We start from the raw sequence: 144,179 nt of genomic DNA, 5'->3' as shown, positions 1-144,179 counted from the left end.
ATGAACCACTCTGTTTTACACAAACATACATTCACTCAACCTGCTCTGCTACACTTATTTGTTAACATACAAATTTCAAATTGATACATTATTTTTCTGGAAAAACCAGTGCTCATTACTATGTAGCTAGTTTTTACCTTAACATAATTTTTATAATTTATTTAGGCAAATTAAAACAGATGATTGTTTTTTAACACCATAAAAAACATGAAAAATGTAGTAAGCGAGGAACTTTTTTATTTTTTGGTCAGGGAAAAAATTCCTGCGGCAAAGTTTTAGATCAAAGTATGAATTTTATTTTTTATTTGAAGCTTTTTTTGATACGGAGCCTGCTTGTATCATTTTTAAGCGATTAAAAATTAGGCATAAAATCGCTTGGCGCGGCATTGGCGCTAGGAGTTTGGCCGGCTCAGCATCAGTTTACGGGATATAGAAACTGAGTTTCTAGCATTTAATTATCATTATATTACATCAAATATGTCATTACATTACGAAGAATGGTAACTTAATTTACAGGCATATGTTTGTGCATTTCAATGCTTACCGGTAGTCTATAGTTAACAAAATTCTTTGATATAAATGCTTCCCCGATTGTAATTTCGGAAATTGTCTTCGTGAAATATGAAAAGGCATTTTTATAAAGATGTGGAGATAATTTAAGTTCTTGGTAAAACCCACTGAATTAGCGACCTGGCCCAGTTATTATTTCTACTTTAATTCTCCTTTCGTTAAGGTAAACTAAATTAGTGTAAATGCATCCCTTTGACTAAACTTGTTGAGTCACATATTTGGGGTTAACACATATTTGAGTCACACAGCTGAGTGTTCTTCAATCATAAAATGCACGTATAATCAGTAGTTGAGCGCTGGCGAACGGTGCCTGCTATCTGACTGTGGCAACCACTGTAGAGACTTCTGGCTCAGATTGTACCGTTGGAGGTTATGAAATTTGGACATTATGAACCGCACTGTTTATTTGGTATCTTAACGTTGGAGTTTGTGAAATTTGGACATTGTGAAACAGTGATTATTTGAATGTTATAGATTTGGAGCTTATGAAAATTGGAGGTTATGAACCGCTCTGTTTATTTAATATTTTAAGCGTTGGAGTTTGTGAAATTTGGAGTTTATGAAACGCTCCCGACATTAGGACTGAGGGAGATCTCCCTTGCCGCGTCGGTTTCTTCCCGTTCTCCCGCAGAAGCTCCTAACCTAAATCCTAACTTGATCATGCTAGGTGGAACCCTTTTGTGGAAGTGGAGGGGATGAAGGGAGGGGTGAAAAAAAGTGACGTAATTCTGGCGCCAATCTGGCCCCGGTCTCTGATTCTGGAATCCGCCATGTTGGAAATTTGTGATGTGAGTGATGTAACATCGATCGAATTGTGGATGTAACATCTAAGTTAATGCGGTTTTGGCATTAATTAAGATTTTGTGATAGTTTTGATACGCCAACTGTGTAATTCGTTACATGATTTAGGCTAATAATTTGATACCTATCGGTTATTTCTTGATAGGCTAATTTATTGGTTAGGCATAGGCCTATTTATCCTAGGCTAATTCGTATTTCTGCCCTAGGCCCTACACTAATTAAACATGGATACAAAGGCACAAAAAGAACTGATCAAAGTGTTGTGCCCAAGCACTTTTCAAGCCTACCAGTGGCTAAAACTCAACAGAAACAGATGCACAGGCTAGGCCTATACGGGCCTGTGATGATTGAGGTAAGTTCTTGATAGATTTTTAACTTAACTTTTTTTTGTTGGCCCGAGTTAGGTAGGCCTATATAGAAACAGGGGGTACAGTTTCTTAACTGGGCTATGCTAATATCGATTGAAACTATCGAATTGGAAATATTGATTAATAATCGATACTTTTAACCCTTAGAGTGCCAGGCGAGAAATAAAAGTAACGCTCAAAAAATGCCGTTGATTTTTCCCGAAGGTCGTGCTAAAAATGCCGAGCGCGATCTGGTGATTTTTAGGTTAAAATTTCGTAAAAATCTAATTTTCGATATTTCGACCAACGAAAATCGATGTATCGCATCTAGTAACTTTCGACTCAATGTTAATATAGGTATGGGTTAAAAGAATCCGAGTATCCATTCGGTTGTTATGACAACTGTTCGATCATTACGAAACGTCCGGTCAGCCGGACGTTGGCACTTTTGGCTTGTTCTAAAAACGTCCGGACGTCGGCACTTTTGGCTCGTTTTAAAAACGTCCGGTTCCCTGGACGTTGGCACTCAAAGGGTTAAATATAACTTATGCTATTTATTATCAAATTAAACTATCAAAACCTGACCTAACCAACCAAACTTGTTGATGGTGAAAAAATTGCATGAAGGTTTACTAATCATATCGATAGTTTCAATTGATATTAGCATAGGCTACCTAGCCCAGTTAAGAAACTGTACCCGAAACAGGTCTAGGCTAGGCTAGCCTATTTTGTAGGTTTAGGAAATCGTTTACCGCATCTAATAAACTGTGTGGTCTAAATAAAATGAATCTGGTAAGGGATCGGACTAACTTAAGTTAACTGGCTGCACTTTACTTTAGGTCCTACACTCATTTGGATGAAAATATCGAATAAGTATTCGATTGTTTCATTCGATATATCGTTTGGTTAGTTAGGTAAGGTTAACCTTACCGATAGTATTAATCAATATATCGATCGATATTTTCATTCGAATGAGTGTAGGACCTAAAGTAAAGTGCAGCCAGTTAACTTTTAACTTGTGTGAACCTGGCAATAACTTGGCAATAAGTAGTACGCCCGCCCGCTAAAATCTATTGCTGGCCGTTTTGCGGCAAAATGCGACCGCGTAACATGAAACCGATGATATCACCAGATAGAGGACAGTTTAACGGACACAACAGTATCAATATCATGTACCTGGGGAATAAGAAAGGGGGGGTAAAGTCAGCAATAAGTAGTGGGCGCGCCCGAAAAAATCTATTGCCGGCCGTATTGCGGAAAAATACGTTCGCGAGCAATAATAACGACGATGCAAACAGATAGAGGACACTTCAACGGACACGACAGTATCAACATCATGTACCTGGGGAGTAATTTAGGGGGGGTAAAACCAGCAATAAGTAGTGGGCGCACCCGAAAAAATCTATTCCCGGCCGTATTGCGGAAAAATACGTCCGCGAGCAATAATAACGACGATGCCAACAGATAGAGGACACTTCAACGGACACGACAGTATCAACATCATGTACCTGGGGAGTAATTTAGGGGGGGTAAAACCAGCAATAAGTAGTGGGCGCGCCCGAAAAAATCTATTCCCGGCCGTATTGCGGAAATATACGTCCGCGAGCAATAATAACGATGATGCCAACAGATAGAGGACACTTCAACGGACACGACAGTATCAACATCATGTACCTGGGGAGTAATATAAGGGGGGTAAAACAAGCAATAAGTTGTGCGCGCGCCCTTTCAAATCTATTGCTGGCCGTATTGCGGAGAAATACGTCCGCGAGCAATAATAACGACGACGCCAACAGATAGAGGACACTTCAACGGACACGACAGTATCAACATCATGTACCTGGGGAGTAATTTAGGGGGGGTAAAACCAGCAATAAGTAGTGCGCACGCCCGATAAAATCTATTGCTGGCCGTATTGCAGAAAAATACGTCCGCAAGCAATATTAACAATGATGCCAACAGATAGAGGACACTTCAACGGACACGACAGTATCAACATCATGTACCTGGGGAGTAATATAAGGGGGGTAAAACTAGCAATAAGTTGTGCGCGCGCCCTTTCAAATCTATTGCTGGCCGTATTGCGGAGAAATAAGTCCGCGAGCAATAATAACGACGACGCCAACATATAGAGGACACTTCAACGGACACGACAGTATCAACATCATGTACCTGGGGAGTAATTTAGGGGGGGTAAAACCAGCAATAAGTAGTGCGCGCGCCCGATAAAATCTACTGCTGGCCGTATTGCCGAAAAATACGTCCGCAAGCAATATTAACAATGATGCCAACAGATAGAGGACACTTCAACGGACACGACAGTATCAACATCATGTACCTGGGGAGTAATTTAGGGGGGGTAAAACCAGCAATAAGTAGTGGGCGCGCCCGAAAAAATCTATTCCCGGCCATATTGCGGAAAAATACGTCCGCGAGCAATATTAACAATGATGCCAACAGATAGAGGACACTTCAACGGACACGACAGTATCAACATCATGTACCTGGGGAGTAATTTAGGGGGGGTAAAACCAGCAATAAGTAGTGGGCGCACCCGAAAAAATCTATTCCCGGCCGTATTGCGGAAATATACGTCCGCGAGCAATAATAACGACGATGCCAACAGATAGAGGACACTTCAACGGACACGACAGTATCAACATCATGTACCTAGGGAGTAATATAAGGGGGGTAAAACCAGCAATAAGTTGTGCGCGCGCCCTTTCAAATCTATTGCTGGCCGTATTGCGGAAAAATACGTCCGCGAGCAATAATAACGACGATGCCAACAGATAGAGGACACTTCAACGGACACGACAGTATCAACATCATGTACCTGGGGAGTAATTTAGGGGGGGTAAAACCAGCAATAAGTAGTGGGCGCGCCCGAAAAAATCTATTCCCGGCCGTATTGCGGAAATATACGTCCGCGAGCAATAATAACGACGATGCCAACAGATAGAGGACACTTCAACAGACACGACAGTATCAACATCATGTACCTGGGGAGTAATATAAGGGGGGTAAAACCAGCAATAAGTTGTGCGCGCGCCCTTTCAAATCTATTGCTGGCCGTATTGCGGAGAAATACGTCCGCGAGCAATAATAACGACGACGCCAACAGATAGAGGACACTTCAACGGACACGACAGTATCAACATCATGTACCTGGGGAGTAATTTAGGGGGGGTAAAACCAGCAATAAGTAGTGCGCACGCCCGATAAAATCTATTGCTGGCCGTATTGCCGAATAATACGTCCGCAAGCAATATTAACAATGATGCCAACAGATAGAGGACACTTCAACGGACACGACAGTATCAACATCATGTACCTGGGGAGTAATTTAGGGGGGGTAAAACCAGCAATAAGTAGTGGGCGCGCCCGAAAAAATCTATTCCCGGCCGTATTGCGGAAAAATACGTCCGCGAGCAATAATAACGACGATGCCAACAGATAGAGGACACTTCAACGGACACGACAGTATCAACATTATGTACCTAGGGAGTAATATAAGGGGGGTAACACCAGCAATAAGTTGTGCGCGCGCCCTTTCAAATCTATTGCTGGCCGTATTGCGGAGAAATACGTCCGCGAGCAATAATAACGACGACCTCAACAGATAGAGGACACTTCAACGGACACGACAGTATCAACTTCATGTACCTAGGGAGTAATTTAGGGGGGGTAAAACCAGCAATAAGTTATTGCTCGCGGACGTATTTTTCGGCAATACGGCCAGCAATAGATTTTATCGGGCGCGCGCACAACTTATTGCTGGTTTTCCCCCCTATATTACTCCCCAAGTACATGATATTGACACTGTCGTGTCCGTTGAAGTGTCCTCTATCTGTTGGCATCGTCGTTATTATTGCTCGCGGACGTATTTTTCGGCAATACGGCCAGCAATAGATTTTATCGGGCGCGCGCACTACTTATTGCTGGTTTTACCCCCCCTAAATTACTCCCCAGGTACATGAAGTTGATACTGTCGTGTCCGTTGAAGTGTCCTCTATCTGTCGGCGTCGTCGTTATTATTGCTCGCGGACGTATTTCTCCGCAATACGGCCAGCAATAGATTTGAAAGGGCGCGCGCACAACTTATTGCTGGTTTTACCCCCCTTATATTACTCCCCAGGTACATGATGTTGATACTGTCGTGTCCGTTGAAGTGTCCTCTATCTGTTGGCATCGTCGTTATTATTGCTCGCGGACGTATTTTTCCGCAATACGGCCGGGAATAGATTTTTTCAGGCGCGCCCAGTACTTATTGCTGGTTTTACCCCCCCCTAAATTACTCCCCAGGTACATGATGTTGATACTGTCGTGTCCGTTGAAGTGTCCTCTATCTGTTGGCATCGTCGTTATTATTGCTCGCGGACGTATTTTTCCGCAATACGGCCGGGAATAGATTTTTTCGGGCGCGCCCATTACTTATTGCTGGTTTTACCCCCCCTAAATTACTCCCCAGGTACATGATGTTGATACTGTCGTGTCCGTTGAAGTGTCCTCTATCTGTTGGCATCGTCTTTATTATTGCTCGCGGACGTATTTTTCCGCAATACGGCCAGCAATAGATTTGAAAGGGCGCGCGCACAACTTATTGCTGGTTTTACCCCCCTTATATTACTCCCCAGGTACATGATGTTGATACTGTCGTGTCCGTTGAAGTGTCCTCTATCTGTCGGCGTCGTCGTTATTATTGCTCGCGGACGTATTTTTCCGCAATACGGCCGGGAATAGATTTTTTCGGGCGCGCCCACTACTTATTGCTGGTTTTACCCCCCCTAAATTACTCCCCAGGTACATGATGTTGATACTGTCGTGTCCGTTGAAGTGTCCTCTATCTGTTGGCATCGTCGTTATTATTGCTCGCGGACGTATTTTTCCGCAATACGGCCGGCAATAGATTTTTTCGGGCGCGCCCACTACTTATTGCTGACTTTACCCCCCCTTTCTTATTCCCCAGGTACATGATATTGATACTGTTGTGTCCGTTAAACTGTCCTCTATCTGGTGACATCATCGGTTTCATGTTACGCGGTCGCATTTTGCCGCAAAACGGCCAGCAATAGATTTTTTCGGGCGCGCGCACTACTTATGGCTGGAGTTATTGCCAGGTTCACACCAATTAACTTTTAGACCTATTACCTATGGCATGATAGGAGATGGGCCTAGGCTACTTAACTTAGCAGCCATAAGTTAGTTCTATAGTTATTTTGAATGATGGGCCTCTAAAATACAGCCCACATGTAACTTGTGTTTAAACCTCCTATTGTTAAACAAGGCCTTAGGCCTAGTTGTCCATTTTCAGAAGAGGGCCTTTAGGCCTACTAGGCCTATTTTAAGTTTCCCTTAACGATTAAATTGTTCTCAAATGTGCACCACCTGGTATTAAGAGAGTCATAGGTAGGCCTAAATATCCACCTTGTGCATAGGTACCATGTTCCGTCTTCGGCCGTTAAGTTACCTCATCAACTGTTAGGCCTAATTCGTCTTGCTGCTACCCGTAAGTAGGCGAAACGGTACTTTCCTGTTAACACGTTCGCTGCTGAGCGCTAGATGCCGGGGACGGACAGAAAGTACGGCCCCACTAGCTGCAAAGAATTATAGGATGCTCGTGACGAGCTGGCTGATCCATGGAAACGTTAAACAACAATGCATGGCAACGTTCCTAGCTCCTGGCGCTGTGGGCCTGCTGAAGTTGTGGAACGTCTGTGGCAGCGAACGTGTTAAAGGGAACTTTCATTATTATTACCAATGATTTCTTTTTGATATTATTGATTTTTTAAATTTGATATAGGCTAGGCCTATCGATATTAACAAATTGAAATTTACCAGCTAACAACTAGGATATTGTTTGTATCAACTAACAATATAAAAATATTATATTAAAATTAAACTGTTCTAAACTAACCAAACTTGTTGTAACATTTCAAAATTCCGTTCGATAATCTAATCCCCATATGCCTTATCTGTTATCAAACGGAATTTTGAAACGGTAACTTAGCCTACAGCAAGTTTGTTTAGTTATGTTAGGTTAATTTAAAATAGCTTCATTTATTTATCCAATAGGCCTGTATAGGCCTACCTAGGCTGTTCATTACATTTATTAAATAAAAATAGACTAAATTAAGTTGGGTATACTCCCATATCTGTTGGCACAAACAACCAAATGAAAATATTGATCGATATATCGAATGAAACAATCAAATTTACCGGTAATCAAAATTACTCATTCAATTGTTTTTGCCAACCGATATGGAAGTGTAGGTACCCATTAAGTTACCAAAAGCCATTTAAAACTATTTATGGGTAGGTCTGTGCTTCTGCAGACGCCAGACATCGCATGGTATCAATATCAAATGAAAATAAGTTAATGTGAGTGATCAATATTAAATGATAAGTTGGTAATTGTTTTACCAAAATTCATTATCCTCGTATAATAACGAGGATGGCCAATGAGGCTACAGCGCTCTGCAGAGGTCAGGTTGGTTAAAACTATTCAAATAGCCTACAGTGGAACGGAACCTCGATCAGTTAATGTATACATCAGGCCAGGATTAAGTTAGCCTAATTTATATTTTTACAGACAAACTGTCATATGACTGTCGAAAGGGGGATTGAATCTGTCATTAAAACAGATTTAATGTCATTTATCTCCTTAATTTTTAGTCCGTTGCCTCCAATAGGTTTGCTCGATTTTGTTGGGATAATTTTCTTTCCCTGATTACTGGTAACACTGGTCGTGCTTTGTTTTTTTCCTTGATCGTGCATGACATCATGGATGACGTATTGTTGACGTTGATTTTGGATGACGTATGATTGATGTATGACCTCCGGTGCGTCATTAGTTTCATTACTTTGTAGCCTACAATCATTGTTAAATATATGGTTTATCTTTTCCCTTAATTCTACGTTGCTCTTAGTTATTTCGCTAAGAATGTTAAAGATTTTTCTTACACTCTCAATGAGATTGCAATAATCGTCAATACTTAAATTGTAGGTTTTCAGTTTGTCTAACCTTACATGGCAGTCCTTGCAAATCCAACTGATTTTACCGTCAGATCCTCGAATTGCTTGATAGTCGTGAATTCCTAGCCCCACACATTCGTAGTGAAACATTTTCATGCACATGCCATCACACTGAGTACCTGGATAACTTTTATTTATCGTTTTATTACACTCGTTACATGGATTGTGAACTGATCTCGACGCTATCTTGAACCGGAAGACCGGTTCAATATGGCATCAATACCATATTACCAATATTATGGTATCAATACCGTAATGACTTTTTTAGGGCCATTTAAAAAAATCATTAATGGCCATAAAAGAGTAACTTGAAGATGTTATCTAATGTAAGTAAATAAATATATATGTAACTTAGGCCTACTTACTGTCTTCGCAGTCCTTGTTTTGTGATGACATTACAGCCGTTTTGGAGATTACTCTATCATCGGATGTAATCGTACACTAAACTAAAATACCGGTACTGTTGTATTTACATTTTTTACAAAATATTTGACGGCAGTAGTGTCATAACAAAATAAGGATTGCGAAGACAATAAGTAGGGCACATATATATTTATTTGTATACACGTAATGTATCACACTGAAAAATCATAATGTAAGTAGTTGATTTGCTATGTATAACCTCTAGTAGGCCTATATTTGTTTTTTTTATGTTCCTCATTGCATTGTTCCACTTGAGAACTAAACATAATAAGGTAAATCGGAAAAAAGGTGAATAGCAGTGAGGTCCAGTTTTTGTTTTTGTTGCTGAGTAGCGCTAGTAAACGTACACAACCCTTTTTTCGTTAGTCTTATAACATTCGAAGGCTCTCTAAGAGTTCAAGAAAATAACATTGCAAATATACTCTTTGGACAATTCAGTAACTCTCAATAAATGTGTGTTGTCTAAAATACAATTTAAAAATTAACAGCTGTTTCATTAAAAAGTAGGTATCCTTATATATAATACGTGAAGGCGATTTCCTACAAAACACTACTCCTCTGTTAATAATGGACGGACTTTTACATACGACGTGTCAAAATAAAGTATTTTTTGTGTAGACGCCCCCTTTTACTAATTCCTGTAATTAGAATCCTCGGGCTTTTGCCCCACAGGCCTAGGAAGAGACTTAGGAAGGAGTGAACACTTTTAAACTTTGTTAGAGTAATATTATTTGTAGGCTAATACTAATTTTTTGCAATATTTCTGTTCATAGCCAGTACCAGTACAATGGGGGAGTTGTAATTAATATCCTCCGACATTGGATGATTCAGGGGAGAGGCTGAGGCGGAAGAATAGGTAGCAGAGGAACAGTAGATGGGGAACGAGGCGAAGAAAAGACTAGTGTTGAAGAGAAATATGGTAAGTTTTGCCATTTCCTCAATTTTAATACTTATCAATCCTGAATTTTATTTAATGTAGGCTGTAAATAATTTATAAGTAGAATTTCCCCTTACGAGGCTTAGCAGCTCACACTGAAGCAATGTTGTAAGGACAAAATATCCTGCTCGCACCAGTGGTATCAGTCCCGCGGGGCTAGAATTCCCGCACCTCGCACTTATAGTGTTAACCCTATTGAAATAATATTTGGTTTAACAAGTTCAGCCAAAAGTGGAAATCCATAGACATATCAATTTAATAGCCATAATAATTCTTTTTATATCATAATTAAGTAGCACATAAATTCAGAATATGGTGATAAATACTAATTCTTTTTCTGTATCTATTTCAGGCCTGATGGCGATGGGGGCATGGAGGATGAGCAGGGGTGCCCACAGGGGGGTTTGATGTCGCAAAATGCGACATCAGAATTTTATTTGGGGGGGATTTTATGATTTTGGGGGGGGATTCAATCCAGTGGTTGGTTAAAAGCACATCAAAGATTAATCAGATAATTTTTACGACCTCCTTAATTTATTACTGGGTTATTATGCAATCAAAATCCCGTTTAACATTTTATCTTGATTAATAAATCATTTTATGATTGCTATTAAATATATAGATACTTTTATGTGGATTTCCACTTTCTGACTCGTATCATGTTTGACAGTGAGAACAACTCCATGCCAACTGCTGTCCAAGGATTATGGTTGCTTATTAAATTGTATCTGCAATTTGAGTTTGTTTTTACCTTTACATTATGAACTCATTCTCAAATAGTCTCATTGCCTTGAGAACCTATTGATGGTTTTTTAGGTTTGTTTATTATAATACTAGCAGAGTACCCGTCCTTCGTACGGGGTTGGCATAGAAGTATAAAATGCTTATACATATGGTTTGACAGCTCCATTTAAGTGATGTTAAATAATGTTTACATTTAGGCTAGTGACATCATTATTTTAATTTATAATCCTTACCCTCTCTGTTCTAATATTCGTGCAGTATTTAATATGTTTGAACCAGCTGTGTGGAATTGTAAAATCAAAATTCATTTGACAGTTAGTTCTGCTTGTTTACATTTTTAAACTTTGTAGGTTTGTTCTTTGTTACCATGGATACCATCAATCAATATTTACTTTTAAATCTCTCACCTCAAATTTTTGAATGCCCACGGGGCAGAGCCCTAGGACAATATCGAAGCGGGAATAGTTCTATATGTATCCTCGGAACTGTAGCTTCATTTGTGTGCAATTTGAGCCCAGTAGGTTCAGTAGTTTTTTAGATTAGCTCATACAAACACACACACACACAGACACCACCTCTTCTTTATAATAGTATAGATAGATAGATAGATAGATAGATAGATATTCTTGATTCATAAAAAAAAACAGTATTGACAATCATTTTGCTATTTTTACAACATGAACAACAACATGAAAGCTTGTGATGATATTTTGGCTCTCCCAAATAAATATGCCTGGGTCATTTATTCATTGGAAGAAATTGACATAGTACTGTGACAATTTAATTAAGGTTTTTGATAGGCTATGTGTTTACGTTAACTTCAAGAACTGAAACACATGATTCTGGATTGATTAAATTGTATTTGATTGTCTTTTCTTGAATCTAGAAAGAGCTTCAAACAAATTTTACTAGTCTTAGAATAGATTTATAATTATTTTTTTACGCCACAATACACTATTTTGACGAACTTCCCATACAAGGATTTAGTCCAGAAAACAGCTGTTTGTCCTTAATCAAATGGGGTTTCATACAGTACTACTGTACTGTAATGAGTTTTACGCCACACTACATTATTTTGATGAACTTTCCACGCAAGGATTTAGTCCAGAAAACAGCTGTTTGCCGCCAGCTTATTCAAATGGGGTTTCATTGCGTAATACTGTTCTGCAATGAGTTTTACCGGACACCAATCAGCTGATTATACTGTATTTTCGTGGCAATTAGTGGTTATAAACAAAAACATAACCTCTCTCAAAGGTTATGACTAGTGTTTATTAGTCCTTTAGTTGGTGGATTTGTATAGTTGTGGAAATATATAAGGATTTGTACGGATTTAGTAGTATGCCGTAAACTATCGTACGTAACTCGTCCAAAATGTGTGTACCGGACTCGTATGGTAATCCCGTACTCGACTTCGTCTCGCACGGGAACGACCACACTCGTCCGGTAAACACTTATTTTCAGGACTAGTAACGTAATATACTATTGCCGGACACCAATCAGCTGATTATACTGTATTTGGGTGGCAATGAGTGGTTATAACAAAAACGAGAGGTTATGACTAGTGATTTTTAGTCCTTTAGTTGGTGATAATATTGGGATTTGAACGGATTTAGTAGTATGGCGTAAACTATCATACGTCACTCGTCCAAAATGTGTTGGCCGGACTCGTATAAAAAAAACCACTACTCGACTTCGTCTCGCACGGGATTCAGGACTAGCAACGTAATATACTATTTTACCACACTATGATGTTTTTAACTGTTTTACATATAGGCACATTAATTGATGGTTGAAAGTTACGTTGTGCAGGCCATGCCAGCTGTCATCGTCATTCGGGGATCGAGCAGGTTTTTACATCCCTAGGGCCGCAAAATCAGCTGACCGCTTTAAATACACAATCACTATCAATAGCATTGCAATAGAGTTGTTTTATTGTCACCGCTGCCTAGCAACTATTTATTATTATTTTTGCTGATTCCTCGAATTATTTATCCACATGACCTTAAAGTTGTAGTTGTGTTGACTATATCAGTGTGCAGTGCATTATCATTGAGGTGAATTAGTGGTAAATAATAGGGTATAGTGTGGGGTGGTGAATAATAGCGTTCGTACCACGGACTGAAATGGTTTTGCAGTTCTTGATCGTTTTAAGTCCTCGACCTCGTATCGAACTTAAAAACTACCTCGAACCAGCAAAACCTCATTTTGGCCCTAGGCACGAAATATACTACCTATTAAGTTTAGGCCTAGTAATATTTTTGAGACTGAATATTTTACACTTATTTAAAAAGGACCAAACTCAGAAGTGGATTATAAAGGGCAATTTAGAAAATATCTCAAGCTTTTTGACATAACTTCAAGTACTTTCTCCCCTACAATTTAATATGGTAAAAGAGTTGTTTATGTAAAAACCCTGATCCCAAAAAAGTGGTTTTCGAAGTGATGTGTGTGTCTGTCTGTATGTGTGTATGTATGGTATAGAGCTACAGTATTTTAGGTACTAATCCATGGTCTCTCCAGATGGTTTTTTTTTTTCATTTTGGATTTTTAATAGTGATATTCCATAAAACCCTATAAAATAATGGATGAATAAAATTTTCTCAGAATTGGCCTGGACGATTTTGAATTAAAATTAACATGTTATACTATTTGACTATGACAAAAATTGTGTAGGCCTAAACCCTCTATGCCGTAAAAATTATGGTTCAAAAGTTATTGCAACTTTTGTGATTTTCCCTTTTAAAACCTATTAACTCATTGAAAATCGGATTAAAAAAAACTACATGGCCAATTTTGATTCAAATTGTGTGCATGTCAAAAATCCAACACATTTAAATTAAAACTAAACTAACAAATAGTTTGCTACTACAGTTTTAAAAGAAAATCGTCCATTTATATTGGGTTAAAAGTTTGATTCAAACGCTTAAATTCCCATAAATTTAAAGAAGTGTCGGGGGCACCCTTCCATCCCTGCATTTTAAACATAATTTTGGGTTAGCCCCCAGACCTTCTGGCATGGGTTAAACAACGATTTTTGGGGGGGATTTTGCGACGTGAGCTTTGGGGGGGATGGGCACCCCTGAGGATGAGAGATATGGCTGATTATGTTGATTAGGTTAATATTTGTTTTGAACATCAGTATTCTTTTATTTGCATTTTGTATCATTAAGATAATTTTATGTTTTTTAATGAAGGTGTTTTTTTAAGTTTTAATACCTACTTTGTTGTACTACTGCCTAGTTTTATAAATAAACTGTTTATTATGTTTGTTGAAGTTATTACTTTCACTAACTGACATTGTCAATTAAAATAATTAGGTCAAAAGAGATATCTTAATATTAATTCATCTTTAACATATCCTTGTTGCTAATTACAACACAATTTTCATTAATGTAAATATTTTATTGACAAATAACTTACAAAGAGCTGGTTAAGATTTGCAAATCATATAGAAAGTAAGTATAACCATGTATAACTTTGCCTGTTCCAAAATTCAAGTTTACACTCTTACCATTGATTATAGAAAAATATAATTCACACTTTTTCCAACGTTTTTAGAAACAAAAGTCAACTGTAAACAGCTTAGTTTTAAAATAGGTATTGCAATTGAAACAGCTGTCTAGCTAAACACTATACACCACTAAATTAACCGCAACATATAAAAAAATATGCCATGATCATGTTTAGTGAAAATAAGAATACAATTTTTTCCAACAACAAAGCACGCAAGAAACTTAGATTGGAAGAGACTCGAGATATAATTATGGGATATAAAATGTACACTTCTGCTTGTTGCAGTATCAAAAGTCAATCAATATTTACTTTTTATAACTCTCAACTCAAAACTTTGAACGCCCACATGGCACAGTCCATAGTCAATATTGAAATGAAGTCTTCAGGGGAAAGTGGTTGAAACACTTTTCTACATTCAGGTAGTTACAAAAAAATCAAACTGGTAGTTAAGACACAAAATGGTTGTAGCTGCCGGGTATCGGATGCCAACACAATTGACATGGCTCTTTGCAATCATCTGCTTATTCTACTCTCATAATTATTTTTATGCTCATAATTATTACGGTACATTTACTGTAGCTGTGTGACACCTTAAAAGACGCATTTGGCAAAGAGTTCTTCGGACAAAACCCATCCAAACAGGCGTACAACCTCTTGTTGCAGCAACAGAAGCAATTTTTTTCAGCACTTCAAGACAGCAAAGCTGGTCTTTTGCCTTATCCAGTTTTTAGCGAATTTCCCATATAGGGAATAAGCTATTACCGTAGTACTCATGGTAAGACCTGGACCTGAGACCAATTTACTTTTTCGTTTTGAGGTCCCTAGAGGCCAAAAACTAAACTACAGTATTAACATTTTACAACAAAAAACACTTTTTTACCCTCCCTGTTGCAGAAAACCTAAGTACTCGTTAAACTAATTTTATTGAAATAGGGTATAAAGTCTGCAGGTTTGCTGTGGCGGGGATATTATCGTTTTGCCTTAGCCAGTTTTTATTAAGGAAACAAACAAAATGTCTCTACAACATCAAGGAGGAACAGGGCAATGGAAGAGCAGGTAATAATCAAAACTACAATACACGTAACAAAAATAACTTTGTAGTTGGAAAACATATATTAGAGCTCTTAAAAAAAGACTGTCAATGCAGGAGATGATTTTTTTTAATTTATTCCTTTAAAAATTAAAAAAGAACAAAAACCCAGCATTTTTAAAACACGTCTCAAGGAATATTAAATGGACCTGTCCTTTCACTCTTTAGACAAATTGAAAATGGCTTAATCATAGTTTTAACTTATTTGACACTATTCATGTACAACCATGTATACTATGAATAAAGATACTTGACTATGACTATAGATAAATATATAGTGGAAGAGCAGAAAGCCATCACAGAAGAGGTGCAGCATTAAATTTGAAATTAAAATATCAGTTCAGATTTGGTTCTTTACCGATCCATTACAATCTTTGAACTTTTTAAGCCCTTCATGTTTTAAACTTATAGTTAAATCAATGCGAAATAAAAAACTATTAGGCCTATCATATAGGTATCTCAGTATCGCTAACTGTTGTCATTTGCAACAGTGAGCAATCCTTTCAAACTGACAAAGAAGGAATTTAACATAAAACTCACCTTTGCCATGACTATAAACAAAGCATGTGGACACTGGACCGACTAGCAAAAAAAGGATTGTTAGTGCTTGACCCCATTTTTTAGCATACAATTTTGTGGCGTGGTCAAGGGTGCACATTTTTTAATGAAAACTCTGTGCAAAAGGCCATAAAGACAAATTTGTATACACTAGAACCTTGATAACAAGACTCTCATGGGGATTGTAAAATAAGACTTGTTATCAAGGTTGACTTCTTATCGAGGTTTGTAATAACATGTGATTAGGGGTAAAATAGTTTTTTAGGGGATTTGAAAATGACACTTGTTATCAAGGGCGGCTTGTTATCGAAGGTCTTCTTATCAAGGTTCCCCTGTACAACCATAACATCGCTTCAAACATATAGTGTTCAAAAAGAGGTTTTGTAAACATATAAATATAACTTCACGTTATGTTTTTGAAAATATTACTGATACAAAATGTAAACTCATGCCTATTTCTAAAATAAGGACCCATGCCTAATCAACGACTCAATGTATAAAGATGATGTATTAATCCACACAGTGCAGTATTAACTGTAGGCTATGTATACGTACTTCAATTAAGTGGGATTTGAGGAGATGGTGTGAATTTTCGTGGGTTTAATTGTTTTAATATTTCTAGTGTGTTTTATAGTATCTTATATAATTCAGTTTTTTTTTATTTGTTAAACTTAACAAGTACTTAGGTTTGCTACGACAAGGAGGGTAAAAAAGTGGTTATTTTTTCAAAATGTTAATAGTTTAGTAAAAAATGAATGTTTTTTCCGAATTTGATCTAAATATGTTAATAAAAAAGCAAACCACAGTTGACTTATTCTTAAATCTTGAGGAGATATTTGTTGTTGTTGTACATTACTTTCAAAATCTATACGCTTTTTCTGAAGTCCAAATTAATATTGAATATTTTTGTTATTATCTGCACAGTACTTTGTTAATGTTATTATCTGTTATTGTTGTTACGTTGTTGTCTTGTTGTTATTATTTTTGTTGCAATGCTGCTTTGTTCAATGGTCATTATGTAACGTATCTTGTCATTATCTTTATCATTTCATATAAAGATTATATATCTTTATATCTTTTTATCTTTTCATTCTGCTCATGTGCTTAAAACACGTATTATTTTGTAAATGGTGTATCGGTTGATATGAATCTATATAAATAAAATTAGATAAGTAAATAAATAAGTACAGTACAATTAATTAATTGAGCTTTTTGCCACCGTGTCAGAAGACACGGGCTCGAACGGGAAATTTAGTTCCTAAATACTGACTACATCACTGCATTTACCTGGCAGTGTTGCCATTCGGCGGGAGGAAAGTTAAATTCAGGGGCGTAGACTCGCTGAATTAAATTAGTTATTGAGCCAAACCATCTATGACTAAACTATACTTGTGGCATTTGTTGTTCTACTGGCAAGTTAAGCTAAACTATAATTATGGGGTCTTTTTTCATATTTTCTTGTCCCAAAGCTGGTTCTATAACTAAATTGAAGTGTTACATTCGTCAGCCAGATCAGCTCCTGTATTGTTACGGCCGTTTCAGCTTCATTGTGCTATCATCAAACTTTTCGGCCAAAAGGCGTTGTTATAACACAGAAACACACACATAGGCAAAATTGGTTAAAAAAAGGCCTGGTTAATAAATCGACCGCAGAGGAAGGTGGTATTCTGAAAGAGAATGAAATTTTCTACAATTTCTAGGCATTTATTGAAAATGCTTAATAAAGGTAAGAAAAAGTTTCCTCCAAATAAAAAAAACGTGTAAAATACAATTGTTTTAAATAACTTAAGATTATACTAGATACAAAAAGATGTTACGTGATCATGACCATAATTGTTGGACACATTATTTTACATCGTATGGCATTATTTAATTTTTGTAAATAATTGATTTCGGAAGAAAAATTAATTAATTAAAGTTTTTCAATTTTTTCATTGTACAGCAGCCATATCTAATTGTTGGGAAAAGATCGTTCATTGTGATTTAGATAGCTAGAGTCCATAAACATGGATGTGTTAAAGTTATTAATACAAATATGAAAGACCTGTTAGTAAAAAGATTCCTGTGTGGCATGTGAATGAAAATGGCAAAGGAAAAATATTATAGGACCAAAATTAATTGTTGGGTACATTATTTTACATCATACAGTATAACATTATCCATTTTTGTGAATAATTTATTTTGATACAATCAGAAGAGTAAAAAAGAAAGAGTGTATGATGATGCTATCAACAACGGGGAAAATACAAAAAACTCCATTAAAAATGAATTCCTTCCCATCCTCAAATTCAAATGATAATAGGCCTGCTGTACGCATTTTGTTTACATCCACCGTTTTTACAGCTTTCTCCATTCCAAATTTTCATTGTAGGAATAATTAATCAAACACTAAACGGTACGATGTTATTTCTTGCCTAAATTAGATATTTTTGTCAAGTAAGAAGGCTCCTACCAAAATAAAAACTTGTTTTACCGTACAAATATAACAAAGCAAACTCAAAGTTTCAGAAATATTTTGATCAAATACTTTTCCTCGTAAACAAACGCATCATGTGTACGTATTCTAAGTTCATTTAAAAGCGTTTCTTAACTATGAAATTTCGGTTAGTTTATTAATTATATGGAATTTTAAAACAATATTTTAAGCCTTCATCTGAATTTTACACTCACAGATGTGTAGTTTTGATTCCTCACAACCTAAGATTAATCCAAAATCAACCATACTTAATCAAGATATAAAAATTGTGATTAATGGAATAAAATTATTGTATTTATATGTTGCGTACGTTGGTATTGTACAAGTAAATTGCTCGTTTATGTCATAAAACTGTGAAAATAAGTTTCTCTATGGATTCAATTCTGCGCGTTACTCTATGCTATATTACTTTTCGTCTTTTTCGCTGTTTGCCCTCCCTCCATCCCCACCACTTCCACAAATGGGGTTCCACCTAGAATGATCAAGTCAGGATTTAGGGTTTAGTTTCTCCCGCGGCCAGCTCCCTTGTTCCTGCCCTCTCAGACACACCCGGCTGGTGTATCCCCGGCTGGTTTCGAACCGGAGACCTCCTGAACACCAGTCCGAAACGCTATCAACTATGTCAAGAACACCGCTGAAATAACTTCGTCTCGTTACGGTAATCGTGTTGCCTCAAGAGAAGACATTAGCCACTCACTATGACGTCCCCACCCTTACCCTTTAGCCATTTGTCCCTCCCATTCCAGTGACCCAGTCCAAGTTCCCACAGGCAAGGATCAGCTGTCCTATTTGGCAGTTGGAAAAAACTGTCAAGTCAAGTAAGAAGCAGAAGCAAATTATGATGACGGACGGGACGCACAATTTGTTTTTCAGGATTAATTTTACCAACAGTGTCATTTAAAGGCTTCTGATTGACTATAAAATTAGTTTTGTTTATAGAATAAAATTATAAATGCCTCAAATTCGATTTTATATTTTTTTTATTGTGAAATTAAATCGTCATAACCTAACCAAACCATCCAAACGTGCTGACAATGAAAAAATCTAATGAAGGTTTATTAATCGAAAAAATAGTTGTGTTCATAAAATAAAATTATAAATGCCTCAAATCCTATTTTATAATTTTTTAATTATAAAATTAAACTATCATAACCTAACCAAACTAACCAGACTTGCTGATAATGAAACTTGAACTTGAGATAATGAAAAATCGAATGAAGGTTTTATTCGAAAATATGTTTATGTTCATAAAATAAAACTATAAATGGGTCAAATTCAATTTTATAATGTTTTAATTATAAAATTAAACCATCATAACCTAACCAAACCAACCAAACGTGTTGATAATGAAAAAGTCCAATAAAAAAAATTGTGCTATAGGTGGGATTCGAACCCAGATCCTTCGGAATATCAGCCCAGCTCTCCATCCACTACACCACCGAGGCCGTTGACGTCGATCCGTATCGTTGCGGTAATGATATTCCCTCAGCCAATCAGAAGCCTCAAAATAATACTGTAGGCAACACTAACCCTGAAATAAAAATTCAGCGGACGGGACGGAATGACGACTCCATTCAATCAGGACTCGGTACCCCCCACCACCTCGCCCGGGACAGCGGAATCGGAATCGGAACGATTTGGTTTGGTGGTTAATTGAGGTTATGTTTATTGTTATTGTATAATTAATGTTGCGGAGTTACAATACAATAATAACCAGTAATAAAACTTACTAACTTAGGTTCCCAATCTTTATAACTAATTTACTATTAATTTCAAAATGTGTTTGTCAGATCAATCGATGGACATATTTCTAGAAACCAATTAATTAGCCTAATTGATTTAGGCCTTGCCTAATAAGTTTTGGATCTTTATAAAACAATGTTCTGTGTTGTACAAATATGTTGAAGGGTTTTATTTAACTGACCTTACCTTTTATTATTGATAATATGATAGTATTATTATGATATTTTATTTAAATATGTTATACGTAATTATGAAAGTCAGGTAAAAGAATTTAAACTGTTGTCAATTGTAAGGAGTAAGATGGACCCTAAATAAATTTTGTGATTACAAAACATTCAAGTTACCTTTTGCATCTTATAGAAAATCTTATGGCCTACCTTATAATAATAAAACATAACTTAGGGTATAAGTTAAACAAAACAATTTTTTTATTCAATAGGCTAACTTGATTAGCCTAATTATTAGGATAACATACCAGTTGGTTGTGTTTGAAATTTTAATAAACTTAGGTAATGATTTTGTAGCCTATATAAATATATCACCTTTATTATTTGTTTTTGATTCTTTAGACAATTTCTTTTTAAGGTGAGATAACATCTTGGCCTACTTACTGTTTGCATCTTAAGTTATATAGCCTAAGCTAGCCTAAATCACCTATTCTATAGGCTACTTTATAATAAAACATACGCAGAGGATACGCGTCCGGTAACCGGACGGGGATTAGACGTCCGGCAGTTACTGTCATAACCTAACCTAACCAACCAAACTTGCTGATAGTGAAAAAAATCAAATGAAGGTTCAATTCTCTTCATATAATAAAATTATAAATGCCAAAAATTCTAACAAAAGATGTACAGTTAAGAAGAAATTACATTCAAAGCAAAATCTGTGACAAAAAGTTAAATTACCGATGGGTTTCGAACCGGGGACCTCTCGCACATTAGTCAAGCACTCTATCCACTATACCACAAACACTGAAGGCTGAACATCGTATCATTGTGGTAATGGTGTTCCGGGACCCCCTACCGGACGCCTAATCCACGTCTGGTTACCGGACGCCTAATCCACGTCTGGTTACCGGACGCGTATCCTCTGCGTAAAACATAAGATAGGGCCTAACTTAACTTAAAACAATTTATTCTTTAAGCCTACTGAGTTTAATTACCAGTACGGTAAGCTTAACTTAATGTTTGAAATTTAAATAAACTTAGTTAGGCCTAGGTTAGGAGTTTGAACACAAATATATAATTTCATTCTACGGCTTTGTTTGTTCCTATTGATTTAGTCTCGTTATTAATTGTAATGGAATGAAATAAAGCCTCGATTTCAGCTACAAACGGCTGACTTTCCATTCCTTTCTTAATGCATGCACCATGCACCTAAAAAGGGTAGGCTTAATTTGTTGGGAGTCTTTCACATTAATTACTTGTACATAGCTGAAAATAACCCAAGTTAACTTACTAAATTACCTACTGAAAAATCCATTTTGGTAATTCTTAACCATATTTTAGTAACTTAGGCATAAAAGATTATGTTTAAATCCGAAAAAGGTTTTTAACTTAGTATAGTTAACCAACATCTTGCAATAACTGGGCCATCATGAACCAGAACCAGACTACTAAACTTACTATAAGTTTACTGGACAGTGTTTTGGCTTTAGTGGAGCTGGTAACTGCTGATGGTAAGCCTTAAAATCAGCTTTTTAAGGCAAGAAATGATTCAGTGTTTTCTGAAGCTCATTAAAATAATAAATAAATGAGGCTGATCTTTGGTGTTTAAGTGCTTTCTGGCAGATAGATTCTATCAGCCAGATACTTTCTCCCTGTAAGATGGTCACATAAGGTGCAATACGATTACTAGGCAAAACAAACTTGAATATTATTGATAGCATATTAGCTTTGACCATTGACATCACTAGTTATTATCAATTATCAATTCTTGAGATGGGGACGCCACCTAGGTGCGTATTTTAACCCTAATATGAGTGAAGGATAAGTGTAGAATGATGTGAGATGATCTGTGTAGCTTTGCTACTGACTACAGATCAGCGGTTTCATTAGTCAGGATCATTTATTTAAAGCCCAATTATGATATAAGTTAGTCATTTTAAAGCTGTCACCAGTTTCTTAATCAAGTTAGTGAGCCACCCCCAGATTGCGCTGATATAAATTACTGATTTCCGTCAAATATATGCATTGGCCTACTTTTTTACCAAGTCAAAGTGATAGGCCAACTTATTGTAAGCTATACAGTCGACTCTCGATAACTCGAATTTCAAGGGAACGGCTGTTTTCTTTGAGTTACGTATAGTTCGACTTGAGTAGTTTGAGTTATAGAGGTAATATTTCACTAAATTCGACTTACAGGGGTAAACAAAATAAAATTAGAGTTATAGAGGTACAAATAAACAATGTTTTTTATTCCCTACATCCTTTAAAACCTTTGGCAGGCAGTTGGACAATTCAGCGACATATCCAGACCGGTTCGAGTTAGCGAAGGTTGATCTGAAAATTTCGAGTTGTTGAGGTAATGTATTTAAGGACTTCGACTTACCTACTGAACTTTGAGTTATAGAGGTAATTTATCTATCATTTCGAATTATAGAGGTAAAATTCGGGTGCAAAATTAATTCGAGTTAGCCTAAGTTAAGTATGGTCTTCTTTTCGACTTAGGCAGATTTTATCAAAGGGAACGGAAAGGAATTCAACTTATTGAGGTTTGAGCTATCGAGAGTCGACTGTAGTATCTTTATGTCACCTTAACTAACTGAGTAGCAAAATAAAAGGATGAAAATAGAATTCTAGACACCAGCCTATTAAACTTTCTCTTTACCAGCCTATGTAAATAGCCCATTAAGCTGGGGCATTGCAAAAACAATTTGTGAAAGCTGGTCTGTATAGATGGGGGAATGTCTCACTTCAGTCAATGGTATTAGTTAAAAAATATAAAAAAAATGTGTTATTACCTTTACAATAAGAATACTACTTACTTTTACTTTTTTATCGGGGTGGGGACCGTGTTCTGTTGGACTGCAGAACCCTGCATTACAGCCCAAAAGCAATTTTATTCGGTACATCGATGATACTAAATCTTTGTTTACTTAATAAGATAATTAAAAATTTAGATAATTTTCAGTTTTTCAAACTACTTTGTTTAACTTAATCGACTTTAAATTTTCAAAAACAATGCAAGTAAAAATGTGGCTTTCAATACTTAAAAGTGCTTTTGGGCTGCCCTCTGCATTTTTGCTTCAATGAGGTAGGCCTACATCTCTTTTACATTTAAATAAGTGGGAAAACAACATGCATTATTAACAGGTAATAACAATACTGCAATAAATACTTTAAGACATAATGAAACCCGGACACAAATACGTTCGTTAACTTGGGCAGAAGACGACAGTCAGTAACTGTTGTTAAAGGTCGATTCACACACATCCGTCCAGTCACAGTTCCGTTACAGTCCAGTTACAGTCCAGTCACAGTTCCATCCGCAATTTCTCAGTCAATTGTCCGTCAGTTGGTTTCAGTCAGTCTTCCGTCTCTAAAATTCACAGTAATTTATAGTCAAAATTTTAAAGTTATAACCCTATATTCTATCAAATTATCATTGTCCATCTTGTTGATTGTTACGAACAGTACTCAAAATACAAACGCAACCATTTAAATAACAATAACACTATTTTCTAACCTCAAACAGTTCCGTCAGGCGTCCGAACAATCAAAAAGTATCGTTGGAAAGAAATCTGAAATTGACTGACGGATGCCAGCAGAGTGACTGACGGGACTGCAACGGATGAGTGTAGATAGCGCAATAGAAAATCCATCAAAGAATATTTTTGTTAACTGTGACGTGTCTGAAGTGACTTTACTGTGACGTGCCGTAACTGATGTGTGTGAATCGACCTTAAAAGTGATAACAACAACAATAACAAACAATAATCGTCTGCCGCGTTTCAGTTCGGATGCTCCGTGTTCCGTTCCGATCCGATACCAATTCCACTGTCCCGGGCGAGGTGGTGGGGGGTACCGAGTCCTGATTGAATGGAGTCGTGACGGAATGAGTCACATAACCTCTTACCGTAATATTATTATTTATTTTTATTAGCCTAGTCTACAGTCAGGATTTTATCTTATGCTCCTTTTTGTACTGACAAATAGCATATTATGCAAACTTATTAAGTTTGATCGATGGCAACGATGTATAAGTTAAGATGTTTTCTTAATGTGAATGTCAGCATTGTATTCGCTTAGGCCATTTTCTTTTTTAATGCAGCCAAAAACGTACTTAGTGATTGAGTTGGGATTTATTTACATTTGCCCCAGTAGATAACCTTGTGATACTTCTTTGAAATGTCTCACAATCCGGTAAGTAATATAAGCATGGCTTAACTTTGGTTAGTTTGGTTAGTATCATGTAATGAGCATAGATACGGTAGGTCAACCATCGACGTTCAACATCGATGGTAACATTTATATCAATGATGTCAACCATCGATGTAATTAAATTACCGATAGCATCATTGCAAAAACATAAACGATACTTAAATACTTTGGTTATTGTTACTGACCAAGGGCAACATGTCCCTTAGACAGGACTGTTAAGGGGACTGTGACTGCCTATCTTATATAATGTTATCTATGCTACATATCTAGAGAACTATGACAGGTAGAGCCTTAATTTTTTTTTTATTTTAAAGGCCATATGTTTATCTAGCCTAGTTCCTCCTAGAAGATTTAAAAAATATATTTACACCAAGTGTTTTTTTTTTAATTTTCAAAAAATTACAATTTTTTTCTTAGAAATTTAGTACAAAAAATTTTTTTTACGACTCGTGGGTGTGATAAATCAAAATCCTTCTGGGAGGAACTAGTATATTAAGTATTAAATATGTGGTAAAAATTTGGATACTCTAGTCCTACAGATAGCTGAGAAAAGTGACATCAAAGTTATAAAAAGCTAACTTACAGGAATCGCAGAAAACGTAGGCCCATGTGCAAGATAACTAAACAATGTTTTGTTACTATGAGACCAGGTAAAAACATTTTCTTTTATTTTTTTTACTAACTTCCAGTCAAGCTAGGAAAAAAATAATTATACCGTTGTAATCAGAATATTTTAATTAATAATAAAAGACCAAAAAATAAAAATTTCAATTGTTGATAATTTTTACGGTCACAGTCCCCTTAACCCTCCGAAGTCCGAGTGTCCCTTGTTTTGGCCTTAATGTCTGCCTATTTTTTGCTCATTTGCAAGGTTATATTAAAACGGATCTGAGAAGCTTGAAAACAATGTTAATTATACTGTTCTATATACCATTTTGTTTGGGAAATCATGGGCTTCAATATTATACATAGAACATAAGGAACATTTGTTTCAAAAAAAATTTTTAGGTAAAAAAAAATTATTTTGGAAAATAAAAACAAAAAAATAGGCCTAGGTTCGCGCTCAATGAAATTGTATAAATAATAGGCCTATAAATATTTGAAAATAGCCACTTTGCTCTAAATTTTATGAGGATTAGGCCTACAAATATATAATAATAGGAAGGAAGTAGATTTGCAAATAAATAAGTTATGGGCCAAAAACAGATTTCAGTATAGCGTTTAGCTAAGAATGCATAGCCTAACCATAGCTAAGAATCTGGCTGATAATTTACATCAATATCACTACCTACTTCTTCAGGATCATCAACCAGCCCTTCAAAATCACTTAAATCTTCTTATAATGCACCACGTAACTTATAACTTATAACTACTTTTGATTTTTAACACTAAAACAATGATAAACGTAATAAAACACATCAGTCATCGGTCCGAGGTTATCCAAGCTGTTTACAAATACGCACGTCAGCTGTCTGCTACAATATTTTCGGAACTAAAATGAATAGAGCTTAGAGACAGACCTCCGGAGAAAGCTCTGAATCTGTCAAATAAAACGATACCTAACTCAATCCAGTTCAATCCGATTTTGTCAGTCATAGAGCCTTCGCCGTAAACAGAGTTTATGAGTCGCTGCAGCGAAACAAAACACTACACAAAGTGTGCTATGTGTCGCTGCAGCGACAAATAACACTCGGAGGGTTAAGCCATAGAGCGCTAATTTTGTAGGGGAGTTGTTGTTACATCTTATCAGTTACAAGACTCATACAGTATCATGTTTCGTGACTTTAATCAATAGTCCATAGGCCTATATGGCTAATGGCAACTAAGGGACTTGCCTTGCAATTTACAAATAATTGGGTTACACTTCCATATCTGTTGGCACAAACAACTGAATGAAAATATTGATTGATATATTGATTATTCGATATATTGATTGGTTAGGCCTAGTTAGGTAAGGTTAACCTAATCAACTAACCAAACAAATTAAACAATCCAATAATCATATTAGGCCTGTGACTCATTCGGTTATTTGTGCCAACAGATATGGAAGTGTAGCTATCAGGATGTTACTGTACTACTGATAGTCGTAGTACAGCTCATTACATACAAGCTGGCACTTGGCCGATCACTACTAGTATCTAGTTCAAAAACATTATGTCCCGTTATATGGTTTGCACCAAATATCCTCGCGACCCATATGAAGGCACCCAAGTAGCCTACATTTACAAGGGGAGTCAACCCCGTGAGGCAGCAGAAATGTTTGCAGCCCGGTCTTTTCCCTACCTCCACCCTCCTCCCGCATACACTGCCCGCGCTCTGCCAAGTGCCAGCTTAGATGTCACGAGCTGTACTTACTAGTGCGAATGTTAATCCACACCAGGGAGTATCGATCGCATCCACAGATCATGCCTATAAATATCCATAATTCTTGACCTCCAAGTATCTGGATTACAGGACGATGTCACGGTCCCAGTCAATTAAAACATCAATATTACAAGTGTTATTAGACATATTTTTTGTATTTTCAGGTGTTTGGTTATGTTGGCTTAGGAAACACGCAGTCTCGCCAGTCGCCGGCATGTTCGCCGGTCGCTGGCTTGCAATTAATTGCAGCACTAGCAGTTCAACGCCAAATTCTCGTCTATTATTCCTCCTCTGCAACTCGCGCGGTCCACCGATACCTACCGTACTCCCTACGACTGCCCGTGCATCCATCTGCCTGCGGATAGCATCTATTTTTCATTGTGTGATTAATTTAAGCACATTTGCGACAAAGCTTAGCAATAAATTATACAGGGTGTTCAATAAGGGTGGGGGACATATTTTTCCTAGTGATTCCTTGGGTAAAAATAAAGAGAAAATCAAGAATAATTTTTTTCCAAAATCGCTTTGTTAACCAGATATCCACCATTTTGTATTTTTTACATAAACATTTTTGCATTTTAATGTTTTTAACTCATTTTTATGAAACTTGGTATGCATGTTAGGTAGAAGAGACCCGTGTTAGAAAAAAAGTTCATCTAGATTCAACCTACAATTTCAAAATGGTGGCCGTTTAAAACTTTTAAACTTAAATTATTCAAAACTGGCTGGTTTTATGAAAATATTCCAAATACAATTTTGTTTAGAATTTTTAATTATCTATCAAACGACACCAAGTTCAAAAAGATCAAATAAGAATTAGCTGAAATATTAAGATTTTCAGTTGTAAAAGGGGCAAACCTGACTATCTTCTGCCTTATTCTACCCCATTTTATCGATACAAGTTTTAGCAATAAATTGTATTCAGTGTGTAGTACTGTAATAGAGCGGAGCGAAGCAAAGCTCGTTGGGATCGGCTTCAATACAAACTTCCATAGACACCAAACAAAAACACAATCACTCAAAATGGCTCAACATATTTTAGCCAAACTTTCCAAGATGCTTTGTTTCCACAAATTGGAATTCGGAAGATTTAAAACAACTAGTTAACCGCCCGTGCTCCGCCACGGGAATATTGTCAGCAATAAAAGAAATAATAATTAACAAATACTGTTTCTCTTTGTATTTTATTTAGGGGTTGTTTAATTTTTTAGGCCTACGTGAAATAGAACTGATAGTTTGCATGTATAAACTATTTTATGTTAATCAATATCAAACCGATATATTATTTTAACCAAATGAATGTTTTATATTAATTCGAGTTTCATTTAAAAAATTAATAGTACACGAACTGGGCAATGCTGATAACCTAATAAGCAGCCATTTATGCTATTTAGATAATTTTCTCAAGTATATTCCTATATTTGTCGTTTTTTTTTTCATTAAATTTGTTGTATGGAATAAAGATAGTCACTTAGCCTACATGTAAATCACGCATCAGCAGTTGGTCGCATTTCACGAATCTTTGACCCATACTGTGAGTAAAAGCTGTGTTTACGTCGTATATATAAAGTTGTGCATACTTTGATCAATGTTAGAGGGTATTAACGGTCCAATTTGATGGAAAAGGAGTCGTGGATTTTAAAACTATATAGACTACCACTACCAGAAAGATGTTGATTCAAGTGAGACATTACAAATGCAGATTTGTATTATATTTTACTCAAATAGTTTTTTGTCTCTTTTGACCCTTAATACTTTTTTTATAGTCGCTATTGATAAGATTTTCCATAAACTCAAAATGTTGATAAGGAGTTCATTTTACCCTCCCCCTTGTGACAACATAAGGAAAAAATATTTGTGTCCCAGTTAGTCTGTTCTGACTCAAAATTCATAGCTTTGCAGTGTTGACAAATCCAATCCAACGACCACAATTCAAAAAATTGGTATTTTTTAGAAGGGACTTCCAGAGCACATTTAACACCATCACTGCTCTTTACCTTTTTAGTTCGTTGGTTCTCTACATGTTTTTTCGTTCTGTATGTCTCTTTACGCCCGGTTAATGATTGCCTTTTCTTTTTCTTTTTGTACTTTCCACATCCTGGGGTGAATGATAAAGTTTTATAGCGCTATAATGACCCGAGTCAACATTGCCATTAAACATTAAGTCAGATACTTCTTCGCCAGAACCGAAATCGTAAGTCACAGTTTCTCAAGCAACTTCCCTGTGTAGGCTTACTCGAAAAAATATAGTTAGGGTATAGTTCACTGATAAATTGTAGTTCCAAATATCAAAGCGTACTCGCCATCTCGAGAAGGTAAAATTTGGACGTCGAACACTGATCTTGAGTAAGATTAATCACTTACGATTTAAAATGTTTGTATGTTTACCAATCATTAGCAATTATCTGTACAACTTGCAAGCGGATTTCCCTATGATTGTTCTGGTGGCTATAGAGAATAAATTATATTGATCAAAACAATAAGTTTCCATCCCCTACTATGGGTATTATTTCACATTCCATACTCAAACTTAAACTCAATTACCACTTTCCTTCAGATCACTTTGCAGGAAAACTAAAACATTTCAAAAATAAGTTAACAAATACACTTTCCTTGATGAAAATCGTGTGTTTACAAACAGAAACTCCAAGTTTAATAATTGCATACTGAATGTTTGGTTATAAAAATAATAACAAATGTCTGACAAACATTAAACAGCTGACGAATAATTTATAAACTGTGTATTATATTCTTCGATAAGAATTGTATTGACTTGACCTTTAAAGGGCTGTAGGTCGTAGCCCTTAGAAAAAACGTAAATTCTAAGGAAGTTCGGCAAATCTACACACTATCCCCTTTAATTTGAGACATAAATCTTGTAGATCGGTCCAGTAATTACTGAGAAAACAGTGTTACAACTGTGTATTAAATATATAATAGACTAGTTAGCCGCCCGTGCTCCGCCACGGGAATATTGTCAAATCAAATAAAATCAAATCAAAATCATGTTTATTTCAGTAAGTAAATACATTGTTACAATACTTTGCCAGTAAAAATTTCATAGTTATGCAATGATATAAATAAATAAAATAATATACTAACATAGTCATTAAATATAAAAAGCCTCTCACATAGGCTACTACCCGTGCGTGAGAGATTTCCGCTATCAGGAAATAATAATATTAGAAATTAAAAAAAAATAGATAAAATAAAAGACATAATAATTAACAAATACTGTTTATCTTTGTATTTTATTTAGGGACTGCTTTTTTATATGAAGTAGAACGGATAGTTGGGCCTGTATAAACTATTTATGTTAATCAAACCAATAGTTTAACCAAATGAATGTTTTAAATTAATTCGAGTTACATTTGAAAAATAAATGGTGTATGAACTGCACAATGCTGATAACCTAACAAGCTACTTATGCTATGGAGATAATTTGTTAATGCATATTCCTACATTCGTTGTTTTCTTGTTCATTACATTCGTTGTGCGGAATAAAGATAGTAATTTAAATCACGCATCAGCAGTTGGCTGCATTTCACGGATCTTTGACCCATTCTGCGAGTAACAGCTACACGTATACGTCGTATAGGCTATAATATAAAGTTGGGCATACTTTGGTTCAATGTTAGAGGGTATTAACGAATCCGATGGTAAACGGAGCCCTGGATCTTAAAATTATATAGACTACCAGAATGATGATTATTCTAAGTGAGACTTATAAACTCACCATTGCAAATGCAGAGTTGTAAGATCTTATATTATTTAAATAGTTTTTTTTTGTTTCTTTTCCTACTTTATTAATAGCCTATGTAGTCCATGTTGATAAGATTTTCAATGAACTCAGAATGTCGATAAGGAGCTAATTTTAGGCTACCTTCCCCTTGTGACAATATAAGGAGAAAATACTTGTGTCGTGTCCCTGTTAGTCTGTTCTGACTCTAAATTCATAGATTTGCAGTAGCAACAAATCCAATCTAATTCAAAAGAGTTGGCGTTTTTTTAGGAACTTCCAGAGCACATTTAACACCATCACTGTTATTTACTTTTTAATTCCATGGTTCTCCACGTTTTTTTTTCGTTCTGGTTGTCTCTTTACGCACAGTTTCCACCTTTTCTTTTTCTTTTGTACTTTTCACACCCTGAGGATTATGATAAAATGATCAAATGTATTTCACTGTAATGACCCGAGTCAAATTTGCCTTTAAACATCAAATCACACACTTTTTTCGCCAGAACCGAAATCGTAAGTCACAGTTTCTCAAGCAACTTCCCTGTGTGCCTACTGGAAAAAATAGTTAGGGTATAGTTCACTGATAAATTTAGTTCTACATATCCAGAATACTCGCCATCTCGAGAAGGTAAAGATTGGTACTACTGAACGCCAAACACTAATCTTAAGATTCATCATCACCTACGATAAAATGTTTGTATGTTTCCCACTCATTAACAATTATCTGCACAACTTGCAAGTGGATTTCCCCAGGATTGTTCTGGTGGGATAAATGATTTTGATCGGAACAAACAGTTTCCGTCCCCTACTTTCGGTATTATTTCACGTTCCATCCATACCCTAACTGAAACTCAATTACCACTTTCATTTGGATCATTTTGCATGAAAAGTAACACATATTTCTAAAATACTAATTTATATTGTAGTTACACGTATTCGTAATCGCCATCTCCAGAAGGTAAAGTTTGGTACTGCTTAACGCCAAACACTTACCTTGAGTTATATTGATCACCTATGATAAAATGTTTGTATGTTTCCCACACATTAGCAATTTTCTACACAACCTGCAAGCGGATTTCACTATGATTGTTCTGGTGGCCGTAGGGAATAAATTATATTGATCGGAATAAACAGTTTTCGTCCCCTACTATGGGTATTATTTCACTTTCCATACTCAAACCTAAAACCAATTAGCACTTTCCTTCAAATCAGTTCGCAGGAAAACTAATACAGTATACGAAAATACAAAATTTACACCAAAACATAGGCTACAAATATTGTTTAAATAACACATTTTGGTATAATAAGTTAACAAATACACTTTTCCTTGATCGACATCGTGTCTGTTTTTAACAGGAACTTCTAGATTAATAATTACATACCGAAAGTGAGGTTATAAAAATAATAACAAATGTCTGGCAAACATTAAACAGCTGACAAATCATTTATAAACTGTGTAATATAATCTTCAATAAGAATTGTATTGACTCGACCTTTGAAGGGATGTAGTGCTTAGCCCTTAGAAAAAACGTAAATTCTACGTAAGTTCGGCAAATCTATGCATTACATCCTTTAATTTGAGACATGCATCTTGTAGATCGGTCCAGTAATAACTGAGAAAACAGTGTTACAATTGTGTATTAAATATATAGATTTCAATTTTTGATAATCTATATAAATAAATTACAGTTTTGTTTGTACATTGCGTAGAATCATGCAGTTTTTGGTTATTTTTACGTTTGATAGCCTAAGAAAGCCGAAACGAGTCTTCTAAATTTCTGTCTGTCTGTCTGTTTTTCTGTCATCGTGTCCATTCTGTCTGGACTCCAAAATGTAAGTTTTTTACTATGTAAAAGATAAAACATTAAGCAAAAATTTGTTTATCAAACCATCATGAATTTTTAAAGCTTTACGTTGTTAACGTATAGTACATTTTTTCATTTTCGTGAAAACAATAAATACTATTAGTAAAAATGGCAATGATAAATATTTGAAGTGAATAACTATTGTACATTATTACCAATCTAATTTGTCTTTAGTACTTCGTTTCATAATTTATGCCGTAATTTCAACACCGTTTCGAGTCATTTTCGGACTCTAAGCAAAGCAAATGTCATTCCCTATGGCATTTTCACTTCACGATAAGTAGGCATAAATACGATTATCACAAAATTGGACGACACTATCAAACATTTCAAATAATTATTTTGTAAGTACTTTGCTTTGGTTGGTTAAAGCGTAGAAAATCCCCTAATTCTATTCTGTATTTGTGTGTGTGTATGTCTGTTGGTTACGCATTAATGTCCTTATTTCTCAGCGTTTCGTGGAAAAGTCAAGAGCAGCAGTTTTAAATAAATAGGTACAGTATTCTCAAATCAACACTTTTACTAGGCTATTATGCATGTTGTCGTATTATCTATCTATCTTCTATATTATTAACTAGCTGTTGTACCCGTGCTTTGCAACGGGAAGAGGACACAAAATAGAAACATTTTAATCTTAACATCTGTTGCATATAATAGTTACACATCCGCCAACGCTTTTAGAAACAAAATTAAACTTGTATGGCCTTAATAGAAACGTTTACGTTATGACTTTTAAATCTGGTAAGTAGTGGATACCACCATTTTGGTTTTGGTTAATTTTAAATCTTGTGTAGGCTGATATGAGAAAAACTGACCAAATCTTCGAATAAAACTTTCACATACATGATTTACCTTCATCTCCCTTAGTTACAAATCTTTTTATATATTATTGACATTTTAAATTTTAATTTTAAAGTTGCAAAAACACTAATTATTAAATTGAAATGAACATTTTTAAATTTCACTCTTCTTCATATTAAATCACAAAAAATCCTTCCATCTTCATTTTCTTCACTCACAATAAATCATTACTAAGTCAGCTGTTTTAAACTTTAGAAATATTGTTGTGCCTTATCAATACAGTCTTTTGAAATATTAAAGAAACTATATATATCTATACAATAACAAATTTTCAACAAATAATTTAGCATTAAAGACAGCAGACAAAACTAATATGATTATCAAAGCATTAAAAAAAAAAAAAAATTATAGCAAACACAGTATATGTTTCCAGGGCCGTCGCGTGGGTGGGGCGACCAGGGCGACCGCCCTGGGCTCCGCGGTCAGGGGGCGCCGCGGCAAAAGTAATGCAACAAATTTAAAAAAGTTAGGTGCACATAACGTATTTTGGAAAGTTATGCATAACCACGAATACTAGTTCTATTATTCGTGTGTGTAACTGAATGTTGAATATTACGTTGTATGCCTTTATCGAACAAAATTAATATTATTTGATACCAATCACTTTATAATTTGCGATATTTTCCAAATTAAATATCAATATAGTATTGAATTAAATTCAGTAATAATAGCCTAAACAACCAACTCCACTGTGGAGTTAAAAGCTCTGTCCCAACTTAATTATCTTAATATATTGCAATGTCTTGATTATCTTAATATTGCAATGTTGCTGTTCGCGGTGTTGCTCTGTACACGCAGCAGCCGTATTCTATTTTTAATTCACCCGACCGGCCGACGGTCGACCTTGGGAACCACCCCTACCCCAAAATTATTATTCTACTCTACAAAAATATCAACAAACAACTTAATATACAAACCAGTTCTTTTTAATCAGTTCCATCATCCATTTCCTTTACATTTTCACTCTTACCATTAAGTAAACATAGTAACAGATATTTCATTGATTTTAGAAACAAAAGAACACTGTGTACTGCATAGTTTTATGATATTTTCCTTGGTTTAATCAGTGGTGTGGCAAAACACAAATAATAAATTTATCAAATTTTATTTGATAAATTTATTATTAATGTGTTTATATAAATATAATTATTAATTATAAATGTCTTACATGAGTAAATGTGAACTGAAAGCTATGTTAAGATAAAATAAGAGTAATTTGTATTACCATTTGATAATTAAATACAGTTGCACATATACAACAGATTTTAGCACACAAAAATGACGTCCAATTTAGTGCTGACCGTGGCAAAGGAGGAATTGAATTGACAAATTTTATCCTGATAATTTCTGGATCCAAGCCTCACAGCCCTGTTTTCAGATTGGGAGTTTCCAATAACTTCCTGAAAGTATGGCGAATTCCGCAAATGAGGTAAACAAACCTTTCATTTAAGACAACAAAGAGTAAAAATTTAACTGTCTCAGCCAGTCTTTTCTTGCTTAAAACTAAGCCACCACAATGTAAAAATTTAACCCATTGGGGAAGGAATTAATGCGCTACCTGCATCACCCTCTGTCGGCAATTAATTTTACCAAATTTGTAGACTTTTACTCTAACTGCTATAGAAAGAAAACCTTAGCTTAGGTAATAAATTAATAATTCTTTCACCCCGTGAACGGTAAAATTGTCTACAGAAAAGTGGTAATTGGATAGTCAAAGTTCTAAACCAAAAAATATATGTATATAAAGAGTATAAAAATAAAAATTTTAAAAACAATATTTTGAAAGTAAACTTGATATACAAATTCCAAGATTAATCCAGACACCAAATAACACTACTATTATAAAGGTCAATCGATTCCCTACGTAGAAAAATAAAAAGGTGTGTCCTTTTATAAGTAATAACATTTTTTTTAAATTGTTTGTTTACCTTATCGCAGCTGATTTTTAGTGATATGTAGTTTCCATGGCAACACAAAATTGTTTGTTATTCGCTAAAGTATATGAGTAAATACGCAAATCAAGAAGCAAGATATTTATAAGCATTATAATAGTAAGAAGAAACAAAAAGGGCAAAAAATAATAATAACAAAATAACAAATGGCGCTGCCTAGCGGTGACACGAGCGGCTCTCGTAAGTCGGCCGCCGGGCCTGCAGCGGCCGTACGAGTAACGCTCGTAAGTCGGCGCCAATGGGTTAACGTTCATTTGTCCGAGATTGGATGAATCACCACGGCGGTACTGCCACTCTGTATCCGTCAAATTGGGAGGTTGGTGCAAGCGGTCACGTTTGTGTTCCCTCCAGCCACTCACAGTTCTTAGTCTTACTGGTGGCATTTAGTTTTAAATTTAGATAAAATACAAAAGTTAACCAATCAACAGAAAACACTACAAAGGAATTTTGATACATATTGTAAATAACATTCTTTGTTTGAAGTTCATTGTTGGTGATGGTGAGTTAATGTTGTTCAAAGGCTTATTGCGGACATTTTCCATCACGATTGTAAAAAAACAATACACATCGTTTTGGGATCTGGAATCTGATCCCGTCGTCAGGTGAAAAAACTTAACTAACACATTACAACCATTATTATTAGGTTGGGTGTTTGTGTATTGTTAGTTGTAATGTGTTAGTTAAGTTTTTACTGTCCGCAATAAACCTTTGAACAACATAAATTACATGATAATATGGTACTGTAACGGGTAACTGCCCTGTGAATAATCACTTTCAAACATTCACTTAATCACACCGAACTGTAACCAAAACTAGCCTACATGATAATTCAGTAAAATACGATGTAAGGTAGATAAATTAAACTTTTACAAACAATTTGTTGTCAGGTCTTGCTAGGAAACTCTTTATATTTATGAACCAGACTTAGTTAACAGATGTTTGAATAAAAATATAAAATTCCTGCTTTGCTCTGGAAGTAATAAGTCCTGCAGTCTGTGGTTAAACTTAAAAACTATCTCAAACTACGTCCATATGTTTAGTTGTAAACAAAGGGAATTGAGTTTGATGGTTTGATCTAATGTCAACAGATAGCGCCACCGTTCCCAAACTTTAGCCCTTAACTGTACTTAAGTGATGCCCTTTCTTAATATCCTGAGACGTATTTGCACATCTACGTGCAAATGTCCGCCAAGCCGTTATCGAGTTATGACTGTGAAAAGAAAACTGCTTGCGTATTAATATATAGATAAACTAACCACATTATTGTGTGAATTATTATATTTAATTTAATTGGATCAGCTGTCTTAAATTGTGAAATATGCAATTTGGCAGTTCTTCTTGTTTACATTGAAATGTCAAAGCAAATGTAAACATTGTGAGTATTCTCATTGCAGCCATGAAGACCAATCAATATTTACTTTTAAAATCCTCACCTCAGAACTTTTAAAGCCAAAGGGGCCTATTGTCAGTATCGAAATATGAATAGTCGTATAATGGTCCTTGGTATGGTAGCTATATTTTTGTAAAATTTAAGCCCAGTTGGTTCAGTAGTTCTTGCACCTATTAGTAACATTACAGACAGAGACCATTAGATTTTTATATAATAGTATAGATATAGAAGTATAGATACGCTACATGAAACTTTGTGAACAATAATGCTTTTTTGTTTTAAGATTTAACCCCACATATTGCATACCAAAATGTTCTCCTAGGTGTGGAGATTTGCAAACTGACCTTACTGAAAAATTCCCTTGGGCTCTGCCCCAGTGGCTTTTAAAGCTCCCATGTTATTCTTATGAAGAACGTATTTGTTTACATTAAGATCAACTGGATAATTCAATCGCTGTTAATATTTTAGTTGCAATTTAAGGAAACTTGTGCTACAACAATCATAGTCATAACAAGTCATAACATAATTATATGGCACTAGTGTACCTGTTGCTCGAATTCGAGCAATTGCATTACAGGTGACTCAAAGATTATGGAAATACTCACAATCTACACAACAGTTAGATATAATCAAAATATTTTGTAAATATCTTATCTTTTTCAAAAAGCTGATCTTGTTTTTTTAGTGTTTTCTACAAATTTTTCCCTCTCATAGTCGCATTAGGTTTTCTATGATAACGATTATAAATGAAAAAAAAAAAACATTATTTCTATTTCTTCTACTTGGTTGTGTTCTATGACTTTTTCTATGTTTCCATTGTTTACAAATCGGTTATTTCAATGATTGCTCAAGATATGTAGAACAGTGTTAATTAAGTTTTATTTTTAGCCTATATCAAATTGTCCAGGATTTCTCACTCTTTTCCACTCTATACACCAACCCAAGTTTCGTCTACAGATGCAATATGCCAACGAATATCACCTACGTACAATCTCCAAGAAGTGGTAAAAAAGGCAGAAACCAACCCATACAATAGATATAAGTTAACTCCAAAAGAAAAGAGTTACTGTGATAATAGCATTTTCCACTGATTTGGTAATAGAACATTATATTGCAAAACATGACACGATGCAGAAGAAAATCCATTTTAAAATCAGAAAAACCGAATGCAAATACTGTACTTCATTTTGACAAATTCAATAAATCACAATTAAAGTATTAACAGCTGTTTCATTAAAAAGTAGTGTAGAATTATGCATATGGTCGTAATGTAAACAAATATGGAGGCAACTTTAAAAGCTTCTGGGGCAGAGCCCCAAGGGAATTGACCTCGTTCCTCTTTTGATGGCTCATCTACAGACCAAGACCTTTCTTTAGAGACCCCTACCAAGTTTCTACGCCCAGCCGTTCTCTCAAATTAGCTGTGACAAAAACGCCGTTTTCCTCCATAAGAATAACATGGGATGGGAATTCAAAGGCCACTGGGGCAGGGCCCCAAGGGAATTCACCATGTTTCTCTTTTGATGGCTCATCTACAGACCAAGACCTTTCTTTAGACACCTGTACCGAGTTTCTACGCCCAGCCGTTCTTTCAAAATAGCTGTGACAAAGAAAAACAGTTTCAAATTAATATATAGATTACTTTTTTCACCAAGCATTACTTTTTCCAACTTAATGAAAAATGCTTGTTTTATTTTGACGATTCAGTTTAATGCCATACAACTGTTTAAAAACACTTATATCTCGAAAACGGCTTGAGATACGGCAAAACGGTTGAAATTCTGGTATACTACGTGGGTGTCAACTTTTGATTATGAACAATATTACAACATAAAAAAATCAAAAAGTAAAAAAAAAATTTAACATTATTTTATATGGGTACAAATAACAGTTACCACGAAAACTTTCAAAGTCCAGACTTGCTAACACTTCCACACCTCGAAATTTGCTAAGTCTATAAAACTGTTTAAAAACTCTTATATCTCGAAAACGGCTTGAGATACGGCAAAACGGTTGAAATTCTGGCATACTACGTGGGTGTCAACTTTTGATTTTGAACAATATTACAACATAAAAAAATCAAAAAGTCAAAAAAATTTTAACATTATTTTATATGGGTACAAATAACAGTTGCCACGAAAATTTTCAAAGTCCATACTTGTTGACACTTTTCCACACCTCAAAATTGCAAATATAATGGAAATTACAAGTTACATCTTCTAACTTGTAGTCTTGTAGTGCCAGTGCGGTGTTTATTATGAAACAGGTACCTAGCCTGTTCAACTAAATATCCTCATTTCTCAGCTGTTTGTAATGGGATCGTTTAAAACTTAGTGGCGTTGGATAGGGTATTTTAAATGCTAAATAAAAGTGTCCATGACTTTTTTTCATAAAATCAGCAGGTTTTTTTGTAATTAAAGATACAAAGTTTAAAATACCCGTATTTTGAAACAGAAACATATTTTTCAATGATTATTTTTTCTTAAATACATTATAACGTATTAAAACTGTATACCTACCAAGTTTCATAAACATATCTTAAATAGTTTTCGAGAAATATCTCATTCAAAGCGCGTTCATTCAAATTCAAATAGAATCCCACGGCGCCAGCTGAGGAGGAAACGCTTCGTGTCTTCCGCTACAGTGGCGCGGCAATACAGCCGCATCATGAAACAGCGCCTAGCGCAGACCCAGTTGATCGTCTGCATTAAAGTATTATATTGTCTGTGGTCTCGTTTTTAACTCGAAGTGGAATATATATTTTTAATGGATATAATTGTATTTTTTAGTACAGTTATAGTGTATTTCTCAATGTGTTTCCCATGCTCTTTAAACTTTATCTCGCCACAAATAGGTCACTTTTAAATTTAGCAGTAAACTATAGGCTACTTTTATCACACTGGGAAAACTACTTCATCAGACTTTAAAAAATCATCTGATATTTCGTAATCCATTTATTGTTTCTAAGTTAAACACAATACGGCTGTACAATTAATTTTAGTGTAACATTCAGCTAATTGAACATCAACAAACTGTGTTTTGACCTAACCGGGAACTTCAGTTGTAACTTAGGCTGGTTTTATGCACTGCGACAGTCGCGTGTCGTGTGTCACGGCGCGACTCAAGTTCTATTGAGTTAAATGTGAGCAATTATGCACCGCGACAGCGACAAACTGTCGCGTGAGTGAATCTGCTATCTCTAAATACCCGCGACAGGTTTTAGAATCGCAGCTTCAAAAAATGTGTCGCGCGCGGTTCAAGTTCTATTGGATCAAATCGGCACGTTTATGCACCGCGATAGTCGCGGCGCGACAGTAGTATTTTTCATACTCCACGTGGCATATTCTCCATATATTTCTATTGATTAATGTTAATAACTAATATATAAATGAGTCCAACTCTTTATGTTTTTGCTATTCGATCATTGGAAAGCTAAATAAATTTTAACCTAAAGGTTAAGTTTTTAATAGTTGATATAAGTCAAAGAATACAACTATTCTATGGATGTGATCATATATTTCATTTATTTGCAGAAGATAAATATCAATACCGGTACCGGGCTGCCGCCCATGAATGAAACTGTTAGGGACACTGTTTTACAAACCGTTTGTTTTTTCCAATGCTAGGAACATTATGAATGAATGTAACAAAAATAAGTTAGGTGTAAGGCAGGGGTTGAAGAAATTGGTTTTGTTTCACAACATGTAATGCAACCTTTGTACTATATTTAAGCACGATTGTGGGCAGTAAAACCTATTCCTAGAAGTACTGTTTAGTATTATTAACCAAACCCTTTCCTCTTATATGAATTTTAAAACATATACAGAATAACAATAGCACTCAAAATACCTTTTTACTAATAATCGTGTCTTTGCAACATTATACAAATACTCATATTGCCAAAGGAACACGACTAACAATTTGATTTGTAAATTTATTATTCAATTTTTGTTATTGTCTTTACGTTAAATACTTCCTAGGTTTAGTATTTATGACCTTATCAATTACTTGCTCTGAACATTAATACAGTAGACCCCCTCTTAACCGACCTCGTATTAACCGATAATCGGATTATCCGCCTTCGATTGTAAAATAATACAGTTTGTTTTAACCGACCTTGCTTTGAGAGCAGCTCGTTTTAACCGCCGCTTTCTAGGAATCTCGGCATTTCCGCTCCCACGCTGGGCGATGAGAACCGAACCATACGCTTATCTCCACAGGATATGACTAAGAATAAGTTATTTTGTGTTGATCACAAAAAATATAGCACAGCCTATTGTCAGTTTGTCATCATTGTTCATAGCTCAAGCGCATCTGATCTTTTTGTTATCTGTGCGGCAAATTTATAACATCATAAAGTGTGTTACGATTTTGAGAACTGATTATCTTATCGCTGGAGTAAACAAACAACGCAACTTGTAGGGAGGGCAGGAAGGGGGGTTAACAACTCCAAGGTCAAGATAGTTTTTGTGCCTCGAGCCTCCAATGAGAGGCTATAAATAAACGTCCTGTCTTGTAACAAAATGGTTGCTTGTATCTTCAATTTTGACAAAAGGTTCTGTACCGTATTACGAAGGATTTGTGAAGCATCAATTAATAAATTACAGTACCAAAGTTATTAAAATATGAATTTCATTGACTCTTGCCAGGTATTATAATATATTCCACTGAAAGTAGGCCTATTTGACTTAACCGTGTTTTGTGTTTATTTGTGACTTTTCTATCAATAGGAAAAAGGAGATAAGAGTAGTTTATTTGATAAATAATGCAGTTATGATTTCAAAATAATGATTATATAATTCCAAATGAATAGCACTTCATTATGTTATTATTTTAGGGATTGTCCGTTTTATCCGACCTTTTGAGTTATCCGACCTAGGACCGGTCCCATTAGGGTCGGTTAAGAGGGGGTCTACTGTATTTGAAATTTCTCATTAATTACCAAACAAAGCAGAGTAAACTATCCCTTGTTACAACCAAACAAAGGGGGATTACTAGTCCCTGTCCCTGTATATATAGTCTAACATTTTATATTTTAATTTACGGTAACATTGTATGTAAATAGTTTACCTAGACGGTGATAATACAGTATTTAGTTATGTTTTACCTGTAATAAAAATGTATTATAACTATTGGTTGTACTCAAAACGTTTCTGGGAGTACTGTAAACGAAAAGATCAGCGGAACCTGGGAGAACGGCCTGCGGCGCGATTGATAAACAACCTCTTTGCGTTACTTATTACTCAATTGCACATGACTAGGAAAATTTTATTTGAAATTGCTTGGTTATATGCTGAAGAAGATCATCTCATTAGCCTAGCTACAATTTTGTCATTAGCTACAAAAATAAAAATAAAATCCTCGCTTAGTAACTTTTTCATGTCAAGGTGTGATATTTGTTTAACATTTTTAGTAGTTAAAATTCTAATTACGATTTAAATAAGATTATATTTATACTGTCAGATTCTGCAGTTAATGCAGATTCCGAATATATAACTTTAATTGCAGTCAACCTATCGTATGCACGGCCAGGAGCGTATTAACAACCGCGTGCTTGAGGAACTGACATATCTGCGTTGGGTCCCACATAGCGGTGCGGGAAGGTTGCCGAAATGGCGCACTTTCCATCCCACATCTCCTATCTACCCGGTGTTCCAGTTGTTTTATATACTTCGATGGTGATGACTGACAAATCCTTACTAGGTAGAGGGTTTCATTCAATACAAAGGCTTAGTTTGTACGGGTTAACTTACTGACGGCTGGTTTTATGCACAGATATTATGTAGTTGATTTTATGTAGAAATTTAATCCGCCCAGGCTCTTTGGCCGTACGATTAACAGCAAACATAATTGCAGGGCATCTTCATTGTATTGTGCAACAGACGTCAGGCATTCCTAGTTTTGTTGACTTGGGTTGGAGCATTTGTAATGTTCATAAATTTGTGTCGATGGGGGAATTCGGCATTCCCAAAGTACTGTGTCAGCTACAGTAATTGAGACATGGCATTCAAGACTGTCCCTTGATTCCTCTAAATACATTGAGTCAAAAGGGTGTGTTTGTGCTGCTCATCTGTCATCCCACGCTTGAGCACATCCTCAACACTGTTTGAGCTCTTTACTTACCCCCCCCCCCCCCCCACCCACCACAGAAGTAAAATATGTGTTACCCTAGCATCTGTTTCCCAAAGCAGGACACTGTGCTAAAACCAGCCTCATAGTGACAACTACGTACATCAACTTGTTAGGTACAATTAACTTAAATTCAAGCACTTTCAGTGGTTTAGAAACTGTACATGTGCTTGTTTAATTTGTAACATAAATAGGCCATTTAAAAAAAAATTTGATGATAAAAATAGGAAATAAATTGGTTAAATTTGATATACAGTATTTGATTTTAATTTAACTGTTTCATAAAAATTCATTAATTAATTATTGATTTATTGGTATGTGTTATTTCAGGCTGTCCCATATCTTGGTTATATTGGCAGCTGCTTAGTTCCAGGGCATACAATTCGTCTACAAGGCACAGTTCATCCAACTGCCCAGAGGTAAGGCCAGATACAATTAACTACAAAAGCTGAATTCGGGATCAAAATTGATTAGACAAGTTGCTATAGGCCTATATAGCAATTGTGTATTCAGAAATATTAAAGCAGTTTTGCAAATTTACTTATTTTGGTGGCCTTTTTTTAACCTAAGTAGGCCTACTAAAAGACCTTTTCATTTACGTAGGTTTGCGATAAACCTTCAATGTGGCCCAAATGTCAACCCGAGAGATGATGTAGCCCTTCACTTGAGTCCTGACTTCAACAGAAGCTGTGTCATTAGAAACAACATTCTTCACATGAACTGGGGTCCCGAGGAATCCTATGGCCATTTTCCATTTATGAGGGGACAACCCTTTGACATCCTGGTTCTGTGTGAAACTCGTTGTTACAAGGTAGGCCTAACAGTCGTAGTAAAAAAAAAAACCGTAGCAGCAATATGACACATACTTTCTTTCATTAGCTTGTCAAAAATCTATATCATGGGTAAGTGGTGGAAGTAACTATGATCCATTCATACTTGGCTTAAAATACCTACTTTGTATGGTCGCCGTTTCAATGTAAAGAAAGTATAAAGTCAAAGTATAAAGCACCATCAGAGCATTCCTACACTCAGTGCGCATCTTGGTAACGTAAGCATCATACTTCTCGTACTTTATCTGCAATGGAGTGTTAAAATGAGTGCTGCCCTGCTGCCAGAGCATTTGACCGCCAGTTGTGAGTTGGGCTCAGTGATCAGATTTTTCTTTGAGGAAATTCACATAACAATGAATGTAATCGCCAGATTTGGGATTTTTATTGGAAAGGAATAAAGGTGAAGGCCGATTGAACAGAATGGTCTTCATCTCAACTGCTCAAAAACCATACTTGGGAATAACGAATAGAAGTTCTAACGATTAGCGATATTCATTAGTTTTTCAGCTAACTTCTATCATATTTGTTAGTTTTTAAAAAGTACTGGAAATACTCAGGAATGGCTTAAAACTTAAAACAAACCCAAAAAATATTACTGGTGGAACAAAAAAAGATGACATAAAGTTAAACTGTTTAGGATTTGCTGACGATCTGGCTCTTCTAGCTAATAACATCTAAGAAACCAAGCAACAAATAAAATCACTTCAGGAAATAGCCCAAAGCATAGGTCTAAAAATTTCTTTTGAGAAAACTCAAATAATGTTAACAAAACCACCATTGGCTAACAAAATCAAAATTGGAGAACATTGCATCAAAATTGTGAAAATTTCAAATACTTAGGTGAAGGGTAAGTTTCTACTTATAACATACAATTTTAAAGAAAATCCATCATGGCAAAATAGAATTAATAAATTGATTAAAATGCAACATATTAATAAAAACACATACAACAAAAAATGCCTATCAATAGCAACAAAATTGAAACACTACAAAGCAGTCATATTTCCACAAATAACATATGCAAGTGAAACTATATTTAAAACAACCAACACTGTAGCAATAGATAAAATACTGAAAATAGAAAGAAGAATCATCAGAACATGTATAAACAAAAAATAGCAAACAGATGGAGTTTGGGGACTATGGCCTCAAATAAAACTGTATATAAGGAAATAGAGCCATTGACAAGTATAATTAAAAATAAAAGAATTTAATTCATTAGGCATCTTTTAAGGACACCGGAAAATAGAATAGGCCTAAGCAAGAAAATAATTGACAAGTTGTGGAATATCAAGAGTGACTTTAGGTGGATTACAGAGGTTAAGGAGGGCATGAGAAGGTTGAAAATATCATTAGAAGATTTGCAAAATAAGTCAGAGGCGCTTGCAGTACTCAAAGACAAAAATATCATCCTGCCAATAGGAGCAAACAATCCTTTGTTTTTTAAGCTTTTTCAAGCTATTTTTACAAAAATTTTATTGCTAACAACTTGGCCTAAAACAATAATTTTTAATGAATTGAGTTATTAACTAAACCACAAGGTCCGCAAGTGAGGTAATTATCGTTCACACACAACTCAAAAGTGTGCCCTATTTTAATTTATGTGTGCCCAGCCCGTTTGGACAATATACTACAACAGTGTGCCCTGTTGCCAAATCTCCCTCGCCAACTGTGTATTACAGAGTTGCCGTTTCCAGACGGCAGACGAGAAGCAGCCTACATTGCTCATTCTCGCTTTTCACGCATTTAATGTTCCTTATTTCATTTTGTAAATTCTACTACACCAATATTTCATTTTAAGTTTATGATTTTAAGTTTTTAAATACATGCTATCTTTCTGTGCTAAACTAAGCAAAATTAATGGAGAATTGATAAAGTTGAAAGGTTCCCTATTGATAGACGTGTATTTTCCAGTTTTAAGTAAGTTATATGTAAATTATTGAGACATTTACTTCAAAATTCTGGGGTGGCAAAATACCGGGCTCCACAATTCTGTCACCCCCAAATTACGCCTATGCAAGGAAGAGGGGTTTCGGAAGAAGAAAAAAAACAACGGTCGGAAAGAATGAAGAAGTATTGGGCGGACAAGAAGAAGAGATAGAATTTAAAAAGAACCTGACCATTATATTGACTTAAGTGGTCCAATGCTGGCCATAAAATAATAATAATAATAATCGGGAATGTGAGCTATCATCATACCACATTTAAACCCTGTCGGTTTAGTATTGTCACAAACATACATACAAACATCCATCCATCCATCCATACATCCATACATCCAAACTCTCTCACTTATTAGTAGGATAATGTAATTAGTTGTAAAAAAAACTGACTTGTCATATGTTTACTGGTGATGTATCACAATTATGTAATTTCTGTGTGACGAATAATCATTTTATTTGTGCATTGAAAAATGGCTTAAAAAAAAACTTAAAAAATTGCTTAAAACTTTGATTTGCTTGATCGTTGTAGCCTTCCTAGAATGTCAGTGCTGCAGCAAGTCTCTATTTTTTGTTCGATCCAAAGTAAGGTGTGCAGCTTTTTGATGGTTCCAAACTGGACCCAGCTGTCCTTGATCATCCCAATAAAGAGACCCATCTCATCTCTCCAATAAAAGACCCATCTCATAATAAATGGTCCTGACTAATGAAACAGCTGGTCTTAGTCAGTAACAAACACATTCCATCCTACACTCATACATACCTCACTCACATTTGGGTTAAAATACACACTTAAAATATCATCATCATCATCATCATCTGTTAAAGTCTTTGGAACCCACCGGGCACAAAATTTGTGGTGACCAAGTTTTTTTAGGCAACCAACTTCTATAAAGTTTGGAGAAAATGTTCTATTAGTGTCATAATAAATTGTGGAATGGCGATTTTCACAGAATTCGCCATTGACTTTCCCAACCTGTTCAACAGCCAACATAGGTTTAACACTGCAGTCCTGATTGTGAAATTTGTTCTGGTGCTTTTAGAGTTAATATCTCATTCAGCCCTTTCACTCCTTTGCTGTGAACATCAAATATCTGGCAATCTTATATACTAAAAAACTTTTGCAAAACTTATGACAGCTAGCCTGACCATACCACAAGACCGAATTACACGCGGTTTGTACCAAATGGAAGATATTTACCTGTAGATGTGCAGAATCCCTTTATAAATTAAAATAGGCTAAAAAATAAGCACGAAATATGAATTTGATATTAAAAAAAATTTACATGGGTGTTATGGGTTGCCATGCTGGTGACAAAATAACAACATAATATAAACAGTAAATCTAAACAAATTCCAATCACATGTTTTATTTACAGTGAGGGGTGAAAATAGAGAAGTCTGTACATTACATATTTTTGTAAGAGTTTTCGACAACGGGGCGACCTCTAGGAACCAATATAAAAATAAACTTTTCTTATGGAGATTTAACATGGGGCCAACATTCAAAGCTTAAGACAGCTAGCCTGACCATACTACTGGACCGAATTACACGCGGGTTGTACCAAAAGAAAGGTTATCGGTCCTATATGTGCAGGTTTTATTTGTATTTTTAAGATATATGTTAATTGGGTCAAAAATGGAAATTAAACTTTTCTTATGGATGTTTAACATGGGGCTAATTTTTAAGCTTACGACAGCATACTACTAGACCAATTTACACGTGGTAGGTACCAAATGAAACGTAACTGTCTGTATATTTGCTCATTTTGCTCAGATTTCAGGTATTACTCGACTAAATATTATAAAAACGGAAATTAAAATCTTTATTGACAGTTTAACATGGGGTAAAATTTCAAGTCTAGTGAGAGTAAGATCTAGAGTTCTATTGGAACGATTTGCATGCAAGTCATGTTAAATGAAAGGATATCAGTCCTATACGTGCAGGTTTTATTTGTATTTTGAAGTTATTTATGTTAATTGGGACAAAAATCTTAATTCAACTTTTCTTATGGAGATTTAACATGGGACTAATTCTATATATTAATAGGCAAGCATGTTTATTGAAAACCTTTTTACTCAGCTCCTGTACATAGCGGAAAATCTACGCATACTGTTAGAATTTTCCTGTATATGTGCAGAATCCCATTTTAAACTAAAATAAGCACAAAAAATGAATTAAAAAAAATAACATTGGCCTTATATGGTTTCCCATGTTGGTGACGAAATTACAAAAAAAAAAACAAAAAAAAAACAGAAAATCAAAACAAAATGGAAGAAATTCCAATCACATGTTTTATTTACAGCTTGGGGTTAAAATAGAGAAGTTTGCACAATACATACTTTTGGTCGAGTTTTCGTCCACGGGGCCAGCTCTAGTAAATGTATATTTGATTTTCATGTTTTGACAACAAAAAATGATCATAGAGCACAACACACAACTGGCCAGATTTGCAAAGACAGCGCTAATTTTAACAATGTACTGCAGACAAAGTACGAGTGATAGATATGATACAAAATCTCCTGTAGCTAAATACGCACTGAGTATAGGAAAGATCTGATGCTAAGATGGAGGCAATACCACTGCCCCAAGTAGCCCTAGTGTGAATCATCTTTTATTTTCTGGGTGGCCCTTGTAATTCATTTAGTATGTTTTACTTAGCCTACCGTGATATATAAAAAAAATGCCTCAAATTTGAGAAAGACCTTTTATTAATATATCGTGTTTATGAATGTAACCATATCTTTTGATTCACATTTGAAAATCATCAGTGTTCCCCTCAACGTACTCCTTTTCGTAGTAAATTTCCCCTGGTCTAGTGCTGGACCTGTTTATATTCCAGACTCCTGATTAACTCTAATAACAAATAACAAACTTAATTTCAGAGGATTTTTTGGAGAAATAGTTAAAGAGTCCAGGAAAAGTCATAAAACATAGCATTGATATTTTGTCCTAATAAAGGACTTCCCCATATTCTTTGAACAAGTCCTATAAATTTTGGCTTTCCTTTCAAATACAATCTTAAAATTTTGTTACACATTGAAATTACAAACAAAAAATCAAATTTGTTAACTAATGATGGTTTATTTGGAACAAAACTGATTTGCAAAAGGCCCTGATGAAAAACAGATGACCGATAGTTTTCAGCTGGATGGTAGGTTCATAAGATCTCTTTAGCACGTGGCGACATCATAATGGTTACTTATTAGTGTTACTACCGGTACTCATTAGTGTTACTCATTCATGTGTTCTCTTTTGTTTACAGATTGCTGTAAACGGACAGCATTTTACAGAATTTGAGCATCGCACACCTTGCAATCGAGTGACACATTTGACAGTTGATGGTGATGTCAGTCTAGTGTCAATTGAATATGGCGGCGGTTTAGTTGGAAGCCACATAAACATGCCAATGCCTGGAGCAATGCCAATACCTGGTGTTATGCCTATGCCTGGAGCCATGCCTGCACCGGGCTACGGTATGCCTGTATCTGGTCACATTTCTCCTTCTGGCTATGGATATCCAAAATCACCTTCACCTGGACATTATCCTGTAAGTAATCCATCCCATATATTGTGTAAGAGCTTTTATATGTAGTTTAAGACACTTTAAGACTCATATAAAAAGCTGAATTTTTGTTACAATTTATAATTTTTGCACGTTCCTTTGTAGCAGCCATGTGACGGGTCCTACTTCTTTATAAAGTATTTTTCTGTCATAATTAATAACAAATGTTGCTGTTTAAAAAGGTGGTTTAATTTCTATATATAATATAAACTTGCCTAGTAAATTTTAGTTTCTTATTGAAGCATGTTGATTAATAATAAGTAGGAAACTTGAATAAGACTTATGGCCTATATTCCAAATTCCTATACATCACTCAGGTACGGAACTAAAGTAACAGTAACCAAACTCCAATTTACCATGATTTATAACCTAATCTATAAACTTTGTCTAATTGATCCACACATTCCATCCTTATGTTAATCAAAGTTGTGGTCAGTTTTTAGTCAAAATGTTCTGTGATGATGTATATTACTAATTAATTGTTGTCAAACATGTGTACTTTTAACCAAGTCAGACTGATAGACTGATTATTGTTAGCTACAGTATCTTTTATGACTTGTCAACTATCTTAGTAACAAAAAATAAGGTAGTAGAAAATATAATTTTAACAAGTATGTACTCTATGTGACTGGCTCATTCAACTGGTGGTCGGTGGCTCAGTCAGTAGCGTCACAGACTTTGGCCCAAGGCAGCAATGTTGTGGATTTGGGCCCTGGTAACTGCCGCTACTTTTTATCAGTAACATACAGTTCACCTTTTTACTGTACTGGCTCACCCCTTGCGTTGCTGGTTACGTTCCACGCACAGGCCCATAGCCTATGTGGACGGGCAAATGCAAGGTTAAAAAAGCCACCCTCAATTCCCTGAAAACCCTGGTTTCCAGGTACCCGAAGGGAGTGATAACTTGTTGACCTTTCCTAACACGTACCGGAAATTCCACACCATCTTAGAGCTGATAACTTATGCGCTTAGTGCTCCAATGGCAGCTTGGCTATCTGACAGGATAACAAAATCCCTTTTCTTGTATCCTCTACTCATGTTGAATTGGGCACACCTTTCAATGGCCTTAACATCAGCCTGAAAAAAAGCTGGGGGAGTGCCCCAATGACTCATTGTATTTGGTTCTTGGCCCAAATACCCTTAATCCGGCTCCCTTATTTGTTTTGGAGCCATCAGTGTATCACCTTATGACATGATTCCCAAATGATTTTAGGGGTTTTCCATTACAACCAAGTTTATTCCCTAGCTCAACAACAAAGTTCTTTTTGAAGTTGTACTTCCTTACCATAGAATCCCTTGGAAGGCACATCAGATACCTTAGACCTGGTGGGAATAACTCACCACAAACACTGGAGGATATGTTTGTGTTTGTGCCATTCTTCTCCATTATAAATAAAGTCTCCCTGTCTATTCTTTCTACCATAATGTGTAGAGGTGTCGAATTCAAAATCACTTTTATGGCCGCAGTTAACTAAATCATCTGCATATCTGATACATCACAAACCCTTCCTGGTTAACTTCCTAAGAAGTTCATCAACCACCAGACTCCAGAGAGAAGGGGGGGGGGGGTAGTTGTAGTAGTAGAGAGAAAGGGGGGGTGCCCCACCTTGAGGACACCCCTTTTCTCTCTTCATTTGATTAATTCTTTCTTCAATGTGTGTTTCCAGTGTTCTTGTCAATAACATATTTCTGGTTCATCTGTTTATGGTTCCATCAACCCCTCTTTTTTCTAGCACCTCCCTTATTGCTAAATTAGAGGTATTGTCAAATGCTCCTGTCATGTCCAAAAAGGCAAGTATAGCCTTTTCTTTTCCATCCATTGCTTGCCTGATCACTTTTGTCAGCTCATATAAAGCAGTATCTGTTGATTATCCTGCTCGATATGTGTGTTGCTGGTGATTAAGAGGAGATATCCTCAGCACTTCTCACCTTATATGCTTGTCCACCATCTTCTCCATTGTTTTTAACAGAAAAGAGGTGAGACTTATAGGGTGATAGGACTTTGGATGACTATTATCCTTCTTACCTGCTTTTGGGATGAAGATAACCCTAGCCCTTCTCCTTTTCCTGGGAATATACCCAGGGCTAGACTGCTCTTTAACTTTTAAAAGATAGGGCATGACCTCCCTTTTTATCTCTTGGAGTAGTGCTGGAGGAAAGTTGTCTGTACCAAGGCGACTTGAATGGCTCAAATGAGTTGATAGACCACTCTAACCCACTGCGAGATGATGGACCTCCCAGGATAAACATCTGGGTCATCACTATTTTACGTACATTTAACTTGCATTATTTTTATTTTTTAGCTATCGTAGTTATCCACTTGTCTGAGTCTACTGTAAATCCTTTTTTAATAAAAACTACAGCTTCTCCCCGTTTGACTTCATAAGTATTAATAAAACTATTGATTGGTTAAGTTAAGCTGAAATAAACAAAACAGTAATACAAACAAATAATTACACATAATTTTAATAAGGTAATACAGGTAATACTGTAAATTCAAAGAACAACAAACAAATAAGTACAGCTGAGGTATTTTTAACATTAGGTATATTAAAGGTTCCCTTTAGAAAGGAATTACGACCTTAAAGGGCAATTTATGAAATTCCAAATTATGGATAGTTTTGCGCAAGGTTTCTCGTCATGACGAACATTTTAAGTAAATGGTTCATGGGGGTGTGACTTACAGTTTTCTCAAAAGTTCATGGGTACTTTGAGATTTATATATGGATTGGTGACAGCCGGTCCATGTACATGTTTACCTTTTTTTTACCATTGTCTAGCTTTTTAAAAACTATTGCTTAGTTGAAATTTTGTGGTTTTTCAGCCAAACCCAGCGTCATATCCTGCTAGTTATCCTACCCAGTATCCTTCTCAGACATCTTTGTATCCGGGCCAGCACCCGGGTATTAACAACAACTTCCCTGCTTACAAAAAACCTTCAGTGTTACAACAAGCTGGGATGGCTGTTGCTGGCACTGCGATTGGGCACAAATTGTTGGGCAAAGTGAGTCTTGTCATCCTTTCAATATGCTTTATGCTTTCGCTTTTGATAAATTTGTCCTACAAGGAAAAAAAACAACAGTACACCCTCTCTTAAACGACCCTCAAGGGACTGGGCTTAAGTCTTATAACCAGAATGATTGGTTAAAAACAGGCAACTACGAAATAATGTAAAAGTACTAAAAAAATAAAAATGTAATTACAATCTTACTAATATTATAATCTTACTAATATTATAAATGTAAAAAGTTTTGTGTTTGTTTGTTCAAAGTTCAATCACACATTAACTACTATTGGCGGATCAAGCTGAAATTTGGTGTGATGATAGCTTACATTCCCGATTAACATATAGTCATACTCTTATCTCAAAGATCCTTTTGGGCTCCGCCCCAGTGGCTCTGGAGATTCCCATGTTAACCTTATCAGCATCTATAATATTAAAACGTGACAGGGTTTTTTTATTTCACGATTCTGAATCAAACACTTGACGAATTTTCATTATTTGTGTGTTGAAAGTAAGATAATTTTGAGAACTAGGGAATGTCGAAGCCATAATTTTAGTTTAGGGTTTCGGTTTTTTAGAAATTAAGTTTTAATTTTTTTTAAGTCTAGCAGCCGACGCTAACATTCTAGATTAGCTTTTGGTATAAAACGATTTGCTCAACGTAACAGCTGTAAACATTCAGAGTTTGTGACAAAAATTCAGCATTTGGATTGAAATGAAATGACGTACGTAGGGTTAACTTATTTATATTATGTGTAATGTTGTTATAATAATTTATACATTCATTTATTTGCCAAGGAGATGACAGATGATTTAAATATACATTGTAAAATACTTGATGGTCTAATTTATTTTTAGAACAGTCTTAAAAATATTGGGTTTGTTTTAGTGGAATATAATTTGATTGAACTAACAGCTGGATGGATATAAATATTCTATAGAACTATGAGGTTATTTTATTTAGTCATTGATTATAGGGAATAAGTAAGATTAGTAGAGATTAAGTAGATCAAAGAGATAAGTAAGACCATTGCCGTATACGAATCGAGGCTCTGCCCACGAGTCTTCAAAGAAAAGCCTATGCAAATTATTTTAAGGTTTTTTTTTCAGAGATAAACAGATGGATGACATAGATTAGACACGATTTTATCATTGACCTAGGATACTGCAAGTAGACTTTCTATCCTTTTGCAAAATCTAAAACGTTGATCGGGAGCGTTTCATAAACTCCAAATTTCACAAACTCCAACGCTTAAAATATTAAATGAACAGAGCGGTTCATAACCTCCAAATTTCATAAGCTCCAAATCTATAACATTCAAATAATCACTGTTTCACAATGTCCAAGTTTCACAAACTCCAACGTTTAAATATTAAATAAACAGAGCGGTTCATAACCTCCAAATTTCATAAGCTCCAAATCTATAACATTCAAATAATCACTGTTTCACAATGTCCAAATTTCACAAACTCCAACGTGAAGATACCAAATAAACAGTGCGGTTCATAATGTCCAAATTTCATAACCTCCAACGGTACAGTCTGAGCCAGAAGTCTCTACAGTGGTTGCCACAGCTTATTAAACGGCCCCAAAACTCAATGTTCCGCTTCAAAATAACTCGACATTTAGCCTACTTAGACTTAAGTTATATGGTTGAAACTTCGTATGAGTGGAGTCAATAAGTCTATGACACTATTGGTTTTAATTAAAAGCTTAAAAGTTAGTATTTTCTATTTTAAATCTTCAAATAAAGTCGGTACTTTTAAATGAGTTTTAAAATATGACATGAAAAAGTTCGTCGGCTGCTACTTTTTTTATTTTTTGGTCAGATAAGTTAAAAAACGGTGGGTTTTGTAGCTAAAGAATTGAACCTTTTGGATCATATTTTTTAAAATTTTTAGCTGGCGTAGTTTGGTTGTAATTTAAATTGTAATATAGGGGCTACCCGCCGCGCCGCGTGGCGTCATGCGGGCAGATTCTGCCTACAACGTCACTTGTAATACAGTTTAGATACTCAAATTTGGAGCTATACAGGAAAGTTACTAAACTAATTAGAAAAACACGGATTACATATAACTTTTCTTCGTTTTATTCTTTGTATTCATCTAAAAATTAATATTTTTTAGCTCTTTCATAAAAATTAATATGACAGTCAGAATATAAAGGAGAGTTGTATAAAGAGTTTCAGAAATTATCTTGTCACTTTGAAAATTCGTAGATTGTAAACCAAACGTCAGAACTTTATCAAACTTTAATACGATGTAGATACATATATTATAAACAGATTTGTAGCTTTTCAGAATTTTCCTTTCGCCCAAAAAGTTGTTGTTGTTAATTATGTAAACTAACTTTTTCTAAGAAACGGTAAACGCTAGAAAAAAATCAAAAGCGTATTTTGAAGGTCATTGTGTTAGTAACACAAATATTTGTAATACAAAGGCGTATTGTCATGGATACCATTGCTATCAACTAACATTTAATTAGCTGCGCGTGCTACTAGGGCTCATCACAGCCGGCAGCCGCCATCTTGTTGTAGATTAGTGAAAAATACTGGCTTCACGTCGCTCCACGCCTTGGGGTTCGTCCGATAGGTTGCGTCATAATTGCTGCGCAGTGCTGCTGATATTGGCACAACTGTTAATAAGAACTGAATAACTGGCATAACTGAATAAGAATCTGTTACATAATCATATTATAATAACCTACAACTTTATAATAATTAAAATTGGATTTGTAGTGGTAGTCTGTATTATGCATTTGATTGCGGCGAAACCCCAAGTATTATATGTAGTTTGGAGGCCGTGTTTTACATTTTAAACCAAATGTATTCGTAATAATATATTTTTTTCTTATAAGAAAATGCATCTAGTTAATATATAGCCGAGTAATTAAGGAATTACACTATTATTTATCAAAAATCCATACGATTTTCGAAAAAAATAGCTGTACGATGTAGATTTTGTTAAACTTATTATTGTTATAACTTTTTTATTAGTTAAGATACAACTTTTTACCCAATGACCTTTTCTATTGGTAATATTTTTTGGATTAAAACTACGTTTTAACCGATGTCCTATCTCGTACCGTTCTCGACCTATAGTCGTCTCGATGCATAGCGCGTTCCGCCATCTTTGCCCCCCTCCCCCCAAGTTCTCGACCACCTGAAAAGTAGGCGACATGCGTATTTTTTATCACCACGGTCCATATTACAACTATCAGCAAAGATATTTGATATTACTTCTTTGCGACACTCACAAATTAATTCTACTTTCGGTTAAAAAACTACACGAAAAGTCCATTTTTACATATTTTATACAATAACTTGTTTATTTATAGAGATACGACCTCGGACCCAATAACCATTATTGTTGTCCACATTTTTAGAATTCCAACGACGTTTTAACCGATGTTCTATCTTTTACCGTTTTCGAACTATCAGCGTTTTAACGCATAGCGCAAACTGCCATGTTTGCCCCCTCCCCCCCACCTTATCGACCACTTTTGAAATAGGCGACATACGTAATTTTGATCACCTCAGTCCATATTACAATAATCAGCAATAACATTGCGTACTACTTTCATGCATGCTCAAACCCCCTCAGCTCCTGAACTAATTGGTCTTATGTGATCGTTGGATCGTATACAGCAAAGCAAGGAGTGAGCTGGTACAGTACAAACCACCCGGCCTAGATACTACCACCATTATACACATGTTTCGATAGAAAATATTTGATCTTTTTTTACTTCTATTATAATTAAGCGTGTTTATCGTAAGTATAGTATTTTGTTTATCGATAACTGCTTATAGACCCAAAACAATACATGAAACCGGGTATCTCAAATAGAACAGGAAACACATTGATTCTTGGAATCTTGCAATTTTTACAATCATCAATACACCGTGCCATCTCCTCGCGAAACTACTGGCTGAGGCTTGATAATTATGTTTCCCACGGCAATAAAACTAACTCTGATAAATATCTTTGATAACTGTGGTTCTGAGAAATGAATTTATACAAACAGCCTACCGATCATACCTCTACTAAACCTGCATGCAGGTATGGACGGTGATGTGATACAACTTATCAAGATTCCATTAATAATAATAAAGCGATTGAAGAAGGCTGGTCCCATCGACAAGTAGAAAATGAAACTATAAACAGTGGCAAAGGATGTACAAGTATATTGATGAATTCTTTGAGCGTTAAAATAATATCAACTCAGTAAAAAAAAATTGTTACAATAACATATTAATGTACCAATTAAATATTTAATGCTACAGTATCTAAACACTTGAAACCTTGATGGAGAATCAAATTATTAGTCCAGTGTGGCGGTAAAAAATATACCCTATCATCAACGATCCCGCTGAACATTTAGTGGCAAGCATAAGGGATAAAATCTAAAGTAGGCATATTCTGATAAAATATGTCAATCCAATTATACCATCAACAGTAATACCATTACATAAACTTAAAAAAAGTAGTAGTAAAATTAATTTTCATTGTTTTTTAGTTTAGAAATCCAACTCAAATTATTATAGTGAGAAAGTTTGGATGCATGGATGAATGAATGCATCTACTTGTCTTACTCAAATTATAACACAGTAAGACATATTTTGAGAACACTATCATGAATTTTTTACTCTTTTAGTTGTGTATGTATCATTTGTTCGTGGAATTTTTGCAATGGAAAAAAGTTTTATTACTCGCAGAAAAAAGACTCGTGCATATTCTAGCCAAACAAATAATTCCAAAATTTGTTTCTGTTGCAAGCAATTAAAATCCATTGGGTGTGATTAAAATCCAAAGGTGAACGACGATAGATTTTAATAATATCAATTAGACTCGCTCTGGACACAGCAGTTCGGCCTCGCAGAGGAAGAGCGGCGCGCATGGAAGGGGCGGTGCGGGGTGACAGCGATAACGCCATTGTACCACCAACAATATCTCTCTCTTGACCTTGAGCTCGGTGACAGAGCCTTGCTCCTTGCTAACTTTGAAAAACAGAGATAGAGTAGGTAAAGTTGACTTTGATTATTTAATTTGAAGGGATTGGTGGGCTTTGTGTAGTGTTTTTAAAGATGCTTGGGGTGTAAGATATAATCTAATACCACAGTTAAACTTTTAGACAACTTATATAAGCAACTAATTTCAAAGAGTATTTTTCCCTTGTTTGTGACTTTAGTAATCAATTCAGTCCATCGGTCATTTAATGTCGATAAGGACGGGTACTCTGTTAGTACTGATTAAAATAAAAACTAAATTAGAGGAACCATACTACTCTTGCAGCGTTAAAATAATTATAATATCCAAGAAATGTTCAAATCTATGATATTGATTGAGTAATCCATTATCTTGACTTAGGGCTTCAAACGTTCAATGGCTCAAATTAAAGCCTATAATTTACTGATTATTTTGAGTTTAAAACATAGAAAAAAAAACTTAAATAATACTAGAAGTATTGATTTTAAATCATAGAAAGCCCGTATATAAAGATTCATGTTAAAGAGAATACGAATTTCACAATATATTCTTATATGAACTACATCATGTGAAATGTTCACAAAAATCCAATATTTTCCAAATGTAACACACTGTTACTCATAAACAAGGAAGTAGCTTAATAACAAATTTCAACTTAAAAAAAAGCTTTAATTTGCAATTACATGCTGATATCACAATAAAATACAAGTTGTCAAATAGAAAATACTAAAGTTAATTTTAATAAGGGAAAATATTGGGGATATTTTAAACAGCGGATTTTTGTTTGTTAAAAGAAAATAGTTCATGCTTCCTAAATGTTTTCTCTAAATCTAATAGTGTCTGAGATAGCAACGTTAAAATAAAAACGTTTGAACCACTGCAGTTTCTAATTTTATATTAAGGGTATAATTAAAAAAATACTCGTACAGTAATCAAATAAACAGGGTAACGAATTGAAGGATAGGTACAACTATACTACAGTATAAGCACGCCAAATACGCGTAGGTACAAAGGTACAACTAGACGTGGGTACAACTAGACGTAGGGACCACTAGTCTTAGGGACAACTAGTAGCATCAGTACAAGCTAGGTGACACTACTAGTCGGTGGCATACATGTCTAGTTGTACCTACGTCTAGTTGCGTTGGTTGTGCCTACGTCTAGTTGTCCCTAGGAATCGAGGTACAAGTAGACGGCGGTACAACGAGAGGGCATACATGTCTAGTTGTACCTACGTCTAGTTGCGTTGGTTGTACCTACAACTAGTTGTCCCTAGGTATCGAGGTACAAGTAGACGGCGGTACAACGAGACGCGTTCCCCCGATGGACTAGGGTTGGGACTGATGACTCGCCCAACCAGGCTAGCAGTGCGGAGTGTGGGAACTGTTGTGACAATTAGATTAATGTATCTGCAATCCTAAAATGCTATGGGAAGATAGGGAAACAGGTCCACGACGTAGAAAGTAGTGAAGGAAGTAGTTAAGTGTGGCAGAGCAGAATGAGGGAACCGTTTGTGGCAGGTAGATTTATGTATCTGCAATCCTAATGTGCTATGGGAAGGGAGGGAAATAGTATGATTAACGTACAGAAATCTTGGGCAAATGAAAAAAACGATAAACAAAAACGTGTTTGGAAGCATTTAAGATGTATGCATGATTATACTTAGTCAACTGTAATTTGTACTATACAAATAAGGGAAACATATATTAAGATTTGTACCGTTGGCTATCGTTGAAAGTTGTCACAAAAATCTTGTTAAAAGCTGGTATGTATCGTACAAAACATGTATATTTGGCAAATATTTCGTTATTCAAAATTCGCAAACTGGCTCTTTACTCCTGTTATGGAGTGAGTTACCCAACCATGCTACATATCTCTAAAAATAGTGTTCTCGACTATAATATCGCGCTCAACGTACTAATTTTTATTGACCTTATGGCTACATTATTGATAATATTTGTAATAACCACTGTGAATCAGCGGTTATTATTTGACGTAGGGGTTGAGACCATTATATTTAAATTTGTAAATTGTGTAAATTAGCGCATGATTACGTGTGCCAGGTTCGCTAGTTTTTATTATTTATAAAACATATTTTAGTATTACCAACCAGCTTAAATTGCTTACAACAATTAATAACAAAACTTCAATGCTCTATCAATGAAGTTGTACATTGCGAACACTATGTTTTCAGTTAAAGATGTATTACAGCAGTTCTAATTACATTACCCTAATTACATTATGTTTTGGACTAAAAACCTTTAGTGAAATACCAGCTTTCATTTGAGCTCATTATTTACCTAAAGCACACTGCTGACTCACGAATCAACAATAATTATAATCGTTTTAATACTTATCTGCAATCAATGATACGTAAATCAACATTTATTTCATTTTTATTTGTATTTTATTCCATTTATTTTGCTAGGTTAAACAGTAATATCACGAATTTAAGGATACACATTGCAAAGGAATTTTTTCCCGAATTATTTTACTTCCGTGTTTTTTATTGAGAAGTGTCACACAGTTTAATGAAAGTCCATCCTAGTGAATGAGTAGCTGGTGTAAGACACCAAGAGTTTGAGATATCAATCTTTGGTGGGATTCCTGTATTGTGTTTGGTGATTTCAGATAAACTGTGCCTAATTTACAATGAAAAAATGCATCGCATTTAGTAAAACAACAGCAAACATAAGAGCTAGTAATTCTTAAATTAAATTTACTAATTGAAAAAAACAACTACTTAGAGATGGAGAACATTATCTCTGGTCTTGATCTACTGAAATACGAGTTAAAGGATTGAATATCGATTTTATTTATGAAAAAAATAAGCGAAATAATTCATGATAAAATTGTTGTTGATTGTGTGATTCTAACAGTAGAGGACGAAGAGTATCTCAACTTGAACATAGTGCGTAGTATCTATGAGCAGATGACTTGGACAATTATATTTAAGTTTTGATATAATATCATACGATAATCAGGAAAAGAACCTGTATCCAAGAGAATAGTAAAAAGATCACGCGCGCGCACTGTTTTAAGTATATTGTGTACATTTGCGACTTTTCGGGTGCTTCATATTTGGCGCCAGAATGTGCCTTGTTGACCTTCATTCTTTTTTTTCTCACGCCCGTCCATAACGGATTTATAGTACATCCGCTTGACTAGTTACTGATATTTTAATTCACTCCATAAAATTCTGCCTTAGTACAGTATTTTGTTGTTCAAAGGTTTATTGCGGACATTTTCCATCACGAAAGTAAAAAACAATACACAACGTTCACTGCGTTCGTTACTGGAAGTACAGTATTTTGTTAACTCGAGACTTCTTTGATTCCTAACAGGACCAAACAGGTGAACAGGACAGTTAGGTGATAGGTCATACTGTCAATATACCTGATTATATAAAAGTGATATCGATAAATAAAATAAACTACAAATGTCATGTTTTATTTCCTGAACCACGAATAGGCAATAACAATACATTAAGAATAAGATAACAGCTGGCTGGAGTGTATGTAATGTATGTAATGTATGTAATGTATGTAACGCAACTGCAGGTTTGCTGGGGCGGGGGTATTTTCAATTTAAAACATATGTTTACGAAGTCTACAAAATTATTTTACTTTGTTTACATGTCTTCATATTTCAAGCGTATTATTGTGTTGAAGGAATGTTTAACAATCAATAACCACTTTCACTAATTAATTATGGATTCAATATTAAATGGAAAACTCCTGCTTTGTTTTTATTTCAAAAACATTATAATGAGATGATATATTCTAAACGTTTCTATAAACATTTGACGCTTACTTTAGTGTTTAATAAATATTTTGTTTAAAGTGGAATGACCTCAACGGCTACTCTGGAACTAACCTGAGAATTAAACTAAAAACGTTTGTAGAGACAATATATTTTTTCACTAAAGCAATTACTATGACAAGTTCCAGTGAGCGGGATTTATTAATTTTGTTTGGAGAAGGTTTTAACTAGGTACATTCTGTTTCTCAAAGGAAAAGGGGTTAAAATCATATAGACTAGCATGCATAGTATGAATAAAGTACAGGGTAAAACCTATAACAATAATATTTTGAGGTAGTTTCCTTTTCTTTATATGCATGTCAATGCTGGAGAAACGTAATTTCGTGATTGGTTTCGACAGATGGGTAATCAAACCCTAACCATGCACTGCAGTGGCAAAAATGTTAGACGTGAGCCGATGATTAGCTTTTTCAAATATAGATGAATATAAACTCGTTAAATGTTTTAAAATAAAATCATAATATATCCATTGAATATAACATGTAACATGTAATACTATCTAACAACTAAATGGCTAAAGAGGATGAAGAAGCAAATAAATAGGTATTGTAATGTGGTCTCAACCATGGTCTCAACTATGAACCCGCTGAACGTTTTAAATAGGCCTATTTCGATAGAATGTAAAGTCAATCGCACTTTTAGCAGGAATTCCACCACATAAACTTAGAATAAGAGTAGTTTCTATTTTTGTTTATATTATTTTGACCAGAACCAAATCTAGGGTAAAGTTTAGTCAAAGGGATGCATTTACACTAATTTAGTTTACCTTAACGAAAGGAGAATAAAAGTAGAAATAATAACTGGGCCAGGTCGCTAATTCAGTGGGTTTTACCAAGAACCTAAATTATCTCCACATCTTTATATGCCTTTTCATATTTCACGAAGACAATTTCCGAAATTACAATCGGGGAAGCATTTATATCAAAGAATTTTGTTAACTATAGACTACCGGTAAGCATTAAAATGCACAAACATACGCCTGTAAATTAAGTTACCATTCTTCGAAATGTAATGACATATTTGATGTAATATAATGATAATTAAATGCTAGAAACTCAGTTTATATATCCCGTAAACTGATGCTGAGCCGGCCAAACTCCTAGCGCCAATGCCGCGCCAAGCGATTTTATGCCTATTTTTAATCGCTTAAAAATGATACAAGCAGGCTCCGTATCAAAAAAAGCTTCAAATAAAAAATAAAATTCATACTTTGATCTAAAACTTTGCCGCAGGAATTTTTTTCCTGACCAAAAAATAAAAAAGTTCCTGGCTTACTACATTTTTCATGTTTTTTATGGTGTTAAAAAACAATCATCTGTTTTAATTTGCCTAAATAAATTATAAAAATTATGTTAAGGTAAAAACTAGCTATATAGTAATGAGCACTGGTTTTTCCAGAAAAATAATATATCAATTTGAAATTTGTATGTTAACAAATAAGTGTAGCAGAGCAGGTTGAGTGAATGTATGTTTGTGTAAAACAGAGAGGTTCATTCGGCCCGTCCGCCTCGGTATCCCGCCAATTCGATTGACTTATGGCAGAGACTGTACCGTTGGAGCTTATGAAACTTGGAGGTTATGAACCGCTCTGTTTATTTGATATTTAAAAGTTGGAGTTTGTGAAATTTGGACATTGTGAATCGGTGATTATTTGAAAATTATAGTTTTGGAGTTTATGAAATTTGGAGGTTATGAAACGCACTGTTTATTTAGTATATTATCGTTGGAGTTTGTGAAATTTGGACATTGTGAAACTGTGCTTATTTGAAAGTTATAGTTTTGGAGTTTATGAAGTTTGGAGGTTATGAAACGCACTGTTTATTTAATATTTTAGACGTTGGAGTTTGTGAAATTTGGACATTATGAACCTCACCCCGTTGTTTGGCGTGTGTTCATGTTGTTACATTTGGGTTCACTGATGTAGGCAAAATATTACCTATATATTTTTCAACTAATCTTATAGTTTGAATAAATGAATATGTGAAATTAGGATGTACATAGATTCATTGAGAGTGGGTAATTGTCACAGATATTAGAACGGATAACGGCATGGATAATAGACAGAAAAATTACGTCACTAGCTTGAGCTTACTAGAGTGTTTACTTTTTTAAATTAATTCCTTCCACAGATTACAAGTTCTTTTTTCAAACGAATGATAGTTTATCTATCATTCGTTTGAAAAAACAAACTCTCAAAACAAACTATCTGTTTCAAAACAAACTATCTGTTATTGGTTTTACTTTTCTTTGTTTACTAATTTATTTAGCAATTAGTGCTGTAAAATTGATACAAAGGATGACCGGACGATATTTTTAAAAATGTCAGAAATATGTAGGCATGTCAAATTTTTGGTTGCTAAACCAAATGTCAGTTGGTGTAGTAGGTCTCTAGAAAACCGTCCAATAAGCTGCAGGGTGCCAGTAGAAACAAAATTCTTTTCATACCATACCATATTGTCCCAGTAGTACTGTATGGTTCATAAGCTGGGCCGAATGGGCCTTCACCAAAGAAACCTAAAAGCCTTATTGCTATTGCTGGGTTTGAGAATGGAGTGCAAAAAAAATATATACGGACTATTTAAATTTAAAGAAAACGACGGTTGAGATACGAAAGAACCGAGAGCTAAGAGGTATGTTTAAACACCCAGAATAACAGGCACCATAAAACACCATAGGATGAACAGGCTATGCACGGAGGAGAGGATATACATGAACTTTATCAAATGTATTCCAAGAAGTACCACAAGTAAGACGACCATTTGGAGAACCAAGCAATGCAATACTTCTCACTCAAAGGTATAGAAGAGAATGGAGGCCAACATACTCTTAAGGAGTCAGTGGCCAATGAGGTAAAAGAAGGTAGGCTACTATGTAAGTGATAGTATGCAATGGAAGGTGGTCTGGCTACAGTACTAGATCAGTTACCAGTGTGTGTGAAACGACCGCCAATCTCACTTCAAGTCTTACAAATCAACACAATCACGGTTTTATTGTAAAATTATCGGATTTAAAATGCATATCGTTCGTATGCATAAGGATAAGGCCTATAATTGGATGAAAAAAGGTGGTAACATATTTGTTTACAAGAGTAAAATCCCTATTAAAACTGCCAGAATGTTTCTTTATTCGTGTAAACTAGCTGTTCTGAATTATATTCAGTAATAATCGACTTCTTGATTCCCGTAGGTATTACGGGCCAAAAGCTAGTTCATATTTAAAATGAATTAAAGAATTTTGCCAGCTGTTTCAACCACACAAGTTGGTTCTAGGTTATTCAATAGCATTAAAAAGTTATAGGGATTTTTACCAATAGGGTGTAGCACTATTATTTTTAGCGAATTTCCCATATAGGGAATAAGCTATTACCAGAGTATTCATGGTAAGACCTGGACCCGGGACCAATTTTACTTTTTTGCTTTGAGGTCCTTAGAGGCCAAAAACACCATCCGTTCGAATTCATATATACAGGGTGATTGATATAAGTGTACCAGCTGTTTTATTCAAAAACTATAAGAGATATTGAATTTTTTATTTTAAAAATTGTAGTCAAGTTGAAAAAAAAATATTTTAGCCGCCATTTTTCCAATATGGCCGCCAACTTTGATTTTTCTTATGGAACACCCTGTATTTTATGTATTCCGGTAGAAAATGTAATTTTAGGACAATTTTACTCTTGTGTTTTTTTACATAAACCTAACCGTTTCAAAGATAATAAGGGTTAAGGTTTTAAAATTACGGCATGAGAAAGAGTTTCGATAAAGGCCTAAGCAAGCATGCCAGCTGTTTTATTCGAAAACTATTTGAAATTTCACAGCTTTAACCATTATTATCTTTGAAAAGGTTAGGTTTATGAAAAAAAAACACAAGAGTAAAATTGTCTTAAAATTACATTTTCTACCAGAAAACATCATAAAATACTGGGTGTTCCATAAGAAAAATCCAAGTTGGCAGCCATATAGGAAAAATGGCGGCAAAAATATTTTTTTCGACTTGACTACAATTTAAAAAATACAAAATCCAAGGCACTTACCATTTACAATTTTTTTAATATCTTATAGTTTTTTAATAAAACAGCTCGCACACTTTAGCACACACTAGCAGTTACCTGGCGCGCGTTGCTGCGCTAACAACTATTATTTTAAATAGATGGTAATTTGTTCTTTACAATCTCTTTCTTTATATATGTGGTGATGTGAACATTATCACCTGATAGTGTTTATTATTTGATTTGTTTGTAAATATGGTATTTGTTCTTAACTAAAACATGGTTGTAATTTTGAATGAATAAAAGCCATACTTTTGGTTTACTAAGTCTTTCTTACAACAATTTTATTCATTCATTGATAAACTCAGTTAGTGCTACACATTACAATGGAGAAATTCCTTAGACCAGACAAATTAGAAATTGACCCGGAATCTCCAACTGCCTCAGACGAACGGTTACAAACATTTGAAGATTTTCTAACCATGACAGAATTCGTTGAAGACAAGGACAAACTGAATTTACTAACTAATCGATTATCTTTTACGACTTATAGATTTATCAAGGAATCTGAACTTACCAAGACGCGTTGAAATTTCTTAACTCAATTTACATCAAACAAAAGAATCAAATATTCTCAAGATATTTAGTAATGACTAGAAAACAGCAACAAGGTGAGACTATTGAAAATATGTGTCGGAACTGAAACTTTTGAGCCAAGATTGCGTTTTTGAGGGTGTTAATGCGATTCAATACAGGGATCACTACATTCGTGATGCTTTTATCAATGGCTTAGCCTCGTCATACATACGTCAGAGACTATTTGAAAACAAAACTTTAGACCTAGCTGAAGCAGTGAAACAGTCTAGAGCTCTTGAAATGGCTCAAGCTCAAGTCGAGAGCTATCCAAAATCTATGTACGGAATGAAAACTTGTGCAACGAATGAATTGGCAAAGCAAGCTTGTCAGTACGAATTCCAACTACAACAAAAGGAAGGAGCGACTGTGTCTGCTATTAAAAATGTTGATGGCAAGTGTTATTTTTGTGGGCATGACAGACACTCTAGAGATCGCTGTCCAGCCAGAGAAGCAACTTGTGGGAAATGTAACAAGACAGGACATTATGCGAGAGTCTGTAAAAGTAATCCAACTCAAAATTTTAAAGTAAAACAGAAGACGCCTAGTACATCAGCTGCACTAATAGCAACAACACATAATACATCTGTATTGAAGGACTCTACAGTTGAAGCTAAAGTGAATGGCCTGAAAGCAAATTGCTTAATAGACACCGGGAGTACATCAAGCTTTGTAAACTTGAATTTTGTTCAGTTAAACAAAATCAAAATGTACAATGAAAGTGGACAAGTATCACTAGCTGCTTCTAATATGAAATCAAACGTCCACGGGTTTGTTAAAATCAACCTAAATCTGTTGAATCACAATTACAACAATTTTAAGTTGACTGTTTTTGAAGATCTTTGTACTGACGTGCTTATCGGACATGATATCAAGAAACTCCACTCTAATATACAGGTTTGGTTTGGAGGTGAGAAACCTCCTCTGTTGGTGTGCTCCTGTGCCAAAGTTGAACCACCCAAACTATTCTGCAATTTAACTCCAGATTGTAAGCCGATAGCCACAAAATCACGACGTTACTCAGATGAAGACATGCAATTTATAAAACAAGAAACTGAAAGACTACAGACTGAGGAGATCATTGAACCTATTTCTTCACCTTGGCGTGCACAAGTGTTGGTTGTTACAAACGACAAAGGGAAGAAGCGACTGTGTGTGGACTATTCGCAAACGATAAACAAATTTACTCTTTTAGAAGCCTATCCCTTACAAACATAGATGAGCTAGTATCCACTGTAGCGCCAAACAAGGTTTTTAGTGCCATTGATCTAAAGCAAGCATACTATCAAATACCAATTTCTGACTAGAGAAGAAGTACACTGCTTTTGAGGCTGCTGGTCGTCTTTTTCAATTCAGAAGAATCCCATTTGGTGTAACCAACGGGGTGGCTTGTTTTCAAAAGACCATGGACCAAATCATTAGAAAAGAAAAACTGAATGTAGTGTATGCCTATCTGGATGATTTGACCGTTTGTGGAAATGATCAAAAGGATCATGATGAGAATCTAAGAACACTTTTAGATGCTGTAACTAAGTATGGACTTGTAATCAACAATGAAAAGAGCAAGTTCAACCAGTCTTCAATCACTTTGTTGGGACATTTAGTTTCCCATAACTCCATTCGCCCTGATCCAGATCGGCTAGAATCTCTACTGTCACTTCCTGTGCCCAAAGACCAAGTTTCACTAAAGCGAGTCCTAGGATTTTTCACTCACTATTCAAAATGGATACATCGGGTTTCTGATAAAATAAGAAACCTGACTAAAAAAAAGTCAATTCTTTTCCTTTGTCACAGGAAGCGGTTGCAGATTTTGAAGCCCTCAAACTTGACATTGCAAACTCGGTAATTGCTCCTAGGAATGAGCAAGAGCCACTGGTAGTGGAGACTGACGCATCTGACATAGCCGTGGCAGCAACTTTGAGTCAAGATAATCGGCCAATAGCTTTTTTCTCACGGACTCTAAACAAATCTGAGAAGCTGTATTCAGCTGTTGAAAAAGAAACCGTTGCCATTGTCCCTTCAAAAATGGAAACCATTTCTTATCGGAAGAGACTTCAGATTATACACAGATCAGCAAGCTTTATCATTTATTTTTGACAAGAGGCATACAAGCAAAATCAAGAACGACAAAGTTATGAAATGGCGACTAGAGCTAACACCTTATCAATATGAAATAGTGTACCGACCTCTGGTAGGGAGAATGTAAAAGCAGATACGCTCTCTCGGGCATGTGCGGTTCGCTGGGACAATGTTAAGTTGTTTGAATTACACAAATCTCTCTGCCAACCGGGAGTCACTCGAATGTTTCATTGGATTAGAACTAAAAATCTAAACTACACTCTGGATGATGTAAAAAGGATAACGTCAGCTTGTCAAACATGTGCAGAATTGAAGCCAAGATTTCACCAATTCCAAGGAAAATTGATAAAGGCAACCACTCCCTTCGAACGTCTAAATATTGACTTTAAGGGCCCTCTTCCATCAACAACCAGAAACCGTTACCTTTAACCATGGTGGATGAGTATTCTCGTTTTGTATTTGCTTACCCCTGTAAGGACATTAGTTCAGCAACAGTTATCAAATGTTTTTCAGATCTATTTTTTATGTTTGGAGACCCGTCCTTTGTACATTTAGATAGAGGTTCATCTTTTATGTCACGTGAGCTGACGGACTTTCTTCACAAGTATGGAGTAGCTACAAGTCATACGACACCTTAACCCTAGAGGGAACTCTCAGATTGAACGCTTTAATGGAACAATATGGAGAACCATCCTACTAGCTTTGAAAACCCACAACCTGCCAGTTGCTGCATGGGAAGAAGTATTACAGGAGGCTCTTCACTCAGTCAGATCTCTTTTATGCACTGCGACAAACTGCACACCGCACGAAAGATTCTTTATACATAGCAGAAGAACTACCAATGAAGACTCCTTACCATCTTGGCTATCTGCTCCTGGTCCTGTCCTGCTTAGAAAGTTTGTAAGATCTAATAAATATGATGACCTTGTGGAGCCAGTTCAACTTTTGGAATCAAATTTACAGTTCGCTCTCGTCAGAAGAAGAGATGGGTCAGAATCACAAGTATCCCTGAGACATCTTGCACCCGCTGGCCTACCTCCTGGTGATCTACCTCCTGAAGACAACATTACTGAGAGATATATTGTTGAAAATATAAATTCAGACATTGACCACAATGAAGTTCAAAATGAAACTCAACAAACGGTATCTCAGACCCCAACTTCAAAGACGGCTGTGGGGGAACTACGTCCAAAGAGGAATGTCAAGCCTCCGTCATATCTAAAGGATTAGATATGCTATACCTACCTTGAAAAATAGTGGGGGAGAATGTGGTGATGTGAACATTATCACCTGATAGTATTTATTATTTGATTTGTTTGTCAATATTGTATTTGTTCTTAACTAAAACATGGTTGTAACTTTGAATGAATAAAAGCCATACTTTTGGTTTACTAAGTCTTTCTTACAACAATATATTTATTAGGTGTATAAATATATAGGTTTTTACTTTTTATATTTACATATTTAATACAGTATGGGAGAATTTAATTTAAACGTTGTTGAGTGCACAGGTGTGCTGCGATTGGGGTTTAATATATTTGGACTAAAAAACTATTTGAGTAAAATAGTTTTCTGTGCTGCATTCTGTGGAAACATTGTGGCACTATTCCAAATCATGACTAATACAGAATGTTGTGATTATTCAAACCTACAAAAAAGTTGGTGAAAGTAAACATCTGCTTTTAAATTATATTTTATTTGTAAACATTGTAGTTCCAAAAGTCTGATATAGGGCCTTTTTAAACCCTTTGGGGCGGAGTCCTTTTGACTGATCTGTACCAAACGTCACACAAACCATCCTTATAATGCTTAATGTAATGCTTATATAATGCTTACAATCTGTTCAGTGGTTTCAGAGTCCATAACTTACAGAAACACAAAAATACCACAACAGTAAATCTCTAATATATTTTCATATAACATGTAATGTATAATAATTTGAAGATCTTGCAGAAGTAGTACGGGTTTTGTTTGGAACATGTAGTTCTGTTGAATAATGATTTGTCTATAAAAACAAAATTCTAATTAATTACATGAGTAAACAATAATCAACATCTCATTTGATCATGTTTTGCTTTAAATTTTGCAACAATCAAAATTAGATAAATTTACCACCGATGTCTTAATTGACTATCCACACTACTTTAGGTTATCTACAAATCCACTTAAAATGTTTTTTTCAATAATAAGCATTCAGATTTGTCTATATAGAGAATTAGTTACTGTGATAATTTTGTAGTTTTGTTAATCCTTATATATAATTCTGTAAGACAAAATTTTTACCAGAAAATTGTGGACGTCTGGTAATTTTCAGAAAAGTGGAAGGGGTCTTAAATTAAAGGTCTTGTCCCCAGGGACTCGGGAAAAATAGCAGAATTCCCATAAAGCTACCAGAAAACGAGATATAACGTAAAATATCCACTATAAGAAAAGCATGGGGACTGAAAAACATCTGCATTCTAATCAGCTGTTATTTATTTTCAAAGCTTACATTTATTCCGAAAGTCAATGTTGTTAAATAATGTTTCAAAATGAAATGTAAATGTATTTATTAATTTTTTCCCTTTTTTATAATAAGTGAAGTAACTAGACAGGGTAGGGGAAGACCTGCAAGACGCAGAAGAGTATCCAGGCCTTATGAAAGAAATCCATTAGCTGGTTTACAACCTGCCTTCAGAAGAACGGTGGAAAATAAGTTGAGTGTTTTTTCTCACAATCTAGGTCCTCTTAACAGCACTTGCATGCATTGTGGCGCATTTCACTTCTCAGAGGAGGCCACAAATGGACATTTCAACGCATGTTGCCACAATGGACTCATTAACATGCCACAACCACAAGAAAATGACAAACTAAAAGAACTGTTTTTACATGATTATAACTTCATAAAAAAATATAAGGAAATACAACAGTGCAATGACTTTAGCGTAGCTTTCCGCTACACAAACAGAGATTCCGGGAAATGGGCCTTACTGTTTTAAAATTAGGGGACAAATCCATAGATATATTTCTGACTTACTACAACGAAATGGGCAGTTGCCTTCATATGGACAATTGTATTTCATTGACACATCAGAAGCAACTAATATACGACTCCAACGGAAGGAAAACCAAGATATAAAACAAGAAACACTGTTAATTTTAAGTAACATAAAATTGATAGTTTTAAAAACAAATTTCAAGTATTTGTATTTTTATTTTTTTATTTTTTAGTCTAAATTAGGGGCTATGGCCCCTACAGGCCACTAGTTTTAAATTAATTTCTTTAACATTAAGGGGGTAGATTTGGTTTCAGTTACTTATAATCCATGTAAGTACTGTATTTCATAAAGAAGGTTGGCAGCTCTCTTATTCTTAATATCTGTATGATACTCCTTGGTACAGTTTTAGCTATGGGGCCCATGGTAATGATCTTGTCATTGACGTAACAATGTCAATTCTTTTAGCATCTACTGTCTTTTTCACTCACTGACCTACAGTAGACTCCCTCTTATCCGGACCCCTAGGGGCGAGGCCAGTACGGATTACGGTTTTTTTCGGTTAAACCGACGCTCCCAAAAACTCGTTAAAACGGACCATTTACTGTGATATTCAACTTAAATCTAGGAGAGCATTGTATTTAGACACGTGATCACTGATCTCAAATCTTTCCCACGAGAACTGTCATTTCAGTACCACCCACTTCCTGCCAATCTAGTCCGGTTACCCCAATGTGCTGATAAAAATTGTCCGGTTAAAGAGATGTCATTTCCGCCGATTGTAGTCCGGTTAAACCGATGTTCGGTTAAAAGGTGTCCGGATAAGAGGGAGTCTACTGTATTGATTGTTTTTGTGTTTAGCAATCCCACTTGTCATCCAAGGGTTAAAGACAACCCATGTGAAATTTACATCAGTTACTGTGTAAAATACTAGCAAGTACAGCATTTCACATAACTGATTAAGACAACCCAAAGATAGTCTTTTGGATTGCAATGGGTTTTAAAATAGAAATTTTAGCTATTGGTTCAACAGTTTTATTCAAGATGGAAGGACAGATGGATATCATCTCATTTTTGTAACTTACACAGCTTAAGCAGGGGTGCCCATCCCCCCCTTAACTCATGACGCAGCCCCCCCCCCAATCGAGCATCAGCCCCCCCAAAATTAGGTACCCAATAATGTTTCCCCGCCCAGCATTATTTGTAAAACTAAAAGAAGCTTTATACATTTTTTCAGTAATTTAAAATTCAAACCCAGTTAATCTATATTAATAAATTTTTAGTTTTGTCTGTACATTACTCAGAATTATACATATTTAGGTTATTTTAACGTTTTATACATTAAAGAAGTTGGAACATGTCTTATCTCAATTTACGTCCGTCTGTCACGGCCCAGAAGACATTTTACGCAGCCTACTCTAAAGAAAACTATAGTACCAATTATGATTCTAATGGTTTAATTGTATTCACAGGATTGGTGAGAGTGTTCTTAGCCATTAAAATATGGCCTCACTGTTTTGAAAATAAAATAACGGACAATCAAAAACCCAATTTTGAGTGATTTTTTCAAGCTTTTTTTCTCTATGTTTACTATAATACGTCATTTATGTAATACTAATAACCTAAAGAGAACACGGCATATATGAAATTACGAACAGCTGTTTTGATAAGGCCAGGCGCACACAGGCGATTTTGAGTTGCGCAACAGTTGCCCGACTAATCGGGGGACTGTTGCGCAACTCTCTCGGAGACTCTGAAGTCTAGCGACAGTTGAGCTGGAGTGCGCACACAGGCAACTTTTTAGTCGCGGATCTAGTCTTGAGACGTGTTGGAAATACATTCGTAACAGCGTTCCGAATGGATTTCAATGATACAGCCGTAGTATGTGCTTTGTTGCTGAAGTTTCGCGCGCGAAAGAAAAAGAGAAGATACTGGGTTCATCCCATATATATAGTGAGCAACTTGTGAAAGGACAGTTTCAATGACATTAAATATAGTCGGCCTCTTCTCAAACATCCTCATCACGCACACTCATACTTGTAATTTTCTAAAATCTTCACACAACAAGAGAGCAAACACTAGTGACAGTTCTGACCACGAGTAGTTGAACTCCTGGGGTGAGACTGAGCGACACAGCGACTATTTAGTTGCATGTGTGCGCATCTACACTTGTTTCAATGGATACCAAACCTGGAGCGACAGTCCTGCAACAATTCAGTCGCAGAGCAGTCGCTGGCAAATTGGGTCCGGGAACATCGGTTGCAACAGTTGCGCGACTGTCCCCAGACTGTTTCCTTCGTGTGCGCACTCCAATTTAAAACAATGTTGAACATTTTAGTCGGGCAACTGTTGCGCGACTCAAAATCGCCTGTGTGCGCCTGGCCTAAAGATTCCTTTTTCTAGCTTTCACTGATATGTTTACTTACATAAATGTTGTTTACGAATACTGTGTAGGCCTTAACCATTTCCGATCCCGTTTGTAAGAAAATCCAAAACCAAGTGAGATTAATAACAGTGTGGCTTACATAACGGGTTTGATTTGTCACGGGCACTTATATGTAATGTAAATTAAATTAAATAACTAGCCATCATCCAGGTCGGGAACCGGAGATTCTGTGTTTATCAAGTTGTACTTGAATTTTGATTACCGGGAAAATGCCGTGAATCAGTGTTGGACAGGACTGGAAAACTTATCTTTCTATATAAATAAAATTAGAGTTTTATAAGTCACCTCAATTTAAGGCATTTTTTATTGCCAGAATATAGCATTCGTAACCTCTGCTTAACGAATTGTCTGCGTCTTTCTCTTGCAGTAACGACCCCCTCTCCCTCCCACATAATCGTTTTGGAAACAACACAGCTGCTTTGATGAAAATGAAATGGAGACAACGCTTGCGCGAACAATCGTCTGCTCTGTTTTACACTTCTGTCCACTGTTCGCTATGCTAGAACAGATTTCAGATGATACAACAGCTGGGGAATGATGACGATCGGATATAATGCTTAGTAAAATGTGATTGAGTGATTAGTAACCATGGTAACTTTAAGGCTGTGATTGGGCAATGAGTAGGCCTAAATATGGCAACTTGTTCAATTTGTGTATGAATTGAAGAGAAACCTAATAAAGAACAGAAGAACAAAGAAAAAGAAAAACAAGATTGTTCTCGTTACATTCTTTTTTAAGAATGTTTTTACTATCTCTAAATAAAATTGTACACTTTTTATGGCTTATCCATCAGTTCGTATGTTGTGATACAGCACCTACCGGTAGCCTATCTGTCTATCATGAGCAGTAACTTATAACACTTTCTAAGGTTTAATATTTACGTTATTTATAGCAATGCAGTGTTTGGCTGGTTATTATAGTTGAGTTTGAGTTAGTTTTAATTTTAAACGTTACCGTTTGTACAACTTAACCAAGATAAATGATTTGAAATGTCATTATTGCACAATAATAATGATTGTGCAATATTGAATTTCGTTGATAAAAATGCAAATCGTGTTGTTAATGGCTGTTTACAGCGTTTTAATGGGTTTGTCATCTGTTTTTATACTATTGAATTAACCATATTTTTCATTACCCCCTCCCCCCTATTAACTCAGGGTATCTACAAAATAGTGTAAGGTATTGTAGCCTATGCTACTTGATTGTATTTAAACGAGCTTTATGACAACAAAGCGTTCTGTGCTAAGTCGCGGTGTAGTTTGACGTGTTTGTACCACTTGTTATCTTTATCTATCTCAGCAGTTGAGCTATTCCGTGCCCTCCCTCTTAGTCTCACGTCTTGCTAATCTTGAATAATAACTTCCTACACGAATTCTAAACTATCCTAAAATCCCATTTTAACTAATTGATTTCAATTATATAACTATTGTCATTAATTAACAGACTTTCTATCTAGCGACTTCGTAATATATTTTTGATTGTCGTCACGTTGAACACTGTTGCAATTAACTTTAGCCAACCCCCCCCCATTTGAATTTTTACAGCCCCCCCCAAGAATTTCAATGACGCAGTCTGCGTCACAGCCCCCCCTTGTGGGCACCCCTGGCTTAAGGGTGGACCTCCCTTTGAAGCAAAAACGTGCCTTCTCGACAAACAAATTTTTTCTCAATACAATACAAGCATGGATTTAATCTGCATTTACGCTGATAAAATCACGGAAGTGTTTACCACAAAAGATCGACCAATACGATTTTAATACTATTTAAAGGCTCTTCCAAAAGAAGAGAAATCAGTTAACATTGTAATTTTAACCCCTGAGATGACGTACAGTATGCAAAATATTTTATTCATTGAATGATCAACCATATTTTGTAACTAAGGCAATAGACATTATTGTTTTTACACTTATTACTCATTTAAAAAAAGCTAAAGAGCTAAATGCTTAAAATTTATACTATTTCACTCAATTTGAAAAAAGCAAAAATATATACGTCTAATAACACTTGTAATAATATATTTACACTTATACTGTTGACTTACAAGACGGTAAATACATATAAAAGTTGGTAAGTGGTGATCGATTTTGATTGGACACTCCAATCATCATCAGACCCAATAGGCGAATGACAAGAATGATTGGCGGATGAGGGATTCTTGTCATTCGCCTATTTTTGCTTATTTCAGGTAATTTAATAACACGTACGATGCTGATCAAGAAGCTATTCACTCTATTTATCGCAGTAAGATGAATTAGTGTAAGCCTTGAAAGTAACCGTTGATGTCGAGTTGAGATGGATGGATTAGATTATGTACAAAGTGTAAGTTCTTGTAGAAGTTTTAGTGTGCCATTTCTGTTGCAGAGTGGTGTTGTTGGACCAGCAGTAGCAGGAGGTCTAGTTGGAGCTGCTCTCACTGGTCATCTCAGTCCTGTGAGTATGGTGCTGTTGATAGAGGCTCTCAGCCCTTGGTGGTATATGTGGCCCCCTGGCAGCTCATCCCAGAGAGGCTCCTCTGGTGGTTGGAGCTTAGGTGGCACTGAAATACCCGTGGTATTACTTTAACTCAACTCTTTGTTTTGTTCAATTTGATTGGCAAGTAGACTGAGAAGGATAGGAGACTAAAAAATAATATTATGAGTCTGAGAATCATGAACGTCTCCTCTGGTTGTGGAGAGAGATTGTGAACATCTTTCCTGGTCACAGAGACTTCATCATTAGGCCTATCTCTCACGCTTTTGCATTTGCCAACTCTTTGAAACGCTTTTGGGGATCATAAGAATAAAAGCTTAGCTTGAAAAAAAAGTAAGAAACTCCTAAAAGAATTGATCTTTTAAAATCATTTTTCAAGCCATATCCCTTAGGCCCCAAATGAGGCTCCCGTCAGCCATGTACGCTGTTAGAGAAAACATGCTGCCTTGGGTATGCCTACATTAAAGATTTTTGCCATAAATTAATCATTGGTTTATGCTAACACTTAATATTTTTTGTAGAAAAAAGCGTTGAAGAAGCAGAAGAAGGCCCACAAAAAGGCCTTGAAGTATGGTATTCCCTTGGCTGGGGTGGGGCTCGGAGCGTATGCTCTACACAAGATGGGTCATCACCACCATCATCACGGTCACAGCTCTTCTAGCAGCTCGTCCTCCAGCAGCTCCTCCTCCAGTAGTGAAGAAGAGTAGCCTGGCATAACACCATACTCTTGTTGCATTATATTTATTTTATGTTATCCACTGTACATGTTGTAAACAATTTCCTTCAATAAGTCTTTTGAAGTATATTCAATGCAGTCATATTATTTATATTATTTTACTATTAATATTAATACTACTATTAATATTATTTTACTGATGTTAACTCTTTGACTTCAATGGCTCATTGTACTTTGTCAAAACAAAACAGTAACCAATAAGAGGTGTATAAGGTAGGTACGTTTCAAAGGGATGTTTTAAATCACGAAAATAAATCAAACCTTTATATTAAAAAAATAATAATAATAAAATACCAAGTCTTCCTAAATTTTTTTTTATATAGCCATTGTAGGTTGGAAAACGATGAGCAGATTAAAAATGCCAATATTTTTAGTAAATGTGCTGATTTCCTCTTAAAACAATAAACATGTTGTTGCTCCATGTTCATTGACTCTGCAGCCGAGCTAGCATTGGTGCTGTTAATGAAAATATTTACAAAAAAATACAAAGTTTACCTTCATTAAATTATTTATCTTTAGTGTAATTAAAAAGAAGGTTTAAAGTGTCTACTGTAAAATACCAAAATAATTTGACATAATTAATTATTTCAGAGAAAAATTATTCCAAACCATACGTTTAAATTTGCATTTAATATTTATTAGCCTGCTGCAAATAGAAGAGACTTTTACAATACAACTAAAACTATCAAATCATAAAACCTATTTTAAAGACTGATTGTGTAAACAAAACAGGGTTTCTAGAGTCGATTACTCATTTAATACAGTATTATCTGTCCAAAGTTGTGCTCTACATTTGTTATTCATCTATACGTGTATAAATAAAATTACAGTTTTGTCTGTACATTGCTTAGAATCATGCAGTTGTTAGTTATTTTTATGTTTCATAGCCTAAGAAAGCCGAAACGAGTCTTATCTCAATTTCTGTCTGTATGTCTATCTGTTTGTCCATTCTGTGGTTCCGTCTGTAACGCCGAAATGTCATTTTACGCGGCCTACTCCTTGAAAACTAGAGTACAGATCAAGATTCCAATTATTTTTCTATTGGCGAGAGTGTCTTTGGCTATTAAAATACGGCCTAACTACTTTTGAAAAAATATAACGAACCATCAAAAACCCAATTTTGTTAGATTTTTGTCAAGTTTTCTCCTAATGTTTACTATTACATTTTATGAAATGACGAACAGCTGTTTGGATCAATTCTCACTTCTAGCTGTCACTGATATGTTTAATTGTTTACATTACATTTTGTTTACAAATACTGCAACATTTCCAATCACATTTTGTACGCAAATCGAATAATTTTTACGTAGAAACACATCAGTATTTACAACTATAGTTATCATTAGTGCTGCTTCTTATTTCTTATTAAATTTAATTGATGTCTTACTGTATAATTTTTGCGTTTTCTGTCTCTACTCCAAAATGTTAGTTTATGCTATGAAAATGATAAAACATTAGTGAAAGATTTTTTTTTTTTGTAAACCATAATGAATTTTTAAAGCTTGGCGTTGTTAACGTATAAATATTCTGTGGACTGTGTATTTATTTTTTTATTTATATATTTGCCAACGGATTTACACCAATTTTACATTTTGATTAGGCCTAAAAACGATTATCATAAAATTTGACGATACTATCAAAACTTTCAAATAATTATTTTGTTTGTAATTTGCTTTGGCGCGTAGCAAATCCCCTAATTCAATTCTGTATTTTTTTTGTGTGTATGTCTGTTAGTAACGCATTAATGTCCTAATTTCTCAGTGTTTTGTGGGAAGGACAACCTTTGTTAATGAAAATTTCAACCCGAATAAAGTGTGCAGTAGTGAGGTTGGGGTAGTATTTAACTACTTTTATTCAGTGTGAAAAGTAACTTTCAATTACAGGCCTACCTTAGGGCTATGCCTCATAGATCTATAAAGCAATTCCTTTTATCATAATGATATAAAATATGGACTAACACGATCGGGTGACATTTGATTGCGAAGCATTCATTTTGGCTTTGAAACTGTCAGATATTGTATTTGCGAAGGTTTATATGTATTCATATACAGTAATAGTTTTGCCAGCATATCTGGGAAAATGCACACTAAATATGCAAACCAACTCCAGTTCTGAATATAAGGTTTCAACTTACTACAAGATTCCCGTACGTAGAACGGGCAAACAGCTAGTTTATGGATATTTGGTGAATACATTTTCTTGAATCTGTGCAGAATGGATCACATTGGTCATCCAATGCAAAGCTAACAATGTGGATGGTTTATAAGAGTTGCTACATGTAACAATTAATAAACAAACTTTATTTGAAGAGTAAAATATACCAAATGCGTTATTAATCAAATTCAGTATTTTTTTCTTTCTTTGGTTAGTTACGGTGTAATAAAATCTACATATTTAAAAATATTGCAACTGCACTATAATATTTATCGTAAGTTAAATATGGAAATAAAGACAAGGTCAATGATTGTTACATATTTGAATGTGATTTTAACAACACTTACTAATTGGGCATCTTACTTATTATACTAATACACAAGTAGAATTATAATCTGTGTGGAGAGCCTAAGCTATGGCTGGATTCTACACTCTGTGTTTTTATAATATCTAATTTAACTTTTTTTAGTAAAAGTGTTATTGTTATTGAATGAATGCACATTTTATGTCATGCTGTACTACATTATTATCTTAGGTTATACAAAGGTTATACATATTACCTAAAAATCTTTCTTTGGAAAAAGTACTCAAATTATTTAACAAATCTCATCTTAGATGTTGTTTGTTATTTCTGATTCACATCCTAAAAAACCAATACTTACTCTCCCTTACTCCTGTGGCCATTGAAACCCAAGGCGGTCTTTGGCCTCGCCAACCATGTGCCTCCAGGATCCTCTGTCCTCTGCAAACTCAAGGTCTGCTCCCATACTCCTTCGGGAAAAAAACACTACTAATACAAATAAATGAAAACAAAGTAAATCCCGAAATTCATCAATTAAAAGTCTTGTAAAATGCAGTATTAAGTTTGTTTTATCTTGAAAAATGGTAATTTGTCTTATTTGCTTTAATATTTGATTACTACTAACGGGTGTAGGTTAAGGTTTTGTTTTTCTGCTTTCTGCAGTCAGTGTACATCATGTTGGAAACAGTATTTTTAATAAGATTTTCTTCTTACATTCCAGTTTTGGCTTTTATAACACACTAGTTATTTATATTAATTTTTTCTTGTAAGACCCTTCCCGAACTGTAGGCGGATATATTCACTAGTATCGGGTATATCCGCGGATTATTACGACAGTTAATGTTATATTTGATTGTATATAACATCATTAATCTTCGGAAAACCATCCTTTTATTCAATTGAAGGGTCTGCAGCAAGAAGTTTTCAGCTCCATTTTTAGAATTTTGTGTTAAATTAAGAAAAACTAAATAACACCTTATTTTTTATTGATGCCAAATGACCCCTTAATGATAACTGAGATCTTATACAATCATTAAATATTGTTTTTAGATTCTTATTGTAAATACGATATAATTATATTGTATCTTTAACCGATGTAATAGGAATGTGTTCATGTATTTCTAGAAAACTAGAAGGATAAGAAATTTAATAAAAAAGTAAGAAAAGAACATAAAATTATGTGGGACATAAGTGCTGCATAGGTCAATTATTTACAACATTCTATAAATAAATAAATTATAGATATAAAAAAATACTTTTCCTTCAGTCACCTGGTGCAGCATTTCTTATTTCGTTCAATATTTGGATTTAACCCAACCTAAAAACGTGTTGTACAATGTTTGAAAGACTAATTATTTATATGATTTATAGTAACTTTAGGAAAAAATATATTGTATAACACGAGTGCAAACTGCCTTTTCTACACTCGAGAAACTTTCCACACTTGCCTACGGCTCGTGCAAAAACATTTATCTTGTGTGCAGCAAAGTGTCACTAGTTGCACAAATAACTATTTTAGTTTATATTTAAATAAAATAATTTTCTTGGTTTCTGTATACATAATATAGGCTTTAAATGGTCGAGAATAATGTGTATATACCCACTTCACTCGTGTTTTGGATGTTACTTTTCGCTACACTACAAAGAATAACTATTTTCTTCATTACAAAACTCTTAGAGTTTTTTAGGCTATGCCTTCAATTTAAAGTTAATATTTACTTAAGTTGTTGAAAATTGAAATGGTTGATAAAACAATAACAAATATTTGAAGTTGCTGACAGTGGAAAATTTTCGGTTGTAAATAATGTTACTTTCGGTAGTAAACAACAAAATCATATTTTAAACAGCTGTTGAAAATATGATGTTTCACAGGTTGTAAACACATAACGAAAACAGCTCAACTCATAGTAGGGTAGTGTAGTGAAAAATGATTATTTCCACTGATCTGACACTGACTTCATTAAACAAAATGCTTATTCACAAAACTGGTGAAAGTTACCTGCATAGATTATATCAAATCTTTTGTATTGGAGTTAACCAAAATATTATTGTTAATAAATATAAATATTTTTATAAATGTTTGTGTAATTTAATTTTTATTAAATAACCTCTTATATATTATAAGAACTTTAAAGCAGAATAGTTCTGCTTATTTTTATTAACTCTAGATCTGGCGGTCATTTTTTTCATCAGTGGCGGGTATATTTTGGCCCTTTTGTAGTGGTACCATATATTTTGCCACAGAACATTTATTTGTGAATATAAGTAGGCCGGACACACATGTATACATATTTTCTATTTCAGTGATAAATGTAGGATATAATAATACAAAATATTTTTTTCCTAGGTGAGTGAGCGTAGCGAACGAGCTCCAACCTAAAGGTGAGTGAGCGTAGCGAACAAACTTTAACCAGGACGTGATTGAGCCATGCGAACGAGATCATCTTGAAAATTAAGAAGTTAAACGGGGCAAAGCCCGCGGGATTATAAATAGTCAAAGGCAAGACAACGTCTGCCGGGTTCAGCTAGTATATATATATATATATATTTATATATGTGTCCGTTAGCGCGATAACTCGAGCAAAAATCATCCGATTTTGATGAAATTTGATACAAACGTGTAAACCTAAGTTTATTCTAATGAGTTCGCGAACCGGCATGATCGGACTATGGGAACAGGGATTTATGGGGGTTTTTTTTTGGTGAAAATTGATTTTTCCCATTTTTGACCCTAAAAACTTAAAATTTAGCATTTTCTTTCCAAACCATTTTGTAGAGCTTAAAAAAGCAAATAATTTAGTATATTGAAGCATTATTATGCGCCTAATAGTTAAGGAGAAAATTCCAAAAAACTTTAAATTTAAAATTCCCATGTTATTTTTATGGAGAATAAGTAAGATGTTGTAGTTTGCTTGTTTATGATCATATTTTGATCAAATTTGGAAAATGCATTCATTTCATACTAAACTATTAATTTAAATTTTTTTTTACTAACATTTTACAAAAAAAAGACACCTTTTTGCCCTCCCTGTTGCAGCAAACCTAAGTACTCGCTAAATTAATGTTAATTAAATAGGGAATAAATGTGATATTTTTAAGGAGACATAATGTTAATTAAATAGGGAATAAATCGATGGTTAGAAGCACACATGTAGTATGTCCATTTTTTTGGTAAAATGAGATACCGCTACCACTGAATTGGTGGAGTCTTCATCTTTACAACTGCACACTCGTTATATGTCCAATATAACCCAAAAATTTTAAATAAATAACAAAAGAAAATACAGAGTCTTGAGTATTGACTCATTATAAAGTGCACACCTGTGTTATGTCCTTAAGTTTTACAGAGTAATAGTAGCTTTATTACTGGGTATCTTGGTTTGTGTGCACACACATCTTATGTCCGGACGTAAAACTCTTGTGCAGAAGAATATGTGTTTGTGTTGCTCACAGGGTATTACACAACTGGACATGGAACTGTTGTGCAGTAAGATTTTATTCCTCTGTGGTCAAGCAGCTGATTGTAAGTACATGCCAGATTTATTTTTATGCACACATGCCACATGTCCGGGACATAAAACTGTTGTGCAGAATACGCTTGTACTTTAATTCCAACAGTTCGTTAAACATCTGGACATGGAACTGTTGTGCAGTAAGATTTTATTCTTCTATGTTGGCTTTATCAGTTTTTAAAGAAAGGATTGTTTAAAAATGGATCCTAAAAGTCGAGGATTGAAAATGTTGGAGATTTTAAAGCAGAAAACAGATGGAAATGCTCATCACAAACTATTTACAAAGGTGGAAAATATTTCAGCTTTGCTATGCTCCCCTACAGGTAAGCCAGAAGTGCTAAAAAGAAACACAGAAATGTATGTCAAAAGTTCCTTTGTGCCTTATTTCAGATAAGCACTCAAATAATTTAACTGGCTTTGGAAAAAACATCTTCAAGTAGAGTATTTTTATGAGAAGATGGTAGGAAAGGCAGGCCCGTTCCAAATGCTTCAAAGCCTGAGGAAATAGAACATGTTAAAAAACACATAGACAGTTTCCAAGGATGGAGTCGCACTATTGTAGGAAGGACTAAAAAAACTCTGTCTCTCTCCAGAGTTAAATGTTTCTGAACTTTACAGATAGTATGTGACGAGTTTGCACAAAGGAAAACGTAAATCCTGTAAAAAAATGGTGTGTTTCATTCAGTGTTCAAATCCTATGATCCTCCCCTGACAACATTTGTCCCTAAAAAGATCAATGTTCCAAATGTAACCAGTATTGTGCTTCAGTATCGGGCTGCTGAAGATAAAACTAAATTTGGTGAGAACTACGAAACACATGCAAGGCGAAAAACAGAAGCAATGGACATGAAGAAGAAAGACATGAACTCTAAAGAAAATGATCAAGTAACAGCTACTTTTGATTTACAAGCTGTGTTGATGGTACCATTTGCTGGGGACTGTAAAATTTACTATAAACGGAAACTTTCTGTTTACAATTTCACAATTTTAGATTCTAATTCAGATGGATTCTGTCATGTATGGGACAAGAGGAATGGAATGAATGGTTCAAGTGAAATCCGTACAGGCCTTATAATATACATGAAAAACCTACCTACTCATGTCAAACATGTTACAACCTATTCTGACACATGTGGAGGGCAAAACAGAAATCAGTTCATAGGCTCTGCAATGTTGTATATTGTAAATAAGACAAACATTGAAAGAAAATGTGGATATGAAGTACATGGAACCTGGCCACACGTACTTTGAAGCAGATTCCATGCACTCTACAATTGAGAGAGCACGTAAACACAAAAAGATTTACACGACTGAGGAATGGGGTGTACTTCTTGAGATGTCTAGGAAAAAACCCAAACCTTACAATGTTAAAATTCGAAAATATACTGTAATGACATTTATGATCTAACAAGCCTAGGCAAACTTGCCATCCAAAATAGGACAATCAATATCAAAAGAAAAACAGTTAATTGGTTGAAATTGAAATGGCTGAAGTTTGACAATTAATTGATTAAAATAAATTAAATTGATTGTAAATTAATCAGTAAATTAATTGATTACTGATTGATTGGTTATAAAATATAAATTCAAAATTATTTTTTAACTTTCATGCTAAAATAAATGTCATAATTATTCTGCAATGAATTGTGTAAAACTGGCAAACCAGCCCTTTAATCTCTGTTATAGATTTAATATTACGTTTTTTTCTACTGTTTTTAGTCACATGTTTTATTTTTACTAACAGGGTACTTGCTATTAATGATTAGTAATTGAAAGTGTCATATGGTAAAATAGAAGTCTTGTTTACGTTCAAAAAAGAACAGGAGTTATCCTAACTATTAATTTTAAACAATCTCTTTTTAGACACTTTGTGTTATGCACAGATGTTTTATATCCGTGGTTCCAGGTTTTGCTTAGTGCACAAGAGTTACATGTCCGACTTCTTCCAAAATATAATTTAATTTCTCTCAAAGTAGACTAAATAACGGTAAACAACTACTTAAAACATAAAATATATTAAATAGGCATTCATATTTTACCCTAGTATATTAAGTACAATTAAGGATTTTAAAATAATGTTAGAAACAAAACTTCTTTTTGCGTTTCCCGAAAGTTTGGTAAAATGGACATATCATACGTGTGTTTCTAACCATCGAAATGTGATATTTTTAAGGAGACATTTTAGTGTAAATCCAATCAGGCAAATGGAAATTCGCCTAGCCTGCAGGTTTGCTGCGGTGGAGGTACTATCTAAATGTAAAGGTTGTGTGAAATATGATTCCCTACGTATAAATATCAATGTTTTTTAAATACTGTATTTTTAAATACAGATGTAGAAATTAAATTCTACATACATATATATTTTTTTTAATCTACACAATTTTTTTGTCACCTAGGAAATAATAGAATGCATCAACAGAAAATAAAATGGACACTGTACAAAAGGAAATAAAAGATCTTTCTAAAAATATATAGTTAGTTATATATAGTTCGGCCGCTTAGAAAACGACCTGCGCGCTAATGCTAAACCAATGCTGGAGGAGGTCGTTTTCTAAGCGGCCGACCTATAGTATCCAATAGTCAATGGTTATATGCAGTTGAATTTTAACATTTCTGAGTAATTTACGTTGGAATGTAAAATGTTGAAGGTTTTTTTACAAAAACAAAAATTTTTATGACATTTTTAAAACCAAATAAAATTTTTACAATCAACCTCATAGACTCAGAGGGAAATGTAGGGAATTTTATTGTAGTTCCAGAATATGTATACAATACATATTCAATACAATATTGTATTCAATTTAATTGACAATTGCCGATAACAGCTGTTTTTGTATTCAGGTGACCAAAATTTTCCACCTCCAAAATCTATTTTGAACTCTTAGTTTTAAAAACTATGTTCCTCGCTACATAATACTCACTCAATAATGTTTTATGTATGAAAATGAATCCTCAGAATCTCATCTTTCTAATGGTATAAGATTTATTGCGTTTTAAAACGGTCTTTATATTTTAATAATAGAAAACCCCGACCCATGTTGTCTTGGTCGATAATCGACCAGCGCCACTGAGGACTTGCGTTTTACTGGTCGGAAATCGACCAGCGCCAGATGGAGGGTTAAGAGGCAGTCACAGTCTTATATTTAAATTGTTTTTGGCAATTATAGATTCAATGGTACAGACTGACTAGTAAGACATACCTAACGTAAGATGCCTCCCTTTAACTGATTATGCAAAACACAATATTGTTTTTAATAGACTTATTCTCAATTTTTCTATTCCTTTTTCAAATTGTATTTTTGAACGTGTAAAAGGATTTGTAAACCAAGAACACAACTGTTATTAGACTTGTCATCCTGTCAATGTATTTAAAACAATCCAATGTTGATTTGAATTGTTCATTATATCTTTCAACATAAAAATAAAAGTAAAAACCCTTACTGACTTTAATACATTACAATGAAATGGCGACCATATAAAGTAGGTATTTTAAGCCAAGTGACTGACGGAATGACAGATTCATCACTAATTCACCAACTTCCAGGCTAGTTAGAAGGTGTTATTGTGGATTATGGTAGCTCAGTTGGTAGCCCGATGGACTGAGGCAGCAATGTCATGAGGTCACGACTCGGTAGCTCGACGGACTGAGGCAGCAATGTCATGGGTTCACGTCTTGGTGGATCAGTGAGTAGTGCAACAGACGGAGGCAGCAATGTCATGAGGTCACGTCTCGGTAGCTCGACGGACTGAGGCAACAATGTCATAGGTTCACGTCTCGGTGGCTCAGTAAGTAGTGCAACGGACGGAGGCAGCAATGTCATGAGGTCACGTCTCGGTAGCTCGACGGACTGAAGCAGCAATGTCATGGAGTCACGTCTCAGTAGCTCGACGGACTGAGGCAGCAATGTCATGGAGTCACGTCTCGGTAGCTCGACGGACTGAGGCAGCAATGTCATGGAGTCACGTCTCAGTAGCTCGACGGACTGAGGCAACAATGTCATGGAGTCACGTCTCGGTAGCTCGACGGACTGAGGCAACAATGTCATGGAGTCACGTCTCAGTAGCTTGACGGACTGAGGCAGCAATGTCATGGAGTCACGTCTCAGTAGCTCGACGAACTGAGGCAACAATGTCATGGAGTCACGTCTCGGTAGCTCGACGGACTGAGGCAGCAATGTCATGGAGTCACGTCTCAGTAGCTCGACGGACTGAGGCAACAATGTCATGGAGTCACGTCTCGGTAGCTCGACGGACTGAGGCAGCAATGTCATGGAGTCACGTCTCAGTAGCTCGACGGACTGAGGCAGCAATGTCATGGAGTCACGTCTCGGTAGCTCGACGGACTGAGGCAGCAATGTCATGGAGTCACGTCTCAGTAGCTCGACGGACTGAGGCAGCAATGTCATGGAGTCACGTCTCGGTAGCTCGACGGACTGAGGCAGCAATGTCATGGAGTCACGTCTCAGTAGCTCGACGGACTGAGGCAGCAATGTCATGGAGTCACGTCTCAGTAGCTCGACGGACTGAGGCAGCAATGTCATGGAGTCACGTCTCAGTAGCTCGACGGACTGAGGCAGCAATGTCATGGAGTCGCGTCTCAGTAGCTTGATGGACTGAGGCAGCAATGTCATGGAGTCACGTCTCGGTTGCTCGACGGACTGAGGCAGCAATGTCATGGAGTCACGTCTCAGTAGCTTGATGGACTGAGGCAGCAATGTCATGGAGTCACGTCTCAGTAGCTTGATGCAGTGACGTAGCCAGGGGGGGGTCCTGGGGGTCCGGACCCCCCCCTTCTGGTCTTAAATATAATATTTTTTGTTAAATTAAATGTAGAATTATATAATCGTACTGTATTGACGTTGGGGTTGATTATTTTCAATGCCAAGAGAGTTAAAAAAGACCGTTTTAGGGTCTATATTTTTATAAATTTTCCCGGACCCCCCCCCCCTTTACCTGGACTCCCTGGTCGGTCGACCCCCCTATTTTGAAATCCTGGCTACGTTACTGCTTGATGGACTGAGGCAGCAATGTCATGGAGTCGCGTCTCAGTAGCTTGATGGACTGAGGCAGCAATGTCATGGAGTCACGTCTCGGTTGCTCGACGGACTGAGGCAGCAATGTCATGGAGTCATGTCTCAGTAGCTTGATGGACTGAGGCAGCAATGTCATGGAGTCACGTCTCAGTAGCTTGATGGACTGAGGCAGCAATGTCATGGAGTCACGTCTCAGTAGCTTGATGGACTGAGGCAGCAATGTCATGGAGTCACGTCTCAGTAGCTTGATGGACTGAGGCAGCAATGTCATGGAGTCACGTCTCGGTTGCTCGACGGACTGAGGCAGCAATGTCATGGAGTCACGTCTCAGTAGCTAGACGGACTGAGGCAGCAATGTCATGGAGTCACGCCTCGGTTGCTCGACGGACTGAGGCAGCAATGTCATGGAGTCACGTTTCAGTAGCTTGACGGACAGAGGCAGCAATGTCATGGAGTCACGTCTTGGTGCTTAGTCGGTAGATCGACGGACTGAGGCAGCAATGTCATGGGTTCACGCCTGGGTCTTGCTACTAAACATGTATTTGTCAGTGCAATTCATTCTTGTTTTATCACCGCCTTGTATTTTTGCTACCTTTTGGGTGTAAAGCCCAACTAAAAAATTTTGTCAGAATATTTCCTTAAAAATTATTTTATGTTTATGTACAATATATTTTCTTACATAGTCACAGTAACTGAGAAATATTATTTCAGCATTTATCAAGGGGGGCCAAACCGCAAATCTTTTTTATTCACACTATTTTTTTCCTGATTATTATCTTCTTTTAATTTCCTTTAGATCGATATAACATTCATATATAGATATGTCATTCAGATTTAAGCCCTTTGAAAAAAAAATATAAAAAAATATCGCCACAGATAGTTCTCAGTTTGCGTAGCTTCAAAAGTGGAGGTACCTAGTATACTCATGGCATTTAAAAAAGGAAATGTCATGGAAAAGTGTCAAAGCAGCTGAAAGTATCATGAAGTAGGCTAGATTAGCTAGAAGAAAAAGAAGGCTCATGCAGAAAATGGATGAATAGGCAGCATTATGATCCTCAATATGGACAGGCCTATTTGATGATACAGTATTTTGCCTGTGGTAGGTGCTACAGGGTTGTACTCTGTTTTACAGTTTTTTCTGAAAGTTATACTTTTTTATAACAAAGAGGTACACGTTTTCACTGTCATTTTTGTAACAAACTTTTCAGCTGTTTTATGATGCATACATATTTATATCTCTGGAACTAATTGACTTATAGACTTGAAATTTGTTATACATAATTGTAATGTTATAATTTACATTCAGACCCTTTTACTGTTACATTGCTACTGTAGTGCCTGACTACTTACCTGTATATAAATTTTTATTTTATCAGATGATTTTTATTTGTTTACTAATTCATTTAATTATTATTGTTCACTTTATCTTTTTACTAAATACACATATTTTTACTCTTGTCTAGTATTTGTGAGTTCACAACTTCAATTGGTGACCCCGACGTGATCCGAAATGTCAAACGGAGAACAATCAGTACAAAGAATTCAAGTCAAGATCCCTCCTTTCTGGCACTCAGATCCAGAATTGTGGTTTGCACAAATCGAAACCCAGTTTTCTCTAGCGGGGATCACGGTCGACGAAACTAAGTTCTATTACATCTGCGGTAACCTAGATGCGAAATACGCAGCGGAAGTGAGGGATATCCTCACCAACCCTCCAGCAGAAGAAAAGTACAACAAATTAAAAAAAGAACTTATAAAACGGTTTACCTTGACCCAGGAACAGAAGACGAAACAACTTTTGGAACGAGAAGAGTTAGGTGATCGGAAACCGTCACAGTTCCTGAGGCACATGCGTACTCTAGCCAGAACCATGATACCTGATCCACTACTGAGGTTTCAATGGCTTAGCCATCTTCCTTCAGCAACACAAGCCAACTTGGTAACACAAAAGGCTGCGGACCTCGATACACTGGTGGAGCTTGCGGATGCTGTCCATGAAGTCAGTCCTCACCATCAAGTATCGGAGGCATCCTTATCAGCTCCCTCGATGGAAGAAATGATGGAACGCTTTACAACCATGTTGACATCAAATATTAGAGAAATAACAGAAAAATTTCAACAAGAAATAGCAGGAATCAAAGAAGACATGAGACGTCCAAACTTCCACAAGACATCAGGCACATATCCTCGTAGACGATCATAGCAATGCTCCAAGAATCGATTTGATCGCCATGACGTCTGTTGGTATCACTGGCGGTTCGGCGACGCAGCAACGAAGTGCACCGACCCTTGCAGATTCAAAGGAAGCAGATCGGGAAACGACCCAGGGAGTCTCTAATGGCGACAAGCGACTCCGACCTCACATAAGATAAGATAAGGTAACCAAACAACAATTTCTAGTTGACACGGGAGCTGATGTATGCGTCTACCCTCGTAATATGTTAGATAAAAAAAGACCCAAGACTGACTATACTCTATATGCAGCTAATAATACCGAGATTACGACATATGGTCTTGTATCTTTGCCTTTGGACTTTGGTCTACCTACGCCGTTCATTTGTTTGGCGTTTCACTGTAGCCGATGTATCCAAACCAATAATAGGGGTAGACTTTCTACACTATTATGATCTGCTTGTTGATGTACGACATCAATGTTTAGTTGACCAGTCAACTTTGTTTTTTTCCAAAGGTCAAACTCCTTCAGTTCATTTAGTGAGTAGTGTTAAAACTATTAAGTCTTGTCAACAGACAGTTTTCTCTCAATTACTTCATGAATACCCAAACCTCGCCAGACCTTCAGGTAAACCTGATTGTACTTCCAAACATGACACAGAACATCATATTGAGACAACACCAGGACCTCCGGTGTTCAGTGAACCCCGCCGTCTGGCACCGGATAAGTTTAAACTCGCCAAAAAAGAATTTGAATCCATGGTACAACTAGGTATAGCTAGACCCTCTTCTAGTAGCTGGTCTTCTCCCCTTCACATGGTTCCCAAAAAAGGCGATGAGTGGAGGCTATGTGGAGATTACAGGGCTTTGAATGCTAGAACTATCCCTGATCGGTACCCTGTTCCCCATATTCAAGATTTCTCTCACCAACTTCATGGTAAGACAATATTCACTACCTTAGATCTTGTTAAGGCTTATCACCAGATTCCGGTTGCTGCTGAGGACGTCCACAAGACAGCAATTACTACACCTTTTGGCCTGTTTGAATTCCCTTACACGTCATTTGGACTATGCAACGCTGCTCAAACGTTTCAACGCTTTATAGATGGCGTGCTTAGGGGCTTAGACTTCTGCTACGCTTACATCGACAATATCCTAGTAGCTTCAGAGTCAGAAGAACAACACGTATTACACTTAAAACAGCTCTTTGACCGTTTTTCTACTTATGGGATCATAATTAACCAGAGTAAGTGTGTTCTAGGAACATCAGTCGTTAACTTTCTAGGGTATGAAGTATCTGGAGAAGGTATCAAACCTTTGCCAGAAAAGGTTAGAGTCATCAACTCATATCCTAAACCTTAAACATTTAAGGAACTAAGGAGGTTTATTGGTATGATAAATTTTTTCGAAGGTTTTTGCCTAACACGGCGGAGCATCAAAGCTTACTAAACGAACTCCTGAAGGCTAATGTGAAGGGAAATTCACCTGTCAACTGGACCACGGCAAGTAACGAAGCATTTGAGGCTTGCAAGCAAAGCCTTAGTAAAGCTGTGATGCTGTCTTACCCTGTACCAGATGCTCAATTGGCCATTTTCTGCGATTCTTCCGCCCATACTGTGGGGTGTGCGTTGCAGCAAAAGATAGGTGATAGCTGGCAGCCGTTGGGGTCAAAAAAATTAACCCCTTGCTGAACAAAATTACAGTACCTACGACAGAGAGTTGACAGCAATATATTTATCAGTAAAGTACTTCAAACATATGTTAGAAGGTAGGCAGTTTACCATTTTCACAGATCACAAACCACTCACTTTTGCATTTAATAAAAAAGCTGACAAATGCTCTCCCCGCCAATTTCGTCACTTGGAATACATTGGACAGTACTCAATGGACATCCGCCACATCTCTGGACAAGGTAATGTGGTAGCTGACACCCTCTCCAGAACTGAGACAATTGCCGTTCCATTGGACTATCAGGCATTAGCAGACTCACAGAGCAAAGATGAAGAGTTAATACGTCACATACAGTCTGAAACTCCGACAGGTCCCAATACCAGGAACACAGGTTTTGCTTTACTGTGACATATCTACTCCCATCACTCGTCCCTTCATCACAAGGCCATTTTGACAAACCGTTTTTAACAGTTTACATAATCTCTCCCACCCAGGTATTAAAGCTTCATTGAAACTTGTCAGTCAACGTTTTGTCTGGCCTTCAATGAACTCTGACTGTCGTCGATGGGCCCGTTCTTGTATGGCATGCCAAAAGTCCAAGATATCACGTCACAACTGGACTCCTGTAGGTATGTTTGCTCCTCCATCTTCCAGGTTTGAGCACATACACGTTGACCTTGTTGGTCCGCTACCTGTCTCCGAAGGTTACAGGTACTGTTTGACCTGTGTTGATCGTTTCTCCAGGTGGCCAGAAGCAGTACCAATCGAAAACATAGAAGCAGAAACAGTAGCACGAGCACTTTTTACCATTTGGATTTCTAGATACGGAACACCACTACGAATTACAACAGATCAAGGTCGGCAATTTGAGTCAAGCCTGTTTAAACACCTAGGAGATTTGTTAGGTTCGACTCGTCTCAGAACAACTTCCTATCACCCATCGTCAAATGGACTAGTTGAACGTTTTCACCGTCAACTGAAGGCAGCCATCAGATGCCACACAACAGCACGATGGACTGAGGTGTTGCCCGTCATACTTTTGGGAATACGGTCAGCATGGCGTGATGATCTACAAGCTTCTTCAGCTGAACTCCTGTATGGTCAACCACTTCGCCTACCTGGAGAGTTCTTTACACTTAGCGATTCCAACCATGAACTTGACCCACAAAGTTTTGCCAAAGATCTGCGTCAACATTTGAACAACTTAAGACCAGTTGATGGAACAAGACATGGAGGTAGGACGCCATTCGTGTTCAAGGATCTCAACACATGCACTCATGTCTTCGTACGTACCGACATTTCTAAGGGTGCACTCGATCCCCCCTACTCAGATCCTTACCTCGTCATTAGAAGATCTGACAAGACTGCAGTTATTCGGATTCGAGGCAATGATGTAACCATTTCAATGGATCGACTTAAGCCAGTCTATTCCTTACAACTCGACCATGATGACACCAGCGTTTCCAGGGGCACCATAACTACTACTCCTCCCTTTTCTCGTTCTGACATTCAACAAAGAGGTACCTTGATATCTAAACCTATTCTGAGATCTACACCATTAACTACGTGCTCTGGGAGGCAAGTTTTACTTTCCAGTACGGTTCCAGGGTTGATTTTTTTCGTGTTTGCTCAACTACACAGCTCAACCACTGGCAAGGGGGTACTGTAGTGCCTGACTGCTTACCTGTATATAAATAGTTATTTTAATAGATGATTTTTATTTGTTCACTAATTCATTCAATTATTATTGTTCACTTTATCTTTTTACTAAATACACGTATTTTTACTCTTGTCTAGTATTTGTGAGTTCACAACTTCACTACTTAAAAAAATATGTCTTTTAAAATTTGTAAATATTTTTGGTGCCTTATAAATTTTTTTTAAGGTATTACTTAATTGAAAATTCTAAAATTGGGACTGTTTACTCATAAAGGGTTGATAATTATAGCCTACAATTTTGAAAGCCTTTGCTCTACACCTTTTGAAGATAATTGTACCTAAAGATAGCAAATTTAGCATTGGCAAGATAGGCAGTTCCCGCTCCCCTTAAATATATCAAACAACATTTTTTGGCCTGAGTCAACATTCCTATAGTACTGTATTTTGGTAGATAGATTGGTTATACAATAACCTACCATTACTCTTAATGACAAAACAGATCGTTGTCAAACTAAATCCATCTATATATTGCCACTGCCAGTGTAACAGTATGGCCAGCATAGTATGGTCGAGTATTGTTTCATCAATTATTCAGAATATTTATAATTACGTTGAAAATCTTGGTAGTGAGAAGCATTTTAGATTCGAGATATTTGTTTAGCTTCTTCAAAATATTTAATTTCAATCATTAAATCTATTGGTAAATGACAGTGAAAATGAGAGGAAAACTCAAACTCACTTATCAAAACATTTTACATTTAACTCTTTTTAGTCGATGCATGTAACCGGTGTTAAAAACAAATTCAACATTTGATAATATTTATCAAGAATGTAGAGCATAAAAGTCACGTAAATGTTAACTTCTTTCGAAAATGAAGGACATTTAAGTACTTATGGTGGTTCATGTAAAGTGTCTTAAATTGATTTCAGACAAACCGTTGGTCCTACATACAATGATGAAATAAAATTATTTCCCAATTAATGACCCCAAGAAATAACTTTAAAATATTTCCAATGTTTTTTGACAGGGTGTCCAAAAACCACTGGGTCACTAGTTTAAATCTCAGAAATATCAAATACATACATATATATCATATTATACATAATTTTAAAGCCATACTAAAAAGAAACATTTTGGTGAAAACAGAACTAAATTATCTTTAGCCGTTTCAAAATGGCGGCCACTTTTTTGAAAAAGTTTTATTTTTATGGAATAACCTGTATTTTTTTTGAAATCGCAGATATATTTACCCTGATTAAAATATCGCATTCCTTATTTGCTAATAAAAAAAGTGGCCGTCATTTTGAAACGGCTAAAGATAATTTAGTTCTGTTTTTACCAAAATGTTTTTTAATAGGGCTTTAAAATTATGTATAATATGCTTATATGTTTAAGTTTGATATTTCCGAGATTTGAACTATTGACCATCTGGTTTTTGGACACCCTGTATTCAAAGAAAACATTTTAACGTTATTCCTTGGGGTCGATTTAGTGGGAAATCATTTTATTTCATCGGACCAAGGGTTTGTCTAAAATCAATTTGAGACACCTTTATGTGAACCACCCAACACCACCCTGTATATATACAACACTTACAATGCTTGCTGTTGTTTTCAAAAAATGTCCTATTTTATTAGCTTCAAAGTTAAAAATGCCTTAAATGAGATATTGTTACAACGAGAAAAAGCCAAGGATCGACCTTGGGGGGGGGGGGGGGAGCCAACGTTTATCTAAGGTCCAAGGTCGTGGAGGGGGTGAGAGTTGCGCTGTAGACGCTGGGGTAGCCGAGGCGGCGAAGGTGGCAGTATCAGTGAGCGCCTCGTCGCGATGACACCCAGGAACACCCCTTCTGAGATAATAATTAATCGCACAAATATTTATGAAGTTTATAACTTGATGTAGAATGTCAGTAGATGTATGTTCTGCAGTATGCCGACGTATTTTAAAAATAGTATGTTTTCTATGTAATTTTCTAGTTTGATATTTTTTTACACCGGCCTTACCAAACACCGGGATGAGGACTACGGACCCAGACGACACGGAACTAGAAGAGTCGGAGAACCTTCCGCACAAGTTTCTGGAGCAGGTTATCCATTACTTCCACCACGGCACCAAACACAACGGTAGTGTCGACCTGAGAGAGCCACAGCTGAGGTATTCCTTCGTCTCCCTCTACCCTCTGTTTGTGCTCCTATACTCCATGATAGTGACCGTCGGAACACTCTCCAACGGTGTCATGATCTACGTCATATTCCGCGACAGGCTGTACAAGGACCAGACGTTCTGCTACTTCATCAACTTGGCCCTCAGCGACATGGTCAAGTGCATCTTCGTGCTGCCCATCTCGCTCATGGTCATACTAATCCACAACTGGATCTTCGGGAGCTTTCTCTGCTATTTCTTGCCCATGATGCAGGTAGGAACATACGCTTCGATGGATGAAATAATAACTAAGTATTATTATTTTTGTTGAAGACGACGTTGAAAATGTCCGTTCTTGATTAAAAATTCAATTATATTCTAAAATATTACAATAATCTTTGTAAACAATAAATATTCCCACCGCAGCAGGCCTGCAGACTAAGTGAAATTTTATATCTGAATGTATTTTCACTAGTCAGATTTATTTAGATAACATTAGCTTAACGAGCCTACTTAGGTTTGATGCTACAGAGAAGGCAAGGCAATAAAGTGGGTTTTTAGTGAATAATAATTTAGTTTAGTGTGAAATAAATAAACTTCGTAAATTGTTTTTTAAATATGTTCATAAACAAGCAAACTACAATAGTTTACTTACTCTCCATAAGAATAACATAAGAGTTTAAAATTTACATTTTTAAATTTTCTCTCTACCCGTTAAGCGCATAGTAATACTTCAATTATACTAAAACATTTGTTTTTAAACTCTATATTATGGTTGTAAAAGGAATTGCAAAATTGTATGTTTTGGTGGTCAAAAATGCCCCCGTAAAACCCCGTTCACATAGCTCAACCATACTGGTTTGCGAACTCCTTCAAATAAACCTAGGTTTACACGTTTTTACCAAACTTCATTAAACTGATCTTTTTGCTCGAGTTATCGTGCTAACGGACACACACACTGATTATATGAATTTCAACGGATGGTGTTTTTGGACATCAAAACGAAAAATATTAAATCAGCTCCGGGCCCAGGTCTTACCATGAAACCTACGGTAATAGCCTATCCCCTATTTGGGAAGTTCGCTAAAACAGAATATCTTTCTTGTTAGGATAAAAAATTTAAGAAAATCTAGATATTAATTAAATTATATAACATATTCGTAACAATTTTATCTATTTAGATTATGAAATAAGTGCTTAGGCTCTGATCGACTTTTATTATAATTTAACAAAAGAATGGACGAAATGATAAAGGTTTTTACGTACGGCCGTTTAAACTAGCCTTTTCAATTCAGTTATTAGAATTGAACAGATTCACTTAACAGTATTGTTTACTTACTTACAGTATTGTTTTGTTACCCTACAGTGCAAGTTTGGACCAATGAAGTACAAGAATTGAGAGAAAATAAAGTAAAATTAAAATACTTCGATTTTCGAATGTCAACTTATATCAGCTGTTAAGCCCAACTGATTTGGCAATGAAAACATAACCTCTCTTGGAATTTATAAGTATTGATTTTTAGTAATTAAGAATTTGTCTAATTAAAGTAGTGTGCATAACTCGTGTAATTACCCTTCACGACACTCGTTTAAGTTTTTAAGGCACTCGCCAAGGCTCGTACCGGTACCTTAAATGTTGTACTCGTGTCGTTAAGACTATCCTTACGTGATTGGAATACTTTTCTAGTTGTACAAAGTGTCAGGAATTCGAAAAAGTGTCAGGACTTTGTGGGGTTATTAGTCAAACTATAAATTTTGTGGACCAACAAATGTTATCCTAAAAATGTGATAAAGACTCGGCGATAAAAATTAAATAAGATCACTTTTATTCATTGACAACTATATATCAGTTAGACCTAAGCCTACTATCCCGTTCATTTATATAAAGAAAAACTCAATTTAAGAGCTAATAAAAAATAACGTAAACCTACAACACTCACCCAGGTATTATGGCACAAGCCAATAATAAATAAATACGTCCTTCAAAGCCTTTATATTAGTTCTTGAAAATGTTAAATATTATTATTGTTTGTCTCCTAAGCGAATTTCTTGAAGACAAATTAACGTACCTAAACGAGAAAAAAACTTTTACCCTACGTTTTAAATGCAAACAAGCATAATAATTCATTAATAATAAATAAAAAAAAACTAATGGACTAAGGGGACGTTCTGTCTCTATTAAGAAATCGTCGAGGGAGGTTTAGTTATTGGCTGGTTGCTCAGCGGTGTTTACAATAACAAGTAGGTTGGTGTTTGGCATTTAATTCGTTTCTTCTTCATTTTATTTTAGAGCAACACATTTTTATAGCTGCAGATATTTATGAAACATAGTCTATAGGCTAGTTTCGGTTTTCTCTTATGGTAAAATAATCTACCCTTTATTTTCAATTATTATTATTGACAGATTTTTGTTTGCCAAGTTCATAAGATAGGTAAAGATACATTCTTTAAAATGAAATATCTAAGGCTTACCATAAAACAAAGTAATTTGATGAATAAAAAAATACAACTAATATTATTAACACATCAATCTAACAAGTCGAGCAAAACAATACTGTGATGTTGCTATCTTCTATATAATTAATACGCGAACACGACGTTTGTCGGTTAAAGTTGAACTCTTCCAATTTTAACCGATTTGATCCATTGTCGTCTCATTGGAAGGAGCGCGTCGCGTAGATTTGCAAACTGGCCTTACATTTTTGAAAAAGTCCATTGGGCTCTGCCCCCAGTGGCTTTGAAAGTTCCCATGTTATCCTTATGAAGAACATAATTGTTTACATTTCAGCTGTATCAGCTGTGATCAGCTGTATAATTTAATTGATGTTATTATTTTTCAATTTAACGAAACGCATTGGGTACATTTACTGATTTTGTTGAAATTAAATATTTACTACTTTAATTTACATTCGTACATATTACAATTTAAAAAATCAAGAAAGCCTGGTAAATTTGATATATTTTACCAAATAAGAAAAATGAATTGACAGGGTACTGTATTTTTGGTGCAATCATTGAAAGAACCGATATTTTAACTATGGAAACATAAGAAAGTCATAGAACGCCACCAAGTAGAAGAAATAGAGATGAAACAACCCATTTACTACTTATCGTTATCACCCTATATAATGAAGAACACCTACAATATGAAGATCCCACAAACAATGAACAAGGATGTTAGCCGAAGTGTTACTATTTTGTAGGAAACACGTTTATTCCCATAAAAATAACATGGGGATCATTTTTAGCCACTTTAAAAAAACCCTGATACATCCCTATACAAATGTCCAACACCATAAACATTACAAATCCACATATATTTTCTAAAACCAACTCTTTTTGCATCGCTCACCTACAAACCCATAATGTTAAATTTTGTTTTTACTTTTTGATTTTTTTATGTTGTAATATTGTTTATAATGAAAAGTTGATACACACAGTACCAGAATTACAACCGTTTTGCCGTATTTCAAGCCGTTTTCTAGATATACGCAATTTTTAGGTGTGCAAGAATGTCAAAAAGTCCGGACTTTGAAAATTTTCGTGGTAACTTTTATTTATACCAATGTAAAATAATGTTTAATTTTTTTACTTTTTTATTTTTTTATGTTGTAATATTGCTTATAATCAAAAGTTGATACTCACTTAGGTTGCCAGAATTTTAACCGTTTTGCCGTATATCAAGCCGTTTTTGAGATATAAGTATTTAAAAACAATTTTATAGATTTTTCGAGGTGTGCAAAAGTGTCAAAAAGTCTGGACTTTGAAAATTTTCGTGGTAACTTTTACAAAACTTTAACAAAACTAACTTTAACTTTAACAAAATTTTAAACATGTTAACAACAATCCCCATGTTAAAGTTGTCGCCAGGTTTTTAATCAAATTTGTCTTAGATGATGTGAGCCACCGACATGTTGCTCTGATCTAAATTACTGATTTCTGCCGAATACACGATGGTTTTTACCAAGTCAAACTGATGGAATGACTTATGAGCTATAGCAACTGTTATGAGTAGTAGATAAAATATGTAGGACATGGTTCTAAAATTAAAACTCACAGTTAAAGATCATTAAGTTTGCTACAGTACAACACCTTTGACTCCAATAATCAATGCTACTACTAAGTTTCGTTTCATACAGCTAGAGATAGTTTTAAGCAAACTGATTCAGCTGTAAATTACCTAAGCCAAAAAGTTAATTACATAAATAAAAAAAAAACTAATATTCACTGAATTTTTCTTTACTTGTGCCAGATGAATATACGAAAAATATACATTGAAGTTAGTTTTTATCAAAATGAAAATGTAGCAGTTAAAGAAGAGACCATCTAAATGATGATAAATACAACGTAAACAATTTTTCTACGTAATTGCTTCTTGAGTTACAAAGTACTTAAGAAGCTTATGAAGTGTCAGAACTTTCCTTTATCTTTCTATTTCCGAGTGATTCTTGGAGAATTACACCATTCAAGAGGGGGGAGGAGGGGATGGTTATAAACACTTTGGATTGAGGGTTGTGTTATTCCGTAAAGACAATTACTGAGACTCACCCCTTCTTCAAATCAAATCAAATCAAATATGCTTTATTCATAAAGTACAGTTTTGTGCATTGAATGGCGTCAACTAACTTAAATCTGTCTTAAATTAATAATTTACAAATTTGCATATCTTGGATCATTATGTACATTAAAAACCAAGAACCAGGAAATGAAAATAATCAAAACTGAATTAATTACTAACGCTAAGAGGGGAGGTGGAACAATACTCTTCCAGGGAATAGAACGCTTTTTCTACTAAATAAAGTTTTAGTTTTCTCATGAAATTCTTCCTGCTTTGTGCATTACCTGATTTCATTAGGAAGATGCTTAAAAAAATTTTATCCTATATAGGATGGTTTTTTTTTCATAGAATTTTAATTTGTGTTTACTTGAAATAAGGAATTTTTTTATGCCGAGTGTTGTATGGGTGATAATTTGTCTCAGAGGTGTTCAAGCAGTTTTTTGCTAGAATAATTGTGTCGTAAATGAATTGGCCATATAGGCCTACCGTTAAAATTTTCAGTTCTTTGAATTTGTTTTTGGTTGTTTCGTTGTGTTCTAATTTCAAAATTATTCTTATTGCTATTTTTTGAAGTTTAAGTATCCTATCCAAATTTGCTATTGTAGTTGAACCATAAAGGCACAAACCATAGGATAAATGCGAATGGACATTAGCATAATATATGTTTTTTAATGTTTTATGGTTACAAAAATAAGACATTCTAGAGAGTGAATATAGTCCTGAACATAATTTTGAAAGGAGTTTATCAACATGTTCATCCCAGTTTAAATTTTGGTCCACACCTAGAAACTGTGTACTGTGTTTATGTTCAATTTCTTCTGCATTATACATGATATTTGGTTTAATTAACTTTTTGTTTTGATTTGTTTTAAAAGTAAAAAAAATAGTTTTTTTGGATTAAGATAAATTTTTTTTGCTCTAGAAAGTTTCCAATGTTTGCCAATTCAACAAAACTTAAAATTTCAACTTGTTGCACTGACTCAGCCGATACTTTGAGATCTGTATCGTCGCATAAAATAAAGATTGTTCTGAGGCAAACATGAGAGTGCACCACCAGCATCATTTATATAACATGAAAACAACAGGGGGCCAAGGATTGACCCCTGGGGTACCCCACATTTAACCCTTTCAGTTTCAGAAGAAAATGTTGTAATTCTGTTATCATAATTATGTGTGATTTATACAAACTGACAACGATTATTTAGGTATGACTGAAACCATTTTATTGATTTTTTTGTAACCCCTAAAATGAGTAATTTATCTATCAGTTGGGTGTGGTTGACACTATCAAATGCCTTAGTTAGGTCCATGAAAATTCCAATTGTGAACTCCCCTTTATCAACCGATTCAATTATAGATTCTATGAATGACACTGCTGCTGTAATTACAGATTTTCCAGGCCTAAATCCATGCTGAGTATTGTTTAATAGTTTAAATTCTTCTAAATAATTTAATAACTGACTGTTAACAATTTTTTCATAAATTTTTGATATTACTGGTAGGATCCTGACTGCATCTTCAATGTTGTAAACCTTTAACACCACATCGTCGTAGTTAAAGGAGTAAGATAGTTTGGAATTTCAATTACCTGTGTTCGCCGTTCGATCCTTTTGTATCCTTTACAGGAGATGCATTTCGGCGAATTATATCACCATCATCAGTCCTAATATTAGTTTTTGAACTTTCCCATTACAGGTGCGTCTTGAAGTTTTAGAGACTCATAAATAAACGACACACTTAACACATTGTCGATTAAAAACTAATAAATGCGCTGTAGGCGAGACCTACTTTCATTTTTTCCTACAGTTACCTAACAATGTACATGTTCTCTCACTGATTTGAGAAAGCAAAGTGGCCAATTCGCTCATCAGTGAGACAATGTTAACATTGTCTCACTCTAATTACTTTGTCTCACTCCAGATTTGCAACGTGAAGGCACGATATAGTGAGCGCGTAACATGCAGGCAACGTCGTATGCGCGCGAAATACGTTGGCAGCACTGGCTGTAAATCAGCTGGTCAGCTGTTGTACTGTTGTATTTGTCACTTCACATTAAATGTTATATTAAAAGTTCACTTCTGTGTAAAAATAGGTTATGTTTCTTCACAAATTTATTTGTTTTATGGTAACTGTATGAAAAGTATAATGTGCAACTCGAGTTCAAAGTACAATTGCCTCACTCGAGAAACCATTCCTCACTCGCCTACGGCTCGTGAGTAAGGGTTTCTCTCGAGTGAGTCAATTGCTCACTTTTCTCACTAGTTGCACAAATAACTATTAACTAGGGAAATGTAGACGCGCGTAGGTCGTGTATCGAGTCTCCACTCACGAGAACAACAACCAAATTAAGATGCAGGTACTTAAGTATATTGAAAATGGTCTTAAAGTTTACCTTTATATCAAACATAATTATTAAAATAATTTCTATATTTATGCAGCACTATAGCAGAATACTATTCGATTACAATACTACAGTACTTGGGTTCTAAATTTCTAGTAGTATTATAAGTATGTGTTGTTCTTCTACTGGTATTCTATGTTTATACAATATTTATTTATGAGATATTTATTGGTTATTTATTGAATTATTTATTGCATGTTTATATTTATATGATTATTTATTTGCCTAGTTATTAGTGAAACCTATTTACCAACCTTGGTTATTTTGCATGTAATTGTATTTTGTAAATGTATTTTTTTGATGTACCCCTTGAGAGAAAATTAATAAAAAGGATGATGATGATGATGATGTGTGTTAAATTATGGTTATAAGCCGTAAAATAAGTACAATCTTAGGACTAAACTCCATGTCAGAGTACCTATTATTTGTGTTGGCGCGCCATAGAATCATTACTAAAATTTGTTACCCACAGTTTACAATACACTACGATAACTGTATTTGCATTCACAGGGTGAACATAAACTCCAAGGGAACACTATTGTATGTTGATCTTTAATCAATCATAAAAAAATCCACGATAATGGCAATTAATAACTTCGTACGGGGTTGGCATATAAGTATAAAATGCTTATTGAAGTTATACACGTGCTTTGTGTTTGCAATGAGGGAGGACACAGTTTCATAAAATTTGCTTCTTTAAATTTACAGTATTCCATAGTATTACACATCTACTATAGCCATAATGTTCTACCACTTCTGATGGAGAAACATAAATTATCAAAAGTTTGCAAAATATCACAAATTAATCATGAACTTAAAAACATAAACATAACTATAAACAAACCTACTTTGACAGTTAGTTCTCATTGCGTATCACAGTTTTTTTTGCTGCTTTCAAATTTTGTCAAATTAGCTGTTTTCATAAATGCAAAAAAATATAGTGCTGCACCCTGTTGGTAAATCTTATAACTTTTTAATGCTTTTCCATATCATAGAACCAATTTTTTTAGTTGAAACAGCAGACTAAATTCTTTATTTCCCTTTAAATATTAATAATACTCATAAGGTTAATATGGGGAAGTAAGAGCCACTGGGGCGGAGCCCGAAAGGACTGTTGAGATAAGAATATGCCTATACAGTATATCGGGAATGTGAGCTATTATCATGCCAAATTTCAGCCCAATCCGTCTAGTAGTTAATGCGTGATCGAACTTCAAACAAACAAACAAACATACACACAAACTTTTACATTTATAATATTAGTAAAATTACAACATAAAAATATTGTTTCAATGTATCAATATCCCACGTTTTTCCTTTCTCGAATGGCCACTAAATAATATTTGCATTAACTGTTTCACGAAAATCAATATCAAATAATTAATTAGCAACTATTAATGCTTATGCAAAAATACCTATCATTTTGTATGAAACATCTATCCATATATCTATCTACATATATATATATATATACAGGGTGTCTCACGAGAGGTGTCTCAAATTGATTACGGAAAAACGGCTTAACGTACAAAGATGAAATAATATTATTTCCTGCTAAATCGACCCCAAGGAATAACGTAAAAATACTAGAGAACCCGTGCGGCTCAATGAGCCGCATAGTATGAAACATAACGCCGAGGAAAACATTATGCTTAAATTCGAGTAACTTTAGTTACATCTTAGAGTTGTTTGAAAACTTGTTAGAAACTAATTTTAAATATCTATTGGCGTCGTCAAGGTTCATCTACATTGTTTCTGCTCTCAGTTTTAACTGATAAATTCTAATGAATGCTAAACGATCTGCCTCAACTCAAGTTAACATGTTGCAACAAAGCTTTTCCAGCATTGAGAATTGAAGAACACTGTTACCTTACTGATAACCGTGTTAAGTAATTTAAGTATGGTCATTTTATTTCTTTGATTTGAGACATCCCCCTGATCAAATGAATTTTCTCCGTAGAGTAACCTGAAAAGTGGGGTGATATCAACAATTTCATGTGCTCAATTTTTTTACCCACAAACTCTGGGTTACCAACTGGACAGCTATAATCTGCTTTGAATAGGCTAAGGCAGCAACACCATTGAAAGTTAGTGAACGTATTTTAACGTGTTGTCTGTCAGTGCCCCGCATCAGAACGTTCTCACGTTGTTCAGTGCAGTTTCTCTTAATTCCTGTCCCAAAGTTTTGAAAGTATGTATACATTTGTCGAAATAGGTTGGATAACTCTTGTAGCTATAATATTTGGATAGCAATTTTAATTTTCTCCTTTTGAACAGCGTATATTATTTGCCTTTCCTGAATCATAAAAATAAACTTGACCGTAACTACTCGATCGTTCAATACATAACCACTAATTCCTTCACTTATGTATGGTCTAATATTTCCACTAAAACTTTCAATAGCAAATGAGTTTTTGAAACTTCTTATTTTTTACTTGAAATGTCTGGATTGTGTTGGTGAATTCACTCAAAAAACTTTGTATAAGTTTGTCCAAGGAACTGGCAACATAACATAGTAGTAAACAATCCATTTACGTTTTTCCCAATTGAAGAAGAGAGTGTAATACAAAAGTTTACGATAAAAACATAAGGTAGCCAAGATTTGGTATAATCTTACTACTTCACTTATACTTATTATAGTCAAGGAATTATTATAGTTTCTACTAAATGTTTTGAAATATCTCAATCTGTCAGTGTCTGAAGTAAACATTTCTTGCATGCATTCATTTGATCTTACATTAGGCAAGTTTACTTTCCCACCGTGACAACACTATGAGCTTCGTATATTTTTCCACTTCCAAAGTAAGTTGCATAGCAGAACTGGCAAATATTATTCATCTTACCAAGTGAATATGTATCTGGATGGGTATCTGTTGGACCAGGTCTCTCTTTTTCTACTCTCCTCATACGCACAAAATATCTTATTATTAATTGTGTCCTCCTCCCGTGTTCAATATTTCTTCTTTGAACTTGAGGCATTTTCAGTTTTTCCAACAAAACTGATTAACTGTGTAACTTGGTCTTAACCTACTGAATATACAAACATCAATATTTACTCCCAAAAAGCTAATGAGTTGATTTTTATAAACAGCTGTTTTTAGCGAATCTATATATATAAAAGGCAAAGCCCTCACTGACTCACTCACTCACTCACTCATCACTAATTCTCCCACTTCCCATTTACCTAGGAGGCTGAAATTTGGTACACTGATTCTTTAGGCATTAAATAGGAAAACTAAGTGGTTTTTATTCTGATCGGGCTCTCGGGCCCCGCCCCAGTGGCTCTGGAGTTTCCCATGTTAACCTTATGAGTACTCATATTTAAATGGAATTAATGTATCTTAACAGCTGTTTCAATTAAACAAGTTGGTTCTGTTCTATGATGTGCAATAGCATTAAAGTTACAAGGATTACCAACAGGGTTCAGCACTATTATTCTTTTTTAAATTTATGACAACAGCTAATTTGCAACCAAAAGGTGAGTGAGCGTAGCGAACGAACTTCAACTCGGAGGCGAGTTAGCGTAGCGAACGAGCTCCAACCTAAAGGTGAGTGAGCGTAGTGAACAAACTTCAACCAGGACGTGATTGAGCCATGCGAACGAGCTCACTTATGAAGTAAAACGGGGCAAAGCCCGCGGGTACAGCTAGTTTCCCATATAGGGAATAAGCTATTACCGTAGTACTCATGGTAAGACCTGGACCCGGGACCGATTTTTTTTTCGTTTTGAGGTCCCTAGAGGCCAAAAACACCATCCGTTCAAATTCATATATATATATATATATATTTATATATATATATGTGTCCGTTAGCGCGATAACTCGAGCAAAAATGATCCGATTTTGATTAAATTTGGTACAAACGTGTAAACCTACGTTTATTCGAACGAGTTCGCGAACCAGCATGATCGGACCATGGGAACGGGGGTTTATGGGGGGTTTTATGGGGTAAAAATGGGTTTTTCCCATTTTTGACCCAAAAAACATATAATTTTGCAATTTCTTTCTAAACTATTTTGTAGAGCTTAGAAAAACAAATAATTTAGTATATTGAAGCGTTATAATGCGCCTAATGGTTACGGAGAAAATTCCAAAAAATTGCAAATTTAAAATTCCCATGTTATTCTTATGGAGAACAAGTAAACTGTTGTAGTTTGCTTGTTTATTAACATATTTTTCCCAAATTTGGAACATGTTTTTATTTCTTACTAACAATTAACATTTTACATAAAAAACACTTTTACCCTCCCTGTTGCAGCAAACCTAAGTATGTGTTAAACTGATTCTATTTAAATAGGGATAAATGTGATATTTTTAAGGAGACATTTTAGTGTAAATCCAATCAGGCAAATGGAAATTCGCTTAGTCTGCAGGTTTGCTGCGGCGGGGGTATTTTGTTTTTAAATTTGTTCTATGTATTCCTTATGGGGAAAACCTGACCTTTGAGAGGGTCTCATGCCCTTAAGAGCAGGAATTTTAAAACTCTAAAACCTTATTCCAAAACTACATATTGAGACGAATCTTTTGACACCTCAAACGTTGAAATTGGTTCACAAATAAGGGAGGAGTTGCGTTAACAAAAAACGGCTTCACGTATTATATATATAGATTTTTAACTTTTTCCCAATACAGGGTGTGCCAAAAACTAAGGGTCACTAGTTCGAATCTCGGAATTTTCAAATGTAAACATATGCCATTTTATACATAATTTTAAAAGCATTTGATATACAAAAATTTTGGCGAAAACAGAAATTAGTTATCTTTTTCCATTTCAAAATGACGGCAGTTTTTTTTGGAAAAAATCTATATTTTTTTAATCCTCTGTGTATCCTATACCAATGCATTTATCCCTTCTCCGGTTGAATTTTCTTACTTGTTATGAAATTAGCTTTACTTTGATATGCTACAAGTAACGGTTTTTTGAAATAATAAAAATAAAAAAAAAAATTATTTTTGAAAATTTGCAGATGCCCATTTTTCAAAAATTTCTATGAAGGGTTTATCATGAGTTAATAATAACTTCAATTACTAAAAATATGTTAATCGTAAGATAAATTTGAGAATTTAGACGCTAGTATAATTATTCAAAAATAGCCTGCCAATAACTTTATTCTACAGCTATAATATGTTGTTATTTCTATAATTACGATTCCTTATCATAAGATAACATCAACAATCATTCTTCGAACAACTTTAATCTTTTCAGTTTAACGTTTATTCCAACCAATCGCTAAAAATTTATTTGCCATTTTCATTTGGTTTACCACATTCGGATGACTCGCTACAGGGCTAGCTAGCAAACAGCATACAGCTTGCTTGACAGCTAACTGCTAAGAGCGCTACCCACGGTGAAGGTTTGAATTAAGTAATGACGTCATCGTTCCTCCCCGCTCCCCACCACGACTGTTGCTCCGGTGAACCGACTCGTTGCTCTGAGTATCTAGACGCTAGTGCAGTTTAACTAACTAAAAAATAAATGTTCAACAATTAAATTAAAAAAAAAAAATTGTGACTGTGATAAAGAATAGAAAAGCCAGAATGAACTGAAAGAAAAAGCATGCTAGTAAATTATTTTAACAAAAAAGAAAGTGTTACTATGAAAATTACAATTAAATTCAAGAAAATTACCAGGTATATAACATTTTTGTATTATCCAAGATTCAAGAAGAACCAACAGTATATAGTGAGAGTGATATTTATTTTCTGTAAACAAAACAAATACAGTCCACTCGTTTAAAAATTAAACACTATTTTTAATCATCTATTTTAACCATTAAGCTAACTTATTCAATAAACAATTATCAAATTTTCATGACGAATTAAAAGACGTTACAGTTGACCAACTTCCAAAGGTGTTGCCGCTATATTCAACGCAAATGATAGTTGACCAGTTGGTAACCCAGAGTTTGTTATTATGGAAAATCTATTCTAGTTTTCTTGCGAAGTAAAGGAGAACGTTGAGGGTTAATGGAAGTTGCATTCATTGATGCGTGATCTCTTCTTCATCTTGATGAATCTTTACCAATCTTTAACTTTTTCATGAATGGCATCTTTACCAACGCGGTCGACTTGTAATGTATTACATTTTTCAAAGACGCTAAACGTATCTGATGATAATCTGCGGAGCCCATCTGTACGTGAAGAATGGTCCATTTAAGGTTATTGTCGAAGTAAAGTAGATGATCTATATCAGTGACAAAGCTAACATATAGTTATTCTATGCGCAATCTTCACTCATCTACCTCTGGAACATTAAAGTTTGACCTAAATGACACAATTTAACGGTGGGAGAGAATTATTTTATTCGGGCTGCTTTACTGTTGTTGGAAAAAACTCAAGAGATTGATTCGTTCGCTGTAATGTCAGGCTTTTAAATAAATTGGTGGCTTTTAATTGCTCATGGTGGGGTATTAATTGCTTAGGTACCAACACAACACGATGTAGCCAATCCATTCAATAAAGTCCTTTGTCAGTATTTACGTTAGTGGCATTCCATTTTAGCAGAAAAGTAAACGCTTCTAATAGAAAGCTTCGTATGCCAGCTAAATTAAATCAAGTTAAATTCAATTTCTGTTACACAAATTTCACTTCCACACACAGATTTCACCTTCAACGTTTACTTTATTGCATTCTACTCTTATTTTGGGGGTTTTCATTAGAAATTAACTGATCTGGAACCATAACGTCAATGATTCGTGATAGGGAAGAGTGGACAGTGTCCTATCTCTTCATGAGCTTATTATTAGTATTTTCACGACTTTAACGTTGAAAATAGCTGGTAAACTGTAAAATAGATCCAAAAACCCGCAAGCCCCTTGTAATGGTTTGCGTGTTCCAGGACATACCAATGCATGTCTCGATGCTCACCTATCTTCTGATCGCCTTCGACAGGTTTCGCTACCTGCAGGACCCCACCAAGGCCAGGATACCCGCCTTCGTCATGGCTACAGGCTCCTGGCTGATGGCCCTGTGTATCGTGCTGCCTTATCCTATATACACCACCTACGTCGACCTCGGGGTCAGTACGATTCTCTTATCAAACATATTGTTAAATTTTCCTAAGTAACAGAGTTGGGACTTAGTCTGCACAAAAAATAATGTAAATACATTAGAGTCATGGTGGACACCAAAACGAACCAGGCTATGGATACGCTATATTAACTATTTATAACACTTAATTTAATAAATCGTATTTTATGACATTAAACACTAGACTACGAAGTTGGTTCATTTATCATACAATTAACTACATACAGACGTAGGCTAAATGGGTTCAAAAAATTGCAGACATTTGGGAAGGAGTATCTGGAGGGTGTGGGTATCTGCGCGGTCAACCTGGCCGACGATATGCAAGAGTATGTACGGGGGCTCTTCTTTGCCATGTAAGTATTATGATAAATAATGTTTATTAGTTTTTTGTGAAATGAAACAATGACAAATACACAGCTTACAACGATTTGAAAGGTCAATTTATCAAACGGTTTTAAATAATGTGGCAGGATCCTAATTTTGTTTCAATTAGATGTGAATTAGAGACTTTAAACTAAATAACTATTCACTGTATATCAACCATACGCAATTTTGTTTTAAATTAAATAGTTATGCTCTAGCTGTAGGGTTAATAAATACACACTTTTATATGTAACATCATTTTAATTGTAGCAATGATGACAACTTACGTAAAAGTGTAATAAAAACATTATTTATTGTATAGGTACGTGCTACCACTGACGACTATCGCATACCTCTACGTGCGGATGTCACGTGAAATTGAAGTAAAAGAGGGTCCACTGGCAGTGATTATGTACGAGGCTCGGTCCCGGACCAACTCCAACGGCAGCCCAAGGAGTGTCAGGTACAGGTATAGCTCAGTAATAATCATCTATATTGCTAGTCTCACACCAATTTGACTTAGCCCTGCAGGTAAGTCTCAACTAAATGATTATTGATTTACTAAATAATAATGTACATAGTCATATTATCGTCTCACTTTAATAATAGCAGTTTGTCATGGATGGATGTAATTTATATTAATTTGAACAACTAGGTTTATAACAATTTAATATTAGTAGTCAATAGTATCCCATTGTCAACATAAACATACTTTTTGACATAATTTAGTTTTATTTTAATTTAATGTTAAGCAGAAGGATCACTTCGATAAATTTGTCGTTATCATTATTGACAGAAAAGGAATATAATGTAAAATAACCGGGAGATTGCTAGATTTTAACGAATTCATTGGAAAATAAATATATCGTATATTTAAAACAAATGTTGTGTAACTTTCAGCCAGGGACAAGCTCACTTTAGGTACAGGTCCCCGACTGCTAACTTTGACCTATACGAAAACGAGTTGGATATTAAAAAGGAGAAGAAAGTCCAACAATATCTTATCACGATGGTGACGGTGTTTGGCATCTGCCTTTGCCCTCTCATGGTTCTTAGGTAAGCTCATTATTATGCTCATTGTTAAGCTGCATGGAAATTATCACATTGCCAAGCTCTTAATACACAAATAGATATTACTAAACAACGATTGATATGTTTATGAAAAATAATTATAGTTCTATATAAATAAGGAAGACTATGAGTATGTTTTCATTGGATTGTAGCTAGATGGAGGGGGGTGACTTCAACTTAACTTTAACTAATTTATGATATATTTAAGTAGATATGGTTACGATACTTTATAGGCTACGTCAAGATGTCAAAGCTGGCAGAAAAAGGACCATATAAAAGGAAAGGAGGCAAAAATGTTCATAGAAGTCTCCTTTCAGGCAGCAACCTTTCCTCAAAGATAAATGCAGTCTATAAATAATTGGGACAAGCTCCCCAGGTTATGCGTTAAACCAACTACACTGACCATCCTTCTATGGTGTTGTTGTACACACATATGCATCACTACTTCTCGTGGCATTAACCTTAAGAGAGGTGGTTATATAAAACCACATCAAAATTTTCTTAAAAGTTGTGGAATATTTTTTTTATAAGAGGAGTAAAGGTTTTGATTTGAAACTGCGAAACATATTATAGTTCCCCATCAGTATTACCAAAGATTATGCTACGCAAATAATCCATTATATAATTATAATATATACAATTATAATAATTATATACAACGATCCGAATCTAAAATCTATATTTTATATCTTATGTTCTACATTTTCTTCAAAGCTCAGTTGCAAACGGCACTTAAAAAAAAAACACCAATAATGTGACGAGATAATACGTAGTTTGAAATCAAATGCCGATCTGTGTAGATAAATGTTCTTCCTACAAACTATGTTTAAAAAGGTCAAGTGAATGGTTAGGTAATAGTTGACTAACCATACATTCCTCATCGTGAGTTAGTAGCAAGATATTGCGTGAGTCTAGAAATCCGGAAGCAAACTTTGTGTACGAAAATTCCAAAAACAGAAAAGTGAGAAAAGTCGACGAACTTACAAACAGTCACTAATTGAGCGGAGCGAGCGAAGCTCTTATACGTCGACTCTTATGCATTTCGTAATACGCAAACTCCTCCTAGACGGCTGAATCAATCGTTTTCAAATTTTGCATGGTGATAAAGACCATATTGGTGAGTGCCAACATCTATATGGCGTTAAAAAGTCTCTCAGGAATCCGCCCCACTGGGTCTCAAAGTTTCAATGTAATCCTTATGGAAGCAGTATTTGACACATAGACAAAGACCTATGATCAGCTGTTGACTTTTGAATGCAGTAGATAAAGAAATAGCTGATAGCATTATTCCACAGATATTAGAACAGAAAAGGTATGGATCAATATAATCAAATGCCGACACTAGCTTGAGGTCCGTGACGTATGAAGTGGGGAAGTAGTAAAAATGAGCAGTCTGGAGCATGGAAACTGTTTATGATGATTAGATTAAGGTATCTGCATTCCTAAAATTAAATGGGAAGGGAGGAAAACAGGTCCGCGACGTAGGAAGTGGTGAAGGAAGTAGTCAAGGCGAGCTGTCTGGAGTGTGGAAATTGTTTATGACGATTACATTAAGGTACTGTATCTGCATTCCTAAAATTCTATGGGATGGGAGGAAAACAGGTCCGCGACAGGAAGTGGTGAAGGAAGTAGTAAAAGGCGAGCAGTCTGGAGTGAGGAAACTGTTTATGACGATTAGATTAAGGTATCTGCAATCCTAAAATGCTATGGGAAGGGAGGGAAACAGGTCCGCGACGTAGGAAGTGGTGAAGGAAGTAGTAAAGGCGAGCAGTCCGGACTGTGGGAACTGTTTGTGACCATTAGATTAAGGTATCTGCAATCCTAAAATGCCATGGGAAGGGAGGAAACAGGTCCGTGACGTAGGAAGTGGTGAAGGAAGTAGTCAAGGCGAGCTGTCCGGAGTGTGGGAACTGTTTGTGGCGATTAGATTAAGGTATCTGCAATCCTAAAATGCTATGGGAAGGGAGGAAAACAGGTCCGCGACGTAGGAAGTGGTGAAGGAAGTAGTCAAGGCGAGCTGTCCGGAGTGTGGGAACTGTTTATGACGATTAGATTAAGGTATCTGCAACCCTAAACTGCTACGGAAAGGGAGGGAAACAGGTCCGCGATGTACGAAGTAGTAAAGGCGAGTTGTTCGGAGTGTGGGTTCTGTTTATGACGATTATATTTAGGTATCTACAATCTTGAAATGCTATGGGAAGAGAGGGAAACAGGTCTGCGACGTAGAAAGAGGTGAAAGAAGTAGTAAGGTGAGCAGTGTGGAGTGTGGGAACTGGAAACCGTTTGTAGCAGTTTTAATGTATCTGCAATGTTGAAATGCTATGAGAAGGGAAGGAAGCATGCCTACTACATAGGAAATGGTGAAAGAAGTAGTAAAGGCTAGCAGTACGGAGTGTGGGAATGTTTGTTGCAATTAGAATAACGTATCTAAAATACTAAAATGCTATGGAAAATGATGAATACAGGTCAACGACGTAGGAAGTGGCTTAGGAAGTAATAAAGTATGAGCATCAGCATAGTGTGAGATCCGTCTGTGGCAGTTAGATTAATGTATCTTCAATACTAAAATGCTATGAGAAGGGAAGGAAACAGGCCCCACGACGTGGGAAGTGGTGAAGGAAGTAGTAAAGGCTGGCAGTGCAGTGTGGGGGAACCGTTTGGGCAGTTAGATAAATGAATCTCTAATACTTAAATGCTATGAGAAAGGAAGGAAACAGGTCTATGACGTAGTAAATAGTGAAGAAGTAGTAAGGCTAGCAGTGCAGAGTGTGGGAACTGTCTTTGGCAATTACATTTATGTATTTGCAATTCTAAAATGCTATGGGAAGAGAGGGAAACAAGTCCACGACGTAGGGAGTGGTGAAGAAGTAGTAAAGGTGAGCAGTGTTGAGTTTGGGAATGGGGATTAATGTAACTGCAATGCTAAAAGCTACGGGAAGAGACTGTAGACTGTATGTTAAAATGATTACGAAGCACGAATCGATACATATTTTCGATACATGCAATCGTTGAATCGTTTGCAATCGAAATCTACAAGTGAGTTGACAACAGCTGGTTTTTACTCCATAGAGGCTAAAAACTATTTTTACTCCCTAAATATTAAAAATGCTACTTTAGACCCGCAACGCATGCATTAAAATCTACTGTTTTTGCTTCAGTATGACAAAAACAATATAATATGAACCCTTGATTACTCCGCTCAATTTTGTGGATGCCTCCGCGAACGCCACCTAGTTATTAAAACTTGTAAGAATTATACATTTATAAATTGTTAAGGGTTCTCTAAATGTACGTTAAAATTCAATGCAGAGAAACTAGTATAACATTGTAAGGTTATTAGTTATTATATCACTGTGACTGCAATTTTTGAAGATTTTTATTAATTTGTGTTTATATTAGTAACCCTTTAGTATCGTTTAGCTCTTTGTTACGTGGTCACTTTAATTTTGAAGTTGATAACTGCCATTTTTGTAAAAAGATAAAGTTATGGTACATTAATGACAGCTGTGTGCTTTCAAACTAGAGATACGATGACCGACGGGTCGGCGAGCGCGTTGCGTACAGGCAAGTTAATTCCGAGCACGCGAACATTACCGAACTCACCCGAACTTAAATGGTAATGCAGATCGAGACTTGACACAGCGCCTCTGTGAAGGTGGCCCCGTCTAAAAACGACTTGGCACAAAATTGCCGTAAGGTGCAATATCTAGGTATTACCTAGAAAAGTTGCTAAAGAAATACTCAGCTGTGCAACGTCTTAATCACGAAAGCAAGGTTGGAGATAAAAATAAAAACACCGATAACTTTTACATTATTAATGTCATGGACAAATTTGGTCACACCTTAGCACGACACTGTATTTGTCATACCTTAGCTAGAGCATGGCAAAACATGCTTCATGAAAAAAAACGAAAAGAAAAAAAACAAAGATGGAGGTCTCTAGACGAACACTGTTATTAGTTTGGAAAACCTACGTCATGGATAACCTTCCTCTTAACTTAACACACCACTCTAGAGTTTAAACTACAGAGTATGGTGAAGTTATGGTAAATGTTAGAAAAGAAAGTGAGCCTGAGGACCACCAGTGTTACCACCTGGATACCAGTGTTATCGTATGCAGTTGTTTTTCGTGTATTGTTCATCACCATATTTAACTCTCTGATCCTCCTTTTGTTGCAGATTAGCAAAGATGGCCGTGGCGGAGACGTACGAGAACACCGGCCACTTTGACCTGACGTACGTGACGTTCGTGTGGGTGGCCTTCCTCCCAACCTGCACAACTCCGCTCCTGTTCATCTATTGGCGAATGACTAAGTAAGTGTTGTTACTGTTGTTCTAGATAGCATTAGGAAATTTATGCCACTAGTAAACGCCAAATTTCGATATTCGTTCCATCCTACATTCTTAGAATTTGGAAATACAACTTGAATAAATAGAGCTAGAAATTTCATTCCCAAGTTTAAGTTCCATCCAGGTTGAGAACACAAATGAACCTAGTCGAATTGCACCTCCGACAAAGTATGTTCCTGTAAAGACTAATAAACTCACGTTTACATTAATTGTGCAACAAAACCTAACTGAAAGAACAATTTTTTTTTTACTGCAGTATCTTTTAAATCACGTAAATAACCTCAAGTTAGGAAGATAATTTTGGCTGTAGCACATTTTGCGACTGGTTCATTCAAATTATTACTATTTGAAAAGTAAATATCACACATCTGCTCCCTTATGGATGAAAAGGTTATAAGGTTATTATTATAATCGCGCTACTATTACGATTAAATATGATATCGCACTCGACTATTAGAAAACTACTTATTAGGGCTAGTGACCAGAACAGGTAGTGTCGTCTTTACTAACCTGGGTCTATACTCGAACTGCCGTCCGTCTCCTCGTCTAGAGTGGGGTTGGCTTCTTATCACTAGAGGGCAAAGTTCGTCTATTGTCTGTCTTACACTAATATAACTAAATCCTTCTTCTACTTTACTACACTCCTCCCAACCAAATAAAAATTCTTCTTACACAAAATATTTACAAAAAACATGGAGGAGTCCTCTTGTCACATTTAGAGGTCTAGTTTCCGAGGCGCTCTAATGACAAGGTTAGAGCGACGGATGATTGGGCTTCCTTGAAGATTTTCTCTGACTTCAGGTGATTGTCGGGTCTTGGGAGGTGAGCTTGATTTTGCAGGTGAATTTTGCTGGCCGATGTTGGAAGGGTTATCCTTGGGCGATTTGTAAAGTTCTCTTGGGAATTGTAACAGCACATCATCCTCCTCTTCTTCCACTGAGAGATCAGCACGCAAATGGTCAACATGGACAAATCTTGTAAATCCATCTACCTTGACAATGTATGTAACTGGGCTCCTTATTTTGATTACAATACCCGGTTGCCACTTTACCTTTTCATTACGTACGGTTTTGACGTAAACTCTGTCATTGACAGAAAATGCTCGACAATTTCCTCTGTGGATGTTGGCACTTCTCACCATCCCTTCCTGTTTTGATAACATTTGTTCAGCCAGATGAGGTTTCAATAAATTTAGATGAGTTCTGGGTTTAAATTTGAAGATGATTTCTGAAGGTGCCAGGTTTGTTATTGAGTGTGGAGTGTTTCTATAAGTGAATAGAAATGAATCAATCCGATGTTGAAGTGAAAGAGCTTGATTATGTTTGGTGTCGTGCAACATCTGCCGTAGGAAGGTGTTTTTTACAGTCTGCACTGCCCTCTCAGCAAGACCATTTGAAGCTGGGTGGTATGGGGGAGATAAGACATGATGAACTCCGTTTGAGTGTAAGAACTCTTTAAACTCCTGTGAGGTGAATTGTGGTCCCCCGTCTGTAACTACAGTAGCCGGTAGGCCAAATGTTGCAAAACAGCTCCTTAGTTTCTCAATCGTCTGTCGTGACGTTGTTGTTGGCATATGGAAAACCTCTAGCCACTTAGAAAAACCATCCACCACTATCAAAAACTCTTTACCCTCAAAAGAGGCAAAATCTAAGTGAAGTCTCTGCCAACTGTGTTTTGGCCAAGCCCAAGGTTGTAACGGGGCAAGTTGGGCGCAATTACGTGTCTTCTGACAGACGCCACAGTCTTTGACCACACTTTCAATGTCGGCGTCCATTCCGGGCCAAAATACAAAACTTCTAGCTAGCACCTTCATGCGCGACTCGCCTGGATGTTCAGAGTGAAGCAAAATCAAAATTTCCTTCCGATGAGGTGGTGGTATGACAACCCTACATCCCCACAACAAACATCCTTGCTCAACGGACAGTTGTGAACTTTTAGAGAAATACGGTTTCAAGTTCTCATCTGAAACATAATGAGGCCAACCATTTGATGTGAAATCCAGAACCTTTGAAAGTATCGGATCAAATTTAGTAGCTGTTGCTATCTCCTTGGAGGTGATTGGAAGTTCGGATGTGGATGAGAAGAATGATATTTCGCCCTCTACTTCGGGAAGTTCACAAGGAAGCCTAGACAACGCATCTGCGTTGGATATATCCGTGCCCTTACGGTATCTAATTTCGTAGTCATACGCTGCAAGAGTCAGCGCCCACCTTTGAATCCTGGCGTCAGCAAGCGTTGGGATTCCTTTTGCCGAACCAAACAAAAATATGAGTGGTCTATGGTCGGTCACTAGAACAAATCTCCTTCCATACAGAAAATTGTGAAACTTTTTTACACCGTACACAATTGCTAATGCCTCTTTCTCTATTTGGCTGTACTTCACCTCGCTTTTTGACAAACTCCTTGATGAGAAGGCGATTGGTCTTTCGGTGCCATCAGGTAGGGAATGGGCTAGAACACACCCAACCCCGTAGCTGAAACTGTCTGTAGTCACTACAATATCTAACTCTGGGTTAAAAGGCATTAGGACGTCATCTTTCAACAGGAGAGTTTTACATTTTAAAAAGGCCTCTTCACATGGTTTGTCCCAGACCCATTTAGCATTGGTTTCTAAAAGCTTGTACAAGGGGTGGAGCAAAGTTGAAAGGTTTGGAAGACATTTTCCATAGAAATTCACTAACCCTAGGAACGACCTCAATTGAGTGACATTTTCTGGACGTGGAGCATTAGTAATAGCTTTAGTAAGCTCCTCTGTTTGGTGAATACCCTGATCGTCTATGCGATAGCCTAGGAAAATCAGACTCTTCTGAAAAAATTCACTTTTTGATGTGTTAACCTTAACCCCATAAAAATTTAGGCGTTTTAGGACTTCCTCTACTCTTACTTTCATATCCTGAAAAGTTTTGCTATATATCAAAATGTCATCAAGGTAGCACACAGTGCCATTTAAACTACTTAAAATTTTATCCATGGTTGCCTGAAACAACGCCCCTGCGCTAGTAATCCCATAGGGCAGGCGTGCGTACCTAAACAATCCCTTGTGGGTGTTGATAGTCAGTAATTCTTGGGAGTTTTCCCCCACCTTCAGTTGACTGTAAGCTGCAGTCAAGTCCAACTTTGAAAATAATTTGGAACCTGAAATTTTGGCAAAAATGTCATCAGGATTTGGCAACGGATAACGGTCCGTTCTAAGCCAGGGGTTAAGGGTAGATTTAAAATCTCCGCATAACCGTACATTTCCATTTGGTTTGCGAACCACAACAATAGGAGAACACCATTCTGTCTGGGTAACAGGATAAATTATCCCATTTTTCTCTAGATCGTTTAACTCAGCCTCGACAGCGTTACGCAAGGCGTAAGGAACGTTTCGCGCTTTGCAGAAAATCGGAGTGGCGTTTTCTTTGAGCACCAACTCCACAGTCATATCTTTTATCTCTCCAATAGAATTATCAAACACAGATGCATAACTCTTCTTTAAACTATTTACAACATCATAAATTGGAGCAGTCTTACCGTTCAGCAGGTAAGCTTCACCATCACCCAGATCACGGTTGCGTCCGATACTGTTCCAGTCCAGTTGCAGTTTGGATAACCAATTGCGTCCCAGAAGCGTTGGCTGTCGATTTCCCATGCCTTCGACGACCACGACTGGCAGATCCAGGCGTTCGTCTTTCCCAGATTTAACATGTGTCTGGAACTTTCCAAGTACATTAATACTCTCACCTGTGTAGGTTTTAAGTTTTACATCACATTTCTCAAGTTGTGATTCGACTTTATGGAAATTTTTGAAATAAACATTATCGGGCATTACCGGCACTACCGCCCCCGTGTCAACAACCATCTCAATTGGTGTGTTGTTGATGATCAGAGTAGTCACAATACTAAGAACAAGGGCTACCATTAGCGTATGCTATATTATGTAATCTAAGTCATCGTCATAGTTTAGGCCTACTTTCCCAACATGATTTTCATCTTCACTGTCGGATTCACAAACATTGACACGACCCGTGGGTCTGTTATATTTCTTATAAGGAGGTTTAGATCCATTTAGGTCTTTCCTATTTGACCTACACATGTTCGATAGGTGCCCTTTTCTCTGACAAGAAAAACAAGTAAAATCAACATACGGACAAGTATTTACATCATGTAGTTTACCACAACGGTAACATTTCTGTTTGTAATAACCTTTATTTTCCTCCCCAACTTTATTTTCTAACTTGGATTTGAATGGTTTGTGTTTTTGCCATGCACCTTTATTTACACTACCAGAAGGCCTAACATAACCTATTTCACCTGAATGTCTCTCAGGATGCAAAGATTTTACATTACTGTCAGCATTTTCAATCACTAATGCTAGCTCTAGTGCCTTAGGAAACGTTAGGTTGTCCCCCTCGGCCAACAATTTACTCTGTATAGTAGCTGATCTTAGGCCACATAAAAACCTGTCTCTAAGGGCTTCATCTAAAAAATTATCGAATTTACAAGAGGCAGCTTGTTTCTTAAGCTTAATTGCATAGTCTGTGATAGACTCTCCTTCCTTTTGTGCCCTTTTATTGAACAAAAACCGTTCGTAGGCTACGTTGATTCTAGGCTTGTAATGGTCCCCTAGACTATGATTGCATTCTTATAGTCACTTTCGCTAACCTTTGTGGGATGAAGTAGGTCTTTTAGTGTCGTATATAGGCCAGGGCCCATAATAGAAATGAAATAAGCCAACTTATCCTCATCCTTGATGCTGTTGATCTTGAAGAAGTTGTTCAGTCTCTCGGAGTAATTCTCGAACGTCTCCACTTCTTCGTTAAATTCACTAACTTTCCCGATGAGCTGCTTAGCCATATCGAAATATTAATATGAAACCAACTTTTCTAAAGTTACATAGTCTATTACCACCGAAATAAAACATTCAAGTTCGTGAAACCACGTTTTTTCCTTTCACGATGAAACAAGTCGTTTTCCGTTTTCCTCAAAGTTCAACCGGCACGCTCCCCTTCCACTTCCACCATGAACACGAACGTTCGTTCCAAGTTCCAATTCCAAGTTGCAGTTCCCACAATTTAAACTCGTTCCGTTCCAGTTGCAGCCGACCTACACATCACTTCGGAACGGGTATTCGCAATGAGCTATGGTAATAACTTGCAGAACGGTTGTTGGAATGGAGCGGAAAAATAAAATATCAGGAGTAGGAAGAAGCACGACTTTGAATAACAGTTACTTTGGAACGGTTACACCACGGCACACGCCACTAATTTTCATGCACACTTTTATCAAACATGAAAATCCGAAAATAATAAAGTACCTCGATTTTCACTGAAACCGAAAACACGCAAGTTCTTTGCAAACCTCGTCGCCACTATTATAATCGCGCTACTATTACGATTAAATATGATATCGCACTCGACTATTAGAAAACTACTTATTAGGGCTAGTGACCAGAACAGGTAGTGTCGTCTTTACTAACCTTGAACTATACTCGAACTGCCGTCCGTCTCCTCGTCTAGAGTGGGGTTGGCTTCTTATCACTAGAGGGCAAAGTTCGTCTATTGTCTGTCTTACACTAATATAACTAAATCCTTCTTCTACTTTACTACAGTTATAGATTATAAAAGATTATAACAGGTTATACAGGGTGTCAAAATCCGGAACTGGCTATACATAACCATATTCGACGTACAAAAATAAATCGAAAATGTTCAGTAAATTTTTTGAATACAACTTCGTTTAGCCGCCATCCGCCATTTATTTTTAGCGAATTTCCCATATAGGGAATAAGCTATTACCGTAGTACTCATGGTAAGACCTGGACCCGGGACCGATTTTTTTTTCGTTTTGAGGTCCCTAGAGGCCAAAAACACCATCCGTTCAAATTCATATATAAATATATATATATATATATATATATTTATATATATATATATATATATATATATATATATATATATATATTTATATATATATATTTATATATATATATTTATATATATATATTTATATATATATATATTTATATATATATATATGTGTCCGTTAGCGCGATAACTCGAGCAAAAATGATCCGATTTTGATGAAATTTGCTACAAACGTGTAAACCTACGTTTATTCGAACGAGTTCGCGAACCAGCATGATCGGACCATGGGAACAGGGGTTTATGGGGGCTTTTATGGGGTAAAAATGGGTTTTTCCTATTTTTGACACAAAAAACATAAAATTTTGAAATTTCTTTCCAAACTATTTTGTAGAGCTTAAAAAAACAAATAATTTAGTATATTGAAGCGTTATAATGCGCCTAATGGTTACGGAGAAAATTCCAAAAAATTGTTAATTTAAAATTCCCATGTTATTCTTATGGAGAATAAGTAAACCGTTGTAGTGTGCTTGTTTATTAACATATTTTGCCCAAATTTGGAAAATGTTTTTATTTCTTACTAACTATTAACATTTTACATAAAAAACACTTTTACCCTCCCTGTTGCAGCAAACCTAAGTATGTGTTAAACTGATTCTATTTAAATAGGGAATAAAAGTGATATTTTTAAGGAGACATTTTAGTCTAAATCCAATCAGGCAAATGGAAATTCGCTTAGTCTGCAGGTTTGCTGCGGCGGGGGTATTACTTAACAATTTATATTTTCGTTAATGTATCAAGTAAAAAATTGCTATTGGGATTTACAGGATAAATGTCCGAATACAAAAAAAAATATTTTCCCCTTCTTTTATTTTCAAAATGGCGGCCACTTTAAATTTTTAAACTTAAATTACAAAATAATTGCTGAATTTATGAAAAATGCCAGGAACACTTTTATTTAGAAATTTTATTTCCCTATCCAACGATATCAAGTTCAAATAGATCGAGTAAGAAATAGCTGAAATATTATGGTTTTTAATTGTAAAATGGGGCAAACCTGACTTTCTTAACCTTATTCTACCCCATTTTACAACTTAATCGTAATATTTCAGCTATGTTCGAGAAAAAAATATATACTGAACGTTTTCGATTTATTTTTGTATGTAGAATATGGTTATGTAGTTCCGTATTTTTCAACGAGTATATATTTTTTAAGAACGGCCGTAGGTGTCTACATTCTTCAATAAAACATATTCCTGGTTTATTATTTTGTGTTTTGCATAGGTCGACCAAGGAGCGGTTGCGGGGATACCTGAGACTGAGCAACCGCCACTTGCGACGTAACTGCGAGTCTCCTCCAGATCACCGACGTGGTGACGTCATGACTCGCCTGGGGATGGACTCTGGCCGCAACAGCGAGGGAACCCTCAGTACGACGCCGGTTATCAACAACTCCTGATCACCGCTACTGGCCCGCAGCATTAGGGCCACCTGAACCGCTTAACAGACAACGCTGGACTGCGAGGTATCAAACAATAACTAAACGAATAAAGGCATAATATATTTTATATCATATTACTCTTTAACATAAAGGTTCAGTATCCTTAAAGTTTCAGATGAAAATATTCCTGTTCAAAATGTATAGGATTATCATGTTAAGTACAAAAGTAGATTAAAATAATTGTTTAGTAATATAAACCTAAAGCTGTCTCTTAACATAGGTACGATAAGAATATTAATCATTAGTATTCAGTGTTTTTTCATTAAGTTATGTACCATATGTACCATGGGCCAAATTTAGTTGCCGGTGGTGTAATGAAACATCACTATGTTTTTGGTTAGCACAATCGATATAAACGTAAAAATAATAAGTTTTCGACTAATCCTTAAAAATATGTTGGATTTTGGAAGGACAAAGGGGTCACTATGGCGAGGGCTGATATATTGACGGTGCGATGTATTTGTGTTAGGAATGTACAAGTCAAGGTCGTGCCATCTCTATCGTTGATCGATCGTGTGGAATTGTCAATTTACCCACTGTTGGCTAAAATAAGGGGTGAAATGTTTAAAGGTTTAATATAGCTCATAACGATGTACAACTTGATGATGTATTAGTTTGCGTTATTAAGGGATGAATAATTAAAAACAGTCAACTCTTAGATAGGAATTTAGAGTAATTTTATTTCAAAATATCATTGTTCTATATTCTCAGATTATTAAAATTTGAAATTAAATATCTCTTATAGGAATGCAAAATAAAAAAAATAATACAATACTAATTAATGTAATACCCCCCCCCCCTTACCCCCCGCCTTATTAAGCCTGCAGACTAGCAAAATTCCATGTTGCCTGATTTGATTTACTCTATCTACTATAAATTTCTTAGTTATTCCCTATTAAAAATATCACTAGTTAACAAGTACATACTGTACTTAGGTTTTTTGCTACAGGGAAGGTAATACAGTGTTTTTACATTGGAATGTTAATAGTTTTAAAATTTTCCAAATTTGACCAAAGAATGTTCATAAACAAGCAGACTAAAACAGTTTACCTTTTCTCCATTAGAATAACATAGGATTTTGAAATATACAGTTGTTTTGCGATTTTTTCACTAACCATTAGGTGCACACCTGAAATCGATCCCGGGTTCAGGTCTTACCATGAGACCTGCGGTAATAACCCATTCCCTAAATGGTAAGTTCGTTAAAACTTAAACCTATAAATGTTTAAAGTTAATAAACTCAGAAGAGACATTTTCTGAGAAAGCTTGATTGAAGAACTGACTATTTTCGATCGTAGGCTACTAAGATTTGCTAAATACGACTGCCGAGTATGAAGTAGTGGTTTGTTAAGTACGAAGTTATCTAAGTAGATGTTCGAATCACGTAGAAGAGGGAATAACACAGAACAAAACCGAATACACCACTGGTCAATACACATTAAAACATTCATGACTGGGTCATTGTAGTGTTGTCTGGGTCACTCAATGAGTTCATTTCTGCTGACCGAATACAGTTTAATGGTTAGTATTTCAAAATAACGTCACGCTCAGTGTATGAAAATAATGTGTCTTTGAATTAAATGACACACGAATATGTCTTCGAACTTTCAACGTTTACTAACGTTGTGTCCGGTACGAGATCCTCACTTGTGCATAGATTTGATCTGTAGTGTAAAGCGGACAAGGACGGGGTCTACGCGCGGCCACTAAATAAAATCCTGTTCATTGGCAACAGGTATACCCCATATCCAACCACGTTCGTTATTTGACAAACTCTATACTGCTAAATTTAAGCCAATTATGTAATCAAAATGACAGATTATTGGTGAAAAAATTGACAATATGGGACCCTCTGGGTTAAAATACAATCCCAATCCTCTGGGATTGGGGGAAACAAGTAATACATGATATATGATTCAGTCACGGGATATTTTATAAATAAAACAATCAATTAATTATATGTGCTCAATAAAATATTCTGCTAGTGTGAACTCTGATTACAGGCACGAGAGTGTGTGGAAGAGAGCACTGGCTGGTCCCATGACCGCCTGAGCCCGAGCATGGGACCACCCTGAGGAATGACCTGAATAGACATTGTCAATCAAACCGGTTCGATACTGTCTATAAAAAAACAAAGTGTTTAATAGTGATGTCTCAAGCTCAACATGATGTTTATGTATTTTTATATGTAATTTATATTAGCTACGCATAAAATGTGTTTATTGTTGCATAAGTGGTTTACCACTGTTTTTACAAAGTAGAACTATCATTATTGTTGATGAAGTATGTGCTACAAGAACCAAAGAAATATACAATAATTACAGATAAAATGAATTATCTAAATGTTTGAGATTAAAGAGATACGTGTATTCACTTCGTAGTCATTAATCCTGTACTAAGTTTTTAAAATATTTTATCAAGAAAATCACATTGGAACTACATTATGTATGCCACTTACTTTCATTGTAAAGTAATTTACAATTAGTTTTCACAATTTATTTTATACAATACTAGCAGAATACCCGTACTTCGCATGGGGTTGGCGTAGAAGTATAAAATGCTTATAGCAGTTATACTTGTGCTTTGCGTTTGCAATGGAAGAGGACACGGTTTGAGAACATTTGGTTCTTTTAATTTACTATGCTATAGTATAACACATACATCATAGCCATAATGCTCTACCACTACACCTAAACAAAAAAAGTAAATTATCGAATATTCGAACAATATAAAAAACTTATTTATATATTAGTAACTGTAAACATTCCTACTTTGACAGTTCTCATTTTGTATCACAGCTTTTTGTTGCTGCTTGGTTCAAATTAGCTGTTGTCATAAAAAATGCAAAAGAAATTAATGGTGCTGCACCCTGTTTGTTAAGCTGAATTACCTTATAACTTTTTTAATGATATTGAACATCATAGAACCAACTTGTGTAGTTGTAGTTGGTAAATCAGATGACTAAATTCTTTAATTCCTTTTAAATATGAATACTTATAAGGTTAACATGGGAAAGTCCACAGTCTCTGGGGTGGAGCCCGAAAGGATTTTTGAGATAAGACTGAATATGTCTATATGCTATAATCGGGAATGTGAGCTATCATCATACCAAATTTAAGCCCAATCCGACCAGTAGTTAATGCGTGATTGAACTTCAAGCAAAAAAAACAAATATACATACATTCAAACAAACAAAAAACAAACAAACAAACACTCAAACTTTCACATTTATAATATTACAATGATAACAGTCTCGTGTGGTCTCGTGGATGGGCAGCCTAATTAAAGTCACTTCGGTTTACCTGCTCTACAGAGTATATCATTATTGTAAATTTATATTATGTCCTAATGGTCTGTAAGTCATTTTTACTTTTGAGTAAAAAAAATAAATAAATTGATGGAGCTACTAACTTTCAAACTAACTTTAAGAGAATGACAAAGCAATTATCTTAAACAAACATCATACTAAAGTGTAATATCATAACATACCCTCGTAGAGAAGTAAATCGCTGGTGGAGAAACCTTTGGTGACCTGTGCCGGAAATTAAAACACCTACGGAGACCTTGATATTAAAACTTCATGAGGATATATGTTATTTTCCTTTAAAATAAAAAAAAATACATATACTAAATTCGCAATAACATACGTATCTAGCTGTCACACAACCTTTGTGAAAGGGGTGAAAATATCCAATGGAATATGCTAGAGGACTCAATATTAATAACAACGATTAACAGTGGAATCACTATTGGTATCAATATTACTAGAATACTCTATTTGTATCAATGGTTACTTTTTTGAGGGAGGAGTTTAAAATCCATTTACACACACTGAGAGGCTCAATCCCATTCTCACGGCTGCGTCTCGAAAGCCACGAATGTCCATGGCTATAAGCTGGGGAACGAAAGCCACGACAATTAGTGAAGGGTCGAAAAGGTTTAAAACCTGGGGACGTAAGCCACGACTGCGAGCCTGGTAGATTGCTGTCAGGGTGGCAGCTCACAGGGAGAACGGGAAATTTAATCTCCCTGTTATTTATGCGTCGCAAGCAAATTTGTCAGTTCAATCTGAATCCCCCGTGCTATAAAGGTTAGAAATAGACCTTTGAGCTATAGTACTGTTTGTTATTTTATTTTACTGCCTGGTTATCGTTAGTGAACTGTAGTTGTTCACTCATACAAATGCAATAATTAATTTCAAACAAATAATAACTCGGGATAAGCCATTGCCGTAGATCGTGCGGTAAAACCTAAACTCTAAACCGTCATGGTGGACAGCAAGCTCAGCTGGCGAGACCAGATCACCCGTACGGTGGACAAGGCCGCTAAAATGGTTTCTTCCTTTAGTCGGTTAATGGCCAATGTCGGAGGTTCGCGGTCCAGCCGCAGAAGGCTGATGATGTCTGCGGTCCAGTCCGTGCTCCTGTACGGTGCGGATGCTGGAGTCATCCCCGTCAAACTTTTGGCGGCGGAGAGGAAGGCAATTTATCAGCGCCTTGGGAGGACCAGGCAAGAATTGAGGAACGCACCCGGACCTTCCAGCTGTGTCAGGAGAGCTGGAAACAGGAGACAAGGGGGCTCTGGACCAGGCGACTGATACAACAGGTCCAACCTTGGGTTAATCGGCGGTGCGGAGAGGTGAACTTCTACCTCACCCAATTTCTGACGGGTCACGGCTTTTTCTCATTCATTCCCGACTTTTTTTAACTGCCAGCATTGGGAAAGGCCCCGCCTAGATGCTCAACAGTTCGTAGGACTGCTGTCGGTGGACACGGTCATACCTCATACCGATGATGATGGAGGGTGAGGACAATTGGACCTGTGTGTCACTTTACATCCAGGGTGTTCTCCGCGCCAAGAAGCTTGACCTCAACCGGGATGCGGTGTAGGTAAAAAAATAAATAATGCCAGAAACGGTGCGAGCCCTGTGGGCTTAGGTCACATGTTGGCCTGACTTGAAGTAATGTGACAAACAATTCCAGTTCTGTGTCCAACAGAGTAGAGGGGGTTTTTTAGTGAGTAGTCTGTGATCTCAGGAGTCTCACACTACAGGCTGGCTACCCTTGTGCGTAAAAGCATTTTCCCTCCTCACCCTAAAAAAAAATAAAAAAAATAAAAAAGAGCCCTAAACAGTTGCAGGCTCTCTTCAAATTTCCAGTAAATGGTTTTATTAAAACTTGATGTCATGCATATACATTTCTCTACAAAAACATTGAAAAATGTTGCAATTCACTTCAACAGCTTATAGGTTGACATAATAAACAAAAAACATGAACTACTATTATACAGCAATTGCATGATTTTTACATTTTTAGTAGGTACGCTTTAAGAAGAAATGAACGGGATTGCACATATCAACAACTTCTAATCTTTTTTCTTGAGCATCCAGTCCCAAAAATAACTCCGCACAATCTTCTCTGGCCTTCAGCTTTGAATGTTTAGGCAAAACTGATGCAGTGATGCGAAATCCTAAATGTGCCGAAAAGTAAGGGTGACGCAGCATTCTTATGACTAATTCCATGATACCTCCCTCCATGCGTTCCATTTGTAATCGGGTGTCAACAACCCTAAACTATGATGTTACCAACCCCCGTAAAAATATTACACGCACTGGTATACTGTATAGTACTGGTTCTTTAAAGTAAAATTAATGCATAAATTTATGGTTCAACCCAAACTATGTTAACCACATTCGCCAGATCGTGTATGCAGATGCTTAAGAACGGCTGGTACTGAATTTGCCTTCTTCATCGAAAGAATAATTTTCCGATACTTAACTTGATTTCTGATCAGAATTTACAAAAAATCGGTTTTTATTTTTTTTAATTATTAATGTGCACATTTGTATAACCATGCTATAGTGATACATAGTGAGCAATATAGCAACATAACTGTGTGTAGGATGTGACAATCAAACATGCAAAAATATTGACGGGGTTTTATTGGTTACCTAATACTTATGAATAAATGTAATTGTTTGGATTTTTGAAATAAAATACCAATAATAGTCGCAGTTATTGTTTAACAAAAGTAGTGATAGAAATATACCACATCACTTATTGAATTCAACATTACAACATGTAAAACTAAACGTGTATTGGACTTCCGTGCTGACGTAAAACCTTGTATAACTTAAGTTTTAAGTTTAACTTTTATCGTTAAATAATCATATCTTCCATAATGCTCAATACAATAAGGGGTTTTCGTCATAATAAAGCAAAAACACCCATATTTATACATCATGCGTTGCGGGTCTAAAGTAACATTTTTATTCCATAGCGATTAAAAATAATTTGTTGCAAAAAGTTGTGAATTTGGATTGTGACAACGTATAAAATCAAAATTATTTATCGATTGATTAATTAGGTAAATTAGCCTATTGTTGCATTGTTGACAGTAGCTAGACACATCGATGGTACTGTATAATGTACTAGCAGAGTACCCGTCCTTCGTACGGGGTTGGAATATAAGTATAAAATATTTATTGCAGTTATGCTCATAAGCTTCTGTTTGCAAGAGGGGAAGGACACAGTTTGACAACATTTGCTTCTTTAAACTTAAGGTATACTATAGTATTACACATCTACCTTAGCCATAATGTTCTACAACTAAAAATATATTACAAAAAAATCGCAAAATATCACAAATTATTCATGAAATTAAAAACATATACCACACTGTAATCAATCCTTCTTTGACAGTTCTCATTGCGTATCGCAGTTTTTTGTTTTAAATTACGAGTATACAGTATTAGCTGTTTTCATAAATGCAAAAAAAAAATTGTGCTGCACTCTGTTGGTAAATCTTATAACTTTTTAATACTTTTGCAAATCACAGAACAAACCTTTTTATTTGAAACAGCTTACTAAATTATTTTATTCCCTTTAAATATGAATACTCGTAAGGTTAACATAGGAAACTACACACCCACTGGGGTGGAGCCCGAAATGATTTTTGAGATAAGAATATGCCTATATGTTAATCAGGAATGTAAGCTATAATTATGCAAAATTTCAGCCCAATCCGTCCAGTAGTTAATGCGTGATTGAACTTCGAGCAAACAAACAAACACACAAACTTTCATATTTATAATATTAGTTAGATTGTAAACATCACAATCTTAATACAAGAAATGATTTAACCAACTTTCTATACAGTAAATTATTTACGTTAGCAGTATTGAAAACAAGTGGGAAGTACAATAAGGATTTTCGTCAATATTCGTCAGCCTATGGTCAATCATGTAAATTAGTCGTACTCATAAGCACGTAAAAACCCCCCTACGCTTTTGATCTGATTGGATATCGTTCATATTGGATCAACAATACATACAAATTTAACATAACCTATTGGTATTTTACATATTGTTTTAACAATAAATACAAATTTGTATTTGATATTGATTCAACAGGAAAAGAAACAGACAGCAAAAGAATCAACTAAGTTATTAACAGTCACAATATACATGGAATATGTTATTGGGGTTACATTTGTCTGCTCCTTCATTATTTTTAGCTCTTACAACTGTATTTGAAAATTCATCGAAACCTCATCAAACAGCTTTAGCAAAATATTTGCGTCCATCCCTGCATATTATAATTAACATGTTCATGTAAGAGATTCCCGTTTCTCCCTCGCCCCTCCCAACTACCTGGCCCGCCGTCGTGGCTTTCGTTCCCAGGATTAAAACTTCTCAAACCCTCGCTAATTGCCGTGGCTTAAGTCCCCCCAGCTTATAGAGATGAACATTCGTGGCTTTCATCCTGCGTCCATTCTCACTGCCAGCGTGACAACGACATTTACATGGCTACAGGGTTGGAGATCGTACATTGGCAGAAGTGACTCTCAAGGCTCCTCGACGCTGAACGTGGGAAAGCCGGTCACGGAAGACGCGCCTCTCACAGCACATGGGCACAGACCTCAGCACTTTACAAGAACACTGATTAGGCAGCAGGCACCAGTAGGCGGCGTTGGCAGGAATGGGGACCGTCGACGTTTGGCATAAGCCTACTAAGGGCAGCGACTTTGTCAACGGCTCGCTTGATTTGCTCAACGAAAGACTTTATTGAGCGGAGCGAAGCGAAGCGAGCGAAGCTCTTATACTACACTCCTGCTTTTGTTTTACAAATCCTCCTCCTGAACGGCTGAAGCGATCTGCACCAAATTTAGCACAATCATAGTAACCGACCATGGGAAGGTATAAATCTGAAATGGTACAAATCGGACCACAGGGCTTTTCTCTACGTGAATTCAAACTTTTGGAAATTTAACATGGGCCTTATGGGTTAATTGGTTGCCATGACATTATTTGCGAGATAACAATAAAAAGGTAAACAAGAGTCGCAACATATGTTAGTCAACGAATCATCTAAATAGCATATTACAAATACCGTACAGAGAAAAAGGGAAGAACAATCGGATTAATATCATTGAGTATAATTTACTACAAAATGAAATACCAATAATTATGGTCGGCGGAATAAGGCTGATGCACCCTTGACTTTAAATAATCCAAATAGCCATTCCATTTATGTGAACCAAATCTAGGCCTACGTACAATTGACTTTGGATACTGCAAGTAGACATTCCATTGACGTGAACCCGACGTATCATTGACTTTGGATACCGCAAGTAAACAATTCGTATCATTAACTTGGAATACTGCAAATAGACATTCGACATTCCATTTATGTAAACCGTCAATGGCGTACCATTGACTTTGGATGATGCAAATAGGCATTTTATTTATCCGAACCAAATGTATCATTGGCATTGGATACTGTAATTAGACATTTATGAGAACCAGATGAAACATATGCTTTAGTTTCTGCAATTAGACAATTCATTTGCGTGAACCAGACTTATAATTGACTTTGAATACTGCAAATAGACATTCCATTTAAGTGAACCAAATGTACCATTGACATTGGATCTGCAAGTATTTAATCTCATTTGCGAGGAACAGATGTAAAATTGACTTTAAAAAAGTATTGGATTAATATGCTAGCTCCGCTCAATATTGCAAGCATACAACTGCATTGCACACCTAGTACTTTATACTTTCCTATGAAACGGCGACCATACAAAGTAGGTATTTTAATGATATTTAGACATCTTCCTGACAGTCACCACCAAGGTATTTGACATTAGGCTTGGTCTCCAGTTGGACAGGTCCCACCTGTACTGAAAGGCCAGTGGCAATCCAAGACCAAAGATTGGCTTAGAATTAGATTGGTTTGGAAAGTTGGTTATCTTGGACTTTCCGACTGCCAGTGATAATCCGTGATCCCGCATCCACTTGTTGACTCGAAGCATCACTACTCCGAGTTTTAGCTTCACCATTTACATCTTCCTCTTTGACGTTTCTGTCTGCTGCCTGAGCAGCGACGTCGTCGGCCTATTTAGCCTATTTCGAGTTTGGTCTCTCTGCCATTTCGAGTCTTGGCAGCTCCATTCCCTGTGCATCTCCAGAAGTGATGGACATACGACGCTGACCTCCAGTAGTGTCAAATGCTAGCAACACACGGTCCAAATGGTAGGACACAGTCATTCGCAGGAGGTAGGAAGGAACGCGGAACGTATGCTCGGGCGCCCGTAGCATGACGTGCCACCTGGCGGAGTTGAACGCGTTTGTCACTTCAAGAGTGGGGAAGAGAACCAAGTGGGGCAACCAGTGGTTTAGGTCCTTCATACTCTGCAAATCTTTAACTAAAAGGGTTGGTTTTTGGGTAGTGAATACACATGCTCGTGAATAAAGCCATTTTCATCCAAATTGACAATCAATGCCTATATAAAATATGACAACCCTAACAAATGGAAAATGCTTCTTTTCAAATATAACATAAGATAATATGCAGCAGAATCACATTATGTCTGTTGGTATTTCTAGTGATTAACCTGCTATTAATTATTGATATAATTATTAACTTTTATCTATTGTTATTACTAACCTATGACAGTAACAATATACAGCGATGAACCTACTCTAGAAACGTTTATACCGATATAACGCTCGCGTAACGATATTACAACTACTGTAACGGTTCCTCCTTTACCGATCTATTAATATGATTCCTCGAGTAACTTCTGCTAACCATAGCGATTTTGAACGCTTAACAACCACTTTGACCTCAAATATGAGAGAAATAGCGGACAAATTTCAAAAAGAAATATCAGTAATTAATAAAGGCATGAGACGTCCAAATTTACACAAGACATCGGATACATATCCTGGTAGAAGATCATGGCAACGCTCCAAGAATCGATTTGATCACCATGACGTCTGTTATTATCACTGGTGGTTCAGAGACGCAGCAACGAAGTGCACCAACCCTTGCAGATTCAAAAGAAGCAGTTTGGAAAACTATCAAGGGAGTCACTAATGGCGACAAGCGACTCCAACCTCACATGTTCCCGTCGCCTATTTGTCACCGATAAGGTAACCAAATAACAATTTCTAGTTGACACGGGAGATTTAGATGCGTATACCCTCGCAATATGTTAGATAAAAAAAGAACCAAGACTGACGATACTCCGTATGCAGCTAACAATACTGAGATTGCAACATATGGTCATAGATAAACATGTGTTGCTTAGTCTATGATATTATTTAGTAACATTGCCTTTGGACTTTGGTCTACGCCACTCATTAGTATGGGGTTTCATCATAGCCGATTACCAAACCAATAATAGAGATAGACTTTTACACCATTGTGATCTGCTTGTTGCTGTTTAGTTGACCAGTCAACTTCTTTTTTTCCAAACGTCAGACTCCTTTAGGTCATTTTGGTGAGTTGTGTTAAAACTAAGACTTACTTCAGGAATACCCAAACCTCACCAGGCCTGCAGGTCAACCTGATTGTGCTTCACCAGGACTGAAACACAACACCAGGACCTCCGGTAGTAAGCCCCGCCGCCTGGCACTGGCCAAGTTTAAACTCGCCAAAAATGAATTTGGATCCAAGGTACAACTAGGTGGAGCTCTTTTAGTAGCTGGCCTTCTCCTCTTCACATGGTTCCCAAAAAAAGGCGATGAGTGGAGGCCATGTGGTATATATATTGTATATATATGAATTTGAACGGATGGTGTTTTTGGCCTCTAGGGACCTCAAAACGAAAAAGCAAATCGGTCCCGGGTCCAGGTCTTACCATGAGTACTACGGTAATAGCTTATTCCCTATATGGGAGATTCGCTTGAAGGAAATTATCAAACATTCACACAATATCACAAATTATGTATTAAATCAAAAACATAAATATTACTGTAAACAATCCTACTTTGACAGCTCTCATTGTGCATCACAGCTTTTTGATGCTGCTTACTTCAAATTAGCTTTTATCATATTTGCAAAAGACGTAATAGTGATGCACCCTGTTGGTAAACCTTATAACTTTTTTAAATATCATAAAACCAACTTGTTTGGACGAATCAGCTGGCAAAATAATTAAAATCCTTTTAAAATATGAATACCCATAAGGTTAACACGGGAATTTCCAGAGCCACTGGGGCATAGCCTAATACCCCCGCCGCAGCAAACCTGCCGTCTAAGCGAATTTCCATTTGGCCGAATTGATTTTCAATTGATCTATTTAAATAACATTATTAGGTTTAACGAGTACCTAGGTTTGCTGCTACAAGGAAACTAATAAAGTAGTGTGTTTATAGTAAAATATTGATAGCTTACTATAAAATAAATAAATTTGCCAAGTTTGATCAAAATATATCCATAAACAAGCAAACTACAACATTTTACAATATTCTCCATAAGAATAACATGGGAATTTTAAATTTCCCATTTTTTTAGTTTTCTCCGTAACCAATAACCGTACAAAAACACTTTGATATACTGAATTGTTTGTTTTTTTAAGCTCTTTAAGAAGGTTTAGAGAAAAATTGGGAAATTTTGTGTTTTGAGGGTAAAAAGTGAGAAAAACCAATTTTTACCCCATAAAACCCCCCATAAAACCCTGTTCCCATGGTCCGATCATGCTGGATCGCGAACTCATTCAAGTTTATCCCGCCTTACACCTTCAAACCAAATTTCATCAAAATCGGATAAAAATTACTCAAGTTATCGTGTTCACGGACACATATATATATATATAAATCTATATATATATATACCTATATATATATACATATATAAAAATTTGAACGAATGGTGTTTTTGGCCTCTGGGGACATTAAAATGAAAAAGTAAATCGGTCCCGGGCCTAAGTCTTACCATGACACCTACGGTAATAGCTACTTCCCTATAGGGAAATTCGCTAAAAGGAGTTTTGAGATAACAATATGCCTATATGTTAATCGGGAATGTGAGCTATCATCACCCCAAGTTTCAGCCCAATCCGACCAGTGTTTTTCGTGTTTACCTGTCACAAACATCCATACAAAAAAGTAAACTTTCTCATTTATAATATTAGTAGGATTTAGTTAATCAACAAGGATTATGGGTTTAGCTTTGAGTACCAGGTAAACACAATCCTAATTTAAAGGCGAATGATAAGCAAATAATAGATACATCGGGGTTTGCAGTACAGTATAGCAGATACACAGTAACATCCATTATTCACAGTAGATCTGCTTTTATCTCACAAGAGGAGCTTAATTAAAGCAATAAATACTCCACCGGATACCCCGGCGGATATGCGCCGATTCAAACGCTGCAAACTTCAAACTTCATCCGACAATAATTATTCAAACCTCAATCCTCAGAATGGTTACTGTAACGAAAACAATGAAAAGCGAAATATTATTTTACTTCGAATTTCAAGACAACGGTTTAATTTTACTTCGAAATGCCAGAAAGGTATTTACGATCCTTAGAATCTGTTAATTCCAGTTGTTGTCTGTGCGTTATGCAGGTATAACATTTGAATTGCACGCCAGGTATCATATCCTCGTCATGATTGTTGTATCATTGACTATTGGATGTTGTATCTAAATTTAATAAAATGGCAATAAAATGTGTAAACATTAACTGGACTTATACAACTGAACTAACAACATAAATAAAAGTACAATAATCCCCCCTCCCATGAGCTGATTATGAAATTTGCAGAGCTGAAGTTGTGTTGTAAAATGTAAATACTTATCCTTGACATTGCATCTACATTCTATTTCATAATTTGTAGTTTTTATTTTCAATGTGTAAAACTACCTTAAGACTGGAACCTCTTTAACCGCCGTTTTATTACACCTCGTGTTTTCTTCAGATTATGTAGCAGTTGTTCAGTAATTCTTCAATTTTCTCGTCGCAAATATAGTATTTGAAAATAACAAGTACACTAGTTAACTTAAACTAGACGTTCCATCCCCATGTTAGAGTTGTCTCTAGTTGTTTAATAACAATCATCGTAGTTGATGTGAGCCACCGACGGATTGTACTAATCAAAATTACGAATTTCTGTCGAACACAACCCTTTTTTACCGAATCAAACCATTTTAGTATTTTAGATACGTTAATCTAATTGCCAAAAACATTCCCACACTCCGTACTGCTAGCTTTTACTACTTCTTTCACCATTTCCTATGTCGTGGGCATGCTTCCATCCCTTATCATTGCATTTTAGCATTGCAGATACATTGAAACTGCTACAAACGGTTTCCAGTTCCCACACTCCACACTGCTCACCTTACTACTTCTTTCACCTCTTCCTACGTCGCGGATCTGTTTCCCTCTCCTCCCATAGCATTTTAAGATTGTAGATACCTAAATCTAATCGTCATAAACAGATCCCACACTCCGAACAACTCGCCTTTACTACTTCCTTCACCACTTCCTACAACGCGGACCTGTTTCCCTCCCTTTCAGTAGCATTTTAGGATTGCAGATACCTTAATCTAATCGTCACGAACAGTTCCCTCAGTCCGGACTGCTTGCCTTTACTACTTCCTTCACCACTTCCTACGTCACGGACCTGTTTTCCTCCTTTCCTATAGCATTTTAGGATTGCAGATACCTTAATATAACGGTCACAAACAGTTCCCACAGTCCGGACTGCTTGCCTTTACTACTTCCTTCAACACTTCCTACTTCATGGACCTGTTTCCCTCCTGTTCCCTCGTAAGAAGAGGTGGTGTCTGTGTGTGTGTGTGTTTGTATGAGATAATCTCAAAAACTACTGAACCAACTGGGCTCAAATTGCACACAAATGAAGCTACAGCTCCGAGGATAGCATCATAGGATTGCAAATACCTTAATCTAATGGTCTCAAACAGATCCCACACCCCGAACAGCTCGCCTTGACTACTTCCTTCACCACCTCCTACGTCGTGGACCTGTTTCCTCCCTTCCCATGGAATCTTAGGAATGCAGATACCTTAATCTAATCGTCATAAACAGTTTCCAAACTCCGGACTGCTCGCCTTTACTACTTCCTTCACCACTTCCCACGTCGCGAACCTGTTTTCCTCCCTTCTCATAGAATTTTAGGACTGCAGATACCTTAATCTAATCGTCATAAACAGTTTCCAAACTCCAGACTGCTCGCCTTTACTACTTCCTTCACCACTTCCTACGTCGCATACCTGTTTTCCTCCCTTCCCATAGAATTTTAGGAATGCAGATACCTTAATCTAATCGTCATAAACAGTTTCCACACTCCAAACTGTTCGCCTTTACTACTTCCTTCACCTCTTCCTACGTCGCGGACCTGTTTTCCTCCCTTCTCATAGAATTTTAGGAACGCAGATACCTTAATCTAATCGTCATAAACAGTTTCCACACTCCAGACTGCTCACCTTTACTACTTCCTTAACCACTTCATGCGTCACGGACCTCAAGCTAGTGTCGTCATTTGATTATATTATTTATGATCCATACCGTTTCTGTTCTAATATCTGTGGAATAATGATATCAGCTATTTCTTTATCTACTGCATTTAAAAGTCAACAGCTGATCATATGTCTTTGTTTATATGTCAAATACTGCTTCCATAAGGATTACATTGAAACTTTGAAACCCAGTGGGGTGGATTCCTGAGAGACTTTTTTAACGCCATATAGATGTTGGCACTCACCGATATGGTCTTTATCACCATGCAAAAGTTGAAAACGATTGATTCAGCCGTCTAGGAGGAGTTTGCGTATTACGAAATGCATAAGAGTCGACGTATAAGAGCTTCGCTCGCTTCACTCGCTCCGCTCAAAAAAGTCCAATGAACTAAGTGCATGGTAATCATTTGGGAATCATTAGCTATCTATCTATCTATCTAAATATATAAAAGGCAAAGCCCTCACTGACTGACTGACTCACTCACTCACTCACTCACTCACTCATCACTAATTCTCCCACTTCCCATTTACCTAGGAGGCTGAAATTCGGTACACTGATTCTTTGGGCATTAAATAGGAAAACTAAGTGGTTTTTATTCTGATCGGGCTTTCGGGCTCCGCCCCAGTGGCTCTGGAGTTTCCCATGTTAACCTTATGATTTTTCACATTTAAAAGGAATTAATGAATCTTAACAGCTGTTTCAATTAAACGAGTTGGTTCTGTTCTATGATGTTCAATAGCATTAAAGTTACAAGGATTACCAACAGGGTGCAGCACTATTATTATTTTTGTTATTTATGACAACAGCTAATTTGCAACCAAAAGGTGAATGAGCGTAGCGAACGAGCTAACCTGAAGGCAAGTGAACGCAGCGAACGAGCTCCAACCTAAAGCACGGGTCACACTAGGCTGGCATCAGCGGCGAATTGAAAGAAGCCGCGACTGTCAGCTTTAATGTGACCACAAAATTCGCAGCTGACACTGAGCTGACTCAGCCTGGATTGGTGAGCCGGTGATGCTGGTGCCAGCTGCTGATCACCAGCGGCTGGCGAACAGCCTAGTGTGACCCGTGCTTAAAGGTGAGTGAGCGTAGCGAACGAACTTTGACCAGGACGTGATTGAGCAAGCGAATACTTATGAAGTTAAACGGGGCAAAGCCCGTGGGTACAGCTATATAGTACTATTATAAAGAAGAGGTGGTGTCTGTGTGTGTGTGTGTTTGTATGAGATAATCTCAAAAACTACTGAACCAACTGGGCTCAAATTGCACACAAATGAAGCTACAGCTCCGAGGATACATATATAACTATTCCCGCTTCGATATTGTCCTAGGGCTCTGCCCCGTGGGCTTTCAAAAATTTGAGGTGAGAGTTTTAAAAGTAAATATTGATTGGGGGTATCCGTGGTAACAAACGGGGCCAATTCAGCTTGTAGTCCTTGTTCTTCGAGTTTTTCGATTAACTTTTTGTAAGCCGAGTCCTTTGCATTTCTATTTAATATAGTCTGCAGTCGACGCGTCCCACAGACATGGATAATTTCTAAATGTATCTAGAAAGGTAATTATGTCCCTACCTGACCACTTGTTACTGTCAACCATGATCAATAATCGCATAAATACAAAGAAAATACAGTCGAACCCAACCAACACTGCAAAACAAACTGGATGCGTATTAATTCACCAGCCGCTTGTTAGCTACTAGGTGTTCACATTGGCTGTCTGGCGCCAGCGAGGAGATCACGTGACTGCTAGCGGAGGGTAGGCAGCGCTCAAAAGTTAAACATGTTCAACTTCTGATTGTGGCTGGTAAACACCAGCCCGCTGGCATTTACCAGCCGCTAGTGCTGGGTCAGACTAGGCTGCTTGCTGGCAATATTCGGCAATATTAACAGCGGCTGCTTAGTAGCGGCTGCTAAACAGCCTAGTGTGACCGCGGCTTTTAATGTGACCACAAAATTCGCAGCTGACACTGAGCTGACTCAGCCTGGATTGGTGAGCCGGTGATGCTGGTGCCAGCTGCTGATCACCAGCGGCTGGCGAACAGCCTAGTGTGACTCGTGCTTAAAGGTGAGTGAGCGTAGCGAACGAACTTTGACCAGGACGTGATTGAGCAAGCGAATACTTATGAAGTTAAACGGGGCAAAGCCCGTGGGTACAGCTATATATATAGTACTATTATAAAGAAGAGGTGGTGTCTGTGTGTGTGTGTGTTTGTATGAGATAATCTCAAAAACTACTGAACCAACTGGGCTCAAATTGCACACAAATGAAGCTACAGCTCCGAGGATACATATATAACTATTCCCGCTTCGATATTGTCCTAGGGCTCTGCCCCGTGGGCTTTCAAAAATTTGAGGTGAGAGTTTTAAAAGTAAATATTGATTGGGGGTATCCGTGGTAACAAAGAACAAACCTACAAAGTTTAAAAATGTAAAAAGCAGAACTAACTGTTAAATGAATTTTGATTTCACAATTCCACACAGCTGGTTCAAACATATTAAATACTGCACGAATATTAGTACAGAGAGGGTAGGGATTATAAATTTAAAATAATGATGTCACTTTCCCGAATGTAAACATTATTTAAAATTACTTAAATGGAACTGTTAAACCATATTTCAATGTAATTTCATTAGTATATGATTCTTTTAGTTACTTCATTTGTTTATGTTTATGACCTATTATACTGAGTCTGTTCTAATATTTGTGAAATGCTGTAATAATATTTTACAGGGAATAATTCGTTGTAAAATAAATCATTCATATAGGATTTATATAGGAAATAATTAAGATTCTATAATCATTGCCGTATCGACCTAGGCCATTATCCTGAGTTTTATGAGGTTTATCTTTTTGATTTATTTTTTTGTAAACAGTAATATAACCCCACTGCCGCAGAAAATCTATAGACTGAGCGAATTTCCATTTGCCTGATTATAATTTCACTGAAATATGTTAGGAAATTACCCTACTTTCCATATTTATTTCTATTTTCCAATTGTTTTTCTATTTTTCGGTTTGGAATTCAACAATATAAAAAAACAATAATTCCAAACCGAAAAATAGAAAAACTATTGGAAAATAGAAATAAATATGGAAAGTAGGGTAATTTCCTAACATATTGTGATAGCTTTTTGTTTACAGTGCAAACCATGAAATACATTCCTTTATTATACCTTAAAATCTATCATCGTAGGTAGCCTTAGGCAGGGTGCACACTGGAGAAATCCGTTTCAGGAAACCGATTTCATGAAACAAGAAACTTTAGTTGCTCGCAACAGATGGATTAGTTTAACACAGGGCAGTGCACACTGCGTTGCATGAAACTGTAATTTCATTTGTTTCTTGCAACTGGTTTACATGAAATCCAAAAAACAGATTTCGTATAGGCTTCAGTTTCACGTTTCTATTGGATTTATTGATTTACCTCAGTGTATTGTTATTTTTCCTCAGCACTCAGAGCTAACCTCAGGTTGGTGTCCTTCTTTGTTATTAGTGGGCTAAAATTCCACCAAACGTTCAAAAAGAGGCTTTGGAATTCTAAAAAACCAAAAAAATTGACAGGATCACTGCATAATTAACAAGCTACAATGTAAGTACTGTGTTGACCATCCCTAATCAACGGGTGGACCCAATATACTTCCTTCTTTTCGTTTTCTTTAGCCACCACCAATATAGTTACATCATCATCCAAATTCATACAACGAAACTTATGGAATTCCATTTCTTCTGTGTGCATTTGTTAAAGAAATGGTTTCCTTGAAACCAATTTGATGAAACAAGTTTCCTGAAACGGGTTTCTCCAGTGTGCACCCTGCCTAAATAAGTATTCACAGTATCAGTTAACAAAAACTTACTATTATCAAGTCATGTATAGTACTGTTAAATTTTGTTTCTAAATGAAATGGTAGGAGTGAAACCATTTTGCATTTTCAAAGATCCAACATTGTCTCTTTTGCATACTGACCCCGTTGCAAGGCACAAAGCTGCTAGCAAACAAATAGTTAGCGCTGGTTTGCAGAAGCTGTTCAAATGGCGATACTAATTGTGACCAACGGGATAGATTTATTTAGTATCTTATATGAATTAGAGTTAATCATGTACTACCACAAAGTATTCTTTCTACATCAATTACAATTTCATAATACCCCCACCACAGCAAACCTGCAGCCAAAGCAAATTTCCATTTGTGTGATTTTATTTTCAATTAAATCTAATTCAATAACATTGGGTTTAACGAGTACCTAGGTTTGCTGCCCACAGGGAGGGTAACGAAGTGTGATTTTAAGGAAAATATTATTAGCGTAGTATGAACAAATAAATTTGCCAAGTTTGATAAAAATCTATCCATAAACAAGCAATATTACAACAGTATACTTATCCTACTAATATTATAAGTAAGAAAGTTTGGATGTACGGATGTATGGATGAATGTATGGATGGATGGATGGATGGATGGATGTTTGTGATAGGTAAACGCGAAAAATACTAATCCGACAAGGTTGAAATTTGGTATGATGATAGCTGGCATTCCCGATTAACATTTAGACATATTCTTACATCAAAAATCCTTTCATGCTCCGCCCCAGTGGCTCTGGCTCTGGAGTTTCTCATGTAAACCTCATGAGTATTCATATTTAAAGAAATTAAAGAATTTTGTCAGCCGATTCAACTTCACAAGTTGGTTCTATGATATTAAATAGCATTAAAAAGTTATGAGTCTTACCAATAGGGTGCAGCACTATTATGTTTTTGCATTTATGACCACAGCTAATTTGAACCAACTAGCAACAGAAAGTTATGGTACACAATGAGAACTTAACTTTTTCCCATGGTTTAGGTGCAGTCGTAGAACATTAGGGCTATGGTAGATGTGTGCTAAACTATAGGGTACCGTATAAATTAAAAGACCAAATTTTCTTAAACCGTGTCCTCTCCCATAACTGCAATAAGCTAATAAGCATTTATACTTACATGCCAACCCCGTACGAAGGACGGGTACTCTGCTAGTTCTATATATAATTCAGTTTTAAAAATCTTTGTACAACTAAATCTAGAGTTCTACTGGACCGATTTTATTAATTAATGGGTCGTTGGAAAGCTTAATGCGTGTAGATTTGCAAATAATTATGAAAGTTTGTTTTTGTCATGATTTATGGTAAAAAAACATGTTTTCCATAAGAAATACATTAAAAAGGGTGTTTTCGCACTTTTTATTTGTGTGCGACTTTTGGCTGCCTTTTTTGAGTATATTCAAGAAGTGCATTGGTATCAATTTGTAGGAAATTTAATTCTCTTTCAGAATTTCACCTTCCACTTTGGTCGATTTCCTCACCATTTAAAAGTTATTTTCAAAAAAGCTAAGCAACCTGCGAAATTATAGTAATGAAAAAATGCGGAGTTAGGGATATTTTTGTTAAACTTTGTACAACTAAATCTAGACTTCTACTAGACCGATTTTGTTAATTAATGGGTCATTGGAAAGCCTAAATTACGTAGATTTGCAAATAATTATGAAAGTGTGATTTTATTAAATATTTGTGGGGAAAAAATAAAAATAACAAAAATACATTAAAAACTGTATTTTTCACGTTTCTGTTTTCAAGTTTCTATTTGTAGCCAGATTATGTCTGCCTTTATTAAGTATTTTCAAGAAATGCATAGTGGTTGTTTGTAGTAAATTGTATTATCTTTCAGAATATTATATACAATTTAGTCGATTTCCCCTCCATTAAAAAGTTATTGGCAATAAGCTAAGTGACCTCGAAATTTATAGTGGTGAGAAAATACTTAAGTAGATATATTTTTGTTAAACTTTGTACAACTAAATCTAGACTTCTACTAGACCGATTTTGTTTCTTAATGGATCGTTAGAAAGCCTAACTCGTGTAGATTTGCAAATAATTATGAAAGTTTGATTCTATTACATATTTGAGGTGAAAAAAGAGAAAAAAAAACAATAATAATTTAAAACGCCTTTTTCCAAATTTATATATCTAATTTTATATTTGTAGCCAACTTTAGGCTGCCTGTATAGAGCATTTTCAAGATATGCACAAAATTAATTTGTAGGAAATTTTATTCTCTATCAGAATATTATCTTCCTTTTTGGTCGATTTCCTCCCCATTTCAAAGTTATTTGCAAAAATGTTATGCAACCTCCCAATTTATAGTGGGAAGAAAATACTGAATTAATGATGTTGTCGTTAAACTTTGTGCAATTAAATCTACAGTTCTACTAAACCGATTTTATCAATCGGTTAATAGGTCATTGTAAATCCTAATTCATGTAGATTTGCAAATGATTATGAAGGTTTGATTTTTTAAGATTTACTAGGTGAAACCCGTCAAAGTAGACAGTTACTATTAAGGTTTCAAGCAATATCGTTTGACTATAAATCGATGAAAAATAACTCGATTTGTTGAACAATTTCAGTTGTTCGTGATTTAGCAATGTGCCTTAGGCACGTCCGATCGTAATAATCAATCATTCAAATGGAAGCTGGTATTTCACTGAAGGTTCTTAGGTCAAAACAAATAGGATAACGTACTGTAATTAGAGTTGAGTAAATATATCTAAAACTAAATTCCATATCCAAGAAATAATTAAATTTGTGTTTTCTGATTAAGCGATACAGTATCTTGAACTTAAATGATTAAAACTATCAATATCCCAAATGAAAGCCTTTATTTCTAGAAGTATTTAAAGACCAAGATATATAAAATAACTTAAATAAAAATATAGTTGCCTATCATTTATTGCAAATAAGTACTAAAACGATTATAATTATTGTTGATTCGTGATTCAGCAGTGTGTTGTAGGTAGATCTAAATAATCAATAGTGCAAATGAAAGCTGGTATTTCACTAAAGATTTTTAGACCACTAAATATAGCGTAATGTAATTAAAGTTAAAACAAATTTAACTCCCATAAGAAATGTACAGGGAGGTAGTTTGTGTAGGCCTATAGCTCGAAATATACGTCACCATGAATGCCGATGCTTGATGGCAAATCTATGATGCGTCCTTACCTTTAGTTTAAGGCCAAAATTATGAAAATCGGTCGGGTAGAAGAGCTTACCCGTCTCGGAAAAGAAAAAAAAACAATAATTTTTATATATGGCAATTAATAATTGATGCATAATCTAATCATACGAAACATGTGTTAATAATTTAACAGCATATTGTCATTTAATTGATTTTTCTTTGAAATGTTGTTGTTAACAATTTTCATTTGTGTTTAAAGTGTG

General features: G+C 35.8%; 3 protein-coding genes and 1 long non-coding RNA gene across 6 annotated transcripts; all 4 read left to right on the top strand.

Moving 5' to 3' along the window:
- Window positions 1-1,355: 1,355 nt before the first annotated feature.
- Window positions 1,356-10,496, top strand: LOC128982137 (uncharacterized). Its single transcript, XR_008489541.1, has 3 exons — window positions 1,356-1,723; window positions 9,950-10,095; window positions 10,466-10,496. It is a non-coding gene; the product is annotated as an uncharacterized LOC128982137 (long non-coding RNA).
- Window positions 10,497-24,299: 13,803 nt separating this feature from the next.
- Window positions 24,300-76,469, top strand: LOC128982996 (galectin-9-like). Of its 2 annotated transcripts, XM_054402110.1 has the most exons (7): window positions 24,300-24,607; window positions 43,256-43,344; window positions 43,529-43,736; window positions 48,962-49,246; window positions 52,086-52,265; window positions 75,552-75,620; window positions 76,181-76,469. In XM_054402110.1, the coding sequence occupies exons 1-7, from the start codon at window positions 24,593-24,595 to the stop codon at window positions 76,364-76,366; spliced, it is 1,032 nt and encodes a 343-aa protein (XP_054258085.1). In that variant the 5' UTR covers window positions 24,300-24,592; the 3' UTR covers window positions 76,367-76,469. The 2 variants fall into 2 exon arrangements, with proteins under 2 accessions (XP_054258085.1, XP_054258086.1); XM_054402111.1 differs by lacking the exon at window positions 52,086-52,265.
- Window positions 76,470-88,905: 12,436 nt separating this feature from the next.
- LOC128996805 (uncharacterized) lies at window positions 88,906-89,598 on the top strand. The gene has a single exon (XM_054422286.1). The coding sequence runs from the start codon at window positions 88,906-88,908 to the stop codon at window positions 89,596-89,598; it is 693 nt and encodes a 230-aa protein (XP_054278261.1).
- Window positions 89,599-94,703: 5,105 nt separating this feature from the next.
- On the top strand, window positions 94,704-124,458 carry LOC128982994 (prolactin-releasing peptide receptor-like). 2 transcript variants are annotated; one of them, XR_008489773.1, is made up of 8 exons: window positions 94,704-95,314; window positions 108,837-109,016; window positions 109,286-109,380; window positions 109,713-109,853; window positions 110,291-110,446; window positions 114,641-114,775; window positions 121,939-122,179; window positions 124,159-124,458. XR_008489773.1 is itself a non-coding variant. In XM_054402109.1 (7 exons), the coding sequence occupies exons 1-7, from the start codon at window positions 94,913-94,915 to the stop codon at window positions 122,111-122,113; spliced, it is 1,284 nt and encodes a 427-aa protein (XP_054258084.1). In that variant the 5' UTR covers window positions 94,704-94,912; the 3' UTR covers window positions 122,114-122,255. The 2 variants fall into 2 exon arrangements, 1 of the variants encoding a protein (XP_054258084.1); XM_054402109.1 differs by lacking the exon at window positions 124,159-124,458 and having other exon boundaries at window positions 121,939-122,255.
- Window positions 124,459-144,179: the final 19,721 nt, after the last annotated feature.

Source organism: Macrosteles quadrilineatus, unplaced genomic scaffold (assembly GCF_028750875.1).
Source record: "Macrosteles quadrilineatus isolate MER2022 unplaced genomic scaffold, UCM_ALF_1.0 Scaffold_1__1_contigs__length_201487025, whole genome shotgun sequence".
In the NCBI taxonomy this organism is placed as follows: Eukaryota; Metazoa; Arthropoda; class Insecta; order Hemiptera; family Cicadellidae; genus Macrosteles; species Macrosteles quadrilineatus.
The sequence above is the reverse complement of the archived record's forward strand: the minus strand, read 5'-3'. Positions and strand labels throughout refer to the sequence as shown.

Excerpts from the sequence above, each read along its gene's own strand:
- LOC128982996 (XM_054402110.1), top strand. Across the intron at positions 43,345-43,528 it reads GTTCATCCAACTGCCCAGAG|GTTTGCGATAAACCTTCAAT; the intron begins GTAAGGCCAGAT and ends TCATTTACGTAG. Across the intron at positions 75,621-76,180 it reads TCACTGGTCATCTCAGTCCT|AAAAAAGCGTTGAAGAAGCA; the intron begins GTGAGTATGGTG and ends TATTTTTTGTAG.
- LOC128982994 (XM_054402109.1), top strand. The coding sequence starts at position 94,913 with ATGAGGACTACGGACCCAGACGACACGGAACTAGAAGAGTCGGAGAAC. Across the intron at positions 109,017-109,285 it reads CCACCTACGTCGACCTCGGG|ACATTTGGGAAGGAGTATCT; the intron begins GTCAGTACGATT and ends AAAAAATTGCAG. Across the intron at positions 114,776-121,938 it reads ATCTATTGGCGAATGACTAA|GTCGACCAAGGAGCGGTTGC; the intron begins GTAAGTGTTGTT and ends TGTTTTGCATAG.
- LOC128996805 (XM_054422286.1), top strand. The coding sequence starts at position 88,906 with ATGTCAAACGGAGAACAATCAGTACAAAGAATTCAAGTCAAGATCCCT.